Source organism: Strigops habroptila, chromosome 1 (genome assembly GCF_004027225.2).
Source record: "Strigops habroptila isolate Jane chromosome 1, bStrHab1.2.pri, whole genome shotgun sequence".
Classification (NCBI taxonomy): Eukaryota; Metazoa; Chordata; class Aves; order Psittaciformes; family Psittacidae; genus Strigops; species Strigops habroptila.
Window position 1 is genome coordinate 14585147 of NC_044277.2, and position 144179 is coordinate 14729325.

General features: G+C 40.8%; 2 protein-coding genes across 3 annotated transcripts in view; one reads left to right on the top strand and one right to left on the bottom strand.

Annotated features, from left to right (window-relative positions):
- The window catches only part of UTP23 (UTP23 small subunit processome component), a 4339-nt gene extending 2809 nt beyond the window's left edge, over nt 1-1530 (bottom strand). The window contains exon 1 of the mRNA XM_030509799.1: nt 1294-1530. Coding sequence (XP_030365659.1) covers nt 1294-1481 — 188 coding nt within the window. The 5' untranslated portion in view covers nt 1482-1530. The remainder of the gene's footprint in view (nt 1-1293) is intronic.
- Nucleotides 1531-13874: 12344 nt separating this feature from the next.
- EIF3H (eukaryotic translation initiation factor 3 subunit H) lies at nt 13875-101826 on the top strand. Of its 2 annotated transcripts, none has more exons than XM_030509777.1 (8): nt 13875-14030; nt 34922-35078; nt 84614-84781; nt 86298-86397; nt 87775-87924; nt 96340-96460; nt 98979-99111; nt 101562-101826. In XM_030509777.1, the coding sequence occupies exons 1-8, from the start codon at nt 13911-13913 to the stop codon at nt 101657-101659; spliced, it is 1047 nt and encodes a 348-aa protein (XP_030365637.1). In that variant the 5' UTR covers nt 13875-13910; the 3' UTR covers nt 101660-101826. The 2 variants fall into 2 exon arrangements, with proteins under 2 accessions (XP_030365637.1, XP_030365646.1); XM_030509786.1 differs by lacking the exon at nt 13875-14030 and adding an exon at nt 22822-23002.
- The last annotated feature ends 42353 nt before the right edge of the window (nt 101827-144179 follow it).

The window sequence follows — 144179 nt, forward strand, 5'->3', positions numbered from 1 at the left end:
GTAAAAACAAAAGCAACTTCAAGGCAACTTAGATATTTAGTGTGCATACTTTACTTCCACACCTTTGTCTAGCACATCCTTGTTCTCCCTTGAGAACAGCTACTTTGGAAACAATCCCTTACTGGCAGGCTGAAACTCCAGACAAGCAGTAATTCCCTCCCTGCCCAAGAGATCTGACCTTGCCTCTGTTCTCCTCACTTTGCCAAGAAACCGGGAGTGGGAAGAGGCCACCCAGACATCCCTCACTGTGGCTACCTCTTGCCCCACCACTTGTTCAGCTCTGCCGCCCCCAACACAAGAAGGACATGGACCTGTTGGAGCAGGTCCAGAGGAGGCCATGAAAATGGTCCAAGGGCTGGAGCACCTCTGCTATGGAGACAGGCTGAGAGAGATGGACTTGTTCAGCCTGGAGAAGAGAAGTCTCCGGAGAGACCTTAGAGCAGCTTCCAGTGCCTGACGGGGCCTGACAAGAAATTTGCAGAGGGACTTTTTACAAGGGCATGTAGGGATTAGACAAGAGGGAATGGCTTTAAACTGACCATAGGACAAGACTGATGACAGGACAAGAGGTAATGGCCTCAAGCTGTGCCAGGGGAGGTTTAGATTGGATATTAGGAAAAATTTCTTTACAGAGAGGGTGATCAGGCATTGCAACAGACTGCCCAGGGCAGTGGTGGAGCCACCACCCCTGGAAGTGTTCAAAAACCGTGTAGATGAGGCCCTCAGTGACATGGTTTAGTGGTGGACTTGGCAGTCCTGGGGTAACGGTTGCACTTGATGATCTTAAAGATCTTTTCCAACCTAGTTGATTCTATGATTCTATGACAGAGAGTAGATTTAGAACAGGTATAAGGAAGAAGTTCTTTCCTGTGAGGGTGCTGAGGCACTGGCAAAGGTTGACCAGAGAAGCTGTGGCTGCCCCATCCCTGGCAGTGTTCAAGGCCAGGTTGGATGGGGCTTGGAGCAACCTGCTCTAGTGGAAGGTGTCCCTGCCCGTGGCAGGGGATTGGAACTGGATGAGGTTTAAGGTCCCTTCCAACCCAAACCTTTCTGTGATTCTGTCACAGTTTCTGCCATCTTCGCAAAGACAGACGCTCCCATCGCTCTGCCGGTCAACCACAGCGCTCCCCGCCCTCCACAACCACCGCGACCGCTCGGAGCCGCGACCACGCGAGCCCGCGCTCCCGCCCCACCGCCGGCGGTGCCCGTGGGGAGCCGGCAGTCCCCGCCCCGCCGCTCCTGCGCACGGCGGGTGCCCGTCATCCCGCAGCGCGGGCGGCGCTGCCGCCGTACCGGGTGGTGCAGAGCTGCACGGCGCCGCCGAGGTAGCCGGGCAGCTGCTCGCGGATCTGGATCTTGTTGCGGAGCGCGGCCTGGCAGAAGGTGCCGTCCAGCAGCACCTGGAACGGCTCGCGGAAACTGAAGTTGTTCTTGTAGAAGCCCATGTTCTTCTTGGCGTGCTTCTGCCGCGTCAGCTTCATGGCGCCGCCGCCCGCCCGGCTCTCCCGGAACGGCCACCGGCTCTCCCGGAAGCTCAGCGGGGCGGAGCCTTGGGGCCTTCCGCCTCCCCCGGGCCTGAGGGAGCGGGAGCGCGGTGAGGACGGTGCCGGCGGTGCCCGGTGCGTGGCTGCCTCGTGCGCCACCGCCAGCCCGGGGCCGGGCCTCCTGAGCGCCGCCCGGGAAGCTGGCTGCTGCCCGCCCGCCCGGCGTGAGGCCTGCGAGGGGTCTCAGTCGCCCACCTTGGTGCTTCGCACTGATACCTGAAGGCTGGTTCATTACGAGTGTGGTACGAGGGTAGCACATACCCTGTGTTCGCGGTGCTGTGCTAGTTCCTGCCGTTTGCTGAGATGAGAAACACACAGTTTTAGTTTTTCTAATTCGCTTGAGGGAATTGGGGCTGTTGAGGGAACTGGGGGGTGTTTAGTCTGGAGAAGAGAAGGCTCTGAGGGGACCTTATCGCTCTCTACAACTACCTGAAAGCAGGATGGACAGAGCAGGTGGCTGGTCTCTTTTCCCAAGTGATAGGACACGAGGTAACCGCCTCAAAGCTGCACCAGGGCAGGTTTAGATTGGATATTAGGAAAAGTTTCTTCACCGAGAGGGTGGCCAGGCATTGGAACAGGCTGCCCAGGGCAGTGGTGGAATCGTAGTCCCTGGAAGTGTTCAAACACCGTGTAGATGAGGCCCTTAGTGACGTGGTTCAGTGGTGGTCTTGGCAGTGCTGGGGTAATGGTTGGACTTGATGATCTTGAAGGTCTTCTCCAACCTAATTGATTCTATGATACTATGCTGATGAAATTACAGTTAGTGTCCCAGAGACTGCAGTTTAATCATGGATCAACATACTTCTCCTAGGAAGCCTTATTCAGTGCCTGCCTATGTTGTTTGCCTGTATTGGCTACATTAGTGTAAACTCGATATGCACAAAACTGAAGTTGCAAAGCATATATTCTACATTTTAATGCTACTTTTCCCATGACAAATAGAAAAATTAGTTTCACTGACATTTGGGGAAATGACTGTCGTTCAGAAAGCTAGATTGCACAAACTCTTCCTTGTCCAACAGAATACATGAGCACACCAGGCATTTGGCAGTTAAACTGAACTTAATGCCTGTATTTTAGGCAGCAAAGGGATGTGGTACCTTAACATGATCAGATATGGAGACATCTGTCTTACTATGCAGGTATAGTGGGGAGACATCTTTCTACCAGGGACAACTGTCTTGTAAGCAAAAAATTGCAGGTACCTGCCAGTTAGCTGTAATCAGTCAGACTGCTGTAAGGTCATTTAAGCAAATACTCACCTGTCATATTGCTCTTTTTGCTAGCAAACAGACATGGGAAACATTTGCTTCCAGCAGGTAAGGTAGTGGTAAGAGAAATTGACAAATTGTGCATTTAACTACTATTCTAGAAATTCAAATCTTTAAATGGGAAGATATTTAACGGTACTTACAGGATGAAAAGTGCATTCAGAGCATTTTCCATGGGATCTCGCACTGTTAACAGTATTTTTCTGTCAGTAAATCCTTTCCAGCTGCCTTCAGGGAACAGTTGTGTGTGCTCATGAGTATCATGGACAAACGTGAGCACACGCCTGTGAGCCAAGTGATACATTGAATTCATTGGTCTTTATTAATCTTCAGTCCCATGGCCAATGTATTCACATACTGGTGTGGAGTCCCACTTCCTCCCTCTAACTATAATTAATAGTTTTAATTATTTAAAAATTAGACAGAAATACTTAGCAAGACTCCAGAGGAAAACTTTAGTAGATTAATTATTTTTTTTTCCAAGTAGTTTTTTTCTTTTTTAGGGGGTAGTGATGACAACTAATTAAGTGCCCAAAGACAGGCAGTTATTCCTTATTAAGAACTCTTTCCACATCTCACAGCTAGAATGGGGAATCTGCAGTGATAACAGCAGCTACTGCAGAATGGAAATAAAAAGGAGAAACAAGTAACTGAGAGCTTGAACTAGTCATCATTTGAACTAATTGCAAAGTAAGATATAATCCAGAGCAGTGTGTTAAATACCGTTGTGATGAGATACTCTTTTCCTGTTCAGTTGGTAAATAGTATCATCACAGACAAGTTGTAATGCGATTGGCATGGTAAAATAAGTTCAAGAAGGCAAAATGACAGCACAGATTTCTCCTTCATTGTGCAGAAGACAGCATTAACTGTAGGATAAACTACTTGCAGTACCATTCTGTAGATTGTATTTCACTTCTGTGCAATTCTTTTAAATTATGTTAAATCATTTTTAAATGTTAAAAGAATCCCATAGGAGTGCAGAGAAGCACAGGGCTTTTTCAGCATTTTCTTTGATACTTTAACAGTTTTGTATATAATAAAATTCGCCATATTCCTTTCAAGTTCAGTTCTTTTACTATTCCCATGATCCATCTGTAGAGTGGACTTTTTAATGATAAGCCTAAGGAGCTCATGGGAGCTCCTGGATCCAGTAGCCTCTGGGACCTGGCTGCAGAAGTCCATCTACGTACACTTTGGATTTGGGAGGGTTCCTTGGCTCACGTGTGTCCTGGATAAGTGTCTGCATAGTATGCCCACATGGAGGACACTAATGCAGCCAGCCATGCAGACCACAATGGCACATACAACTCTACCAGAAGTCATGTACATGGTAGGCATGGATAGTGCAGTGCTGCTCCCCTCTCCAGCTGATCAGCACTGAAATTCCCAACTGCTCACACACCCTCACTCCCTGCACTCACCAGCACACCCACATCAGATATCAGCATGGCCCCTCGGTCCGTCTAGTATCCAAGTCTGGACCTTGGGTTCCTGAACCTGTCCGTGCCTGTATGTGCATCTCCTCCTGCTCGCTGGTTCAGCCAGTTTAAGTCTGCTAGCGGATTACACATCCACAGGATTAAATTCACTGGGGAAAGATAACTAGTAAAGAAAGGTAACTAATTAAGAAAGGGGCTTAATAAGAAGACAGGATAGGCTGCTGTACTCAGGCAGAGAGCTTGGTCAGACAAGTGTACTGACTGCTGCCGATTCATATGTGAGTCCCCCTCCACTCCATTTTCCCACGATCCGAGATCCACCCTGGTCCTTCCCTTCCCTGCCTTTGGCCAGTTCTGTGAACATTCCACAGAAAGTTTTGCATAGTCTCACAAGCCCATGCAGATATCCCAGAAAATGTTTTGCACAGTCCCATCTGCCTCCTCAAATACCTTGTGATAGTCGCAATAATTTATCAGAGACAAAGCCTGGGTTGGTCTCTTCAGGGTGGCTTCCTGGGCAGCTCCTTTAATGGCCTGAAGAGTTCTACTCTTCACTGTCATCTTTGTTACCACCTGCTCATCCAGCAAAGTCACAGTGTGACTGTGTGTGTTTAATATATCACTCCCTTTCTTGTTTCTCATTTCTTTTATACTGAATAGTCTTTAACAAGATGACTTAATGAACAAAATGCTTTCACATTCCACATACCCTTACAGAAACTGTCTGTAGCACAGCAGAGCTTGTCATAAAGCTCAAGGACACCTTTTCGAAATTACTTGCTATTATATTTTTAATTAATTCATTTTCATCATGTGGCTGCACCACTAAAAGACTAGAGTTTTGGGGTTTTTTAAGCAAGCATTTTATTGAAGAACTAAGAAACCACTTGCATTATCAGCAGACTGCTTGCCAGCAGTGTCATTGTGGAAATGAGCCCAAGGAGGAGCAGGAAGCTGTTGAAGCACTACTTTTGTTAACGCAACTTGTTTTTTCCAAAGACAGGAATTTGAACTGGGGAACTTCTTCTTCTGAAACAGAAATCCTTGATTGCTGCTGGACAGGATACAGATCTAGGGTTCAGTTCTGATCTAACAAAACTGTTCCTCTGACTTTATCCATAATATTAATACCTTGTGGGTAAATACACAGCGTTTATGAAAAGGTGTCACTGAAGAAGCAGACCTTCTATACATCCAAAGTGGGAGGGAAGCTTCATGCTGAACTTCTCAGACCTGCGCAGAGATGAGCCAGGCACCACAGGAACCTGGGCTTCCCCAGTCACAATGCACACAAAACCTGCTCCAGCAGAGTATAGCTCTTCACAGAGAAGACTGTCTCTTGGCCTGTGAGTTCCGTTCTGGTTTTGAGATGCTTAGGTAATGCAGCAGTAGAATTAAATAACATGAAATTGCTGTGATGTGGATTAGTTGAAGCAAAAGCCATTCTTTATCAAAACAGCTTTGATGAAGGCCTGGTAGCAAAAATTTCCCGTAATAGCTGGCACTTGGCAAATGCTTGTAGCTTGGCAAGAAAAACATCTCAGCTCTCGATTATCCCAAAGTTGTCCTCTGTCAGACCTTTTTAATGTGAATGTGTTGCTTTTGGGCAAATCTTGTGCTCTGTGGTTATTTACAAAAAGTCTTAGCACCAGACATGCTTAAATATGAAAAATGAACTAATTTAAAAGAAGAAAAGGGTAGGGTTTTCCATTACAACATTTGGAAACAACATCATAATAAACACAGGACAGTAACACATTGTTAGTGTGTCTGAAAATACTTTCCTAGGTGTAGTGTTGAATTTTTCTGAGCTATGTATAGGCCACAGATTTATATTTGTCAGAACGTTTATTGGTCATTGCTGCCCCCTCCTTTCATTGCCTTGGGGCTGGTTTTGAGCTTCTGAATTTTAGCCTTCACCATGTACGTTCATCTTTTATAGCACCTGCTTTTCTGGTGTTTCTTGGGAATGTGGCATCTGGACGTATAATGAACACGGCTGTGACAAGCTCTGTTTGTTCTTTATGGATTGGTACGAACTCAGCAGATAAGAATTTTGTATGTGATAAAGGTTTCTGCACCTTTCTGGCTCTCCTGTTACCATATTCCTTAGTTAGGAAATTACTTCTGGCTTAAATACCACAACTGCCCATCACAGTATGTCCCAAGTTAACTATCTTTTAAACTGTATATTGTAAGAAGGACACATTTAATGTAGAGGTCAGGATGTTTAGTTTCACTACATACTGCTGGCTTCCATGGGTAAGAAATAGAATACAGCAGATATCTATATAGGCTTTTTAGTGACTGCTTATAGTAGCAAATACTTTGAAATTTGCAGGCAACTTCAGCTTTCTCACTAGAGCTGAAAGAAATTATAGGGCTGAAAATAATCAGTGGGATTCCTGACAGCTTCTCAAATGTTATACCAGCTTTTCTCTCATTTTTGTCCTTGAGCTAAATTCCCATGAATGATGAACAAAATCAGATCTTACCTAATGTAAGTAAATCTTTTCTCTTGCTGAATATACACACATCACTGAGACACATTATTTAGTTTATGTAGCATTTTTGGTTGATGCAGCTCTTTAAGATGCGCGTGTTAAACAACTGGTTTCCTGCTGCTGTAAGGACACACAAGGGCACTCTTTCGGAGCAGTCTTTCCTCCCTGCATTGTTTATGGAGATCTGCACTAGTTGCCATTCTGCGCCATATGCGACATGCTGCAGTACTGCTCCCTCTGCACTTGCAGAGCTTGTAGGAGCACTTGAGTGATGCAAAAGTGCCATAACCGAGGAAAATAGGAAGTATTTGCAGAGTTCCCAGGCCTGGAATTGTAACTCCAATCTGGGGAGTGGGAAGAACACAGAAGATAAGAAGATGTCTTGCCAAACACTGATTATGTAGTAGTTGATGTGCCAGGTAGACAGAGGGGAAGAATGGAGTGATGCTTTACATCTTGTCTCCTCTTGTGCCTATGGAAGTATCTGTATTGGGTTTGTGTGGCAAGGTTTTGGTAGTGGGAGGGCCACAGGGGTGGCTGTTCTGAGGAGACGTCCGACAGAGCCAGTATCAGCCAGCTCCAGGACAGACCCACCGCTGGCCAAGGTTGAGCCCATCAGCAACAGGGGTAGATCCTTTGGGATAACTTAAGGGGAGAAAAACTGCTGCGCAGCATCAGCTGGAAGAGAGGAGTGCGAATATGTGACAGAAACACCTCAGCAGACACCAGGTCAGTGAAGAAGGAAGGGCAGGAGGTGCTCCAGGTGCTGGAGCAGAGATTCCCCTGCAGCCCATGGAGGTCCATGGAGAGCAGATACCCACCTGCAGCCTGGGAGGACCCCATGCTGGAGCAGGGGGATGCCTGAATGAGGCTGTGACCCCATGGGCAGCCCGCGCTGGAGCAGGCTCCTGGCAGGACCTGTGGCCCCATGGAAAGAGGAGCCTGCGCTGGAGCAGTTTTGCTGCAGGAGCTGTGACCCCGCGGGGGACCCATGCTGGAGCAGCCTGTTCCTGAAGGATGCACCCCCATTCCCTGTCCCCCTGCACCACTGGGGGAGGAGGTATAGAAAATCAGGAGTGAAGTTGAGTCCAGGAAGAAGGGAGGGTCGGGAAGATGTTTTAAGATTTGGTTTTATTTCTCATAGCCCTGCTGTGATTTGATTAGTAATAAATTAAACTAATCTCCCCAAGTCGAGTCTGTTTGCCTGTGACAGTAACCGGTGAGTGATCTCTCCCTGTCCTTATCTTGACCCATGAGCCTTTTGTTATATTTTGTCTCCCCTGTCCGCTGAGGAGGGGAGTGATAGAGTGGCTTTGGTGGGCACCTGGCATCCAGGATCAACCCACCACAGTAGCCATTCCTTTATTTTGAGTAGAACATCCCTCTCCTGCTTTTAATATTTCTAAGTAAATATATCAGGTCCATTTTAGTTCTTTTAAACAACTACATGGTTTTGCTTTGGAGATCACAGGAAGCTAGAAGACAAAACATTTTTGATTTTTGGTATGCTTACTTCACTTGTTTCCTCATTTCTTATTCTCTTTAGAGAAGGTTGTTATATTCGGCGTGTGATAGCTTGTGTGTCATCAAGAATCAGAAGGAGCATTAGTTGATTATGAAGATAGGGCTGAACAAATTCACATCAAAAGAAAAATGACGTGGGAAGCCTATCTCTGACAGGAAATTAACTTCATGGCCAAAATTCTGATTTGTGCAAGAGAATTCAGCTCAGTTGCCGGAGATACTATATGTGTCTTTTCACCCTTTCACTGATTTCAGGAAGAAGTCAGTTAACTGGGAATAGAGAAGTGGAATCTTTACATTGTGGTGATAAATGATAATCTACTCTCTACGCTTACATAATTTTCTAACTTGATAATACAGGAAGAGTCTGGCTCTGCTTAAAAGCATACAATAACTCTGTGCAAATAACTTGTCTTAGTTTTACAGGCCAAAATTAGCACTTAAAATGTCTCTGTCTTTTTCATCAAATGCATTTTCAATTAGGCAATTTTATTGTTAATTCCTATGCCATTTTTTCATTCCAATTAGTTGTATCCTGAAGGTACTGAGGTGCTATAGTAAATGATCCATTAATAATAAAAATACCTATAAGCACCTGGAACGTAAAAAGAGTGGATAAACTACAAACATGTACTGGAAAACACTTACTGAAGAAAGCAGTGAAAAAGTTGAGTGTTGGAAAAAAACAAGCCCACCTTTCCCATGAGGAGAGCTTACATTTTTAAGTATTTCCTTCACGTGCAGAAATACCTTATTACGCTACTGTCCAGGATACCTGCTCCATTTTTTAATATAATGCCTTTACATTTAGTCAAGCAAATGCTAAAAGGTTGCCTGTCTAAGAGCATGGCTGAAACCTCACATGGCCTCTGAAACCTCCATTCTTACAGAAAAGAAATTGAATTTTCCAAGGTCACATTCTGGTCCTGTAGCTCCTTTATTGCACCTGATGTTTGTCCCTGGGGGTTTCTATGCTGTTGCAGCTCCCACCTTTACCATTCTTCTATCGCTCCTGCACCTTATTACTTTCCATTTCTTATTTCAAATTAAAAAAAACCCTATAAAACCAATTTCTTCACTGTGATTCTCTTGAAGAAAATTAGAAAAAAATTGTGGAATGGACTTCAGTACTGGAACCAATAACTTCCAAATCACAGTTAGCCTCATGAGAAATACTAGTACTTAAAAATTCTTTGGCACAAAATGCCCATGCAATTATGTAGCCTGATTGGAAATGCTCATATTGAGCTCCTCTGTGGAAAGTAGGACGGATGCAGTGGGTGGAAGCACTGGATGAATATCTGACACTTCAGAAGATTATTATTCATGAGTGAAACAGAATGTTGTAGGTGCTATAGAAAGAAGTGCACAAAGGGCCTTACTTTAGTGACTCGCATTTGATGATCAGTGGTATGTGAACAAAGTGGGAGTAGAGTGTGACCTTATTTATCAGGAAGGACCTTTGTTAAAGTGGGTTGTTAGGCCAGGGGATATTTCATTTCCTTTTGGCTAAAAATGCTGTGGTCAGCAGAATACAAATGGCTGAGAACGTTGAATGACACAAGGCTTACACAGAACTCTGCTTCCTGAAGCCGTAGTGAGTATTTGGAATTGCCTGTGCAGGGCACACTCTGCTGCTGAAGATGATCATAGTTATACAGTTATATATAGTTATTCAAGCGTGCACTTGGCAAAATTGTCTCCTGGAGAGACCTAAGGGTCCCTGTTACATCTTCTTCTGACCCGTTTTTTTGGGAACGCACATGCACAAAGGATAGAAAGGAATGAGCATTTAAGAGATTACACAAAGGATAGAAAGGAATGAGCATTTAAGAGATTGCATCTGTTCCATTGCTTCTGAAATGTGATTTACAAGTCTTCTTGCTATCCTTCTGGTTTCTCTTCATCCTGTGGGAGGGGACTGAGCGAGACGTGGATGGGGTGCTTGGCTGTTGGCCAGGGTCAATCCACCACATACCTTCACAGATAAACACAGGGACCTTCTTGTCATCAGGATTTTCACTCTCCCTATGGGATATAAGAGTGGTATGTGAGAGGCTACTATGAAAAGATAGATAGCCTGTGAATAAGAAAGGAATTTCAAAAGGAGCAAAGAGGTCATGCCATGTGTGGAATCATGCAGAGTAAGCTTTTTACTTGAACACAGGGATTAAGTACAGCCTTACATTCACTACAGTTTCCCCAAATACAAGCCTTACTTTACACAGAAAAGATACTAGATTCTTGCTTCATTTAAGTGATGCACCCACCTGCTGAGCCAGAATAGGTACTTTACATATAACGGCACATGGAAAAAGGTCAGTGACACATTCATAAGGCGATGGCCACATGCCTGTGTTTCTTGCTGTTTAAAAGTTTAAGCCTGAATACTTCATCTCTTTGAGAAAACTGAGCTTTTCTGAACTTGAACCTTCTGTAAGGGTGTGAGATATTATAAGGCAGTTTTAAGTTTGTGTTAGGAGAATCTGTTGCCACTGAGTTTTGGAGATTATTTTACTGGAAACAATTTCTTTTTGTAGATAATTAATGTTGGTTTAGGCAGCTGTAGTTATTACTGCAAGTTTGCATTTGGGGTGGTGGTGTGTCTCAGTGCAAGTACAGACTGTTATATGTGTATCCTAAGTGATTCTTCCCTATTTCTCTACACTTTGTGATAATGAAATTAAGGTATTCGTTATGGTTAGAAATATTTGGAATTGCTGAGAGGGTAGGGAGGAAAAACACAGAATTCAGACATGACCCATTTACCAAGTGGTAACAAGTCACTGCAGGTTAGCCCATCTCTGGTAACTATTCATGTGCATGGTCTTAGCCTGCAGCATACACAAACAAAATTCAAGTTGGTTTAGCCCTTAAGGTAAAGACAGTCTGACAATTTGGAAGGGATTACAGCTTTGAACCCTTAATCAGATAATTTCCATTTAGCAACACTAGTTCTGCTCATAGCACTGATATTGAGCAGCGGCGCTCTGGAGGGAAATAACACGTCTCAGTTACACCAAGGTTTTTACTTAAGCAGATCTTGGGAGTAAAAGGATTTTGTTTGGTTCCAGCTGTCTTTTGATTTAGAGTATAATTTAAAAATGATTAATGGAGTTTGTGCGCTGCTTGAATTTTCTAAACTACTTTGATGGAAGTCTTCAGTTTTGTGGTTTTCCAGAGTAGCTTGGGCAATCCTACTAAAATCCTTCAGTCTGACATCCTTTTTATGGCCTCCTTTTCAAGAATTCAGTATTTTCAGTGGTGAATTTTTCTATGGCCTCTTGCCTACAGTGATCTCTTGAGTTCTGTAAAGTAGACAGTTGATATTTGTGTTTCATCTTTCATGTTCATAATAATTAACCAAATTCACTGAATTATTCTGGCAGTGCATTAAGTAACGTGAGCCTTATGCCAGTCCCTTGAATGGGGCTATTTTGGGTGCCCACAGCAACCTCTTTGAACATGCTGATGTTCTGTGCTGTAGCTGCTTGTTGGTTTGGGGTTTTTTTGGCCTTTTCCCCCCCCCTTCATTTAAAATTACATTTCTGTTCAAAAAATGATAGGCAGGAATAGTGTATCACATTTGTCTTATGCCAGGAGTTTTCATTCCTTTTCAGATCCCAAAGAATTTGCCAGTGGTAAAGCACTGTGCATTTGCTGACAGAAGGCATGTTTTTTTCCATTTAAATACCTTTCAGCAGTATCTTTGAAGCAGCCCACAGAGCTCCAGTTGAAAACCACTGTATTACCATAATACTGTTTCCTCATCTTAGTTTTCTTTAATTAAAGCTATTTGATCGTATTTGTAAATTAAAACTGGATATGCATAAGTAAATAACAGAGAAGTGAAATATTAATATTGAATCAAACAACTTTGTTCTCCAGAAAAACTTCAAAAGGCAGTGACAGTGGGAGGGCAACATTCAGTCATGGAAACCTGCTAAGGGTAGGACTCAAGTTTGCAATACATACATGATGGCTGAGCTCACTGGCCACAGCACACTGCCCTGAAACTCAGGTTGTTATTGCATCAGCCTCCCTCCAAACCTATTTTTTACAGCAGTGCCCTAATCTCGTTGCACACGCACACTTCAGTCCCTTTGGGGCACAAGGCACGTTTGACATCAGCTGCAATTCCAAACATCCCCTTCAATCTCCATTTAACATTTTTTTCCCGATGGAAAATGGGAAGTGGGAGACATCTCACCCAACTTTAGACATCTATCGCAAGGTGTTCTTAGCTAAGCCGGTGCCCAGGTTTCTTGTTAGAGTGAACACAGGTCTAATCAGTGATATCATTGGCATTTAGGCAATGATTTGCCTTGTGGGGATGACTACTGTTCTAGATTCTTTGCTTGAATTTGCAGGCAGCTGGTGGGGAATATTGTAAGTGATGTTCAAGCCATTTTATAGCAACAGGGAAATGCTGGGTCTGCTGGAAAATGCAGATACATCTTGGTATTGACATTGGTAGATATGTTTCCCTCCCTTAGTTAGAAATTAGTGTCAGCTACAGTGTTGAAAGGGTTTGTTGAAAGGTAGATTTTTATGAGGTCCTGGATTTGGCACAGTATCTGGACAGATTTGGGTGTTTGGTATCTCTACTTCTCACAGCCCATTTCATTTTTCAGAAGGATGTGTAGGTTTGCAATACTTTAAAACAAACACACAAGAGGAGCAAAACAAACCCAACAGTTAACTTTTAATACAACACTTAAACCCTTCCCTGAGAACAACAGGAGTAGTTGATAGTTCAGGATTTTATTTGTATCCAATGTTAAGATTTTATATCCCATCTTAGTGCACTGATGACAGATACTCATAGAATCATAGACTGGTTTGGGTTGGAAGGGAACTTGAAGGTCATCCAGCGCCAACCCCCTGCCATGGGCAGGGACACCTTCCTTTATTCCTCCTTCCCATCAAGTTGCTCCAAGCCCCTGTGTCCAACCTGGCTTTGAACACTGCCAGGGATGGGGCAGCCGCAGCTTCTCTGGGCACCCTGTGCCAGCGCCTCAGCACCCTTACAGGGAAGAGCTTCTGCCTAATGTCTCATCTCAATCTCCCCTCTGTCAGGTTAAAGCCATTCCCCCTTGTCCTGTCCCTACAGGCCCTTGTCCAAAGCCCCTCTCCAGGTTTCTTGCAGCCCTTTTAGGCACTGGAAGCTGCTCTAAGGTCTCCCCGGAGCCTTCTTTTCTCCAGGCTGAACCAGCCCAGCTCTCTCAGCTTGTTTTCAGCCTCCAGCCTCTGATCACCTTCGTGGCCTCCTCTGGCCTCACCCCAACAGCTCCGTGTTGGTAAGTCCATGCCAGTCTGCTTTTTAAAGATAACCCCCAACACTTTCAGATCTGTTCTCTCTTGAAATGCTTCTCGGTATCGAGCTGGTGCAAACGCTCCACGAGCTGAGCCCCCTCAGCCCTCACACCAACCCCTCTCCGCCGCCGCCGGCCCCCGCAGCACGGCGGTGACGCGCCCGCCTGTCAGCGCCTGAGCCGCCCCGGGCCGCCACGGACGCTCCCCTCACCGCGTTCCCGCCCGGAGCCGTTTCCCCGCGCACCGCCGCGGCCGCGCCGCCGCTTCCGGTGTTTCGCTTTTCTCTTTCCGTCCGGTGCGAGGGGCAAGATGGCGTCGCGCAAGGAGAGCTCCGGGACTGCCGGCAGCGGGTTCGGCGCCTCGAAAGGCAAAGGCAAGGCCGCCGCCACGGGTGACTCCGCCGTCAAGCAAGTGCAGATCGACGGGCTGGTGAGCGGAGGGGCCGGCGCCGCCGCTGGCGGAGGGCGGGCAGGCGGGGCGGCCGCGTGTGTGAGGCGGTGCTAGGGCTGGGAGCCGTGTCGGTCCCGGGGCCGCGCTGCAGTCCCGAGGGGCGGGAGCGCTTCCACAGAGTCACAGAGTGGTTTGGGTTGGAAGGGACCTTAAAGCTCATCCAGTTCCAACCCACTGCCACGGGCAGGGACACCTTGGAGCAGGTTGCTCCAAGCCCCTGTGTCTAACCTGGCCTTGAACACTGCCAGGGATGGGGCTTCTCTGGGCAACCTGTGCCAGGACCTCAGCACCCTCACAGTTTCATCCTCCCAACCTTCTTGATTCATGCCCAGGCTCATCTCTGGTGAGGGGAGCGACTTGCACCCTTATGCAAGCAAAGGCTGGGACAGGGTGGAAAATAAATGCTTTTAAATATTCCCTTTCATTCTTCAGCTCCAGTGCTCTGGTGTTCTCTTTCTGGGTTTCCTGCCTCAGACTGATGAAAGCTACACAGGTGTAAGAAATGGCGAGCATAGTGGGTATTCCCTTTATTTGTTGTGCTTTTTGCCGTCTCTGTTTGGGCTGCCCACAACTACTCTGTTTTCTTAATAAGAAATAAAATAAACTGGCAAATTGCATGGACTTAGCAGAGAATGGGGGCAATCCATGCAGACCTTAAGTGGAAGAGTGCCTACTAAACTTGGTTCTTGGCTTTGCTGCTGTCTCTTTTTGTGTTAGTATACATCTTATACGGTTGGTAATGTTTGTAATGATGCAGAGTGGGGAAAAAATAGTTACTTAAACTTCTTAAGGGTAGAAGCATTGTTCGTTACCTCATTATTTTTGCCAAGTGTCACCAGAACACTGTCCAGCTGAAGCATGAAGGAGAATGGGAACCTGGTGATGCAAAGGAAGAGCATAATTTGAGAGAAGCTTTGAAGCCTGCTTGGCGTTTATTAGTCATAGTCCACAGTCATTATCCTGAAGTTACATGGTATTGTGAATACTTGTGAAGAGGAAGAATAACTTGTGTGTAGTGGTTCTTATGAAAGACTTGAATTCAGATTCTCTCTGCAGTATTCTGTTCAGCAGTCTGTGTATCTGTGGCTTTGGTGCACATATCGTTTTCAAGGAGTGGTGAGAACTGGCCACTTGTGAAATGCAGCCCTAAAGCTACAGCAGCCTGCAGCTGTTGCAAGCTGGCTGGTGCCAGATGGACACTGGTGTGTGCGTGTGGCTTTTTAATAGTGGGATTGAGGGAGCAGTGAAAAAGGGAATAGTTAAGAGCAGGATACAGGTTGGCACCTTTAATTCCATTTCTGTGGCTGTAAAACTTGTTTTATCAGTTTTGGACTTAACAACTGTTAAATTTGATTTCTTTTGCTCTTGCTTTAATGAAATAAAGAGAACAGATGTTTAAAAACTGTTCTCCAGTGGATGTGTAATCTGCTTTGTGAACTGCTATTCATTCAAATCAGCTGTGAATGGCTCTGATAGTCGGCTTCTGCCAGTCTAACAAATGCCTTGATTCCTTTTGCTTTATGCTTTTGGTTTTTTACCTTGTCCTTGTGTACTCTTCTGGTACAGCCCAGTGGTGCCTCTTGCATGGAGTCTGTGTGGAGGAAGGTGACTTACTGAAAACAGTTGAAAGCTTTCACCTTTCCACCTGCTGAAGATGTCTCCTAGTGAATCTTACACAAAGTGTTCTCAGGGTACTAACAGCATGGGTCACAATCTTCCATGACACCTGTGGTGAAGAGAAGTGTTGGCATAAATTTGTTTCCTTTGTAAACAAAGTGTCTTCTATTGGAAGTGCTTCAAATGTCTAACTGAAATTCTGCTAAAACATTTCTAATATCTTCCTGATTTAAATGTGTGGTCTGTGCTCTCACAAAGCAACAAGACTTCATAAGTCATCTTGATGATGACAGGGTGATTATGTGCCAAAACTGAGGATGGATTTTGGTGGGTGTCAGGGAAGTTGGTGATCTCTTTCCACTGTTGCCTCATCTCCTGGCAGTGGCATAAGTAACCCTTTCAAATGAAGCTGCTTTGAAGGCAAAGGAACGCTATGTAGGTTGCTTTTGGATCTGTGTATGCAAAATAGAAGATGCCTCAGTCTTCTCTGTGTTTGAGAATGTGAAAGTAATTTTAGAACACTTGTTATTTCAGAGGACCAGTAAAGTAAAAGAGAACAATATTAGTAATGAAGTTTTAAATGTCAGTATGTTACCTTAAAACAAACTGCATAATGATGCAGGAATACCTACTTTTCTAGCCTCATTTTTAAATCTGGTACAAGTAGAGCATCCTATAGTTAACTTCTTTCATATTTTAATCTAATTCCTTATTTTGTTACATAATGGTGTAATTTGGATTTAGATCAAGTCAGTTGTATTTCAGGTAACACTATAATAAATTATAAAGCACTTCCATGGCAGGAGTAAAAGGCAACAATGAAACCTGAACTAATAGGATGGCCTAAATTTGCATAACTTCTTAATATGTTTATACTATTACAGTATTCCACAAAAACAATAGCACCAAAATTTGGGAAGAGTGTGGGGAACTGTGTCACATTGTAGACACTTGATAGCTTGATGGAACTACTTGAATACTTGTTTATAAAACGCTTCTGAAATTAAATGTGAACATAGATTTCCAATCTTCACAGTTTGACAAAAAGGGTAAGAAAAATCCAAGTCTGTACCTTTCCTATCAGCTTTCCTGCTAGATACTAAGGTCTCAGTCCTCAAGTGATATATGTGGCTAGCTACTGTATCAGCATGATCATGAAATTCTGAGTATTTTATTCTGGTTTTGATAGCTTGAACATGGTTTGTTTTCTGATGCATTTTTGAAAGATTTGCAGCAGGCAGATATTATGTATCATGAGGTTATATGGTTGTATTGGCAGTTTTGAATTAGGAATGTCTTTTGTATGGTGTGATAAGCAAAAGTAGCAAAAGTTGGTATTATTCATCCAGCTCAGGAATACAGGGAATGACTGCAATATCAAAGAAAATTGACTCTATCCAGTTGCTTTTACAAGACAGAAAAAGACACTGATTGCATGTGCATTCAGAGCCATTGATGTTGAGGAGGCTTAGTAAATAAGGCATCTTTGAGGTGCTGTCTTTTTGAACTTGTCACTTCCTGAATTCTTGAATCAGATGGGTATTGCAGTTTTGACTGTGTGCTGAATAGAAATATGAGATTTCTGTTAGTCCTCTGAAGACGATACTGTGACCTGCTTTGGGTTTATTTAGCAATAAAGATTGTGGCAGTGTGTGCTTGTTCTATAGATCACTGTGTTTAACTCGTCTCTAGTTTAATTCATCACTGTGTTTAACTCACATCTAGAGTAGAGATGTGTAGTCTGTATAAGGAACTGTGTAACTCTGAGGGATAACACAGTCATTGCATATTGTGGAAAGTCCTGATATGTCACTGGTTTATGCCATCGTGAAGTGCTTGGGCTGATTCAGCAAGCAGAGTATGCTGCGTGTTTAAGTTTTTACATGGAGCTTTTGTTGATGCAACAGTGTGTCAGAAAAATTACAGGCTTGATGAATAAATCTGTAGTGAAAGCAGCTTACGATGTAGGTGGTCTAATCTAAGAAATTAGAAATGGCAGGGGAAAAAACAGCTCTCCAGAAACTTGGATTTATAATGTGCGCTTTCTTTCAGATGAGAAAAGGATCATCAGTTGAGCGCAATACATCACATTTTGTTGTCTTTGCTTCCTGTTGTAGAAATCCGAATAGAAATTCCATTGTGTTCTCTCCACTCAGCTAGTCCAAAGAAAACTTGTGTTCACAGTAGCTTTTAATGTAAGAGCTGGAAGAAGGGAGGTGAGGGGAAAAGCATGATTGGGGTTTGCAGTAGGCTTTTGGACCTAATTAGAGCTCACACCTTCTTAGAGCTGTGTGTCCATTTGGTGTACCATAAGTTTTTTCGCTTGTGTGAATTGCTTTCTAAAGGCATTTTTAGAAGGTGAGTGAGCTTATTCTTCAAATAGTCTCTTTACTATTCTCAGCTATCTACTTGCATGAAGAGCTTTCTTCAAGAAGTAAGTTTAGTTTCTGAAGTTTAGCAATATTGCCAGCAGCTTTGGAAGTATAAGTGGAAGAACAGGTATGAGCATGGACATCATTGAAGTTCTCCTTCTATAGAAGGGAACTAGACTAACAATTCTGCTGACTCAGTGTTTTGTGTTATTGGAACGTGTATCTGATGTGGTGACCTCAACTGTTTTGTGGTTGTGTTTTAAAAGAAGTACCGATCACCTTATGATCATCATTTGCCATTTGAGAACGTGAATTTAAACAGAGTTCAGACATATGAAGACTAAAAATTACTTTGGTTTATTATTAGTTCTGTGGTCCTGCATACTCTCACTTTCCCGGTGGTAGATGAGGGCAGTTAGTTTCAGATGTACTGGATGTGGTCACAGTTGATTGCAACTGTAACTGCAGGGACACCACTCAGGTTGGAAAATGGTGACCAGACAATCCAGGAGTCCCTCCTTGTAGATAATTAAATGTTGTCTCTGTTCACTTTTTCATTGAAATAGAGGATATATGACACATGATTTTTCTAATCTTTATATATCGAGGAGAGGGTAGCACAGCTCTGGTATGGGTGTGCAAGGAATGCATGTGAGGAAAGAACATAGGCTTTCTTCTCAGTTGCTCCTGTGGAGCAGATTATCCGATCCATTTTTCTTTCTGAATGGGGAAGTAGCAACAGAGACAACAAATATTGTAATGTTTAGCTTTAACTACACTTGCTGGAGGCCCTTCTGATTTGCTATGTAGCTAGTGGGTTAATGCTAAAGATACTTGGACTTCAAAGAAGAGCCACTATAATCATAGAAGCAAGTGTAATGAGCAGTTCTGATCACTTGCATTTCCTGGTAGTTACTTATTATTTCTTACAAGTTGGTGTTTGTTTGTTTGGGTTCCATGCTCCCCCCCCACCTTGCCCCCTTCCCCCACCCCCAAATTACTATTCTGCTGTTGCAATTTTTATTTGGCCTCTTTTACATATGCACTGGACTATAGCCTTTAACTGTATGAGTGATAGCTCTTTGCTCTGTATTACCTTTGCATCCTTCATCTCACACAGCAAAGTGAGTAAATGAAGTGGACAGAGAAACTCTCGTGCTAAAGTAATTGTGCTGTGACTGTGAGAGCAGATGGAGCGAGTTAATTTGTCATTGAAGTGTCTTGTCTTCCAGTTTGCTGCATTATTACAATGGAAGCTGCAGGGTAACCTTTTTTCATGTTTGTAGTAACTCTTCAGCTTTTGCTTTTGCAATATTAGTGCTTTCAACAAAGCCACCGTATGTATGGTAACATTATTTAGACTCACTATCACATAGCTTTACTGGAAGTAGCAGGTTGATGGCTGCAGGGTGTTATGAGACTGATTGTTCTTCTTCATTTACAGGCTGGTTTCCCATTGCTATGTAGCCTAATCTTGCAAACTTGTACTCATGGGTAAGCTTATTCCTGGGAAACCTGGAAGTTTAGTTTTGTGTAAAGAAGCAGCATGCAGATTCTCCAGTTTTTAAATGGTCTATTGTTGGAAGTACTGGAAAATGGTGTAGTTCTGATAAGAGATTCTGAATTTCCATCAAAGCTTGCAGACTTCGCTAGAATGTTGTTTTAGTGGGACTTCTAACCCTGCTCAATTGATATCAAGTGATATCAGGCAAGATATAAAGCTGTGAAAGCAGAGGTGAACTGATGTATCACTCAGAGACGTAAGGTCAGGCAGGGTAAGTAACAGTTTTACTAGATGAGCGTGAAAGCTTATGTAGTACAGAAATTGAACTAATATTAAAAACCAGAGTTACTCCATGTGGTAGATTGTGGGTTATGTCTGACCACTGGTATGTAGATAATGGATATATGGAAACTTTCTTCTGGGAAAGTAACAGCTGTGGGTTGGGAGATGGGGATCTTGTAGCGAGGCAAGTGTGCTGCCTGCTAGGCCAAAGAAGTGTTTCTTATTAATCAGGTTTGCCTTCAGAGTAGTCATAAGGAAGTATGTTGTTAATGGGAAGCTGTTTGCATTCTTTGCAAATCCTTTGCATGAGGATATTCTATGAAGGAGTGTAGAAGTGAAGGAAAATGATTGCTCATCTAATTAAATTCTTAAGCAAGCACCAATATATTTTTTTCTTTTTAAAATCCTAATCTTTTGAATTTATGTATGCATTCAGAAGATTATAGCCAGTAATGCTTTTGTTGACTGAGTCAGGTGTTCATATACCTTGTTCTTGTATAACAATGCAACTGGAGCCTTAACAACACACTAAAGCATTAATACGCACATTGCTCTTACTGTTTCATTGATGGGAATGATGTTTCTGTTTTTATTAAATCTCTCTGTATGAATTCTTTTTACACTTATGCCCACTGCACACATTTTATATGTTGTAGAAGGTAACAAAAGTTACGTAGGCTTCTCCAAACAACTCGTAAGTTTCTATTCCTGTATCTTCATAGCTGCTAATGTGGAAAGCCGTAATATTAGTAACATGCTGCCATTCTGTAGTTAATGAATATTGCAAGAGCTTTCAACGGAAGCCTTCATGGATAGCAGCCGGTGAGGGATGCCTGAGTCCTTACACTGTCAAACTCTGAGATGAGGATCAGAGGCCATGTTAGTACTCAAGGTCATCTTCTAATGCGAGGTAGTGTTTGTTCCAGCTACTTAATTCTGTAAATCTTTCAATATACATATAGGTGTACTTCCTAAGGTTTGTATAGAACTTAAGCTAAACTCCGAGACATCCTGGTCAATTTATTTGTATTGAATACAAACATACATTGGCTAAAACATAAATATGTCAAGAAGATGGTTAGAAGTTGTAGGCCTTGTCTGCATGTGTGTTTGCACCAGTGTGGCTATAGTGTAGATACTTCTCTTATGTCAGATATGACTGATTTAATCCAAGGTTGTTGCATTAAACCTCATTACATCATCTCTGGTTTGGTGATGGTGGAGTCTGCCTGATGGTTTGTATTCTCATCTATGGTATGTAGGTTTATTTATTTATTTTAAACGTAAATAAAACCACATGAATTTACCTTTTTAAAAACACCCTAACATTATCGGTTTGTTTCTCAATAGTTACTCTACTCATAGTTGTGGTATTTAAGTTGTCTGTGTCTTGTTTGCTTTACCAGCCATTTTTGTCCTAAAGGTGTAGGATAAGCAGGATTGTATCCCCAGCTGTTAACAGGGAAAGCCTAGTTAGTTTCTTGAGTGAGGAGTGCTTTAGGTTAATATGTTTGATCACAGTAATTGAAATAAGATACTATGTTTACTGAAAATCAGGTTTTGAGATTCATCTTACAAATGTTTGTTTAAGCACTTTTTAAAATGACAGCTTTTGACAGTCTTGGAAAGAAAGCAATCCATTTCTGTAGTATTGAAAGCAATCCACTTCTGTAGTATTGAGGAATTTGTAATAACAGTGAAACCTGTATTGAACTGGCTAAAAGTCTTCGACATTTCTTAAGTTGTGAAGATTGTGCTTTTCGTAGCTTTTCTTGTGGTTTCTTCCCTTCTTTATTACCCTTTTTGAAGACTTTGCAAGAGTGCCCAGACTCTGTGTTCTGCCTGCTGTTCTCTGTACAGCTTCCTGACATTGCAGAGCTGTAGAATGGGATTTTTCGACATAATGTTTGTCACGCTCTATTGTGTTTTGTGTGTCCTCCAAAGGAGTTCAAATGGAATTTTAAGTTGAGTGTTAATCTCTTTGACTTTTCCTTGACCTGTCTCCCTAATAATTTAGATCAGATTATGCTGGCACTGAGAGTTAGTTTGTGTATTGAATACTAGCTTGATGTTTCATGGATACCTTGAACCATGGAGAAGACAGAAGTGTTTTGTATTACTTAAGTGATATACATATACTTTCTATTAATTTTCAGGTACAATAAGTTGCATGAATCTAACCCAGAGGGGGAATTTCTGACATATAATCCATGCTTATATTCAGAAGAGAGAGCATTGATGTGTACTAGCTGGTTGAAAGGGCAAGAACCTCCTTACAGTATAACACTCAGTGAATATTTCTTCACCTGAAATGGGTAAAGTACCCACATTGTAGTGGTCTGGGGATTAAAATTCCAGTGTATTTTGTCAATGAATAGCAGGTATACTTGCTAACAGAGCACAAACTTCAAATGATTTATAAGGGTGCGTTGGTGCAGTCAGCATCTGCTAAGTGTCATGGTAAGTATACTCCAGTGAGGCATTTAAAACTAGAACATCTGGTACCACTTCATACTGTGAAGCTTGTGTGCTGACAAAAGGAGTTAATCTAACTGTGGAGGTGGCTTAAATGTGTTGAGCAGTGTTATACTTCAAAATTTGAAGGGGAAAATATTATTTCAAAACAGCCTTTTTTTTTTTGCTGTGTGCAAGGAGAAATAATGTGTTGCCTTCTACCCTACTGCCATTAACAGTTAAACTTCCCATTTATTTTTGTTTGTGTTATGTGCCCATCAAACTAGTCTTTTGCTTCGTAATATCTATGTGTAGCTGTTGAAAGCAGTAAGTCATGCTCTTGGGATACCTATGTGGCTGTTAATGCCGAGGAAAAGAGTATTTCCACCAAATATCTGTCAAATAACGTACTACATTTTAATGATTAAAATACTACATCAGAAACAAACAAGATGATAAGCATTACCTTTACTATTCAGGTATTAAATATGGTATCTACGAGTGGGGGAGGTGACAGTTGCTGGCTTTGTTGCAGAGACAGTGCATTATGTCCCCTGCTCACTGGAACACTCTTAAATATTCTCCTTTGGTTTTCAGTTTGTTGTAACAGAATTAGACCTGTGCAGCTGACATGCAGCATGGTGTAGTTGAGGGAGGCATACAAGATACAGCAAGCCATGGGTAGCAAAACAGCACATACAGATGCTGAAAGGCCCTTTGTGGTATGTATAAAATGAACATCTTTTATGCCTTATTATGTGTTAGGAATTCCACCTTTTAAATCTTACAAGACCTTATAACAGACCTTGTAAGAAGAGGAACAAGACTTGGTTTTTTTCTTGTCTTTGAAAAAGACAAGCCCTAATGTATTTTCAGGTTACTGTTGCTATAGTCTTTTTTTATTAATCTGTCCTTGTCAGAGACATTTTTTGGATAGGATTACTTTGTGTGTTATTTTTCTATATATACACACATGCTCAAAATACATTCTCAGTGATGGTACAGTTTTGAGCGTGCTGTTCTTTCATAATCTTTTTTAATCTTCAGGCAGCATTAAGATTGCAGAGATATGGTACTTGCTCCAACAGCAGTGCTTCGCAGTTTATGTTAGCACATAGCATAACGGTATGCTCTTAATGGAAAGTAAATATATTGTTAATGTAATAAATTGGAAAATTTCAAGCCTGTATAAGAAGTATTCTTGTTAGTATTTTGTAAGATTAGTCAATAATCTAAAATCAAGAGGGCAAAACAAAGGCAATATAACTTATTTGACTTCGATAATATCTTTTGTAACATACATACACAAGGTTCTCTGGGCATAAGAGTGGGAATATTCTTTGATGGCTTTTATGTTGATACTTATTTCAGATAAGCATTTTGTTAATTTCTTTTGGCGTAATCTCATCTTGAAGTTAATAGAGGCTTATTTACTTACTGGAGTTTGAAGATGCACCCGAGTTTTGCTACATGCATACAATAGTAGGCTAATTCTCTTTTATAAATATTTGGTCTTTTACTGGAAAAGAGGGTCAGGACATTGCTTTGAGCATACAAGGCTCATCAGTCTGCCTTCGTTCTGCTTAAACGTTGTATCCTGCTTTGCAGTCCATTTGCTTCACATCCATTCCATGGAGCCCTGTATCTGTGGAACATGCAATATATGTACTTACTGGTGTTAAGCAAGTGTCATACCCATTTGGCATTTAGAAATTAGTTGGAGGTGTCAGTTCTTGCCAGTATTTGGGGGTTTCTTATGCAAATCTGAGGAAAATAAGCAATCTTATTGACAAAATTCTTCATTAACATAGAGCTGAGTTTTCCGCATTCAGGACTCGGTTATTTTTTTAATATTACATTATTATCAATGCAAAAAATAAACTTTTAAGGCTTTTTAAACTTCAGATGACATACAGAGTATTTACTGCAGCTGTTTTGTCACTTGTTGGGAACAACCTGAAAGCCCTACTGCTTTATCCATTGGTGCTCTCAGTGATAAAATTAGAATAGTTGTTTTTAATCTCACTGTCACAGTAGCTGTTACTAGAAATGGAGGTCTTCTGGAAGTGGTTTTCACATGGCCATGTTCAGATGGTGATACCAAGGCAAGTCTTATCTCTATCTGAAAGATAGGGAAGCTGACTTTCATTCCTTCTTCTGAATTTTATACTTTAAGCAGGAATACTGAGATTCAGTCCAGGCTTGGTTCTTTGGATTGCACTACCTGTTACTAGGAGGATCTGTCCCTTAACACATAACCAAGCATTTGCCAGAAAGGGTAAGTGCTTGAATGTGGAAAAAATGATTGCACAAAAGCTTATAAATCATGAAAATGACATGGAAGTCATGTCCAGTAGGGAATTTACTGGTTACTTGGAAGCATCTGCTGAATGCATATGGAAGTCATGATTTTTAAGACACACCCTTAAGTAGTATATGTATTCCAGTTCTGTTGTGCAGGGTATGGTGGTCGAAAAAGATCAGTAGTCTCAGATCAGCCCCCACTCCCTCCTCCCCATATAGCTGTGCCCTGTTTTACTAATTTTTTGAAGGTCAAATAGATAAGGGTAACTGTCTTGCAGTTTTTCTTCAAAATGAGAAGTTTGGTACAATCTGATTAAAAAATAGGCTGTTAAGTAAAATTTGCTGCTGCTGCTTTTGGCTGTCATCTTTAAATCTTTTTAGAGGAAGCTGCTAGAAGTTGATGCTGAAGAGAAAACCTTTTACTTGCAAATACACTACTACTTCAATGAGCAATGTGGGTATTTGAACGACGGTGACTCAGTGATACACAGAACATACATATCAACTGTATGCCGGAGTATAAGCTTAAGGCTCTGGTGTATAGAGCGGGAAATGTTGGAACTGTGCCTGCCTTTACTGCTTCGATGTAATTTCCTTATGTTGTGCTCTAAAGGAGTATATTCATCAGCTTGCATTCTTGAAGCGATGGTTAGGTACTGAATTCATTAAAAATAATAAATATAAATTGTATTTGCAATTTGCAAAAATTGCCTGAGGTACTGAATGTTTTCAAAAAAGATTTGAGTTCGGTGATATTTGTGAAATAGGAGAAATAATACCCTAAGTAGTCCTGGGGAAATGCTCCATCCTACTTGTAACTAGCAGAATTTTGGACGTTAATCTCATTACAGCCCTATCGCTGCCTCCTAACAGTGTGCTAATAGCATCTAATACCCTGCTGCTCGCATGATTGAAATCCTGGGGCAGCCTTACAGAAATGTTTCTACAAGGAAGTGGTTCTGCAGTGCCTGTGGCCCTGATGGTTTCCATGGGAATGAGCATGAATCCGTGTACTGTGAAATGTGTTATGAAATTTTGTATTGGGGAGAAATACATTATTCCAGTGTGTGAACAGGGCAACGGAGAATTTAAATACACAAATGTAACTGTGCATTTTTGCTGACATTGAGGCAGTATTTAAAGCGTACTAATGGTTTGAGAACGATCATGGAGATGATTGCTAACCTGACCTGTTGTGCAGTCTAAAAAAAACCCAAACAAATGAGAATGTAGCAAGACAAAAATGAGGAGGAGATTTTGGTCTGTTTAGTAAAACATGCCTTAACATTTGATGGTTTTCTGTGTTTTAATAATCTTTGCTTTTCTCCGCTGTTGAATGACTTTTTCCTTTGGTGCATTGCAGTTTGTGTTTAACTTCTTCCCTTTGCAAGAACAAGCAGCTCGCTTGGACATGTGTAAGTAAATGACTTAAACAGATGTTTCATGGTACCTACAAGACATTAGCTGATTAACGTAAGTTCCTGACAGAGTCAAGGAAAACTACAACCTGTGAAAAACCAACAGGCTTCTAACCAAACCCCAGTGTTCTACCCTTCTAGCATTGTGTTTGTATAGATACAGGCTTAGTGTCTCTACTATTTCAGTTCTTCAGGCTGAATTCCACCTGCTGATTTATGTCAGTAGCAAAATCTTTCTTGTTATATGTTTTTTAGATAAGATATTTACCAGTTTTAATTCTAGGTCTTAACTAATGGTTTGTTCCATTTCTGTGTTTAGTTTTATATAAAATCAGTGATTTTTATAAGTTGGAATAGTTTGGGTTTTTTCTTTAGTAGGCTTAATTTTTTTGTTAAATCCCTGCAGCTTTTGACGTATCCCAGTAACAGAATGAGGCAGAAGCTAAGCCATGTGTGCAGCAGCTGGGTGTGCTTCCAGTAAATACAGTGTGGGTGTCGATCACTTGGCAGCGCCTATAGTGAGCCTGGAATCACACTGTGTGAACAACCACCTCTGTTGGAAGACTGAGGCTCTTGGAAGGTGCAGACAGACTGTAGAGAAACGCCCCGGTCTCGTTAGACTGGGTTTCCCTCTTGTTGGAAGGGCAATTGTAGAGCTGCTGAATTACAGTAGTGTGGGAGTAGTTCTTAAAAAGAGAAATAACAAAACAACTGAAAGAGCGGATGCTTATGAAGTATTTTATATGGGGCATTTCCTGGTGGTGGTTTAAGCTTTACGTTTATTTTGCATTGAACAGGTTGCTGAGGTACACATAATCTGTGTAATAGAGTTACAGAAAGCAGAAAATGAACTGAGTATCTACTTACATTGAGCTTCAGGGTAAGCAAGGTGCAGCTTTTCCGGCCATGCCCCAAAGACTGCACATTACCAGTTAATGTTCAGGAAGGAGTGACAAAATGCTTCTTGGCCTATCACTGACTTTGAGTTGTGCTTTAAGTCAACCACTTGTCGAACTGGTGGAAGTGGCAAGGTGTATTATATTTAGCTTAATGCTGTGTATGGATATTATCACTTTATTTGTCCTGTTTGGGGGGGACGACCCCACCAAAAAACCCAGACCCTCCAAACCTCACAGGAAAATGAGTTAGATGGCTCTAAGCACTTTATGAGGCAGGGGATAGTACTGAAAACCGCTTAGATTCCTATGATTACAGGGTGATACAGTTACTAAACCAAATAGAAGTGATAGAAAATACTATAAAAGTACAGTGACCTGTTATGATTGATGTAGTTTTCTTCAACCTAACTTACATATTGTGGAGCTGTGTACTTTCTGAAGTTTACTGATGTTCTCTTTTGTAGTTGAACCATCTAAAATCTTGGGGTTTACAAACTAAGCAGGTGATGTGTTACCAACTGATGTAGTAAGTCACCCATGGAACAGAAAGCTTTGGTTGGTTTTCATATGCTTCCTTATACTCAAAAGTATTTAAATAATACAGAAGCGTATAAGATCCCCATCCCATTTTACCTCCAAGCCCTGCAGTTCAGGATGTAATACTTTCCCTTCAGTTTAACATGGATTTCCAATATTATTTTGTACTGAGGACCTACGTGAGACAAAACCAACAAAATCCTATGATTTCTAATTTCTGTGTGAAAACATATGTGGTATCCCCTGCTCGAGAACCACCTCAGGTCAATATGTCTCGTTTACTCATAATAGTTGAATTCGGGCTCAGCTCCAGGAAACTTCCACTCTCATGTCAGAAAGAGATTTTGATATTTGTGCCTGATTGGGTTGGTAGGAAATGTCATGCGTCATTCTATTATGCCTCCTATATAATTATTGTTTTTACGCCCCAAATTTCTGTCAAGTTCAGAAATAAGATTTTGACATTGGGTGTTTATTAGCTGTTGAGTGACATAAAACGTAAGCTTACTGTTCCAAGAACTATATTTTCAAAGCCTTTGTAAATGTTGGTGTTAAGGCTCTAGCCAGTCAAGATAAAGGTAAAATATTGTAGGGCGTTTGAGGCCTTCTGTCCAAAGGGCAACTACTATACTTGCTAGACAGAACAGAGAGGCCTAAGACTTGTTATCTCTGAACTTGCTGTTCAGAAGCAACATTTTTCTGAAGTTACCTTGGTTTCAGGTCTATTCAGTAATGTCCTTTTGGCTTTAGATTTTGAACAGTATGTTCAGATTAAGTATCTTTTTTGATTACTTGTCAGGGAATTAAAATACCTTTTTTTTTCTTTTCTGGCCACCAATCGTAGTTAGGATTGAAGGTATCTGTCAAAACAATTACTTTAAGATGTCAAAAGTCTTAATGGAAAACAGTTTGGTTGGGTTTTTTTGTTGTCGTTTTTCTTTTTCCTCACAAGATAAAATGGATCTAACAGTTTGAAGAGCTTTTATTCCAAAGTTAAGCATGAGGAAGAAAAGAATATGTGTTTAGACATCAGTCACGTTGGGAGTGGTCAAAAAATCATCAACGTTAAATAGGAGAATCTAGAAAATCCTCACAGTTGAGCTGGAATATGCACCTAAGTGAATTCAGTGTTTGATTGTCAGTAGAGATTGTCGTATTTCTCAAGATTAGTACAATGTGGAAAATTAAGTTTCACCTCAAATCTTCAGTTCACTCATGCCACAACTTTCTGTGGTGGCAGTCTTGTGCCGTGAAGCTTCGTATCCAGCACCTAAAGTACTAGGGTATCAACCTGTTGATGTTGTGCTTTTGACACGTTATCTTTCAGACAGTGCTTTCTTTCTAGAAAATGTTTCTGTGGACTGCTCTGATTAGGTTGGAATTTTTTATGTGTGTCTGTAGACATCTGTCTCCTTAATCATCTGGAGGAGAGTGTTATGTGTATTAGACACATGTTTTCTTACTCTTAACCACTGCAGTGGTATCTCTAATTTACTTCAGAGTTCCTTTTCTCTTGGCAGGAAAGTTGAGAGACTTTGTTACAGTCTTATCAAGTGCTGTAGCCAGGAGACAAGGCAGCTCAAGGCAAGTTTTTGCTTGGTCAGCTTCCAGAACATGTCTTTGTAACTGTAGGATAAGTACTTATCTGTAGTGTGTAAAAACCTCATCTGCAACTATTAAAAAATGTTAACATTGCCGGTGTTTCGCTGTATCTTGCTCTAGTTTTCTCTTTTTTCTTTTCAAGTTTTTGTTTAAAACCAAAGCCATTCCGTGGTTACCTGAGGATTTCAGATCCAAGTAACTAAACTCCATTTTTGTGTAGCTAATAGGTTAAGTTTCAGCATGACACAGGTTGTATGTTAGCTTTTGGTGTAATGCGAGTTGGGAAAGCAGGCAGGGCCACTAAATTCGTATAAAATTTGATGTGTAAAGTTTGGTATGGTTTTGGATATCATTAAAGAGATTAACACTTTTTCCAGAGGTGGCGTATGTGCATTTTATGTGTATCAGGTGGATGTCTTGATTCTAGGCATCCTTGAGCTTATCACAGTTCGAACTCAATTGCATGCATCACTGTTAGTATTGATAGGTGATATCTATCCATTTACAAAACTACATTACCAGTTCTCTCTTGAACTTCATCTGTACTAGGAATTTAAGTAAATTTGCTTATGCTGTAGCACTTAAAAGTTCATGATTTGAGTTTTAAAAATACATGTGGAGAAGGCACCACATGTGATACAGATGTATTCAGAATATATCAAACACTGTTAGCGGTAATAGCTTTCAAGACTCTTTTACCAAGATAAATATTGATCACAGTTTCACTAGTGTTAAATATCGAGAGGATGTGGGCGTTGTGGCACCTTCCACATTTGATGCCCTTGTTGGGTTTGCAAACGGCTACATAGCAGTGTGACTTACTCTCTCCCCAGATGCTGGCAATTGGTGCTAGTGGTTGTGCCCACAAAGCTTTCTTGGGTGGGAAAAAATGTTAAGCATTCAAAAATATTTAAATACTTAAGACTGTAAATCGGCTTGTTACATCCTGTATCCACTGGGCTAACAGAAGCTCTCTCTCGTCTGATACTGCATCTGTAAGACACAGCACAGGTACTGGAAATCTGGTTTCCATGTGGTGACTCTCAGCTCTCTGGAACACAATCATAAATGAATGTTCAGTGCTTTGATTTGCTGTTGTCTCTCTTTAGAGAGATACAGAAACGTGCATCTTGGCATATGCATGTCCCTGCAGCAGAATCTTCCCAGGACCCCCCAAGGCTTATGATACTTCAGCTGGTGGTTCATGTTAGAGGTATTTCTGTAATGAAATACAAACTTTTGAGATTAACAACTGTGATGTCGGGATGTAGCCAAAGTTAAAATTTGGCACTATACTCCTGCAGCTATAATATGTATCTTTGAAGTTTTTAATAGTTTCAGAATGGTTCTTTTTTGCAGTATGACTTCATTCTTAATGTTTGAGCAGTGCTTTGAAGTTCTGAAGATTAGAAGCACTGATGAATTAATGGCCATTAAAATCTGACAAGTGGCTACTCCAAGTGATTAAATTGCTTTGGTATTTTGAACACTAGATTTTCAAGGCTGGAGGACTCTTGAGTTTTATTTAGGAGTTATTTGTATATCCTTTAGAGTCTTAGTACCTGAATATTTCTTACATACTAATTGTATTTACTAAATCAGGCTGCATACAATTATTGACTTGTGTGTTCAGAGGTATCAGAATTTTGAAGTCAAATTACTTCATTTTCTTCTTGAGTACATAGCCTTTCCTGGTTGGCCAGCTGCATTACTTAAAGAACAGGAATAGTTGGAATGTGTTTTGGTTACTGTTAATTTCATGTAGCAGTGGTATAGCAGTGAAGGGTCTAGGGGTATTTAAAACCAATTTCTAAAAGAGGCGTTATCTCTTACTAGATGAATAAGTGGATGGGAATTGTAAATAATGTTTGCAAAGTGAATCAGCGCTGGATGAAAGATGGGTTATATGGTGTTCATTTAGATTTCATTGGGATATTTTTTTTCCTGTGTCATTTTGAAAAATTGGTTTGTATTTCTCAGTGTTTTCTTACTTGCATTATTTATATTAAGACTTCTTACTTTTATTTTCAGAACAGTAAAAGTATTCTGATGCTGTTCTGATGGTTCATAAATATAACATCTTTTTGAGAATCTGTCTAGATACAAGCTACTGTTCGTTTTTTTGGTTGTGCGTGTGGTTTACTCAATATGAAGTATTGATTTGTGCAGTCAAATCAGGAAATGTCATAATGTTGTCATTTGTATAGTCACCAGCTCTTCCTGCTGTATCTAGACTAGCAAATAAGTGGAAATGACGTTTTTAAGGTTGGAAACTGGTCTTGTTACCACCAGAGAAATAGTTCTACTTCACACCTGAAGGTTTGTTTTGTAGTACCGAAACACAAGTTCCAGTGCGCATTTTCCTCTTAGTCATATGGTAGTATTTTGATGGCAGGTTTTTCAATCCAAGTTTAAAAACCTGCTATACTAAGGACTTGTGTCTTATGTGCTAAATAAAAGAACAAAATGGAAAACAAGAATGGTGTGTCATTGGATGCATTTATCTTTTTATAAATCATTTTGGTGACTAATGTATTTTCCAGTGCAGTCATAAACCTCAACTTCAGCAGCTTGCTAACGGGTGTGAAATTTAGGGTTCCTGACCTTCTCTGCTACCTTTCTCAGACTCTGTTAGGAAAAAAAAAGCTTGCAGGTAGGCCTAAATAGGGGTCTGTACCTCCCTGGATAACATCTGTGATGGTCTTCAGGCTGGAGATTGAAAACTGCAGGCGTGTGTAATACCTTCATTGTGTATTGGGGTATTTGGTTAGCATTTAAGAGTTTTGAACTCCTGGTTTTATCTCCCTGAAAAATCACCAATGCTGTATGACAGCCCATGCGCATTTCATTTGCGTCTGCTTTCCGTGAGCAATTATCATCAGAAATGCTGCAATAAAATTGGTGTCGTATCACAAATCCTCCTGGAACGGAATTAAAGAGGCAAATAGGATTCACAGTAACAAGGACAGTCGGTGTGCACAGCAAACTCAAGAGCAAATGAGAAAAATACAGGAGAAGGTAAAGATTACAAGATTGTGAAGAGATAAGAATAGTTATGTAGTAGGCGGAGAGCATGCTGTGCTGTAATCTTTACAGTTAGTTATGGATTCCTTAACTGTGCAAGACAGAGCCTATGGCAAATGCATGATAAATCATAACTTTACACTGAATTCAGGTTGAATATTGTTTATGTTCTGGCTACATGGTAGAAGACATCCATCTTCTACATCCTGCTGATCTCAAACTGGTGTTTGCTCTATAGCCTTCAGCACTGTTAAATTCTACTTCACTGTCTGATCTTAATTTCCTTACTATTTTCCCATAAAATGAGATTTATATCACCAAAGTATATCTTTGTCTCTCTGCTCTGTAAATTTGTTTTAATAAATTGGATAAAAAGGTATGGCTTCAAAGGTCTTGAGGGACAGATGTGAATGTGTGTTGGGGTGAAATGGTGTTACCTATCCGAGATTGAAGAGCTTCAATGCAATTAGATGCAAGAGAAAGCACAAGTGAGTGATGCTGTGAATAAACAAGAAATCAAGTGGGTTTTAGCCCTGTTTGATACTTATATCCAGCTTTGTTGGGAAAAGGTATTTCTTTTCCATTCTCCGACTGTAGGAGAGGATCAGGTTCGAGACCATCTTAAGAGCCTGAATGTGCACAAGTCCATGGGACCTGATGAAATCCATCCACGGGTCCTGAAGGAGCTGGCGAATGAAGTTGCTAAACCACTGTCCATCATATTCGAAAAATCCTGGCAGTCAGGTGAAGTTCCCGATGACTGGAAGAAGGGTAATATAACCCCCATTTTCAAGAAGGGGAAAAGGGAAGACCTGGGAAACTACAGACGAGTGAGTCTCACCTCTGTGCCTGGCAAAATCTTGGAACAGTTTCTCCTGGAAAACATGCTAAGGCACATGAAAAACGAGGTGATTGGTGACAGCCAACATGGCTTCGCCAAGGGGAAATCCTGCCTGACCAATTTGGTGGCCTTCTGTGATGGAGCCACGGAACTGATGGATGGGGCAGAGCAGTTGACATCATCTACCTGGACTTGTGCAAAGCGTTTGACACTGTCCCGCACGACATCCTTGTCTCTAAATTGGAGAGACATCAATTTGATAGATGGACCACTCGATGGATAAAGAACTGGCTCGATGGCCGCACGCAAAGAGTTGTGGTAAATGGCTCGATGCCCAGTTGGAAACCTGTAACGAGTGGTGTCCCTCAGGGATCGGTGTTGGGACCGGTCCTGTTCAACATCTTTGTCGGCGACATGGACAGTGGGATGGAGTGCCTTCCAGTATCTGAAGGGGGTCTATAAGGATGCTGGGGAGGGACTCTTCCTTAGGGACTGTAGTGGTAGGACAAGGGGTAATGGGTTCAAACTTAAACAGGGGAAGTTTAGATTAGATATAAGGAAGAAGTTCTTTACAGTGAGGGTGGAGAAGCACTGGAATGGGTTGCCCAGGGAGGTTGTGGATGCTCCATCCCTGGCAGTGTTCAAGGCCAGGTTGGACAGAGCCTTGGACCACATGGTTTAGGGCAAGGTGTCCCGGCCCATGGCAGGGGGGTTGGAACTAAATGATCTTAAGGTCCTTTCCAACCCTTACTATTCTATGATTCTATGATTCCCATCTTCCAGCAGGCTGTATATGAAGGTCCTGGTTTTCCCATTTTAACCCAAGAAGGCAATGTATTTGTAAAGAATTTCTTTTCTAGTCACCTTTTCTTCCATTTAACGTACATAGTGGTACTTTAATTCATTAATGGTGTTTTTAAAATTGTGACATAAAGTTCTGTGAAACAACCAAGTGGAAAGCTAACGACAAATATATGTTCCTCATGTTTAATTAGGAACTTAACCTTTTTTTCCCCGCCTCTCCCCTGTAGAATGTTCTCTAAATGCAAGTGTTTGTACAAAATCTGTTCTCGGGGTGGTTGAGCTGAAATCTATTAGGCTAGTCTGTTTGCCAATAGACATTAAAGTAGTATTGCTTTAATGACGATATAGTCATCAGATGTTTTCTGATGCATGCTGGCTGGCTGGGTTAAGGTTTAGTGAAATAAAACCCACGTAAGCTGGACAAAGCTAAGTTCTTTCAAGTCTATGTTTGTGGTTAGTGTCTTAGCTTGTTCTGGTTCTTATTGTTAAGCATAAAATGTTATTTAAGTATAAAGTATTTCTAAGAAATGATTGACTATTTTTGAGTGGTTTTGTTCATACTATTCCAATTTACAGTATCATCTCATGAGAGTTATTCATTGTAGAGTTCAGATTTAGGGAAGGAAGTGAGAATTACTTTATTAAAAATATGGTGAATAATTTGTGCTTTTACCATTATTCTGAAGTATCCTATGACGCAATTTGAAAAATATAAATTAAACTGTCACCTGAAGTAAAACTGCAAAAAGGTGTAATTTTCAAGGTTAATGCAACTGAAATTTGATTTATTTTTTACGTTTTAAAAATCTCCTACCAGTTTCTGCGTAGTTACTTTTAAGGTGTTTTGTTAGTTCCTTGTGCAGTGTTTCCCTCAGGAGGGAGTTTACTGCCCCTGCAAAATAGCTTTTAGCAATTACAGCAACAAGCTAAAGTGAAAAAGATCAATATTTCATTTTAGAAGGGTGTTTCAGAAAATTGATTTAGAACTGCATTTTGACCATTCATTTAATTGCCTCTTTTTAATTCTCCTGTAATATTAGAATAGCCACCTATTCTTCAGCTTGTATTAAAATTGGTGGTGTTTAAGCCAGTAGCTGTCTTGGTTTGCAGCTCTAATATATGCAACACTTAAACAAATTTAAATTTCCGAATATATAGTTTGAGGACAAAAAACCCCATTGCATATTATAATTTTCTTGTTTTGTGTTCTAGGTTGTGTTAAAGATAATTAAACATTACCAAGAAGAAGGCCAGGGGAATGAAGTGGTCCAAGGAGTTCTGCTGGGTCTTGTGGTGGATGACAGACTTGAAATCACAAATTGCTTCCCTTTCCCTCAGCATACAGAAGATGATGCAGACTTTGATGAAGGTAATGGTTACAGTCTTGAAAAACTTTAAAAATATATAAAATCCATATGTGCAAAAAAGGATTTCTTTTTTTTCCACAGTGACCAGAACCTTGTATGTGATCAGAGAGTGTTTTTGTTTGACTTGAGGTATGAATGGGTTGCTCGCAGTGCCGTACTGAGTATCCAACTGAAAGCTTGTCTGTATAAGGAAAGTTGTGGAGATAAATACTGTATTATATGGACACACTTAACTTTGGATTAAGACTGTCCACACAGGAAGCCACATTAGTCGCCAGTCTATCATTCATACAGACTTTAAAGCTTTTTATCAAAATTGCTCTGTGTGTGTGTGTGTATTACATACATACACGTAGGTACATAGTCAGGTATATAGATTGCCTCTCTGTGGATTTATTTGTGTTAAGTACTCATTGAAAGTCTGGAGGGTAGAGCTTTGTAAGTTTAATAGGCTCTGGTTAACTTGAAATCTGGGTGATCTTTTTGCTTTTCCAAGCAAGCTAGAAGTAGCATCAGTGGTTTCTATCTGTCTTGGTGTTTCTTTGCTGGTCCTAGTGACGTTTCATTAGTGCCACTAAGTCAGTATAATTGGCTTGACACAGAATGATATAAAATTTATAAAGTAAATTTGAAAGGCTTTCAATTCTAATCTTTGTAATGTAGATATATGTGTGTGTTAATGATGCTAGTAGAAATGCTTCTTTGTTAGGGCTTGAAGAGAGACAGTTTAACTGTAGAGTAACTAAAGAGGCAGTATAGTCAAAATAGTTGTGGTTGGAAGCTTGGTTCTATCTAATTTTGATAATTCAGTTTGAGCAAGATTACTTAATCTTTAAGTATAAACTGCCTTTTCTTGGTTGTAATGAGATTAGATATTATTAAATTAATATCTTATTACAAAAGCATCTTGGACCCTGCCTTTTAAAAGAAAGATCATTTGAAGAATTCTTTGCAACTTGGTAAGGTTTCTGAGCTGTTTATTGCTTCTGTTGTGGGATTATACAATTTGCTATATGGGGAAAAAAAAAAGGCAAAACACAAAGGAATCTGAATTGTTCAACATTAATATGGTGCTCAAGTCAGAACTATGTTTTATTAAAGCCTAAAAGATGTCGTAAAGATTCACTCTTTTCTGGAGCTCCTCAAAGGATTGGAGTAATCTAAATTTTTAATTGGAGCCCATGCTTCACTTCTTTCTGTGCCTTCATCTTCCTCAGTTGCTACTGTATGGGTCACAGAGAGGTTCTTTCTGTATTTTTCTCAGTGAAATACAATTAAATAGACTGAACCATTCAGGAAATGCACAGCGCCCATGTCCCTTCTGCTTTCTCTTACTTAGGGCCTGTTCAGCCCTTTGACCTGTGTGGCAGAGGCTAGGGAGGATAAAAACCCAAATAAAATGGCTCTTGAGGTTACCAGCTTGAGCATTAGATACCTTTTTAGGCTGTGTATATGGTGGTTTTGTGTCTTGCCAATGTGAAAAACAATAATGTTTTATAAATGATGCTTGTTTGTTTTCCCTGGAGCCATGTTTCCCTATGCAAGCATCCTGCCAGATTTTCAAAAGATTCTTTTTTCCTCTAGATACAGGTATTCCAGTAGAGAAATCTGTTGTTACATGCCAGAACTTTTAAATTCAGGATGTTAAAAACCAAACCAAGCAAGACACCTCCCTCCCTGCAAGACTTGTGTATTATATCAGTATCATAACTGGCTTTATATATTTGCACAAGTTCAGGCCCAGAGATGCAGAAGGAAAGTATAAGGGTGTTGGCACTTCAGCGCCTCGGTCACCCAGAATGATGCTTAATGTTGTTCTCATTGGTCAGAAGAACACTGTATTGGCATTTCTTAATGTATTCTCCCCTGGCCTTGTCAAAAATTTCGGAATACAAACAACGCTATTGAGATACCAAGTTTCTGAGCCTGCAGAAAGCATTTCGTAGCAGACTTTGGTCATGTTTGATCTTATGTTAACGCAGGGACTGTTGTATTGGCTGAGGGGCCGCACTACCCCAGCTGCCCTTCTCCTGAGGGGAGGAAACGGCGAGCAATTGTAGTGTGGTTGTCTCTTGGCAAACTTCTAATCTGCTGCACTGAGAATTGAGTGGATAGACCCCAAAAAAGCATTTCTTCTGTATCGTTTTGCAGGAACTCTAGAAGCGGGTCACCTGAAAATACTTGTTTGCCTTGTGGTCTCGAGGTGATCATTGTTAAGAGAATTGAGCTTATGTTCCGGAGAGTGTTATTTGAGCAAGCAAACTGTTAGATAATTGGCAAGACACATTTAAGTTAATGCTTTCCTTTTTCAAACTGAGCAAATGTAATATAAAACACATTTTTGAGAGTGCTAAGAAAATATCCTTAATTTGAACTTGAACTAGGTATGCATGACATTTAAGAATCAGTTTGATAAACATGCATTTCTAACTTGTTAGCAACAACCATTTCTTCAGATGTGCTTAGATATGCTTCTGTTAGGGTGCCATTTTGTCTCTTGCTGCTAATGCCTGAGGTAATACTAAGTTTTGACTACTTCCTGCAGTGGAATTCCTTCAGAAGTTAAATTTTTGATTAAAGAAACCCCTCAAACATACCCAGACTTGTTCTTTTAAGGCATGAACATTTTTTAGTGTATTTTGAATTGGCCTATTTCTGGAAACTATGGAAAACATGAGAGGGTTTTTTTAGCTTCAAGTAATTCTCATTACAAATCTGGGAGGATTGTCTACCATTTATGTGAATGCACAGGTGTTTTTCATCTTACAAAGTTTCTCCTGCAGTGTTGTCTTCCTACGATCCTTTTTACAAAGTGTCATTTTTTGGTAAGATTTTCCTGTCAGGGAAGTCTTAAACACTTTGGTTGGCCTGTTGCAGCACAAGATTTTTGGAGGGAGTGGGAGGGTTCAACCCAGCTTTCTGTGTTAGAAATCTGTAGGTGAAGTTTGGTTGATGAAGTGTGAGCTAATGGAGGAAAATTGCGGAGCAGGGCTATGTTGTTGAGTCTTCAGCAAAAGATGCTTCAGCACAAATGTTTTGGGGCTGTGCTCTGGGCTTTTGGTCAGGCATTTATTTTTCAGATAACTGTGTTTCCTTTTTACTAGTGCACTTAAATCTTCATAGGTACAGAATTTATTTCTCAAAACACAGGTATTTAATTTTAAGGAGATACTTTCAAATATCTACACACAGAGCCCCTATTCCCATGCCCCTCCCTCCTATCCTCCAACTGATGGATTCAACTCTCGTTCAGGGAAGGCTGGATTTCTGCTGTAAGGATTTTTGGCTCAGGCATTTCTGTGAAATGATGCAGTACCCCAGCTTGTGGTTCTAGGAGTAGTTTTCTGAGAATTACTTTCACTTTGGGGCACTTCTAAGCTTTTTCTGAATGTAGTTTTGCTTTCTTTCAGTTGAGGCTTACAAAAAAGGTATAATGCAAGAGGTTTATTTTCTATCTAAGAAATAAATGTATTATTCTTGAGTATAAATTTTGTCTCTAAGTGACAGGTTAAGTTCAATCCTTTGCACTTCATTGTTTTTATCTTCAGTGCTGTTCACTGAGTAGCTCTTCTCCCTACTTAAAGGAAATTTATATTCCTTTCATGGAAAGCAACTGTTAAAAATGTAATATGCATCTTGTAATTCATTATAGATCTTGTGAGACATTATTTTGATAAAGTATTTTGAAACAGATTTTGTATCAAGCTGATATGTTTTAGAACCTTACTTAGAAAGCCGAGACAATAAATTAAGTGCTGTGGTAATTATGCCAATAGAAACTTTGAGACAGTTGTATAATTATACATCAAAATAAGTTCTGGAAGGTTGGAACTTTTTCTTCTTTTATGACTGTGCAGAGTTTTCATTAGATTCCCTCTAAAACGCTACAGATGAAAAGATGAGGCCACTTTCTAGATACCTCCCCCAGCTCCCAACATGATTTTTACTTTCTTACCTGAGAAGGTTAATTTTTTGGTTTCAGGTTAGAAGTATCTAGATGATTAAAGGCTCCATTATCTGCATTTTTCTGTGCTGTAGGTTTTTTTTAGTTGTATCATCAATCATAACATCTAGAAGTAACATAGTGCAATGTTTCCACAAAACCACCATTTTCTTTAGCCTCAAGTGAATGCAGTTGCATATGGAGAAACATGGCACAACTCCTATATAATACTTTTCCAGGGTTTTCATCGGCCAGGGATTGCAGCAGTTCATACTGCTGAGCCTTATCTCCAGTGTTACCAGTACAGTGACTGGCGATATGTGGCCTTTGCAGAACCAGAAGGCTTCAGGTAGCTAAAAGGAACATGTCTAGAAAAGTTAATTTAATGTAAAGCCATGAACCGAATGTGTGCTTTTGAACTGCTGCTTGCTGCAGTGAGTGTTGGCTGTGTTGAGGCCTCTTCTGTTTATTGGAGGACTTGTTCTTGAGGATGTGTTTTTTGAAGTGAAGCTGGTCTGCAACACCAGTTTGGCATTATAGGGGCTTCAAGACCTAAGTCACATGAGTTCTTATCCTTTTCAGCATGCTGTGTCTCAGTGCAGAGGTGTGGTGGTGGTTGGTGGACTGTTTTGGCTTTTTAAAAAGCATCTTCAGAAAACAGGCTGCTGTCTTGTAGAGTCATATTTTTTCTTTTATGAAGTTAATGGTGTAGCTCCACAAACAGCCTTTTGAGTACAACTAGAGAGCCAGTACGAACCCCTAAGGTGCTTGAAACCGCAATATGGTCAAACCAGGATCTCTGAGACAGTACGTGCATATCTGTAGAGACCAAATGGACTCTCTGAAGGTTGATTGCTTTTGCTAGTGTTGCTGTAGAAGTCCTGATGTCATTAAATCACAGCCCCCTAGCTTTGTTGATTCATCTCCTTTCTGTAAAGGCTTATGACAAGGCTAAATTTTGTCAGTTTTTCTTGGGAAAACAACTTATTCTTGGTTATTCTCATTTTAAATCTGCTATTATTATAGCTCAAGGGTTTATCATTGTAGGCATATCTTTTATTTCTCTCATATTGTTTCAGGGTAGAATTTGAGCATGCTGTAACTGTGTTCTGGATAGGCAGATGCGATTTTTGCTGACAAATTTTTTACTGTTTTGTTTAGGTTTATTCTCTTTCGTTACCCCAGTTGGCAAAAATAGAGAAGGTCATATGTATTGTCTTTTATTGTAAGAAAATGGAATGTTTATGAATTGCAGAAATGCAGTTATATGAAATGAAAGTTTTATTTCACTAACGACAGGAACAGATGATCCAAAAGCTCCTAGTCACAGCCTTGGTCTGGCTCCAGATCCATTGATCTGAATTCTTCAACTGTATTTTTCCTAAGTTCCTATAGTAATTTAGGAAAAAAGCTGTACTATGTAAATGTTGACTTATCAATTGCTAAGTGCTGGCAAAAGCCCATCAGGTTTGGGTGTGCATTTATGAGTTTCACTTTGTGTTATATGTAAAAAGGATATTGAATTCCACGTTGGATTTTTTTTTTCTTTATTACTTGTGTGTAAGGAATTAATGAAATAGTCTGTAGACTTGGAAAGGATTAATTTGTATAAGGAATTCAGGTGGTTGTGGCAGAAGGTGGATGGTCAGTTGTTAAACGCTCAGAACTGTCTCATCTAGTCTTCCATATTTTAGGTTTGGGTTTTTTTTTTTGTGAGTTGCCAGAACTGATACTGGAATATACTGATTGACAGAGAGGTTGGTTTTTATGTGTGCTTAATTGTCATGTAATAAGATGTATCATATAACAAGGTTCTTTAATAAAGCCGCTAATCCCACCTTTGTGCTTTACTTGTCACTAGTGTGATTTGTTTCCTAAAGGGAAGCTAATATTGACACTGTTTGCATAATTGTAATGGTTCAGTGGAGTAGCAGGCATGCGGCATGATGTTTTGTGTAAGTTTTCATGCTGTGCAGACTTATCTCTGCTGGGTTTTTTTTTGTCTTTATTGGGCAAAGAAGAAGAAATTCAGATAAAAGGCTAATTTTCAGGGCACAGTCCCTGTAAGTCAGGGTAAGTGCCCTCTATGTGCAGATACTTGGACTCGTCTGTGTCACATACAGCAATGTACTCCACAGTATGCTATTGTAATAAAAAGTCCTAAGAAAAAGTGTTTTTAATTATCTCGAATATGGCGGAGAAAGGTGAAGAGTACGTGTGTGTGTCCTCATCTCCATTTTAAAGCTTTTAAATCAGCCTATGGGCTGGTAGCAGGCGGTCTCGAAGGAGCCCCCGTTAGAGGGCACTCGTACCCAGCACACCAGCTCCGGCTGGCTGCTGCTGCGCCAGGAGACCTGGGGCTTGCAGGCAGGAGAGGGATAAAAATTGTTTTCATCTGATAAGGTTCATATAATCTTTTATACAAGTGAATTCCGAAAATATGTTACAAAGTGCATTGAATTAAATACAGCTTTATTGACTCAATGCTTTTTCATTTCTTAAATCAGCCTAGATGTGCTGCATGTTCTAAGGAACTATATGGATAGGTAGAATTGGGCTCAGACTTTTGTGTGTGTATGTATCCTAAAAGCAGAACAGGAGCTTTCTTGTTTTGCAGGTTCTGTTCTTCACGTCCCTATTCTGCCATGTGTAATTAAGAAAGAGGAGATAGCACTTGTGGTGGAACTTCTTGAGGTTATTTAAGTGGGTTTGTACTAGTGGACTGTGCAGACTTTACAAAGATGTATATAGCTATTCCTTGTCTGATAGTATTGCACAAAATGCTTGAAATGCTCTGCTTATTGCATTGCCAGATTTTCAAGTTGATTTTTTTTACTACAGAGGCAATGCTTTAAAATGGTAGGTAAATCCTTTCATTCAACATCTAATTTTGAATGAAAAAGAGAAATAATTTTTCTCTTTAAAGCACCAAGCATATTAAAGTTTTCTTTAAATTCAGTTCCATTAAAATTTTGCTGCAAAAGAAGTTGGTGTTATTTGCTTTTAAATGCAAAAATCTACTATGTATTATTATTTTTTTATTTTTTTTTTTAAAGGAAAATATATTTTCATGGCTTTTTTCCTGGAGTAATTTTAAGCATACAAACCGTATGGCTGCCGAGCTTCTGATAAATCCAGCCATAGGGTGTTTATTATATTATTTTTTTTTAACAATCCACGATTGCAGTGGATGTTATTGTTGTATGTAATAACTTCCACACTGAAGTTTACTGAAAATTACGCTTAAGAATAATTGTTTAGTAATTCTAAAAATGAAGTTAGAGAAGCATCTATTTTCAATGGTAGGTAGTTTGCTGTATGTAACTGTCTTCTAGCGGCATTGGAATGAGCTGGAAGGTTGTATCCAGCTCAGTTTTGCATTTAACTATTTCACTATTTGCAAGTTTTGCAGTTGAAGCTGGGAGGTTTTTACTTCATAGTTTGTGTTCTACCTTAGTTGTATTCTTTATTTATAATCGTGATATATGATTTAGTTTGCTACATGAGTATTTCATATAGTTTTGTAACACTTGTAGGAGCTCATTAATTTTTATGTAATCAGCAACATGAAAGCCCAATTTATTTTACCTGAAATTTAGGTAAAATATTACAAATGAGCTATTCTGAATTGGATTTTTCTTGCTAATATAATGAGCTCAACTTTGACTGAAGGCATAAAAGTGCACAGAAGAGGAAAACCAATTAAATAATAAAGTATATTCAGATGTTTAATATTTGTTCTTTGATTTCAGGCATCAGTCTGAATTTTATGCCTATATTACAGTTTGTGATAGTGATTTGAAAACATTAAGCCTTATGCTTACTCTTTGCTAGGGGAGAGAAAATGTTCAGGTCATTTACCCCGAGTACTCAAAAGTTTTAAAAATAATTTTTGATGAGTTACAAAGAATCTGAAGGTTATTTGGTTTTTACAAATTCACTTAACATATGATTTGCTCCGTTTTGGGATTATGCAAGAACTCCGACATATGAAAATATTTTGTATTCCCCCACACTTTAAATCACACAGATGCAAATGACCGTGTGTTTTTATTTGATCATGAACTTGTGGAAATATAATGGTAAACGCTGTCTAATGTGCTAGTTCCTATTAAAAGCAGAGACTCCCAAGTAATTCTTTTAGCTGTTCTACTACAGATTAGTTTATGAAACGGTATTGCTGTGAACATATGGCAAAGATGAAACCTGCTGGCTTCCCCCCTCCCTCCCCAGATGTAATGTATCTTTAACTAAGCATTTCAATTTTACTGTACTGCAGTTCAGGAAAAAAGTCTGGGTATAACCGTTTGTACATTAAAGAAACAGAGTTTTTTCAGGCAATTGCTATTACATCTTCTAGACATCCTGGTAGATCCTGTATTCATCTTACCCAACTGAGGTAGGTGCCGCCTTGGGTGCCTAAAAGTTAGAAAAGTAGAAGCTTTACGCTGCTTCGGAGGAAGTAAACCTTCATCCAGAAGGAAGCGCAGACCGTGTAAAGATGGTGCTGTCAACTTTGCTAAATTTTCATGATTTTTATGATTCTTCAGTCTCAGACAACATGCTACAGCAGTAGACATTTCCACTGGGCTGCTTGGGTCACTTTCACTGTACTTTTTGCGTGTCTTCTTTTGGCCTGTAGCATGTCCTTTCTTAAGAGACCGATTGCTTGTGGTCCCTCTGTTTCCCCATAGCTTTGGCCAGTTATTTTGTCTCTACGCTTGTTTGTTCTTTCGATAAGACTTCTCCCAGTGTGACTGGATCAAGAGGAAGAGAGTGTTGCTTAAACACCCTCTTATTACCTCTTTCCATTCCCCCTCTTTTGTTTTTTGCTAATGCAGGTATGTAGCCATTTCCTTCCCTGAAGAATGCTGCAATAAACTTGAGGGAGCTGAAGAAAAGCACGGCAAAATGAACAAATCCCACGTGCTAGTATTTTTTTCTGAAAGCCAAAATGAAGGAAATGCCTGTAGTCCTATTGAACAACAATTCAAATCAATACATCTGGGTGAAAAATTATACTAACTGATTGAAATAAGTAGTAGTAGTAATAAATGTAGAAAAATACTTCTGGTTCTTGTTTCTCACTCCATAATGTTAAGCTCTCAAATGTATAATCTGGAAAAATTATGGACCATTATTCTCTTCTAGAAGAAAATGCTACACACTAGAGCTGTAGAACACAATAAACCCACGTTGCACCTTTTTTGTTTATAGCATTTATTTTCTTGATTGAAAGACAGATGTGTTATTGGCCCAAGGTTCAGTGCTGAATATTGAATTGAATAGTTGAGAAACAGACTTGAAATCCATTTTGCTAACAGGAAACCGACTGCAGCAGTGGATTAGAAGGGACAAGAAATTGATTCACAAAGACTACTAAGCATAAAGGATTTTCTAGAGAAATACTAGTCTTTGATAGAAGAGAGAAAAATCCTTAGTGGAGCTTAAGCTTCTATCTATATTTCAGCATTATTTATGATTAATAATGTTGTTAACTCCAGTGGTGTGGTCAAAAATATATGGAGAAACTGAGAAAGCTCAAACTGAGCAGATCTTGCATTTCGCTGTAGTCTGGTAAGCCAGTGTATAGAATCTTAACAGAGGCAAAATGTAAGGAAATAAAAGCTTTTTTAAAGCTCTGCTGAAGATGAGCAGGGTATCTGCATAGCTGCGCATACCATAGTGCAGAGTAGCTTAAATTTGTGAAACTCCTTATCGACTGTACCCAGAAATGTATTTATTGCAGATAAGGTTGTTCTCACCCATCTAACTTCAAGACATTTACTATATTTTGGTTTGTGGTGTGTTGGTCGAGAAGTTGCTGTAGTTTGCAGCTTATCTTTTGTTTCACTGTTTGCTGAATACACAGTTTGATTTCTGTTATTGGATTACATGCTTCAGTTCAGCATAAATTCATGCAGTAGAAAAATACCCATTAAAATAGATTGTTTGCTTTTCAGTAAAATACTTGTACATTTTTGTAGGTTTGGTGTGATAAATCCTTGATGCACGTATTTGTAGCCAACATGAACATGCAGCATCATGGAGTCAATAACAGAAATGGAAAGATTTCTTAAAAGTTGTTTAGAAAACAAGATAGGCGTGTTCTTTGTGCGATATATTTAGGTCATAAGGGACATCTGCTAAGGATGATTTTTAAACACTTGCTAACAGTCCTAATATAATATGGTGTATTCATCAGTCATATTGTTCCTGACTTGGCTTGCGTGGATTTTAGTGATTCCCGATGTGCGTTCAGACTCTCTTAATTACTAGTTTCTTGCTGTTCTATCTTATTGTTTTGTAGGACAATGCATAAGCGGGCACAGAATAATCAAAATGGTTTCCCTGGCCATATTAGGCATCTAACAGGGATATATTTGCTCTGCAATGTGTGCATGTTTTTGCAAGTGGAAGTCTCGTAGAAACAAAATAAATCTTAATAGGGAAGCAATTCAACAAGGCTTGAACATGCTATTCAGTATGTATCTGTGAATATATATATTAAAAATATATATTTATACTTACATACATGTGTATATATATATTTAATATATAAAAATAATCCATGTGGCATATCTTGGAGCTTTTATAGTGTGCATTTATGCATCAGAGAAATTAGAGGGGTAAGTTAGGGAGGCACTACAGGGACTGAACATCAGGATTTCAGAGTTCTCGATAAACTGTTGAATTGTGCCAGTTTTCTGCCTTTGGTTGAGAAAGGAAAGCTGGTTCGGAGATATTTGCCGTATAACTGAGATCTAATCTTTCACGCTCACATGAAGTCAGAATTTCATTTAGCTATAAGGCGTTTGACTCCCAAAGAGGTGCAGGTAATGTTCCTTGAACTAGCATATGCGAGACAGATTGCAACGAAGATGGGCACTGCTAGACTTTGTTGTTTGAGGGGAGAGAGGCTGCCGTGGGTGTTAGGTTTTGGTATTAGTGAAACAGGAAAACTGACCTGCTGAGGTCTGGCAAAATTACTGAAAAAGGTATTTGCCATTTGACTTCCACATGTAAATGGAAATAGTTTTGTCCCCCCCCACCATGTTGTTTGGTTTGTTTTTTTTTTTCTTTTTTAATTTTTAACAGTTTTTACTGTTCCATACTGCGTTCTTATCTACTGATAGTTTAATAGCTGTTTAATGCTTTAGGATAATCATTCTAACCATTAAATGTTTTAGTGCAGTTATGCAACTCTGATTTGTTTGTGATAGTGATAGGAAAAAAAGAAAGTAGAAATTGTAGCTTTTGTTTCAGGTTGGGAGAAGCTTGCTTTAAGGCTTACTCCAGGTGCCGAATCTTGTTTAAACCTAAATCTTATCCTTTTGATGGATTTTGGGAGGAAACAAAAGGACTTTATTTGCTAGATTTGTTACTCTTATGTTCACTCAGTTGTCTTAGCCAAGCACAACAGATGATCTTTAAAATCCCGCGTAGCTGCAAAACATGAACATAGGGATTTTTTTTCCCTCCAGTTCTTTAAGTGATTTTTAGTTCTTCTCCAACAATGCGTGTTTAGGAAAACTGGCTTGGGCTATTAAAGCATTACTAATGATTGGGAATAAATCAGCTTGTGGCTGTTAAGTCAGTTGTTGAGTACAGTTGAAAGACCATAGTCTACACAAATGTTGATTTCATTCAGAGTTTAAATGTGTAGCTGTATGGCTTAATTGAAGTATTTTATTGGACTTGATCGTTGTTCTCCACATTAAATAGTTGAAAATTTGATTCATCTATGCACTGTTGATTAAAACAGTTTGGCAAAAGCTTTATGTAAAGTGCTTTACTTAAAACATACTTTATGAAACGTACAGTTTAAGCATAGAGCTGCTGATTTTCTGTGGCTGCAGCCTGGGAGGAAGGAATGAGGGAAGATCGTTTGAAAAGGGAATTGAAGACGCTGTTGTAAGGATGCAGTTTGGACACTGGGTGCCACTCCTGGTACACAGTGAGGCTCGAAAGCCTTTCTCACGCAGTGGAACAACAAGCACTCTTAAAAATGGAGGTCTTTGTTACTCGGGAAATTCTGAAGGTCTTCGTCCCCTGAGCCCAGTGTTTCTTCTAGTTGAAAACATATTCTTGAGTCTTACAAGGAGTAACTAATGCTACAAGGGCAGGATTTTTTTTTTAATCCTATTATTTCATTATATTCTGAGGATGATTTTCTAGACTTCATGTGTTGCTCTCTGGTTATGTAGCTCCCACCACGTACATGAAGGACAAAGTTGTAGCACCAATTGCTCTGGAACTGGACCAAACATGGCAATTCTCAGGAATAGAAAGAATAACTGCAGAACAAAACAGGAAAATGAAATGTCTCCCTGGAAGTATCTTTTTTTTCTTTTTCATATGCTTGGATCTTGTTAGAACAGTACAGTGTCAGAATCATTGGGTGGTGTGTTAACTGATGGAAGACTAGAGGAAAGGGCAGTTGAGGACTGGTCTGGGATCAATCAGGTTACAGAAACTGGAACTGGAAACATAGCGATAATTTCCAGTGGGCACCAAGTGCTGAAGAGAAGAGGAATGCTGAGGAGATGGGGCGAGGAGCGGGCATAAGAAATGTTTAGATGTAAACTGGAACAAGGTTAGTGTTCCCATCCTGAAAGCTGTGTAGGCCTCAATCTAGGAAGCGCAACCTGGTTTATGCATTACTCTGCTCATGCCCAGAGGCGTCAGCTGGCTCTGGTTGTCCTAAACATTGTACAAACACATACTTGCTCAAACAGTTTAGACACAGCATAGGAGTTTGGGTGTCCAGGTCTTAATGGCTTTCAGTGGAATATTGGCATCTCTACCTGCCTAATTTTGAAACTGAAATTACAATTACAACTGAAAGGCAGATGGGGGTTTAGAAGGCTAAATGTCATAGCATTTTAAAAATCTAAACCTGATCTCCATGCAAAAATTTTATCCACTCTTTTGTTTGAAAAGGAAATGAAACAGTGAATATTGAATAGGTCAGAAATGAAAATGCGCTTGGAGGGGAGGGAAAGCAAGACAGTGCTTGAAATAATGGATGGCAGGGAGAGGCATGAGGGAGTTCCTTGTAAAATTTGACTTTGATGCAGTGGCATAGAGTTAAAAGCAAAAAGTCCCTGTGTCCTCAAATGTAGAAATTTGAGCTGTTGGTTTTACTTCTAAAAATGACATTTGCAAACGGGTTGCTGTTATTCACAGTGCTCTGTTCCGTGATGCTTGACTGAATCGTCCAAGCCATTTTACTTATAATGATGTTTCAAGCGAAAACTTAGTTGATGTATTTGGATGCATAAAGCACAAAGTTAAAATAAAGAATAAATGTCAAATAATCCTTTTTTTTTTTTTTTTTTGTCTGCTTGCTGTCAGAACTTATCCTCCTTTTAAATGTAAAGACTTCCAAAAACAGTTAAAAATATTGACTGTGGTTTTCGTTGAAACTTGCAGCTTCAGTGTCTTAAAGTTGCCATTAATTTTTTTTTTTTTTTTTTTTTTACTTTCCAGGACAAACACATTGGCCCACAGAAAACTATGGCAAACATGAGTCATTTGGTATCTCTGTTGTAATTAACTAAGCTTTATGTAGACAGTGAATAATACAAAGCCACACTGGTTTCTGTGGTTTTGCCAACTGTGGCAAAAAGCCTGACTCTTAAAATAGTATTTTTTTAACTTTTTTTTCCTTTTGGAATTAGACCTTCTTATCGAAATGCACCAGATACCTAAGCAGAGCCAGAAATGAAAGAACTGGCAACAAATCTTCTTTGTTGACGCCTGGAAATCTATTAAATGGGTCACTTGAAATAATGAATATGACATGTGATAAGCTGGAGCCACCTGGGTTTTATTAGGCTACTCGATGCTTTGATCACAACTTTATTTAAAGAGGTGTCTGTTTATAGTGTCAGTGCATCACTGTGATTTAGATTTTAATCTGACACACTACAAAGAGGGATTGCAAAAACCGAGACAGTACTCAAATCAGAAATCAGTATGGGAGAGATGCTAGTTCAACGTGCCGGTGTTGGAACAAAAGCACCTGTTAAACAAGACCTGTAATCTGAAAGAGCACTAGAAGGTTTTCAGCAGATGTGGAACACATCTGCATCCCGCCATAGAGAGCAATGGCAACAACTCAGGTGTGCTGGGAGCAGGCAGAGGAGTTCACATGGAGCAGTGCACTGCTGTCTCGAGTGGAGGGATCAGGGTGGACATCATTAAGGACGTGTGTATGTTGGCATGCTGCAGCCATGTCCCTTAGGAGCTTGTGTCAGGAGTAAGCACGGCTGTAGGTCATGTGCATTGCACTGTGAAACACCCGGGTTTGGTCCAGCTTTGGGCTCCCAGCACTGCTCTCTGTACGATGCAGATGCGCTCCTTCTGGTTTTCCCTTGCTTTCCCTTCATGCATTTAAATGGCACTTTCACATGAAAGAAGGAACGCTTAGGTCCATCCTCTGATCCTGCTCATTCTTGCTGATAAATTAATAAAATCTAATCCATCTTAACTTCAATATGCTTTGTTCTTAATAAGATTTTGGAATGGTTTTGCAGACATGAAATAAAATGATCACTATATACAAAATGCCTAGGTTGTAACTTCCTGAGGCTTTGCTCATCGGCAGAGCTAAGAGAGCTGCTTGTTTTATGGCATCTGTGTATTTGATTTGGTCATGGATAATTCAGTGTATTATTTATCCTCTAACAATACTACTTCTCTTGCCTACTTATCTGCTAGTGAAAATTCCCCCCTCCCATCCTTTTTTTTCTTTTTTTCAGTATATAACTGAGTAACAGCTAGTGTTTAATAAGGATGGTCGTAGTTCTTAATTAGGATTTTCTTTGTTTTGGTCATGTTTGGGGTTTTTTAGAGTCGTTGGGGTGAATGGATATTTGATTAAGTCTCCATTAAGAAAAAGGTTTCTGCAAAAGAAGAAGAAAATAATACTTTTTCCTGTGTCCCATCTGGCTACAAGAAGCAGCAGTTTATCAGGGTGAGTCCTGAGGAGAAACACTGTGAGGGTAGTGGTGTGCTATGGCAGGTTGAGGGGAAGTCTGGGGAGGTCTCAAAGGACACGTTAGCCAAATGCTTGCTACAAACAGTATATAATGGGAGGAAATGGCTATCAAATGACTTTTAGCTCTGTCCCTATGATTTTGATATCCTATTTATCCTGAATTTGAAAGAGACTTTTAAATTACCGAAATGTATGCATTTCAACATCTGTAATGCGATCAACTTGTTTGGTAATATTTTCCATATCCCTCCTTATACGTAGAAGTCATCGTTTGTGCAGGAGTTGATGTGAAGGTGGTTTGATTTCACTGAAAATATTTAGGGTTATGAAATGGAAAACTGGAGTTTGCACAAAAACATCTCAAATGTTGTAGTTCGAGTATCTTGGAATAGAAGAAATAATGGTTTATTTCTTATTTACCAATTTACTCAGTTGTATGTGTTACAGTTTTTTCTCTTTTGACACAGAGGGAGGCAGTTGATATGAACATGTTAGACACAGTGTAATGTCCAAATGTCTTTGGCGTTGTAAAATGAAACAGGTCATCTGGGGAGGATTATTGGGGTGGAAGTGAGGGAAATAGGGCAAATCTTCCCCACTTTTAAGCATTTGATTATTATTTTTTCTCTGTTTCCAGATTACATATGAAACTTAAAGCTTCCTTATACGTTACCATTTGTGTGAGCTGTTATTCCATAAATATCTGTAGCCGAGCCCTCGCTTGTGCAGGCATGAACTGGAAAGTGCCATGGAAATGGGGATAGTTCTGGGACTGCTTGTGGTTATCTGGTCCTAGCCCTTTTATTTAAGAGACTTCCACATATCTTTCACAGTGATTCTGTTTCTGTCTGGATCAGTTCTGAAACGTGGTACCAAGCTTAATGGTAAAAAAGGTATTGGCCAAAGAAAGCAAATGGTAGCAGTCATTTTTATATTCAAGTGTCAAAGTATAGCATTAATATACACTCCCAATCCCCATTAACTCTTTTTTAAAGTTAGTTAAAATAGTGACACAACTTCCATCGTACTCTATTTCTTTCTGCCAAATATGTGTGTTTAAGTGCAGAAACTAGTTGATCAAATGATTTGTTTATTGTAAAGGTGGGTAAAAATAGTGGTAGTTACTTTTAACAACAGATTTTTGTCTAAGCTGTCAGTAGGAAATGGGCTGCTAAATTCTGGGCCTTCAGCTCAGGTAGACTTTCTTGTTTTCATTTCTTGGTCGGGTCTTGCAGATCTTTGGCTCGGGTAAAGGCCCATCCCCATTTTTTTGAAAATTACAGGAAACTGTTACGGGAATAGAGTAATAGAGGTTCCACTGTCATGAGAGATTACTGTCGTATCTTGGTAAAAACAAGAGCACCCTCCTGGGTTTATCAAGAAATGGCTGAAAGTGTTGGGAGAATTGTAGATGTGGCTGAATAACTAAAGTTTTCACTAAATTCATTTATTAATACTAAACGAGTTTTGTCTATAAATCCATTCAAACTCTTAGAAGTTAAGAAAACCCCCCATTTTGTTATGTGGGAATAGAATTAATACATCATGACATGAACAACATAATTGATCAGGTGGTTTTAAACACTTCAGCAGCCTTGTAATTTAAAAAGTATTAAACATTTAGAAGTACCGTTGGTATTTTTCTTCCCAGGATACTTTTCTTCTCCAGTCAGGACCTCAGTAAATGTATATGCGTGCTTCTTTTTGTCTCTGTATAGCAGAAAGGTGTATAGTGCACTGCACATCTATAAAATGCTATTGCTGTTGGCTCTGTGAAAAGGGAAAAATGCTCAAAAGAGACTTGGAAGAAAAGAATGGAAAGGGACCTTGGTTTCAGGCCTGGGGAACTGCAAAGTACTTCTGAGCTGCTGGAAGGAAAAAAAAGGTTTTGTTTATACTAGTAAATCATAACTAGAAGCTATAGTGAATGCAGAACTAAAGCGTATTTAGCCAGTGTTGTATAACTTTGATCATCATTATGGTTTGTTTTGCATTTCCTTTGCAGTGTCCCACCAGGCTGTCTTTGAATTGGCTTTGTTGTCATCATGTCATCCACACGTGCAGACTCCAAAACTGCCGTTCTTCCGTCCTATCTGGAACCTTGCAAATGCTGTATTTTCTTTAACTTTCTGAAGTGTTTTGCTTTTTCTTCCATCTTTTTGTATGGAATATTGCTTTATGGTAAATTAATTTTTACTGTCACCGCTTTTTCTAAAGTCTTTCCCATCTCCCACCAGATTATGGCATTAGGGTAACAGTTGATTTACGACTATTTTCATCTCTCTCCTTGATCTTTCTCTTTCCTTCCCCCAGCTTGTCCTGTTAACATAGAGCAGATCTGCCCTTGCTCGCTCCACTGCTCTTTTCCCCCTGTACTTCCTGCTTTGAAACCTTTTCTCTACTTGATCTTCTGACCTGCAGACCAGGCTGATAAAAGCACTATCTCTTTGCTGCACCGTTCTTTTTGCTGCCTTTGTTGGAGCCACATCACTGGTGAATCCTGCCTGTGATTTTTCCAGTGTTCATGTTACTGCCTGTTCCAAACTTAAGATTGTTTTACTAGTTTAGAAGGAAGTCTTCATTTAATATATTATTTAAATAGCATTATGATGAGTCAAGCATAAACATTTTGACTGGTTATAGAACCAATGCATGTTTCGAAAAGTATGCTATTAAAAGTTAAATTTACAAAGATGGCCAGTGGTCCTTTTGCTCCTTGTATGCTATAGCTCTTTATGCAAGTTACATGGTATGTGGCCACATGTGTTACATGCAGCTGGCAGGAGTTCCATGGATCTCACAGTGCTGCAGCCAAAACCTCGCTGTCTGTATGCAGCTCACAGGCTGTGTATCTGGGCAGTCTACCTGAAGCTGCAGATGTCTTGAACCAAATTCCCTGTTTTATGCAGGAAAGTGTAGGTAGCTGAACCACAAAAGTGTACTGTGTCTAAGATGTCTGCTCTGGGGAACCTAGCCAACATATGTAGCAGGGAGTTTTGATGGTTGTAAAGCTGCCAACACTAGGTGGAAGGTGGGATAAGAGAATGATTTGTACCTAGAGTGTGAGATTAATACCCTGCACTTGCATAGCACCTTTCATTTGAGGATCTTGGCACACTTTATGATCAGTTAATTGCCTCATAACCTCTCTGTGAGGTAAACTATCACTAGTTTACACTTAAAGAAACTGATGCATAGAAGAATTCCAGTGAATTCTTTGGGATGCCTGGGTAGTTGTGGGAGAAACGTGTGAAGTTTCTCGTGCTAATTTTGGGATGTCTAACATCACAGCAGTTAATTTCCCTAAACAACAGGCAATAAGTGATTCTCGCTCTTTCTTGCTCCTCCAGCTCCTCGGTCGTGTGAGTTCCTTTCCAGTGCTTTTCCCCTGTGGTCCTTTGAACTGTGGTCTTACAGGTGGTAGCTGTAGGGAACTGTTGGAAAGGGAAATGAAATGCTCTTTTACTTGTGAGTTACAAGCACTGCAACTTGTCTGTCTTTGTTAGGCACTGAAGAGCAGAGTTTTATCATGAAAAGTCTTGACTTTCTTCCCACTCTTCTCAACATAGAGCTGTCTCGAATCTTCTCCCTCTGTTCCCTGTTGTTCTTGTCCTTTAGAGAAATCATAAACTTAATCCTGTGGTGCCTGAGGTACCATGCTCCTTCGATAAATTCCTGGTGACATTCTAGCCATGTTGGATGAGCCAGACACTACTAACTAGTAATGTTCATGTTAAGGCATGGCTTTGTCTCTCTTAGAACGTACAAGCATTAAATAAAATTGCATTTCTGTTTTAGAGTATGAACACACCCCTCTGTGTCCCAAGGAAAACTTTCATAGTTTATTCCTAATTGGCCTTTTTTCATGTTAGGAATAAAATGATCAGAGCTATCTTTTTAATTGTTTTAACCATGTCTGTATAAAATTCTTGCTTGTCTATACTGGTTATAAAGAGAGGAGTAAGTAGAAGTTAATATGTGCCAGGAGAGGATACATTGGGTATTTGGTTGAAGAGGTGTTAGAATATGAAAATTAAATTTATCTTTCAGGAAAACAGTGCTACAGGCTGCATCCTTCATGGTAGTATATATAAAAAGTTACCTCTAGAAAGGCCACTGAGAGTAGTAAATAATTCTAAAGAGTGAAAAGTATTTCAAGATTTTTTTGGAACTGGGACAATTTGTATTCTGATTCAAAGCACACAAGGATAAAAATGGACACTGCATATACACCCCCCACACCCCCACACTTAATGAAACATGATTTCCGTATTACATGTACTGGCTCTTGTTAGTAGTGACTTCCTTCTGGTTTTAAGACACTGGACAGTGAGAGGTGGTGAAAGAAAACTGGTATGAGCCATGTGCTCAATAAGCAAAACACATTTTTTGACCTTGACTTTGGAGAAGAAAAAGAAAAAAGTAAACAGGATTTTCCTTTAAGATACTGCAGACTTGACAAGACTGATAATTGGTTTTAATCTTTCATTTCAGCTGTTGTTGCCTCATGGGATAAAGTATTTTTTCTTCTGCTTCTTAAAAGGCAGTAATGCATGTCGTGCTGCAAGGCAAAATCATAAGGTCAAGTATTCAAGATAGACAAAAATTTTGTTACTTACATATTTTTTATCCCAAACCTACTGTTTAATTCTTCAACTTTTCTGATCTGCATCTCATTCAGCAAAGAGATACAATACTTCTTCCTTAAAATAAGAACAGCTAGAGCTGAACATCATTTGACTAGTTTCTTAGAGAGAGATCTTTTAAAACAGATGGACAAAGCTTGTCTTTGTTACAAGAGACAATTTTAGAAACTTTTTAGATGGCACACGGATGATTGTCGTGATGGGAAAGGTAATGGATCATTTCCAGGGAGAAAACTTTTAAGTTCTGAAAACAAGCTGAGTGTTTTTGAGCTAGATGCATCTGCTGATTCTGTTTTGAAAAATGATGCTTTTACTCCTCTCATGTATTGCACACGTGTAATGTTAACCAGCTCTCTCTAGCTTACCATCCTGACTCCAAGAAAGGTAATTAGAGTCACACTAGATATGTTACAAATTTCAGAGGTTCATACTGGTAAATGTTCAAACTTGCATGATGATAGCTGAGCAGAATGAATCCCTTGTCTTGTAAGGATACCTGGAAACCTGACCATGGCTGTTTTCTCCTAGTGTTTAATGGTACTTGGTCTGCATTTGGGATGTAATTAAAGAGCAGGCATTACTGGAGTACCTGTGGGTGTGGCCTCAGTAAAGCTGCGGTCGTCTTGAAGAAAAACAAACTCCTTTGGTTGTTTTTCTCTTCTGAGTATGGTGTAGTGGGGGTTTCTAATTTACATCCTCCTCCTGTTTGGGGTTTCTCTCCCGCCTGACCTGTATGCATTTTTCACTGTGGAATGGTACTGATGCATTGCCCGTTTTCAGTGCTCAGTTAATTTGTCACACAGAAGATAACTGACTCTGCTGGCCATAAAATTTGTTTTATTGCCAATACATTTAAACACTTCTGATTAACTTTTACTGGGGTCATTTTATTAAATTTGATGCCTGCGAGTATCATGCTGAGGTAAAGATTGCTACTTCAGATGCCACAAATTTTATTAAATTGTTATCTGAGAGCATGGTGGTTCTTTGTTCCTGGCCTGGACATCAAGTTGATTTGGAATCTGGCAGAAGAACGTGTTGTTTCCTTCTTTTGAATTGGTATCATGCGAAGTAGAAGGGCCTCCGAAATGCTCTACACAATTATTTTTAAAAGATGCAGAAAAGCCCAGAAATATGAAGAGACTTCTTTTAAAAAAATCGGATGGCTCATTTGAAGGATGGATTTATTTGCTTTGCCTCTTCTACAGAAGGGTTCACAAAATAGTAATGCCCAAGAAAACGTACCTCCTTGCAGGTGGTTTTATTGTCTTTATAGAAACTAATCCAGCTGACCTATTCAAAACACATACGTGCTGTTTCCCTTCACAGTGGGCTGGAAATGAAGGTTTTAGTATTTAATGATTCAGCCCTGGAGGAGATGTCTTTTTTTCTACTGAACTGGCTACTTTTAGTGCAAGTTAATTAGATTTTACTCTTAAGAAGAGTAGGACAGTAGTAATCTCACCTGCAGCTCAACATTGATTTGAAGATTACATTTTATTAATTTATACTTTAAAAATAAATACATTTTCATTATTTAAGAAACACTGCTGTGAGAAGATGTTCTTATTTTTATTAATAGTAAATGTTTTCTATATAATGTCATAGTTACAATGAAGTTATATGATTCCATATCATGGAGACTTCATGTGGTAATTAATTGATATCATAGCAGTCAAATAACATTACAAATCCATTCTGCTGAGGAATAGAGATGTGCCAAACAGTTACATCCTGGGACTTGAACAGGCCAAGTAGGTTGTTAATTTTAAGTAGTAAATGGGCTACTAGGTAATGTTTACCTACAATTTATACTGGGAAAAAGAATGTCTTTAACAGGCTTTCAGATAAAATTTTAGATAGATTAGCCCTGGTCCCCAGCAGTAACTAGAAAGGCAAAGAAAGATTGGCAAAACATACCAGAGAGTAATGCTTAAAAGAAATGCAAAAGATGATAGCTTACTACTTTTATGTTTGCAAGATGGTAATTTGCTACTTTTGTATTTACTCAGTGGGAGTTGCATAAGTAAACAGGCAAAGCTTTAAGCAGCAAGGACAATGGAAAGAAATGTGGGCATTAAATTGACTAAGAGAGACATCACAGCAATAAGAAGTGGAGAGAGAGAGCCTGAGAAAGGAGAATTTATACATGAAGAAATACTGTGGCATGAGTTGTAATTTGGTATTACTGGGAGTGAAATGGTGGTGAGAAGCAGAAGTAACAGGGCAAAGTATTGGTCTGTCTTTCTGAGCATAGTTTCTCTCTTCATAAAGATAAGGCTAAAATGGTGAGTTTATTTCCTACATTGTAAAAATCGAAGGACTTGATTCAGCGCATAAAACCAGCATTTGAGAAATTTGATGAACTGTGTGCTAAGTGATTATTTTACCTCCAGGAGAGACCTGAAGACCTGCAAGTTTTTGACACTGAGGCAAATGTGTAATTCTTTAAAATAACTCCTGCTGCTAACCTAAGTAAAGAGAGAAATTTTGCATGGAAGCTTAACGTGTTCCTTTAGTTATGCCGGGAATACAGATATGGTGTTTCATGTAGGCTTTTCTGTGGCTCCCAGTAACACAACTGCTGAACATCTGACAGCAATGACTGTATTTCACCATCAATTGGTAATAATCTGTGCTTTGGATGAGAAGAGGATGGTAATCTTTTGCCTGTGTCACCTCATCTGATTTTCAGTTCTTCAGTTACATAAACACTACAAAATCAAGATGTGGGCATCAGTTCTAGAACATTTGGTGATTTCTTTTTGTAATAGTCATTTCTATTTTCAGTTTGGCTTCTGTTAAAAAAAAAAAAAAAGATTTTGTAAAGATTTTATTTCTCCTCGGACTTTCATGTGCTGATCCTCTCACTTCATACTAAACCATGTCTTTGCTTTTCTAAAAATGAAGAAATAGCTCTGAAACTATTTCTTGAGCATTTAATAGTTCTTCTTCATATGAAGAGCTAAAGCATATCAGCCCCCTCCCTTTCTTTCAGAGGAACGTGCTTTGTTTGCCTTTTAAAAATCATTGAAAATACTTTATCATTGTGTGCTCCATCATGGTAGACAATATGTCATGATAAAAACAAGTAAGGTACAGATTACAAGAACTTGGTGTACTGTATAGATGTTATGGAAGGTGATCTGTCTGCATACTAAGAAAGATATTTGCTTCTACTCAACAAAACCAGATTATTTTCTTAAGCAAGAGAGCTGTTTATACAAAATATTGTCACTTGAGGATACATACAAAGTTAATGACTAGATGAATCTGTTTGAGGTGCCATCAGATGGTGGTATGTGTTTTTGGCACGCCATACTTATATTCTGATGTTTCGGGCCAGATTTTATTTTAAACATAATTTATCTGAAAACTGGGCATGTATATAGTGCTCTCCCTTCCCCCTGACAGAAACACGCTATTAAAAAATTGCCAGAGATGTTTAACTGTGTCATTGTGAAACCAACTGCTGAACAAGACCTGAACAGATACCAGAGTCACTGTAGTTGAAGCTTGCTCTGCCTGCTGGGTTTTGTAGGACTATTTTTAATTCACAAGTGAGATGAAAATAAATTGCAGCAAATTACTATAGCTGGATGGCCTTCATGGAAGTTGAAAAAGAAAGAAAAACAGTTGACTTGCTAATAGATTGTATAATTTGTTACTGAAAAAAGGATCCTTCACAGCTAGTAGAAGACAGTGGACAATATTATAAGCAGCTAGAGGAAAATGGGTTGTAAGTCATTCCAAAATAAATAAAGTTTGTGGGCCTTACTGTGATACTGAAGGGGAGGAAGAAGTAAAATTTGTAGAGATATTTTAATGTGCTGTTTTGGTAAGTGTAATTAATTAATGACTCCGAAGTTTTTTTCCATGTAATTTGTATAAGTCGATTATGACTAATGGGGGGGGGGGGGGGGACACCAAACCCCAAACCCAACAGATTTTCAGTTATTTTAAATAAAGTTCCACAAAAGATGACGAACAAAGTCTGGTGGCTGCACTGTTCCTCGCAGCAGGCAGATTGAAGCAGGATTTTTAAGCATTTCTTTAGAATAAGACAGCTACCTACCCAGTTCTGGAAATTTTAATAGTCTCAGATAATTGAGAGAAAGGACACTGACAAATTGTGCTGACCCTGAGCCGGTCACACTTAACACTGTGTACAGAAGGAATCCTGTTTCTTAGAGTCCTTTTTTGACTTTCTTAAATTACATGAAGGTATCATGTAGTTCTTTCTCGTACTTCTAGTCTTTTAGGTATCTTGGTAGCTATAGTTGCTGTGGAAGCGGTGGGCAATTGCAGGCAAAGGCAGCAGTTCACAGAGGTGGAGGAAAGATGGGGTAGTAGCTTGTTAATCTCCCTTGACAATATCTCAGAGATCAGGTTTGAGACAGATCTCCCTAGTCTGGCTTCTCATTTCTATGAGGGAGAAGCTCAAAAAGAGTAGCTAATTTGGTGGCAGGGAAGATCTCGACTGCCGTTTTACTCCAAAATGAGAAGGTAGCTGTGATCTGGCCATAACAAAGGCACATCACTGAATGGAATTAAGCAACAAACGGTAAAAATAAATATTTAAAGCAGTGCATAACTAAGCTGTTAGATGTTGAAAGTATTTACTGAAAGAGATAATTTTTCATTCCAAGTTTATAAGGCAGTACTGTGTTACACCCTCACTGAAACACCTGAGTGAAGAGAGGATAAGGTGAGATATCCTGTATTTTACTAGAGACAGAATTACTTTTCAAGGTATGAAACAAATGGTGTTTCATTGCAACACCATTTGTTTTAGAAGAAGGTACTAGCTTTTAATCCATTTTTTTCCCTGTGCTTTAGCTGATACATTTTGATTTTTTGCAAACCCCCTCATGAGTCCTTTGTTTAAGCACATTTTAAACTATAATTGCACTTCATGTTCTGGTGAGATGGAGGGGATCGTATCTGTGAGTGTGTTTTTAAATTATATACTGAATCAGTTCTTAAAAAATATTCTACTATTTGTGTCATTTTGGTACCTCAGCCTTCCTAGTATGCAGTTTAATGAACTGTCTCTGTTCAAACACAGGCATGTTTTCTCTGCTGTTTCTTACGTGCCTAAAAGCTGGGTGTCTCAGAGGATTTTGAGTCATTCAGAAACTGCTCACTATTTTTTTCACAGAATTCAGTCTTTTTCCCGTAAATTACATTTAAATGGCTCAGAAGTTGTAAATGGGTCCTCGGTTCCTAAATGTATAGGAGTGTCCTCCTCCCTGAAACGTTCATTTGGTGGTGTAGCAGTTAAGTCCTGTATTAGAAAAGATGGCCCAAAGGGATTGCTACATGTTTGCTTATTTGTGTGAAGATACTTGTCAAACCAAAACGTGGTCACCTTGCATTTGTGGGATGCATAAACTGCCATGTTTACCTGCTTGGAAGTGTCAGCAACTTGAGCATGGCTATTAAAATAGACCTAATAAATTGACTTCTATTGAGCTTTCTCAACCTTCCTGACAGAGGAGTAGTTTCTCAAAGAGTAATGAGAAGGATTTGCAGCTGCTTTTTAGCAACTCTTCATAAGCAAAAACGGCAGTGTTTGTGCGTTTCTTCAGTTTTAAGTACTGTAAAAATGTGATGGGGATGGGCTGTGGGAATAGTAAAAAGGAAATGAACCTTTCATTCACTATTGAATGAGAATTTACATGCAGAAAATGAGAAGGCAGACAGAAGTCTTAAAAGTGGAGGGATCAACTTACATTTGTTGTAACTATAACTCCCTTTCCGCTCCAATTGTCTTTATACTGTGTTAGAGTGGAGTAACGAGGTTGTATAGGAGAACTATCTGTATGAGCTTTGTGGGTCGATATGAAGAAAGTATTAGTATTCTGGTCAAAGCCAAAGGAAAGCAAATGTCAGATTTATAATCAAGAAAATATCAAGAGACTGGATCATCTAATTGTCCATTTGTTGTTCCTGTACACAGAACAGCTGTGTTTTGTGATTGACTTCCTTCAGGAAGGGTCTCTGATGGAACTTGAAAGGATCTTCACGTGCTGCATGTAAGAAGTATAGTTAGTGAGCTTGATGTGTCAGTAAAAGTAGATGGTATTCCAAGGTGGGATTTTCCATGTAAAGTAAAGCTGGCTTGGATTGACAAGAAAATGAGCCCTAGGGAATGTCAAACTAAGGAAGGCGGCCAACTGGGAAGAAGAAGAAAATGTACTGTTTATTTGTTATCGGCTGTCCCGTTTAGAGATGAAATTGAGAGGTTTTGAGAAATGGGGAAAAGATGATTCAGACTGTTGGTATAAAGCCTGAGCTGGTGAAGTAACATTCATTCCATAGGAAGGTACTCAAAGATGTCACTCTCTGGAAAGGGCATGGACGTGTTAGCTGGTGCTGTGGGAAAACTCCAGCTGTTGTGATCTAATCTGAAGGCTCAAACTCAATTTGGGGGCTTGATCCTGCATTTGCTGCAAATTGAACATATGCTTCAATCCTTTTAATTGCACCAGTCTCCCAAGAATAGAAATCTCTCTTCTTTCTTTCTCAGAAAATGCAATCCACAGATGGAATTTGAATAATATTCTTTGTGATTCATCTTGTCTGTATAGAGTTCTGCAGAGGGAAAGGCATTTCTTTGATAGTTCCTGTCTTGACTAATTTCATGTAGTTGTTAATTGGTCATAGAGCAAATACAATATGTACCATTGCTTCCTCTGCATAATTTGATCCTACTTGACCTGCCACTAGCACCACAAAGCTATGTGTATAGGGGAAACGGTTTGCATGCACTGTAGGATGGGGAGAAGAATGCAGAATGACTTAAAGCAAGATATGTCCACGTTTCCAAGACCTGTAGCTCTACTTGGTGATATAACTTTTCAGAGACTATTTCCCAATAATGTAATTTTGTATAAAGATACTCAAATCAGTAATTCTAACTCCAAGCAGCCAGTAGACTTTGAGTATTAACACAGTTTTCTATTGCATGTTTTTGTATTTCAAACTGTTCTGGAGTTTTCCTTTATCAATACTTTCTGTATTGATACACACTACCCCCAAAATACCTGTTTTAGCTGACAAAGCAAATGCTTATGCTTTACATAGCTTTTTACACAGAAGACTTTTTTTTCTTTTTTAAAAAAGAAAAGATTTATTATTTCAGAATTCCAACACTCCTTTTTAATCATTTGCTGCATAAATCCAGTTTCCATAAGTAGGGTAGTTTGAATACGGATTTGTCCAACTTTAGTGAATTGAAGTTTCCAGTTAATGTCACAGGGCTCTTGCTTTGAGTTTTGCAATCATTTTTCAGTTTCTCATATGTGAAAAACAAAGTAAGGCATAAGTAGTATTTGAGAAATCCTGTGAGTTCTGAATGGCTTTAATCATTTTAATGCTATTTAAGTTTCTTGTGATACTCCTAATGAGTTATAGCTCTTGTTAGGGCACGCATTACTAGGAGCAGACAGTTTCATTGCACTGCCATTTCTGAAGCAAATGATGGTTGTTACAGGGAGACCTTTGTAGGTAGAGTTTAATTTAAATATGTTCTTACAGCGGTCTCTTGGCTGTTAGATTTTGTAATTCAAGCATCTGTCATTCAGAGCTCACTCTCTGGCAAAGCAAATCTTAGGTAACAGAGGCATTTATATTGCGGCCTGGAAGCAGCAGTATATTGATTAGGTTGGATGGTTTCAAGAATGGTAAATTAACCGTAACATGTAATTTACCCCTTCTTTGTTATTTTATTAGGACAGGTTTTGAATGATGTATTAAAAAAGAAAAAGAATTGATTGGGTGTTTCTAGTTACAATACTGTTCATTCTAGCAGGAGTGATTTGTTGTCTGCAGGTGAACTTTCATAATACATGTAATCAAATCTAACAGCCGAGGCATGGGAGGGGTCCCGGCTGTTCCTCTGTGCGCTTGGCTGCATGTTCCTGCCTCCTCCCTTGCAATTGCATGGCCACAAAGTGAGTCAGATTAGTTTGTTGATCTGCTGGAGAATGAATCCAACAAGTTGATGCAGCTCACGTAGCTGGAGGAAGAAGAGGAGGGACCACTCATTTCAGCAGCAATTCGGGGTAAAGGATTGAGTGTAACATGAAACAGTATCATTTTTGTTCCCATCTTATTTCTGTTGTTGTCGGTTAACACGTGGGAGTTTATTTTATCATAAAATGATCAAGAGTGTGAACATTATGGGGGTGACTTGTTTTACTCTTCGCTGAATATCTAGATAACATGTCAGATACAGTAATTCTGAAATAAACCTGAGCAAAACATTGTCTGTCTCACAGCTTGTGTCAAGTCGTGTAGAAAAGCCGAGTAACTGTCGTGTCTGTCATTAAGGGAACTACATTTGAGCTCACAAAGTCAGGTTAGCTGGGTATTTATCTTTCAAGGATACTTTGCTTGAGATTCCTCCGAAGGGCTGTACATGGACAAGGTAGTGTAAACAGCTAATGGTTTATAGACCCTAGCATACAGATACCACAGGGTTATCCATGTCAGAATAACGTTCTGGTCATTTGTCCTGGTTTGTTTTTTCGAGGGTTTGGGGTGGTTTTTTGTGGTCTCTCCCTCCTCTTTCCTAGCTGATTTGAGTTATGAAAAGCTTTTGCCTCACACTTACCTTCAAAGCATTTTGAAGTTACATTGCAAGATAGGTTATTCCAGCAGTTATTTGGAACAGAAGCTGAAGCTTGCTTGCTTTTTCTTAAAAACGAACAAGCACTAGTGCCCTCCCCTCCACCTCTGGGTTTTCATTGTCACACGTGGTCCCTTTATCCATTCTTCTGGACCTTTCATCACTTTTCTGCAGGGTGTCAAGGAGCAGGACACAAGCCAAACATCAACACCTAATAATTTGGTATGCTTGGTATTGCAATTCTGTCTCTGCATGATAGATTCTTGGTATCATGCATGATTTATATCATGACATGATTCCCTTAGCTGTGTTTTCCACGGCCAGCTCTTAATCTCTGTTTCCCCCAGTTGACCACTTTGCATTCATCTGTTCCCTGTTTTTGTCTCATGTCTTGTATTAAGTTCATGTAAAATGTTTTTTATTATAATAATAAAGGCTATTATGCAAAGGTAGGTGGGAGAAAAGGACCCTGTACTGAGAGAGTTCTCTGCAACACAGTTGGTGTTAACGTGTGGTCTGTTTGTTGAAAAAGTCTCAGTGTTCCTATTGATGGCATTAAACATTCTATTCAGTTCTACTGTGAAATTTGTATCCAAGAAAAATAAGTTTGGGTCTGGATATCACTTCTTTGTCTTTGATGTTTGACAAACCAAATGCCCACAAAGGGTATTTATTCTTCTGATTTTTGTCCCAGGTTTGATGTCAGAATTGTTTAGTGACCAGTTCTCTTGGTCACTAACCATTGTTTAGTGGCCAGTTCTGTTTCCACTGTCAGTAATGTTCCTACCATTTATAACACTGTGTAAAATCCAGCCTCTCTTTCATCAGTGCTAATGGAAGTGAATGATAGTATGAGGTGATGGAAACATTTTATTTCCTAAACACTTCTCGGTTTGCCGTTGATTTCAGTTACTCGGGAGGACTGATCTTTCACAGCTGTTGCAAAATGTAAGTGGGTTTTTTCCCTGCTGTGCAGATATCTGCCTTTTTCTAAACTCTCCCTGGCACAAAAGGATCTTTTTAAAATGTCACAAATACAAAACAATTTATGTTGGCATTAAATGTAAACATTTTGCTGTCGTTGTTTATGGAAGAAATTGAAAGTTCAGGAATGAATGGGTAAAAAAAAGATAAATATTGAGCAACCTTCTTATAGAAACAGGAACACAAGTTATACGTAGTTTATTCCTTAGGAAATATCTTAGATTCAGTTTTATCAGTTACTACTTGAAAATACTTGGGTCTTCACTTCTCTGTAATTACAGTCACTGTGCCTTTTGTTCTTTACAAATAAGATTTGTCAAATGCAATGGTGTGTGGGTGAATTAATTGTAAGTTTGCTTGTGGTCTAAGTCTAGTGAAAACTATATATATGTATGTAGATCTCATTTTATGTAGATCACATTCATCTATATATCTGTATATAAATGTGCCTAGGTAAATGGTTGCACATGCATAAAACTGTCTAAACCCCCCCAGTGATGTAAAATAATAGGATAGATTTTAAATGAGACAATTCTACTTTCAGAAATTTTCTGCTGAGTGTTAGTGCTGGACATTAATACGTACATATGGAAGCACAATGTTGATTCAGATGGAAGAGGAAATATCAATTTAGATTGAGGAATGTGTTCCCTATAATCCTCCCTGTTCTCAGTTATTCTTCTAGAGCTTTGCGTAGAGCTTGTAGCTATGGTGCAGGAATACTAACTTCAGTAGCAGATGTGAGCCTGAAGCTTATTACATGTTTCACCAGATGTTTCATTTATCTTTAGGGCAACCTTCTGGTTTGTTTTTTATATCAAACACTGTGAGAAATGAAATTCAGAATGTATTTTAAACATGTTATGGGCATTTGGAGATAAAGGAGCCCTTTTATAACCTGGAGAAGCATCGTAATGTCTCACATTAAATATATTTTTCTTTAAACTCTTCAATATATAGTTCTTTTAAGCTATATTTCAACAAGATACTTTATAATATCGTGTATTGATCCAATTTGATTTACACTAAGCTTGCTTGTGAAGATAATGTAGCCCTAAACTGAGCAGGGTTTGTTAGAATCATAGAATCATAGAATCGTAAGGGTTGGAAAGGACCTTAAGATCATCTAGTTCCAACCCCCCTGCCATGGGCAGGGACACCTTGCCCTAAACCATGTGGCTCAAGGCTCTGTCCAACCTGGCCTTGAACACTGCCAGGGATGAAGCATCCACAACCTCCCTGGGCAACCCATTCCAGTGCTTCACCACCCTCACTGTAAAGAACTTCTTCCTTATATCTAATCTAAACTTCCTCTGTTTAAGTTTGAACCCATTACCCCTTGTCCTACCACTACAGTCCCTAAGGAAGAGTCCCTCCCCAGCATCCTTGTAGACCCCCTTCAGATACTGGAAGGCTGCTATGAGGTCACCACGCAGCCTTCTCTTCTCCAGGCTGAACAGCCCCAACTTCCTCAGCCTGTCTTCATATGGGAGGTGCTCCAGCCCTTTTATCATCCTCATGGCCCTCCTCTGGACTCGCTCCAACAGCTCCATGTCCTTTTTATGTTGAGGACACCAGAACTGTACGCAGTACTCCAAGTGAGGTCTCACAAGAGCAGAGTAGAGGGGCAGGATCACCTCCTTCGACCTGCTGGTCACGCTTCTTTTGATGCAGCCCAGGATACGGTTGGCTTTCTGGGCTGCAAGTGCACACTGCCGGCTCATGTTAAGCTTTTCGTCAACCAACACCCCCAAGTCCTTTTCTGCAGGGCTGCTCTGAATCTCTTCTCTGCCCAGCCTGTAGCAGTGCCTGGGGTTGCCCCGACCCAGATGTAGGACCTTGCACTTGGCTTGGTTAAACTTCATAAGGTTGGCATCGGCCCACCTCACAAGCGTGTCAAGGTCCCTCTGGATGGCATCCCTTCCCTCCAGCGTATCAACCGAACCACACAGCTTGGTGTCATCGGCAAACTTGCTGAGGGCGCACTCAATCCCACTGTCCATGTCGCCAACAAAGATGTTGAACAGGACCGGTCCCAACACCGATCCCTGAGGGACACCACTCGTTACAGGTTTCCAACTGGACATCGAGCCATTTACCACAACTCTTTGCGTGCGGCCATCGAGCCAGTTTTTTATCCACCGAGTGGTCCATCTATCAAATTGATGTCTCTCCAATTTAGAGACAAGGATGTCATGTGGGACAGTGTCGAATGCTTTGCACAAGTCCAGGTAGATGACATCGACTGCTCTGCCGCTGTCCATCAGTTCCGTGGCTCCATCATAGAAGGCCACCAAATTGGTCAGGCAGGATTTCCCCTTAGTGAAGCCATGTTGGCTGTCACCAACCACCTTGTTGTTTTTCATGTGCCTTAGCATGTTTTCCAGGAGAAACTGTTCCAAGATTTTGCCAGGCACAGAGGTGAGACTGACTGGTCTGTAGTTCCCCGGGTCTTCCACCTTCCCCTTCTTGAAAATGGGGGTTATATTACCCTTCTTCCAGTCATTGGGAACTTCACCTGACTGCCAGGATTTTTCGAATATGATGGACAGTGGCTTGTTCATTTATGTAAGCTCATTGTCTACTTTTATATTTCTTCATTAATAGTTAATGTGATTTAATATCTAACATATTTGCTGTTAAAATTCATTTACAGCTTAAAATCTTTTGGTTGAAGAAGCCTCAGTATTTATTTTCAGTAATAAGTGTGAACGTCAAGAGATCCCTCAGAGAGGGTGATTCCTTTGGTAGTTGTGGAAGGAAATTGATCTTTGGGACACTTCTGTGTTTCACTGTTTCTGTCTTTGCACAGTGGCCGTCACCTCTCTGCAGGACAGGGGGTTAGAAATTCAGCTTCTGTGTGCCTCCACCTGCTCATGTGCTTGTGAAGCACATGGAATAAAATCATGTGCTATCCTTGCCATGTGTGAGTTACCAGATTGTCCTAAAGCTGGTGCATGTTTGGTGTCTGATAACAAAAATTGTAGTACTTGTTACTCATGGTTCAGGAATATTAACAGAACCACATTTTGGAAAGTTTTATCAGTGAAAATTGTAGAGGATGGCAAGCTTAATGTCTATAAGGTTTGTTTAATGATTTTTGTTCATCAGGCACATTTCATGAACAACAGCATGGTGGTGTTCATTGGGCACTGTCTCTGCCTTCTGCCTTTTCTTTCATTGTATCAGTTCCATGAAAAAGAAATACCCTGTTTGCAAACTTACTAAAAAAACTTGGGGTGAACTGTAAGTCAGCTTCAACTAGAAGGTCAGTAGGAACCAAGTAAACACTTAAATCTGACCCTGTTCTGTAGACTTGAATATGACACTTGAGTTCTGTAGAGAAGTTGTCAGACTTTGAATCGAGTGCAATTCTTGCACTTGCAGTATGGGAAAACAAGTTCTTTGTTACTCTGGTCCTTGAGAGGAGAAGTAAGAGAGAGACATTTTAAAAGCACTTTGTATCAAGAGTTTGTGAACTTTTGTGTAACATGGAGCAGGACTTGACAAAAGGCTATTCTGTGTACATGCTCTTCCGTCTGTGGATCTCTCCTTTGTGGCTGTGTAAACGTCTTTCCCCTTTGGGACTTAATTACATAGCCTCCTTGTGACAGCTACAATTGCTTACATAGAGAAGTAGTATCAGGAGAGTATTTCATGTATTTATAGCTATCTTTTAAAACAACAGCTGGCTACCAGAGCCAGCGTGATGTGATCAGCAATTGCTCTCCAAAATAGAATTTGGAAGTCTATCTTAAAAGCAAATTGGCATGTCATTAAGTCTGGGGTAGTATTTCTGTCTTCCTCATGCTTCCAAAGTAATGCCTAAGAAAGGAGGCCTTGAAGATAGACTTTCATTGCCACATGGCTGTGTGGCAGTAGAGGAGTAGAGAACAGCCTGGGCTCCGCTTCTCCTTTAAAAGACAACAGTGGAATAGGCAAATTTTCAGCTGTGTTGAAGTGATCATATTGCTAGTTTAGGCAGTTGCCAAAAAATCTCGCTGAAGGCTTGTCCGTTGCAAATGTGGTACGGTTTAGCATGGACTGGGTTATGCCGAGTCTTTAGTGGAAGTCTTGATTTGTGGAATCCGATTAGGTTCGGCTCTCCCACGCTGAGGTTTTGGTAGTGCAATTGTCAGTTTATCGAGTGTTTCTAAGACACAGGGTTCTGGTGAGACCATTTTTCACATGGAATCTTCTCTTTTGCCAGCCAAAGGAGTGGGCCATGGTTTCTAACACCCCTCAACTCTAAGTGTAAAAACTCGAGCAAGATTATTTGTAGGAAGTGTATTAGACTCTTAAGCTAAACAGTAACTGAAATGATTTACTGGGCAGAGAAAACTCTTTTTTGTTGTGCTACCAACCAACATAATGTAGTCGGTGTTTTATGGCTAAGGACTCTGCACGCGCACCACAAGCTCTGTGTCTATGTGGATACATTAACACTCTCTAATAAGCAGCGCTGTGGCTCACAGTCTTCCTACGGAAAGAAGGTTGGGTTATTTATTTTCAGCTTCCTTGAGTATATTCTTACAATAAAACATGGAGGAGGTGTTGGAAACCATATTGCAGTTTTTAAGTGGCTGGTTGGTGACTCTGAGGATGTTATAAACATATTTCTTCTGAGGCAGAGAAAACTTCTGACAAAGTTCACAGTATTTCCTGCTGGCACCTGGTACTATGATTGTGATATATAAAATACATTGGGAAGTTTAAAATAATTATTATAAGTAAACAAAAATTGAGCTTATTTTAACTGAATTATCACCTTTCCAGATACCTCAAAGTTGTCACTGTTCAGCTCATTAAATTTTTGTTGTTCTGAACTGTTTTCTGATACGAATGTATAACTGTGGTACACGCTAATTTTTGGTTTTCAGAGAAATACTTCAGAAAATATCATTCTTTGTAATACCTTACAGAGGGACCTTCAGCAGTTTGTCTAGACTTTTTTCTGATTAAATTATTATTCAAGAGAATTTACTGACTTTGCTGTTGATGGCTGCAACAGTAGTTCTCAATTTTCTTGATTTAAATGCAGTTTTAAACAGAGGTGATCATGGTCAGTGTGCTGAGATGCTTTTTAGTCTGTATTTCTTTCTGGCATGTTTCCCCATCTGTTGAACAAAATGAATTCTCTAGGCCTCTCTTTTTCAAGTCATCTTGACATAGCAGTTCAGTGTTATTCAGTCCTTGGCTTTGTTTCCTTTCTGTCCTTTGACAGTTCTGTATTTTCATGTTTGCTTACCATATTGAACTGCAGTTGCAAATCTAAGCACAGTTTGTGAAACAAAATATTTTCGGACTGGCTTACCCATGTTAATTTTTTGAATCCATTTCTGTTACATTTTTGACATTCAGTGAGAGTGGGTAAAATAAATATAGTCTGTGGCTGTTAACCAGAAATTTTGTACCTATTGTAACTAGTGTCTTGTTTGCATTTGAAAAAGTATTTAGGCTGAATCCTTTGAGAATTATATAGTGCTCTGCATAATTGCTTTTAACGTTTTCAATAACTAACAAAAAGATGAATGCAGAATGAAAATAAGTACTTTTGAAACACAAAAAGTCTCCTTTGATGAAATTTCACACTATGGTTGGTTGTTTTTAAAAGCCTGTATTTTACTCAAACCAAACTCGGAATATTTAGATTGCCATAATTTTTCTTCAGTATTTAGCAGAACTTTTGTTATCTTGGCCCCTTTCAAATAATAAAATAATCAACAATGTTTTACGTGACTTGAATTAAGGTTTGGTGGGGGTTTTTTAGTTATTTTTTTAGTTTACTGTGTTCTAATTCATTAAGCCATCTTTTCTAGTCGTAGAATCATTGACTAGCTGAGGTTGGAAGGGATGTCTAGAGGTCTGTGGTCCAATCCCCCTGCTCAAAGCAGGGTCAGCTGGAACAGGTTGTCCACTTGGGTTTTGATCGTCTCTGAAGATGGAGGCTCTGCAGCTTCTCTGGGCAGCTCGTTGAGGAGTCTGCCCATCCTCACAGGTTTGTTGTTAGCTTTTGGGTTTTTTTGTTTGGTTGGTTTTTTACATGTTTGGTCTTATGTTTAAGTTGATTTTCCTAAGTATTTATGCACATGGATAAGATCCCCCTCAGCTTCCTTCCCTCCAGGCTGAACAGTCCCAGCTCTCTCAGCCTCTCCTTGTGTGACAGATGCCCTCAGTCTCCAGTCAGCTTCAAGACCTGTCCCAGAACTCTCTCCAGCAAGTCCATGGTTCTCTTGAATTGGGGAGCCTATTCTGGAACACAGCACTCCTGATGTGTCTCACTGGTGCTGAGGAGAGGGAAGGGTCACCTTCCTTAACCTGCTGGCAATACTCTGCTCATTGCAGCCCAGGAGGCTGCTGGCCTTTGTTGCTGCAAGGGGACATTGCTAGCTCCACCAGGACGCCAGGGCCTTTTGTGCAGAGTTTGTTTATAGACAGTCAGCCTCAGCATGTTCTAGTACCTGGGGTTATTCCTCGTGAGGGGCAGGACTTCGTGCTTCTGTTCACTGAACTTCGAGATTCTTGTTGGCCCATTTCTCCAGCCTCTTGAAGTCGCTCTGGATGTCAGTACAAACCTCTGCTGTATCAGCCTTTCCTCCCAGTTTTGTGTCATTGCAGACTTGATGAGGGTATATTCTGTGCCATCATCCAGGTGACTAATCATAGAATAGGTAGGGTTGGAAAGGACTTTAAGATCACCTAGTTCCAACCCCCCTGCCATGGGCAGGGACACCTCACACTAGACCATGTTGCCCAAGGCTCTGTCCAACCTGGCCTTGAACACTGCCAGGGATGGAGCATTTACGACTTCTTTGGGCAACCTGTTCCAGTGCCTCACCACCCTCACAGTAAAGAACTTCTTCCTTACATCTAACCTGGACTTCCCCTGTTTTAATTTGAACCCATCACCCCTTGTCCTATCACTACAGTCCCTGATGAAGAGTCCCTCTCCGGCATCCTTATAGGCCCCCTTCAGATACTGGGAGGCTGCTATGAGGTCTCCACGCAGCCTTCTCTTCTCCAGGCTGAGAAGACTAATGAAGGTGACAGGAGAGTATCGGACCCAATATTGGCCCCTGGGACATACCACCAGCCTCCAGCTGGACTTTGAGCTGCTGATCACAACCCTGCATGCCTCATCGTCACCGTGTCTTTTATCTGAAGTCTGTTTGGATAGCGTTAATCTTGATGAACTTATTTTTCCTCCAGCTGTAACTCAGACTTGTAAATATAATTTAGTCACAAAGGCATTTTGGCAGTCAGTGAAATATAGATAGGTACCACCAAGTGATCCAGTGATTCACGTTTTTCTCAAACAAGACTATTTTGCTTTGGGGCTGTGTTCAAAGTAAATGGTGAATGCTGTCCCAGGGGTTTATAAGCTTCAGAGAAGATGCAAGAATTGAAAGAATTGACTTGTCCAGCCCCCCACAGGGAGTCCTTCAGCTGAGCGAGCAGCAGAACCGCAGCCTCTTGCCTCCAGCTCTGAAGCACTGCACTTTACACTGTGCTTTTTCTCTTACTTGGTAGAGAATTGATTGGACTGGATCTGTCCCTCTGCTTCCCAACTCATTTCCCATGTACAAAACCTACTTGAAGTTTAAAACTTCCTTCTTGGCACAGAGCACTTTTTCTGCCTGTTTAAACAGGGTGTGAGTTTAGTTCTTGGCTACTTTAAAAGAACAAGCCACACTTAGATATAAAAGTTGCAAGTGCTATGTTGCTGAAATATTAGCTTTGGCTTGCAGAATCCTGCCATATGATGTTACAAGCCCTTGAAAGGGGAGAAATTCACCCCAACTCTGTCTTATGTAGCTTGATCTAAAAGCCATGAGCTTTATTTTCCAAATTTAATATTCTGAAACTGTTGTGGGTTTTAGTTTTCTTTAAATTAATTGGTATCTTTTGTATTTGAACATAGTGCATGATCTTAAGTTGTTAAGATGCCAAAAGCTGCTTGTGAGAAGGCATAACTGTGTTCCACCTCAAATATCTAACCACTCCTGCTTTTATTGTTCCTTTTGCTGTGCTATGGGAAAGACTTTTTGAAGCGGGCCTGGATTCATTGTTTCTTTGAGGACACATTGAAGAAGTTATATTAATGACAAGCATTGCTAGTGTTAGCCTGGGCTTTAGAAACTCGACTGAGTAATAGCAGTGGTAATGCCATAGATACGGTGCAATGCTGCAGCTCCTAACTGTGGCACTAATGCACAATGAAATTGTTCTGAGTTGCCTTGGTCTGAATTCCCTGTCAGGTTATTAGCTGGGCAGTGGTGTGAAATCGTAAGCTGGATTTTTTTTTTGGGTTGGTTGTTTTTGTTGGGGAGAGGGTTAGAGATGAACCCCGTAACACTGCAAAGAAACATGCTGTCAGGCTTCTGTGTCTTGTTTGTTGCTGAGAAGTTGCTTTTCCATTACTTATTGCTGAACTTGCTTTACAACATCTTTTTTCCATGTATGGCCATGTGTCTTAACATTTACCATGGTACCCACCTTGATTCTTGGTTAAATGTATATTTAATATGGGGAGGGAGAAGTACATTCCCCACACACACACTTCCTCCCCTCCCATATTTGTGTATCTGTACATGTACATACACACATACATGAAAATAAAGAAGCAGTAAGGGATGATGAGAAATCTGATTCCTTGGGAAGAAAATGGGACCTCTAATAGCTAACTGTTCAGGTTGGGAGGCTGATACAGAAATAGTTTGGGGATTAGGAGAATGTTTATGCACCAGCACAGTTGGGCTGAATCTGGCTCAGCCACTTTAAATGTCATTTAGTTATACCAGGTTTACCAGGTTTTACTTTCTTCACATCCATGTGGAAAGCCTTTGAAAACTGAACCATGCATGTTTAAGTACTTCTGTAGATTCTTGTGTGTTAAAACAAGGACTAGTTTCCCCTCCTCCCCCCCCCCCCCCCCCCCCCCCGATATGGCATACTAAATTGTGGTTGTCTTCCCCCAATTAAGGAGCGAGCATTCTGGTAGAAAGGTAGTGGCAACCGGAAAACATCACTTTCATGGTTCTTGTGTCAAAAAGGCACGCTGGCAGCAACTACACCATTCAAAACTACCTGCTGGCTTTCCATGGCACCTGTGTTGTAAGCTGCTAACCCTGTGTTAAAGCATCATATTGGAGCTGTTTAGAAATCTGTATTGTTATGCCTGAAACTATACACTTTTGAAGTGATAAGTACCTTAAGGTGTTTCACTAACTAAATGTTGCACATGCTACTTAGTCGGTAGCTGTTGTGGCAGCAGTCATAAGGAGACAGTACAACAATGTAGTAGTGATGTTCTTAAACATCTCTCTATTGGAATTGGCAAAAACCCCAATGTTTCACCTCATGAAGCATAATGCACTTCCTCAGTTGATCAGCTCCAAAATTCTTAACAAATTGTTTTTCTTCTGACATCAATGCTTAGCTGTATGGGATGAGATGTGTTGAAAATTTGGTTGCCATCAGTTCTGGTTGCTGATTTTCTGGTCAGAATGTCATGTCTCTCATCACTGGGAGTTCTGGCTGCCTTCTAACATCTGTGGCCACTAAATAACTTTTTGCATCTCCAATACCATGCTAATGCTGTTGCCTGTCATGTTGACATTTACATAGTACTATTTGGCTTCAAGAGTTGAAGAAGGCTAGTTTTTACATGCAGGAAGGGACTGCTTGTATCAGAATTTGATTTAAAATGCTGTTTCTTGGTGCAGCCAGCAGTTTCCAAAACGATTGTGCCATGGCCTTTGGCAGGGGGGACTTAATAAAAAGGCATAGGTTTTCATGAGATGTGAAAATGTCATCTAATCACAATAACTCAAGAGTCTTTCAAGCCAATTCTTTCACAAGCTCTGAACCACTGGTCATATTCTTCCTTCAAAATTGAATATTTTATTTCAAGCACCATGGAAAATCTTAATCAAGACTTTTTACTCTTGAGCCCACCTACAATCAGTTTCCTTCATACTGCTTCACAAACTCTGAACTACCCTAAGTGAGAATTGAGAACAGCTCTTGGTAACCATCATACTACAGTAAAATGTAAGCAGTGTAACATGTATCCCTTATGAATATTTTAATATATGTAAAGAAGGGACAGTTATTTCAGATACTCAGTTCTGGCTGTCGTAAGTCATCAGCTAAGTATGGATCCACAGAATCCACATGTGCCACACAAGCCTTTCACTTCGTCTGTGGAAATATTTAGATGGAGGTGTGGTTTATTTATCCTCTCGGAAACCTGCATGTTTAGAACTTTTTGTGTTAGCACCAGGATAGTGAAAGCTGATTTTTCCCCTCTCCTTTAAAAAGTTGCCCAGTGATAAGAAGTGATGTTGAATATGTCTGTCTCCTGTGCAGTTGGATCTGTAGCTCAAGAACTAAACGAGCAGGGAACCCATCACTCAGATCTTTCTGTCTGCAAACTAAAGAAGGACAAAGATGTTTATTGTGGCAAGGATTGCAAGCAAGAAGGCTTGATTAAGCTTATCTGAAAGTCAGTGCTTGGCAAAGCGAATGGCTCACCTTGGATCTCATAGTGGAGAGGTGTTTTCTCATCTATCTACTGGGTAGGACTTTGCCTGGATTCTGACTTACTCGTACCTTGTGTGAATTAAAGTTATGTTGCTCGTGGCTTGAGGACCTTGCTGACAGCGGTGAGGAGTGCACATAGATGGTAGTACAGCAGAGATCTATGGAAGCTGCCCTAGATTGGAGATTTCATGCAGTTTAATCATTGCTCTTTAAGCTAGTTGGATGGGATGTCTCAGTCTTTCTTTGTGTTATGGACAGTTAAATGGCACCCTGCTCAATGGGGATGTGTTACAGAGAAGTGTCAGGTGGTGTTTTAAGAGTGTTGCAAGAGATATACTGAAATGTCCTTGTGACATTTTGTTCATCTAGGTATTATACAAAAGTCTTAGTTATTGCTTTAAATGAGGGGTGAGAGTTAAGTGCCTTTTTTTTACTGAAAAGAAGGAAGTGAACACGACATTTTACTGCTGTTTGATCAGTGAGTAACAGCACCTGGGCTGGATAAAACTGGTAGACCTTGTAAAACTGATGTGAATTTTGGGGGTTATGTGGGGTCCTCCTTATTTCCTTAAAGGAGCAGTAGATGTTAACTGTTTCAAGCCTTGCTGGTGCATGGGGAGATCTTGATGTGCACAGACAGGCCCCCAGTGGAAGAAGCTGTAAGCCTGAGGGTGAAAACAACACTCATCTTTTTTCCAAGTGCATGTAACACATTTGAAAACAATATGCTTGTGTATTTTGATTCAAAAGATGTGTTTATAGGGGTAGCTACCATGCTGTTGTTCTGTTCTGTCAAAAAGTAGAACTTTTCTTGGCTGATTCTCTCTGCCAAATGTTTGACAGTGTTATCCCTACATGATGGGCTGATGCAGGTCACAGAAAACAAATAGCTTGTGTAACTTCAAACTGAAGAAACAGTCTGTAGCAATGATTTTTCTTTTAATGAATCCTGATTTACTATAAGAACTATTCAGGAAAACTGTCGTATCGGGGCTATGTCTGCTTCAATGTACGGACCACATTTTGAAGGCTTGAAACTGAAGAACAGTGTGAGAGATTCTTCAAAACAAACGTGTGGATATTTAATACTAAAGCATCAGAAAACCACTCACTCCATTGTACGTGGTAACACAAGACGGGTGTTTTGGCTTTAAGTAAGCTGCTGAAGATGTCCTTCCTCTTCCCTCTGCCCTTTGAGTTTTTGCAGTGGAAACACTTTAGAGTGGTACAAGATACCCAAATTTTGAAGCTTTACAAAAGTTCTTTTTCTGCTTTTCAAGGGGAAGTGAGCATTTAAAAGCCCCCAAACCTCATACGTGAAGTCATTATTGTTTTTCTTCACTTACTGAAAAGTTATTGACAAAATGAGACTGACCTCCTTGTGATGTGTGCTGTATGACACTGATTTTCAAAGTGCAGTGGTTGCTGGGCTCTTTCCGTTTCAGTGCTTGTCCCTGTTCTGCTTTCAAATTGTTTAGAATATGAAAATCTGTGTTAAATTAAAAAAGCAAAAATGATCATGTAATTCATTAATCTTTAAACATTTCCCAATTTTTTCCAGATAATTTAATAACCTCTCTGAGCATTTATGTAATATAAAATCTCATAAAAATACACTAATCTGGTTAACGTTTATGTAGGAAAGTAATTAGATTTTCACCATACATTTTTGTGTTATTGTGTGTTTAATTGCGTTGTGTATCACTAAAGTAGATATATTGATAATACTTTGTAAAGAAAGAGCTTTAATCTTTCAGCGTAGCCTCACATTGTAGAGTAAACAAGCAAAAATCAATGGCCAGTAAAGAAACTTTAGGAAATCTTACTAAATTTTTGAAAATTTATTTCTTTTTAGGGAGGTGCTTATTCAGATATGAGGTTATTCTAACATATAGTTGGATTTTAACCATGCTGATTCCTTTTCACACCTTTAATCCTACTTTGTAATGACACTCATTGGACAAAAATAGTGTAAGTAAAGGCTTCAAGGTGCTGAAGTTCATGGGAATGCATTCCTAATGGAAAACATTTGATGCTTTCATTAGGCATTTGATATTTATTATGAAATGAGATAGCCTCTTCTTGCTTTTTTTAAAAGGAAAGCAAGAATTAAGTTGCCCAGATGGCATTTTTAGTAGTGTAATCTACTGCTGTTGTGACAATGTAGGCTGACTGGAAGTTTTTTTTCTTGATAAAGATTTTGGTCTTGTATCAAATCCATCTTCAGTCAACATCAAAGTAGCACTGTAGTAAGCCAAATGGATGCTTAGATATGGATAGTGTTTACCTGCAGTGTAGGAGGAGATTGAGGATTAAGCAATGAGTGTTTGTAAGATACTGTGAAGATGGAGCTTTCTATATAAGTGCCAAGAAAACATCTCCAAATAGATGGCAGAAAACCTTCAAAATAGGTTGAAGTTTCTTCTGGCAGTTGCTCCTTAAATATCATTGTCAACAAAACAGTGAAATAACATTGCTTGATTTCAACTTCAGTTTCAAGATGCTAGTTTAAAATGGATTTCAGAATTAAAAAACCGCTTTAGAAGACTCAAGTGTTTTAATATTTTTGGAAGATAATATTAAAATGTTTTCATCCTTGGAATAATATTACATGCCTTAGAAGACAATTTTGCAAGTTACCTTGACAGTCCTCTTTAGACTGTTACTGAGGCTTGGGTGTATTTATTTAAGAACAGCACAAGTTTCCATTATCTTGAGTTGTGTAGAGAATTGTGTGGTCAGTGAATTTTATTTAGTCTGTCAAAGGCTCATTGGCATGTTTTGCTCATGTGTTAATAAAATGATATGATAGCTTGATCGATTTGATTGCCTTCTAATTCAGTGGTTATGTGTTTAGACCAGAGACCCAAGCTTGCTGTCAGAAAACACTGGGCGAGTGCCAGCACATGTGCAGGAAGTGGTGTGCTTCCCGTTGTCCTGTCACGCACATCCCCATGCTACCCAATCCCTTGCTTTACTCCTTTCCTCTGAAAACTTGTCCTCATCCTCCTTTATTCCCACCAGTGAGAGAGCTACCCTTTCCTCCTTGTCCCGCCTTGGAAGGAGGTATGTCCTCATGCTGGCCCATGTCTTGGAGTCACCTCTGTAAAGCAACAAGGAAGTGATGGGCAGTTTCCACCTGCAGTGGTGTGGTGTCATGTCCGAAACATGAAGACAGTTACCTCTGCCTGGACTGCCAAGCCTCAAACCATCAACTGTGGTGGAGCTTATGCAGGGGCAACTGCTGCCTAAATTGGTAATACGTAATGGTCTGGAGATACATGCTTAAATCTTGGGTGTCTCCAGACAGAAGCTCTCCAAAAATGTTTTTATTACGTTCCTGTTACTTTTCACCCTTCACCTACTGATTGTGATACCTCCTCTGGGTGTCCCATACCTTTTTCTGCAGAGCACAATTAATACCACACAGTGCTGTAGTAAAACTAACTTTGAATTGTGATCAAGGTTAAACATGAGTGAGTTCACTGAGTGTACGCAATGAATAGTTAGTTTAGTGTTTTCCCTCTTCTGGTTCTCCCCTTCTCTCTCATAAAATGAAGGACTTTTTGCTTTAGAAAGCATTGGGACACTAGCAAAGCCTCAGTCATGGAAGACTGCTGGGATTGCTCTTACTACAGCAGGAGCATCAGCAGCATAAATGAAGGTGATTTAATAAAGCATGCTTTTCAGATGGTGTGCAGTTTTTCCACACCACAGTGGCTAACTTATTAAAATATAACAATTCCTTAAGAAAAAATTCACGTACTTTGGACAAATATGTTCTGCCCTTTTTTTCATCCTTGAATTTAGCAATTAAAATGGAGTTGAATTAAGTCTTTTGACTCATTTTTGGTTTTGTGGTCTTATGACTGACTATGACTCTTGGATTTTTGCCTATTTTCAGGTGATTTTTTTCCCATCCAGCTACTTACAGGCCCTGGTCTGCTTAGCTTCCAAGTTTAAAGGAGATCAGGTGCTTTCAGCCCAGTATAGCAGAAGTGCATAAAATAGAGTACTGTTTTGTAACCCTGACTTGATATTTCAGAGAAGGAAATTAATATTATTGAGGAAGGCAATATTTACTTTTAATTTTTTTCTCCTTGAATAGGAGAATTGTTGAGTTACTGAGCTTGTGCATTTGTCTTGGGAGAAGTGTGAGTGGGGGGTTGGATCTAGATAAAAATCTGCAGATATGTGCATGCCTGTGTTCTGCACGCTTCAGGCTTAAGAAATATATTTCAGCAGTATATACAGGCTTTTTGAGATAAAATATTACTTTTGCCGGAATTAACTCTGAATTCTTGTTTCTTTTTGCCCATCCTTTTTACTTTTTAATCAGAATAAGTTGGTTGTGGTACTAATTATATTTGTATCTTCACAATTGGAATTGTTATCAATAGATGCAGTCATGATGATTCACAGTTTTTTAGACAATTAATTGAGATTGTGTCTGTGGAGGGAAATGAATGAATCTGTTGTCTCCATAATTCTCTGTGTTTAATTAAATAAATCAATTTTCCATCTTTTCAAATGCGTACGCTGGTTCCTTGAACTAGCATCTGCTAACTTGTTTTAGTCATTGAAGATACTGTCTGAAGCATACATGTGGTTTGGCAAAGCTTAATATGTATAGAAAAACAGAAATTTTTGTGCTGCTAAGTGTATAGCACTTGTTCAGTACACATGCTACCACATGGTAGCACTTCAAAAGAGACAAATTATTGCCTTAAAAATACTGTCCACATTACTAGTGGTGCCATAAAAGGAATATTTTAGCTGTTTTTCAGCATAGTTTGACCAGAAAAACTTAAATTTGTGATGTTCATGTTGCCAGTTAAATTCAGACAATTGCTAGCATGGAGGCCGGATGTTTCTTCTGATGGACTTTTGTGTCCCTTGGAAAGCACGACGCACAGTCTTAAGTAAATTTCATTTAGTGACAACCCTACGTTTTAGTTTATTTGTCTTCTGCATGCTCAAGATTCTGGAAACACGGGTACTCCAAAGAATCTTTTTGAGGAAGCTGCTGTGGGTGAAGGAGCAGTAAAGGTCTGCCTTGTTCTTGAGTCAGTGACCTGCCTTATGAAGACACGTGTAACTTCTGCTGTTTGAGCTCACAGTTAAAGGACAAGTTTGTGAACTGTGAGTCAAGACAAACGCTTCACTGTGAAATCCAGACTGAAGGCTATGCAGATGTTAGTGGTTCCTAGCATAAAGTTGCTCGTTACCTCCTTTGGCAGTGCTGCCTGTGGCCAGTGTATGCTGCAGTGAGGTGGATAAGCAGCAACGTAAAGCCAGTCTGTGGCATGTGATACTGGGTATGACGTTCTTCCACTTTGATGGGGCTTGGCTTTTTAGGAGCCATGTTGGATGCTATTCTTAAAACCAGATTTCTTAAGACATATCAATTTAAAATACATTTTGGAAATTAATGCCTTGAGCATCTGAGGTGCCATCGAACATACTGCTTCCAGGCCATCTTTGATCAGGGTTTCGTGTGTCATATTTACCAGCAGTCTCAATGAGGCCAGGCTGAACTGTGTCTCACCTGATGGTAACGATAACTATTTAGGGACTAAATTTTGACAACATGTTCATTGATATGTGACCTCCTGAGAGGTGCATTTTATGAATTGTTTATAAAGAAATACAAATAATACAGTTTTAGTGACAAATAAACTCGCATCATGTATCCGGTTGCTACAAGAACACTTGTTTTGGAAGTGTTTCAGAAATAAACTGTAACTTCAAGAAGGATGTGAATTTGCCAGTTGTTTGTAGACTGTGGTGTCTTAGATTTGTTTGCATTTTGAAATCATCACATGGACCTTTCTTCTTTTTTTTTTTTCAGTGACTCAGTTGATTTGACCTATTCTGAAAATAGGTTTTCAAATAGTGAAGTTATTAACTGAGGATATTTTAAGCTATTTAGAGAACATGGCTGAGTTGTCTCATCGTTAAATGGGTCATCACATTAGTGTTCAGTTCTTGGCCTTGTCTCTGGTTTATTATGTAATTTGGGGTATGTTATTTTCTTACTGGTAAGGTAGGGTATATACCTCTTATGTTAAAGCCCAGATAAAGTTTCTAATGCTGACAGTACTTTCTGCAAAAGGAAGAAGTGTTTACATTATTTTAGTGTTTTCTTTAATCTCTTACAGGTTTGTTAGAATGTAGTTGAATTCAGGGGGAAAAATATTCACCAAATTATTGTAACAAGGTTTACTGTTTTCAGTCAAGGGATTTTATTAGTACAAATTCACACAAGTCAGTCATATTCAAGCAAAACACCCATATTGTATAGTTTTGCACTTTAGCTGCTTTAGACAAGTTATAGTAACAGTTTCTAGCTTCATTAATTCCACCCCCACCCCCATCTGTTTGCAGACTAACAAAAAAATTGCCCTTTTAGAGGAAGGATTTTTTTTTTTTTTTTTTTTTAATAATAACAAAAGAGAGAATCTTCTGTTTAAAAAAACAATATGTATGAAAAAAATGTCCCTGAGAGATGTTCAGGAGATCATGATGGCTCACGAGACAGAGGCTGTGCATTCTCAATGCTGGAAGCACACTGAGAAGTGCAAGCATGGCTGTTGGTTTTCCTCATCATAAGGATGCTCCTGAACAAATAATTTGCTTAAAAATGAAGGTACTATTTAAATGATGGGGAGAGGAGGGAAGGATCCTAGTGTGGCTCTTCTCCTGCCTTTTGCCTTTCTAACCTCTGTTCTGGGCACTCAGGCTTAGTTGCACCTTTGCAGTGTGGCTTGGGAGAGACTATCATTGAGGCAGTGAAACCTCATTAGAAGTGCATGACTGTCCCGAGTCCTAACAGGTTGAGGACTGAGTAGGAGAGAGCCCTTGCGTAGTCTGTGCTAAATGTCTAGGTAAAAAGATGTTCTGTAGATTGGGCAAAAGCTGTAAAGAAACAGTGGTGACAATATCAATAAAAGCAGCTTGGGGGCTGTTATCCATTTGTGCAAGTTGGCAGCTTGTTGGAGCTATCTAGCTACTAATATATGTTATGAAGTATATATGTTTGGTTAAAAGAGTTTCCATTTCTCCCTGGTGGGGACTGCATCATGTTTTAATTTCTGCAGTTGTTTTCCCAAGGCAGAGATGTTAGCTGTTGATGCTTTATTGGTTCTTTGAGATTTTTTCCGCTAGTGCCTTCATTATCATCTAACTGCTAACAGTCATGCGAGGAGGAATTGCTGATTTGAAATCTGGATGGTTTTCAGCGAGTCCTTTTTCTTCTGGACAATATCACTTACATTTATGTTCAGTTACATATTGCTGCTTATTCTGTGTTTAAGAAAAGAAGTTGTCCTGGAACTTGGTTACCTGTTACTTCTCAGATGAACACTTTTAAGAGCATGATATACCTCTGTTCAAGTTTGTAAAAGATCTGGATGTTCTTTTTGGGGATTTTCTCTCTTTAACATTACATCTCTTAAGGGAGAAATTGTCTGAAAGGGTCAATCACTTGATTTCATAGGAATCTAGATGTAAGTATCTTTTTCCCAGCATTACGTGACCACCTCTACTTTGACAGTGTCCTCAATTACAAGAGAATTGCCACTGCAAGGAGCAGTCTAGCCTCAGCCATCTACTATTCACATTTAAATTAACTCTCAAAAAAATCTTTTATCTCTTTCAGCTCCTTTTGAAAATCCCTTTCTAGTTTTTCCTTTTCATAACTTCATTTGGCTTGAAAGGATCTAACCATAATTTCATGTTTTAGCATGTTGTAGCATTTCATGTCAAAAGCAAGCCTGTTTTTCTTTCAGAGATATATCTCTGAAAAGCTTCTTTAAACCAAAATAGTTAATTCTGCCTACATTTAATAAATAGATCATATGGTTTTTCAATTCAAAACTGTGGTCACAGCAGGAGTCTTTTAGTTTGTTCTGAGGAGGTCTGTGGTCTTTGTTTTAATTGTAAAATGTAGAAACTTAGCATCTTCTCCCCCCAAAAAAACAGCAAAACCTTGAAGTTTAAGGACTGAGCTTCTTTGGCAAGTTAGATCCTAGTTTTGCTGCTGTGAGCAACATTGGGATGCTACCTTGCTACCTGCTAGAGCATGGGGGCTGCTGTGTAAAGAGCGTGCTTGCAACTGGCCACTCTTTCTGGAAGTTGTGCAATAAAAGCAGGCTTAAAATTTATTTCGATCTAGCAAGGGGGAAGGTTTTCATAGTGACTTCAGAACAGCTGGTTGATCAGTTCTGCTGGCTGGCTGTCTTGAAGAGTATGGTGGCATCTTTAAGTTTGCCTTGGTCCAAGAGCCAAATGGTGCAGGTCTTCGCTTTCCTTGCTGTGTGTTACAGGGTTTCAGACTGTAGCCTGGATGGATTTGCTGTATTAGTTTTGGGGCACTGTATTATCGTGGTGTCCTGTATGAAACACAAATTGCAAGTCATTTCTATTAAGATAGTATGAACTGGAATACAAGCACCAACATTTGCTGATGGAAAAAGTCTGCAAGGGTTTATATAAGTGTACAGAGATTACTTTAAAAATACAGTCAGTAAGATATGGCAATTAAATGAAAAGGGCCAGCAGGCTGCAGAATGTAGATTGTGCTGAAAGGGTGATAAGCTGGAAAAATATTTGCCCAATCTTGAAAAATGTCTCCTCATATCTTTAAGGAATATGGTTGGATTTTTATTTTGCTCTTGAAAGGATATGAAGTGGGGGTCTGAAAATGTAGCATGTTCTGTCCCCTAATTTATGTTGCTTTCTTTTATAATGGATATCATATTTGCATCTGCATCTGCAGACAAAATTTAAGGATTGTGTGTAGTGTTATTGCACTAAATAGTGTCATTTGATTTCCTATCACTCGAGCATTGGTTCATCTGATAATCACACTGAAATCTGTTTCCTTAAATTTAATTAGCAGGCACAGTGTCTGTCTGTTTAAAAGGTCTGGTAAGTGATAAGGTGTGTTGATCTGCTTGATGGGATTATGTTAAACATTCCTGAATAGAATTCTGTTCCATCAAGGCAATCTGTTTGAATGAAGCATTTAGTAGAAATAGGATTTATGTGTTGTTACAGTGAAACATTACAGCTGTTGGTATAAAAAGCCTGACAAAAAAATATTCTCTACTGTCTAAGGTAACTTAGTGTATATAAATATGTGCATCTGTTATGTATGATATATACATACATGCAAACTTATGTGTTTATATACATGTAAAAGAGGAAACAGTGTTGAAAAATTGAAGATAAATGTAGTCAAAACTATCTGACAGCTGTAGCTGGTCCCCTAAACTCTAATACTGAAATGTAGTTTTACATTGTGAAAAAGACATAAATAGTTTATCTTCTATATCATATACTCACTACATAATTCGCCTTTTGATTCCAAAAGCTGTTTTAATTCCAGACAGTATTTCAACTTAAATCACAATATTTCTTTGTTACTGAACAGTAAAATGTTACTGCTTAATGGAACCCAGTATCCAAATTATTATTTTTTTTATGAATGAGCAAGGTAATGCACACTGTAAATGACGTGTAACAATTTGTTGATCACTTCAGCAATTAACTGCAGCTGAAAAAAGTCTGCTTACTCAGGCTAGTCTTACTCTAATTCTCTAAGGAAGCTGTGGATTTTAATGAAGACAGTCCAGCAGTGAATAAACAAACTTCTAGGCTTTTGCAAAAATGAAAACAAAATAGAATACAATTTACTCATTTAATATCAAGCTGTCTCTAGAAATAGTACAGATTGTGTAAGTTTACTTTTTAACCATACTTTTTATTTAACCTAGTTCAATACCAGATGGAAATGATGCGAAGCCTTCGCCACGTAAACATTGATCATCTTCACGTTGGCTGGTACCAGTCCACATACTATGGCTCTTTTGTCACTCGTGCCCTCCTGGACTCCCAGTTCAGTTACCAGCACGCAATTGAGGAGTCTGTAGTTCTCATTTACGGTTAGTATGAGGTTTCCTTTATTATTCTTTTCCCCTCTTAATATTATTACTACTATTTTTGTATTCTGTCTTTTGCCTGTAAGAGTAGCCTGGCAGGCCTTTTCAAGTAAATACCAACCCTGTGTCTACGGCAGCCTCAGCAGCAGCTAAGTCTAGACAGGGTTTCCTTCTTTCTGTTTATTTTTCTTGCTATCAGAGCCCTGATGTGTACGTTTTGGAATGCTGGAGTAGCTGCTTCATTTTTATTCCTTCATCTCCCCTCCCTCGTCGAAGGGGCTGGTGGAACCCGACCAGATGTCTAACAAACCCTGCTTGCTAGCGTGTCTGGCTCTGTACGTGACTGACCAATCATCGCACGAATTGCCAAGTTTTTTTTATACCTCTGACAGAAGCATACAAAACCTGGACTGTTTCTTAGCACAAAGATTTTTTTCTTTTCTGCCTATTTAATGGTGTTTCCTCAAGCTCTCCAGACCAGATGTTCTGTGCTGTATCAGAACCGTAGGCAATTTAACAGCTTTATAGCCTCCCCCTCCCCAAACACTCACAGTTTGCCATATCTGGCTGACTTGCATATAGTTTCCAGCTGAGAAGTAAATGTAACGTCCTGAGTATCTGTCAGAAAAAATACTAATGAATACGATCAATCTTATGAGCTGCCCCAAAATTGTTTCAGTATGTTAACAATTGGATTACAGTAAAGAACAAGTTGTTAAAGTATACTTATATTGGCTGGAAACATTGCATCATCAGACCTTGATGAATTTTCCACTTGTTTCAGTCTATTTTGGTTTTCATTTTATCACCGATTGCTAAAAGTTTTACTGTGTTAAGTTTCAGACAACATGAATGTTAACACAGCTTTTATTCTCATGTTGGCATGCTACAGCCGTTATCATGCTGCAAGTGTTAAGCTTCTTTGTCCTAGGAATGTAACAGTTTGTTTAGAAAATTTCCCCCTAAATTCAGTAGAGTATGTCAAGGCAAAGCTAATCTTTTCATATACCTGTTATGCACGAAGCAGCAGGGCAACTTGATCTGAATTAGCTTATTGCTACTCTAAAATTACTAATTTTTTTTTTTATAAAATAGAGTTTAATGATTACTTTAATTTACTGCATAATGACTGGAGGGAAAAATCTTTATGTAAATGAGGTAGCTCTTACATAAGTTCTGTGGAGAGTTCATATTAAAGAAAATGTGAATTAAACCTTTAATAGGGAAATAATGTTGCAAGTAGAATGGGTCTAGACCCCCTCCCCCCCCATGTTTCCCAAGTTATGTTTATTGGTTATCTTCACTGTGTATAGTTGGATGTATTTTATGTTCCAGTACAATAGGTTTACTTCTGCTGTTGTGGCTTTTCTGTGCTGCTTGTCTGAATTTTTTTTAATGGGACTACTTAGTTATTTTCCTCCTGTTTATGTCATTTAGATATTAAAACAAAAAAAAAAAAAAAAGAAAGAAAAACAATCTGGGGTTAGTAATAATACACTTCCTCTGTTTTAAATGATAGATCCCATTAAGACTGCCCAAGGGTCTTTGTCTCTGAAGGCATATAGGCTGACTCCTAAACTGATGGAAGTTTGCAAAGAAAAAGACTTCTCTCCAGAAGCGTAAGTGACTTAAAAGAATGTTTTCCATAGGTTTTACTGGCAGAGGGGTACAAAGGGTGATGAAATACTGTGTTTTAATATCTCATGTAATAGTGTGTGCTGGAAAACTGGGTATATATGGGTACCAATAGACGTGCGCTGATACAGTGGGCTGAGAAGGCATAAACATCTGTCTGGGCATCTGAATAAGAGCTGAAGCAGTGGAACTTGAACTGATTTTGGAGGTGGTCAGTGGACTGGCTGTAAGGAGCACGGTGAAGATGGCTGTATCTGGGAACAGGGTCAAGAATATAAAAACAGAAATGGAGAAGGAAATAGCTGGTCTGTCTTAAAAGCTCTTTTCTTTTTCCAGAAGGAAAATTGAACAGGTATTCTGGAATAGCTGCTGTTCTGTATTTATTCCAAATTAACTCCCCCGTGTGGACAGAGGCTTCTGGAGTAAAGCAGAATAATTAGTCTGTTATAAAAGATTAGCTGCTTGTAATAGATGTAGGCCTGAGTAGTCTTTTTCCTCAAACAACTTGGTGTTCAATGGCAAAAGCACTTGTTAAACATTCTTCGTTGAGGAAAAATGGAAACATTTCATTCCTTGGAGTAAAAACATAACATTTCCATGATAAACAAACAAATCTGTGTTTAGTCAAAAAAAAAGGGGGGAGGGAGGGGGGGAAGGAGAAGCAAAACCCCAATATGCATACAAAGAAGTTAAGAATATATTTCCTTAGAAACTTATAGATCATGCTTTTATTTCCAGATTTTATGAAAGGTATTACTGTCTACTTTATTATAAAGCAATAATAGTAGTTTTTATATGTATATTGTTAAAAAAAATATACTCTGGAAATTTATTTTAATATCCACCATGGAATTTAGTTATTCCAAAGCACACACTATTTTATTTTGCCAATCTAGTTTTTGGTCAGTAAAAATTTTAATTATTCAGCTGTTGGGGAAATTGTTTTTCATTGTAGTAGCTATGATTTTAAAGGTATATCAGTGTCATGTGGTAACTAACTGCTCACTTCTATTTAAGAAACCCTGATGGCAGGGAGATCAGTGAAATATTTGGAAGGGGCAGAGTTAATCCTGTTAGTACAGTCTTTTGCTGGAGGCTTTTTCATGTAAGTAATGTATTAGCAAGCAAAGCGGCTGCTTGACTTCTGAGAGTTTTTCCTAGAGCAGCTTTTCCTAGTCTTTGTAAACGTGAGGTTTTGCCATGCAAATGCTCTCTTACCAAAACTCAACTCTTGTTTGATTGTGGAACTAAGAAAATCAAGAGTTTTTACCAAATTGCCAGTTGTTGGAGCAACAATTCAACAAAAAGAACAAGAGAGCTACTGGTTATAGTAACAAATATTTTTGAAACTTTTTTCACAGCTTGAAAAAGGCAAATATTGCTTATGAAAACATGTTTGAAGAAGTGCCCATTGTAATTAAGAATTCATACCTGATCAATGTGATGTTGTGGGAACTGGAAAAGAAATCCGCAGTAGCCGATAGACATGAATTGCTCAGTCTGGCTAGCAGGTAAGTACTTGTTACAATAATGGATGTATTTTTATTCGCTTTCCCAAACCACAGTTTAACACCTTGGGTGAAATCCCAGTCTCATTACAGTCCATGGAAGCTTTGCCTTGACTTTTAATGGGGTTAACACTTTACCCTTCATGTTCTTTTGCTGAAGGAAAAAACTGTGTGGTAAAACTATAGCCTTAGATTCAAGGGCTAAATTCAGTCTGTAATCCGTATATACCTGTGCTGCTTGAAGTGTGTAATCTTTTCAGAAGTGTATATTCAAGAAAATACTGACATTGAAAATTCAGGCAAATATATCTGGAAATAAAAGTTTCTTTTTTAAAATACTCCTTAAGTAATTCTAGAAATTATCTTAATGAAAAATAAAGCACATTTGTTCTACTTTGGTAGCAGAATGCATTTGTAACTAAACTAAACTAATGTAATTAAGCCTCTATCTGAGAAACTGGCAAAAATGCTCAGACTCATTGTCATGACAGCCAGCATTCATGATGTCAGAAATTGTTTTAAGAGTTTCTGGAATGATCTTCTCATAACTTTATCTAAGAATAACTTTTTGTTCCTGTAGCATTTTTCCCTGAAAATACATTTATGATAACAGATTAGGCATGACCTCTAGCAGGATGATCAGAAATTTGGTGGTGCTTAAATCTTATACAACACAACACAGTTAATTGGATTATTACTGGGCTGACCAAAATAACCAGGTGCACAAAATGATGCAGTGTCTTGTTGAATGTAGAAACTGGGATGTTGTCACTAATAGGTTTTTGGGGTGTAACACTTTCTTTTTATGTCAAGGTATTGTCTGCCAAGATTCTGATCCCCGCTGACTCTGACAACCAAGCTAGCTGAATACTAGTGGCCTCTTTAATTTTTCCTTTTTTCCACTCCCCTCTCCCCCTTCACATGTAAGGTGGTTGTTAATGGACCAGTATTGCTAGTGGGTCCATATGTTGCCTGAGTTAGCAGAAATTTTCCACTCGACTTTCTTTACTCAAGCTTATGTGGATGTATTGAGGGATCTGATAGCTTTTAGAGAAATTGGTCAAGGGAGAGCAGGTGTAGAGTTGACTTTGCCAGGGAATTCACAAATGTCGGAAGAGGTACTTACTAAGTAATTTTGTCCAGTGAAATTGTGACTTTGCACCCTGGAATTAACGAAGTGGATAATTTTCTCTGAGATATTCAGTCTGCTTGAGTTTGTAGGCTTTCTGTCAGGTTCTTTCCCTGGTCAAAGATCACAAAGCTTTTACCACCGGAGGAGAGGGCGGGCACTGAATGTAAGAGATGACAGTGACTCCTTATGAGCTCTACCACTTTACTATGAAAAGGATTATGGTGCTGAGAATACAGCAGGTTCCCAGGTGACCTGACAGCATTCCCCTGGCTTGTTTCTATGGGTTTGCACCTGTAAAATAGGTTGGAGTTAACCAGCAGCCTGGATCGTAGCACGGGCTGTTGCTAGTCGTGCAGTACAATTTTGGAAATGGAAATTAATTTGAACAGATCACAAAGCACATTTGAAGTTTTTCATCAGCTTTACATCTTACATAGTAACTGTTCCGTACCACTGCCCTGATTCAAGATAAAAGATAAGAACTGTACAAATTAATTTCCTTTCTGGAATGATGGTGTTAATAGCCTGGTGCAAGACAGGCTTTTATGTTGGTCCTTATGTAGGTAAACAGGATGAGAAGTGAAAAGGAAAAACACAAGCCCCAAAGAAAAAGGAAACATCATCGTTTGTGTTTAGGAATCCTTCACAACAGGAAAAAAAAGTGATAATTTTTTCTTAGTGAATCAGATTTTCTTTTCAGTGGCTGTTTTCTTGGAGCAGTGCAGTGCTGTTGTTGACAATGACACAGGTAGAACAGGATTCTTCATAAACGTGGTTAAAAGTGCCTTTTCAATTAAGTGTGTTTCTTTGAACTTAGCCAGTTACTATCCCATATACTGGCAGCATTTTCATGAGCTTATTGAAGTCTAGAATTTCCCACTAATGGGCAATTAATTCAACACATTCATCAGTTTTCAGAGGTATTTTCTGAGTTATGTCTCCTGAACTGACTTTCCTGGCAGAATTCTTCTGGCTTACCTGGTCTGTTTGAGGAACTTGAGGTGCTTAGTGTAGATTGAAGGAGAGAAAACTTTGGAAATTACCCCAGCGGGTTTATTTTGAGGTTTTTGTATGTATCCTTTTAAAATTTATTTATTTTTAATATTTGATAAGTGCTTTTATGTACTAGGCAGGTTACATTCAGTAATATCTTGCAGTGGTATAACTCAGCAGCTGGCAGATTAAAACATTTTAGTGCTTGTTTATTCAAGGTAGAGTGACTTGTACTGCCTGTTGAAATATTTAACTAGTTTTTACTTGAATTCAACTATGAAGATTTCTCTGTCAGAGAATATATTGCCTGAAGTAGGGGAGTTCAAACCCCCACTATTTTGGAATTTTATTTTCACTTCGTATTTCCTTATTTTTGTCTTTGAAGAGTTGTGGCTAAAACACTTCAGCTACCAACTTTTAATTTCAGTGCCTATCTTCCTCCCTTACCTTTGCTATTGTAGAAGTAGTTGGCAGTAACTTTAAGCTACTTTTTCTTTTTTAATTTTTTTTTTTTCTTTTTTCTTTTTTTTGTTTCCTAAGGTTTGGGGTTGGTTGGGCTTTTTTGGGGTTTGGTTGTGGGGTTTTTTTTTGGTCTTTCGGGAGCATCCCTGAACCTTTTTTAATCTTCTGAAGCAATGGTTTTGGCAGTGGGATTATTTACCCATAGTTCTTCTCTGGAGAGTTTGTTTCATCAAGATTCTCACATGTTCAGCCACCCACCTTGTCTGAGTTTGAAGCTGTACCCATTTGAGGTACTTTGTCTACATCTTAATATCTTTCTCCTTTTGAAGTACATTTTGATAATTGTATAGAGCAGTTTACTTTTTGGGGCATAAATTTGTGTTTCTCTTGTGAAATCTGAAGTAACTGAAATATTCTAGGGAAAGAAGTTGAAGGCAGAATAGCACGAGACTAGCAAGTAATAGCAAGTAAAGGCCTTTCGCTCAAACTGTTATCCTCCTGCTGCCCTTAAGGACCAAAATGTCTTGAAGACCTTGGAGTACTGCCAGTCTTTTGATAGAGACTCAAGAATTAAAATCCTGTCAGATAATGTTCCAGATCTTCAGAGAAATAATTACAACCAACTTTCCCATTCTCATCCATCTCTTCCCTATTCTATTGATGATCTAGTTTAAATTAAAAAAAGCTTTTTTGTGGTCTAGCTTCATAATAGGGTTGTTCTATAATATCTCAATTTGTCTCAAGCAATTTTTCTAATAGTGTGCGTCAGTGGAAGCAAACATGTGCTGAACATTTACTGCAGTAACATCTACTTGGCAGATACATTTTTTTCAAACATCAGATGCAGTACTTTTGCAAAAGTGACACAAGGAGGGTTCCTTTGGCTTTTGAAAACAAGGGTAACCTTTATACATTGTACTGCTTATTCAGAAATCTCAATGTGCTTAACGGATTATTAAGATAATTATGAAAATCTCTAATTTGCAGATGGAGGAAGCTGACACAGAGAGGGTAAATGTGTTGCCCAAAGGCACACATCAAAGTCGGAGTAGAACTCAAGACTCCTGACTTACATATCTCATTCAAACAAAATCCTCTTTAAAAGAGCACAGGTTGAACTCGGGCTGAAATGCTGAGATGTAAACAAGTTCTGCTAAGCAGTGGGAATGTTCCTTAGAAATACTTAATCAAAAAGATGTGCTTTGCTGAGCAGTACCTGTCTAATCCACCCAAAGCTGTTCCCACCAGGAGGTGAAATGCTGCACAGGGTGGCACCTTTCCCAAAAAACAGCAACTCTGAGAGGGATTTTGGTAGAGCTGATGGAAAGTAGAAAAGATGAGCAGCAGATACAGCATTTTCTTATGCTTCCTCCTGCTGCTCCTTGTTCTCATCTTCCTTAGCCAGGGTGCAAGCAAAATAAAACGAAATCACTGCGGGGGTTCATTTATGGCCGTTGGAGGCAAGTTTAGGAGACCATCTTTTTTGGACACCTCCAGCTTCAGAATGGTTATACCCAAAAATCAGGTGCCTGAGTGCAGCAGTGATTCAGATCTTAGAGGCTGGGTGCTGCTTCCTCCCAGGCCAGCACAGGTAGGTGAGCAGAGTGTGAGCTGGGGCTCACAAGCTGTGCCTAGAGACAGTTAAAAGTAGGACATGGCAAGCTGAGAACACTGTGAATTGCTGCCTCTCTTTGAAGCTCTGGTGTCTGACTGGAGGCTGCATTTTGGGTGTTTCAGACCTTTAGCGAGTGTGTGTCTGGAGTCCTTTCCTGGTTAAAGATGCTGAAGTAAATGTGGGCTTCATGTGTAGTTCCCCATTACGAATCCTACAGAAGCAGAGCCAGTTTGAGGTTATAGCCCCAGCTGCTTGCATCATTTCTCCCCACTACCCCCATTTCATCTCTACACCCCTCCCACCCTCAAAGATTTTTTTTATTCCCTCATCTGTTTCAGAATATGGCTGTACAAATAGTTTCGTGGAATAGTCTGGTGGAAAAAGTCAGGCTCCCACTCTTCCCTTTCAGCCTTTCCCTCAGCCTCCCTAAAAAAAAAAAAAGAAACCCCAACAGAGGGTGGTTTTGCATTTACAGTAGACTGTTTCACTGAGAGGGTTTGAAGTGTGCCCACGCAAACAGCTGAATCCATACAGCTGAGAGTGCTGTAATCCTTGGGCAAAGAGGGAGGGAGGGAGAGGCAGGATGATGCCGATGCTGGAACCTCTTAAACTGGCTTTGCTGGCAACAGCAAACTGCACCTTTGCTCGCTCTGGTGGTATGAGCCTTCCCTCAGGAAGGGGGAGACTTGTATTCGGGTCCCTTAGCCAGATCCATATGCTAACAGGATGCCGTCATGTAGTGAGTGATCCGTGCGTGTAGTTAACATATAGTTGTTGCGCTCTCCTTCTGTGGATGCTAAACCATAACACCACCAAATGCAAGACTCACCAGTGGGAAGGACAGAAAGGACCATGGCTGTTATCTGCAGATGAGGCTACTCTGCTCACAGGTTTCTACTTCTCACCGTCAGAATTATTTGACTTTTGATAATTGCTAAACAAGGAGTCAAAAGTAAGCCATGTTTCAAGGACTTGAGTTCTTATCTGCCGTTTCGAGTGAAGGATTATAGCCCATCAAGTATAAAGCTGTTACAGCAAAAATGCTCAGCATGAGAAATTGCTTTGGAGTTTATACTTTCTAGTCTGTTTTATTTTGGGTTTTTGCTAAACAGAATTGGACAGTTTCCCTTTGACGGTTTGTATGTGTTTGTCCGTTTCTGGCATTTTTGAGTATGTCATCTAAGCTATATAGGTAAGGCTGAAATGATAGATTTCTGGAAGTTTTACAGGTCACTCACTGCAGGTGAGTGATCCTAATAATTCTGGTGAAGGAGTTCTCTCACATTAGATTATTTCTTCATTAGATGTGTAAGAATCCACATGACGTATTTTTTGACTGTCCTAACTGCAGGAGAAGCTCCATTCTGGTTTTTTTCTTTTTCTCATTTTATTATCTATATTTCTTCCCAAATAAGAACACAGTCCCCATGTGTGGACTTCCTGTTGCTTAGTATGATAGCAATTCTGCAGCTGATACTTTTCTCTCAGGAAGACTCGCTGATACCTGAGGTTTGGTGGTCTCCTGGTGCTATCTTAAGGTGGAACTTTTAGTTCAATTCAGGACTGTGCTCAGATCGTCACCACTGGGTGATCTAAGACCGGGCTTGTTCCAGATGAAACTAAACTGGAAATAGGCTTTAGCCACTAATAGGGCTTCAGATCACTGGACTACATCCAGTGGACACATGTGGCGTGGACATTGGTTTCTCAGCACCAGCTGTTCTGCTTTATAGATCTGTTCCTGTTGCTCTACACTAAATGTGAACTCAATTTAATTGACTCTTGCACTGAATCAGCTGACTGAAATGCATCCATTGGAAATGCATGACTTGATTACCAGTGCCCTCAGAACAACTAATGCAGGTGCTGAGCTCCACCTTGCCTGCATTTGACTGTCACAGAGACTTGTAGGAAAATGAGCCTCGATGAGGATGTGAGCAGAATTTACTGGCACCCCCATCCCCTTCTTTTTTCTTTTTAATTTTTTACTTTTATCAGTTGCATTGACACGTGGGGGGCATTTAGGTACCTGGCAGTGTCATCTTTGAGGTCTGCTCTAGGGGAGTGCACAAGGTAAGGAGGTGCCTGAAAGAGCACAGTAAGGCTAAGTAAGTGTATGATGAGTCTTACAGGCTGGAGCAACATGATTTCATTTCCTAAATCTCACCAGAATAAGCTTCAGCTGAACAAAACTTGCTTAAACATCGTATGTGTACATTTTTACAAATTACTTCCTATTGGGCTTTCTTTTTTTTTAAGAGGTGGAGCAAAAAAGGGTATCGACCACTTGAGAACTGAGGAAAAAGCTGGTCCTGTATTTGCAGCATACTTATCACTTCATGTCTCACTTCACATCTGTTTAAGTTATCTGTTTTTAGCTTTTTGTTTCCCTGGCAATGCAAGCAAAACTATACTACTGCTACTTCTAACAATAACCCTCTGTTTCTGTATTCTGCTGTACTAAGCTGGTCCCAAGGAGATTCACATAAAATCATTCTTTGTAACCAGCTATGTTTCATATGGACACTATCTGTAAAACAATTATGTATTCCTGATGCCCACATACCCTACAAGGCTATTACTGTGTACCTACATAGGCATTTCTGATAATATCCAGTTCTGACATTAACTCTGTATAAGATAAACTCTATAAAAAACTGAAAATATGCACACCCCTAGCCATGGCAATATTCCACAGTTCTAAATATCATGTGCTTGAAATGTTCAACCAAAAAACCCCAAGAAGTTTAAAAATAATTATTATAGTGGCGCCTCTCTTGCTGCTGTGTAGCTGAAGTCCTCCTCACCATCTGCCCCTGTATGCAACTGGGATTTAAAGCTCTGGCTTGCGAATAAATTGTGGTTCTCAAGTTACTGATACAGCCTTTTGTTTCAGTGAGCAGGCAACTCAGCTAGTGAAGTAGCTGTCCTAGTTCTTGGATATAGGGGTGTCTTTAGCTACATTCTCAGCAGGTAACCTCAAGTGCCTGAGTACATTACAAACTCTGTCTCCAGCTATGGGTTCTATGGATTTGGTTAATAGTTTAGACTTTAAAAGGGATGTGTGTAGTACTACATGCGTGGTTCCATTTTCACTTTATGCCTGTCTCTTCCAGTTAGAGTTTCCCCAGTCCATAGGCAGTAGGATGGTGTGAATGCATTGCAAAAGGCAGACAGAATCACAGATAATGTGGACTCTGACATAGAAGTGCACCAGATTTTTTAGCTGAAAGAAACTCTTGTGAATAATAGTGGTTTTCAGCTGAGGAGGAGAAGGATGGAGTTTAGCTTTTTGAGTCACTGGTCTTCAGCCAGGTAGGACTGGGCAAGGCTCAGATCAGAGCCAGCAAACTAGCTTCTGATCAAAGGGATCAACAGAGAGCAGTAAGTATCCTTCTTTTACTGCACTACCCTGTAAACACAATTTAGGATTAATACTGTCTCCATGGGCACCAACCTAAAAACTTCCAAAACTTTGACTTGGAAGGTATACCTTAAGTTGAACATTCCTGCAAAATACCGAATCCATTGCTAAAAATGGTTACAATAAAAGTTGTTTAACAGACAGCATTTGTCTGGCCAAGGCAGTAGATCGCATAACTAGAACTGGACGCACCCAGCCTAGCTGCTTCCATGTTGCCTATGGTATGGAATGTGGAGCTGGCTGGACTGGACGCAACACTCCGCTCCCTCTCAACAGCTAAGATCAAGCGGTGTCTGCCGAACTTCCAGGCGTGGTTTGATAGACTAGTTAATGAGATTGAGTTCTGAAGAATATTTAACTATCCCTGCAGAGGGGTAGTTAAATATCTCTGAAAAAGCTAGCAGTAACTTGAAACCAAACCCTTTGAACACATCTCCTGGAACATTGTTCAGGGTTGTGTGTCACAAAAACATCAGGCTTTTTCTTTTGAGCATTTTACCTGCGTCTATAATATCAGTAAATCCGTGCAAGGTGTTGTTTTAACTATGAGGTTCCCTGCAAAGACCAAAAGACTTAATTACGGCATTCGCAGTGTGGCAAAGTTGCTAGAGGAGGAGGTGCCATGTAAAGTATCATCAAATAAATATATGAACAAAGATAACGAGGATCTTAAAAATTAGCAAACTGTGCCATTAGTGCAGAAACACTGGTCGAGTGACTTGAAATGGATTTTAAATTTAAAATCTTTTTCTTTTTTAATAAATTAAATCTTTCATGAATGTTGTATTTCAGTAATCACCTAGGGAAGAGTCTGCAGCTACTGATGGACAGAGTGGACGAGATGAGCCAGGACATTGTTAAATACAATACCTACCTGCGGAATGTAAGCAAACAGCAGCAGCAAAAACACCAGGTCAGTTACATGGAAAACTTGAATGAGAAGATTTTTTCCATCAGAATATGGTTTGGGTGGTGTTATATAAGACAGATGAATTTGGATTGCAAGATAAAATTCTTACAGAAACATATCTATTAAGTAGGCGTATAAAATGTGCTAGTCCATGGGGAATGAATTCACTTCTGCTGACATGGAATGTGGATTGGTCTTTCTTTGCTGTTTTACATGTTTGTTAGTGATTTATGATAAACCAGAATCATTGGTAAATATGCTGTGGACACAAGGATTAAGGGTTTAGTAAATGAAATGAAAGAGCTGAAACTACAAGTGAACTGCTCCAAAACAAACTGTTTTAGTACCATCACATATAGTCATGCATCTAGACATAAAGAAACATAGTCCATATTTAAAAGACAGCAGACTGTTCTCTGATCAGAAATGCCATTTTAGTCATATTTTGTATCATTAAATAGTGATACTGATCAGGTGATGCTGACTTTTAATTCCTGACACTTTAAGGGCCTTTTTAAAATGCGAAGTAGTCTGAATAGAGCGTACTAAGAATGGAGACCGGCTCTAGGTGGCCCTGCTTGAGCAGAGGAGTTGGACAAGGTGACCTCCAGAGGTCCCTTCCACCCTCAACTGTTGTATGCTTTGGAGATGGTGTTATTTTATTTGCTGTTCCTGCATTTGATAAAGCAATACTGTGTCTAATTGTAGAAGAATGCTGGTAAATTGGAAAAAAGCACTATGAGAGTGATTTAAAAGCCTGGAAAGCAGATCTTAGTGAATGCAATTCACTTCACATAATAAATTAAGTTAATGAGTGACTTGCTTACTCAGAAGTACCTGCATGAAAAATAAATTGAACTCTTTAATCTTGCAGACAGAGATATGACAAGATTCAGGCCAACTGAAAATGGGCCAGGCCACTTTAAAGATAAAATATTGCAGGTATTGCTACACAAAGAAGCTAATTACTAAAAAGAGCACCTGTGGTTCATGTGAAGAGCTTCATCACTGACTATTTTAAAATCAAAATTGGCTTTTTTCACTTAAGTGTAGCTTGAACAGGGAGTATTTTAGGAAAGCATCAGTGGTCAGTGGTCTCTTCTGGCTTTGTAATTCCTGAGGACATACAAGCTTCATGCTTGGTATCTTCAGAACATTTTCCTTTGCCGCCTAATTTGAATAGAAAGATGGCATCCACTTCAAAGGCTTTTGCTAACAACAAGAGGGTCTATTTATTTTGAAAAGCAGAGCAAAGAAGGTTCCATGGTGTCTCACTTAATTTCTTTACTAACTATAGCTGCTTTAGTAGTGGCTCATTGCAGCATAGTTAGTGGTCTTAACTTCATTTTTAAAACAGAGCAACTGTGATTAAGAGCAAGCTGTTTCAATAGAGAATAATAGGCAGACTGCTGAGAAGTGAGTGGGGTAATGCAAAGAAAGAAGAAACTACATGCGATTCACATACAAATATGGGCATTTAAGATTTTATTTTTAACGCTGTCCAAAAACATGTATTTGTCACTACTACTGGAAAAAAAATTACTTCGAGTATGCCACCAAGTATGAACTGTTTTCAGGCTCTTATACACAGGTACATTTAAGTAAGTGAGAGAAAACACCCTGTTCTCTTTGGCCTGTTTATTTTAAAGATAATTTTTTTTGCGTTGAATGTGAGGGCTTTGATAGACAAACCTTACAACTAATTCCTGGCTGTGACATACAGTACAGAATCTCACATATGTGTTTTTGAACGTATGTACTTCTGAAAGAACAAATGTTTATCCAGTAGCTGAAGAAATGGTCCGCTTTAATTTTTATGAAGTTTGAGCAATCTACATGGCAAAGGGAATCACTGAAGACAAAGCAGAGTAATTTCTGCAAGCTGCTACTCTCGTATATCTTCTGGTAGCCCACAAAGAAGTGGCATCAAAGTGGCAGAGTAACTGCATAACTGGAACGGAGAAATGAACCATTATGCTTTGTTTCAGCCGCTGCTTTGTTCTCAATTTAGAGTTAATATTTTGTGGCTTAAAATACCTTGTTTAATCAGGTTCTTTTCTTCTTTCACACTAAGATTGTTTTGACCTTTAACTGGCATACAATTGAGTATTTCTGGTCTGTATAACTATTTGAGGTAATGGCTTCTACCTACATATTCCAGCTTTGTTTCTTTTCTGTGTGGGAAAATCGAGGTCTTTATCTACCATGCTGTATTCTTTCCATAACATACAGTATTTATCTCAATGAAAAAAAAAATTTACAAATGAACCTATCTTTAGAACCACATAATTTTCCAGCGCCTCACTTATTTAAGGTGCCAGCTTGGGGAGAAAATGCCTGTTACCAGTGAATTGCAATCAATTGTGAATTGCATTTGCGTTATTTGAAATAAACTGAATTGTATTGAATAAGCATAATTTTAAAAACATACTTGCTGGTTAGGTAAGGAGCATCTGAAGAGAAAAACTTTTTGCTGCTGTGGAAGTCCTGTTGCATTCTGTTTCTGTTGCTTTATTTTCAGTACCAGCAGAGACGTCAGCAAGAAAATATACAGCGTCAAAGCCGAGGAGAAGCCCCTCTTCCTGAAGAGGACATCAATAAACTCTTTAAACCTCCACAGCCACCTCCAAGAATGGAGTCACTCCTTATTGCAGGTAATGTTCTAGCAGCTTCTTCAACTTGTCTTTTCATGTATGAATGTTAGCTTGGGGAAAAGTGCACTTGTTACCTTTGAAAGCACCTTAATTTTTCATTACCTTTGCCATTATGGTGTGATATTTTGGCATTGGTAATATTTCAAATGCCACCCTTTGTTTAGACAAAGGCAGTGGTTTTAACCTGTGATCTACAAGCCTAGTGTCTGAAGAACTAAAAAAAGAAGCTAAGAACAACAGCGTTATTGCTAGTAGGCAGCCCATGGCTCTGTTAGGAAGTAAGCTTCCAGACACAGAAGAATTTTAAACCATCCATGTAAGTAACAGAGGCATTTTACTCATTCATGTATGAACATATGTAATTTTTTGAAAGCATTGCGCTTAGTTTAACCAGAATGGCTGCATAAGCCTTTAAATTTTATATGTGGACACTTTCTCCCTTTTATTTTACTGTGGTACCTAGCTCCTGCTTGACCATCAGTGCCTCCTGGGTTGATGGGAAAGGGCAGGAGCCACAGCCAGACCCTCTTCCCAGCTCCATTTGGAGAGGGTGAGATGGGATTTTAAAGGAGAGCTGCAGAACTGCCCCATGGAGCAGGTTTTCTGCACAAATGGGTGCAGCAATTACTGCAGTCAATATGCTGCTCCCTGCACTCAGATCCCAGCTCTTCCCTCAACTCCAGAAGTCAGGGGGCTGTACAGACAAGAGGCAGGAATAAGCTGCTTGGGCTGGAACTACTGATCAAAAGCAGAGCAGTTGTCTGCAGCCCTGAGTTACTGGTAACATCCCCAGGTGTCGAAGATTTTACTTTTAGTTTCATACTGATTTGGGATAATTTGTTTAATTTCTGTGGCCAGAGTTTTAGGGAAACTATCCCCAACTTCCTGCACCCCAAGGGAAATGGAAGGATTTAAATGGGAACAAAGCATAGGTGTAGGTTTCCTCCCCCACCACCCAGTTTCTTCAGTTTACTTGAATGATGCAGGATGTAACCACAGTTTGGTACAAAAGCCAGTGCCTGTCCTGTGCCTCCTGCAAGGGTGAAAATATCTGGGACCTCACAATGGCAGCAGAGAGCAGTAACCCTGGATGCCCTGCTAAGTAATCTAAATTTGGAAAATGTCATTAGAAGGCAAATTGTTTAACTATAGCAGTTTTGGATCAGTTAGCTATTATCTTGTTTTGTACTGAGAGAAAATTAAACCAAAGTCCTGGTAATTTGCTGTACAGAAAAGAGTGCTTTGACATTAAAGAAAAAAGTGCATTTGAACTACCACTCTTAAATTTTGGAGTAACCAAGAGATGATTATTTTAATATTAATACTGTTTCACACTGCTAAGAAGTGCTGCTTTTAGAAGAAATGGGGTTCTTGATTTATTATTCCTTTCAGAGTCTTTCAAAAAACCTACTGTTTTGATAGTTTTTACCAGTTAATGAATCCTAGCAACATTGAAGTATTTAAACATTCAGCTTCAACACAGCTTAAAAATGCAACAGAAGTGTGTATGTGCGTACATGTCTGTTTTATGAAAGTGATAGCTTAGGATGAATCATCTCTTACAAGAGGAGGGATTGAAAACTATTATACTTAAAGGAAAAAACTGTTTTCAGCCAAAGCACTCTCTCTGTTCTTTTACCATAGTCAGGGGAAGAATTGAAAGCATCCACTTCAACTTAGATGAAGTAAAATTTGTGGATAAAGAGTAAAACTTAGCTCTTTTGTCTCTGAGGCATTTAAAAACTTTTCAAATAGAGCATTAAATTGAGAGTTTATTGGCCTTCTAAACAGCCTTAATTTTGATTAAACTAGCTTCATGTTTTGCTATTCCTAACTAACAAGGGAAATAACTTGTAGCAGTGCGTGTATAAAAATGTTTTGATGGGCACGTTTGATTTGTAAAGCACTGACAAGTCTTCATACCCTGATGATTCTTGAAATAGTTAGTAAAGTGAAATATTAGGTGGAAGAAAAGGCTAGGAAAATGTCAAACAGGAGTACCACAATTCTCAATCTGCTACTGAAAAATATTTGTTACAAATATTTTAATAGGGACAGCAGATGCATAAGAACAGAACTCAAAATCAGTCTTGTAGTATTTTTAGAGCAACTAAATTGAACCATTAATGTAATTAAGCTTCCAATACTGCAGCAAGAATTATTTATTCTTTTTATTGTCATACATCTTTTGAGAAATAGTCCATAACAGAATTGTAGGAAAACCAAGTTTACTTATTCTTCTAATTTAATTCCTTCTTCTTCTTCCCAAACCTGTTTGGGAATACTGAAAATGTAAAATTTCCATGTGTAGAGTAGTTGACCTGTTTTGGTTGCTTCTCCCTATAAATCCTGAAGGATTCATGCACATTTGGGTCTCTGAAAATTCTGTTCTGGGACATCTTTCTGAGTTTGAAAACTGACAAGGGTTTCCTCTTCTTTCCTATTGACAGGTCAAATTAATACCTACTGCCAGAATATTAAGGAGTTCAACGCACAGAACCTGGGCAAGCTTTTCATGGCTCAAGCTCTCCAAGATTACAACAACTGAAGAAACTTTGCTGTTGCCCTCAACAGGAAAAGTTATTTACAGTTTTATACTGCTCATGATCCTCTTGAAAATTCAGTATATTGGAAAAAGAGTCTTGTAAAACAGAGTCACCTTGGTTTGTGTAGAATTCTCCCGTGTAAGAAAAATAAAGGCAAATTTTAACAATATTTTAGTATTTCCTTATTTGTTGGCCCTTTTGGACTGGAATTTTCTGTGGTCACTCAGGTTTTCTAAGTGTTTGGCAGTTATTCATGTTTAGTCATAGCAAATAATACAGGTTTTATTTAACTTGGAATCTGAAATAAAAACAAATTATTACAAATGTTCGGTATAGCTGACTTCACAGAAGAAACCTGTGAAGATTTCCCAGTTTTGGTTGAGAACTTACAACCGTAATGTGCTAGCCACTTGGAGCAATTGCTTGTTTTTATTTTAATCTGTTTGGACAGTTGGGTGTGATGGACCTTCCATATTTCATAGGCTTCACATTTGGAACATACAAAACTAGTCTTATGTGGAGAGCGATCCCCACCAAATTGGTTAACAGTTGGACTCGATCTTAAAGGTCTTTTCCAACCTAAATGATTCTATGATTCTGTGAAATCCAGTGGTGCTACTGAAGTCTTCATGACAGAAACTATTGAAGTAGCTAACCTGGAGCCACTAGTGTGGTATTTGTGGACACCATGCCTATTCTGCATTCACTTTGCCATCTGGAGGTGCCTTTATTTATGAACTCGGGCTACTTATCTTTTTAACAAGAATGTTAATTTAAAGGTTTAACACTTGGCAACTCACACGTTACTGTTATTGATTTCTTTTTTCTTTTTTCTTGAGTTCTTTTTTGCATGTCATTGTGCGAGGAGTTCTGAGAGCCTAAAATGGCTGAAGGACTGTGGTTTGGTCTGTTCAAATAAATAACATCCTCTAAATGTGGACCTAGCATGGGATATTTCGGCCTCTAAGGTGAATGTTTTGGAAAGTCAGAAGTATATGAAAACTGGGGCTTAGACATAGAACTTATTATTTCCAGTCTAAACTATAGTGATTGCAGTACTTATGTAAATATGGATGCAAATTTTTTTTAGCCCTTGCATATCTTGCAAACTGCCAGCCTGACCTTTTACCTTGGAAACTTTGGGCACCTTTGTGTTAGCTTTCCTACAATGAACGTCTCTGAGATCAAAGATTAATTAAGTATCCTGCTACAGTGCCACATGATTGAGTTTCATTTCCTATACAAATAATATTCCATGTTAATTTTCTAGTTTTCTGAAGGACCAAAATAACCACCAGGGAAACAGAAGCAGGAGCAGATAATTAGATGAGACATTTGAGATAGAAAATCTTCTGGATAACTGGGAATAGAAGACTGACTCTGTAGTGTCTGTGTACAGAAGGAAGCAGCAGTAATATTATACATACTAGAAGGTATTAGCAAAATAAATACTTGGAATAGGTTAAAAACAAGCTGTGTGTTTTGAATTAGTTCTTTAAGATTGAGGATGTAAATGTGAGAAAGAGAGCAGTAATATTCTACTGTGCTGGAGTTTTAACAAGATGGGTGAATTTTATACAGGTAGGTTGAATGTGCTAAATGTCAATTAAAGTCCGTGAAGAAATATGGAAGACTTCAGTAAAGACCTGTGGTTTTTAAAGGCATGGACCCAAAGCCAGACAGGGGGATGAGATACAAAAGTAGGTGAGATGTAAGTAGACTTTGGAGGTGATTTGACTATTCTGTTCTGAATCACACTTTGGTCTTCTGTCATGGTGGAAATAATTAGAGGAAGCCTCCCTGAATGAGGGAGGTGGAGTCCGTTGAAACTGTTGGTCTAAAAATGACCTGTGGAGATCAGGAATTAAAACAGGATGGGGCTGTGTCTTCATGTTGGGTTTGGCGTGAGCTTCCACCACTATCTCTGTATTCCTGGATCTTTGCTTTTACATGCTCCCTCCCTAATGTGAGCGAGCTGGCAGCTCATTCACCGTAAGGTATGTCCTTCCCATTTCTAATTATCATAGCACTGCCTATTTCTTCTCCTTCCTTGGCTGTGAAAGGCTTTTCTGTATATTAATAAAACTGTAGTGACATTGGAGTCTTCAAAAATCACCTGTAAGGAGCCTATCACTAGTTTTGGTTGGTGATCCTGTCAGCATTGCAGAGGCAAGCAAGGCCTCTGCCCCATGGTTCCATCTCCGTTGTGTGTCCACAGGTAACGAGTATGCACTCAAGAGACAAAATATGCACGTAAGGGAAAACTGTCCCTGCAGTCATTATACATACTCCAGATCAAGCCATCATCTCTCCTGTCACGCTCCTGACCATGCAGGTCTGTGTTGAGATAAGCGGCTTGTAGTTGTGTTTTATTCGTGCACAGCAATAATCCTTGTAAGAGAAAATGTTAATTCAGAATCCAGCCCTAATTGATGTAAGTCTTACAGGCTAACCATAGTGCTATCTTAGGTGGTAGTGCTGTGGCTGCCTCCTTGTATATGCAAAACATAAGAGCTTTGCTTGTGTAAGGTGGGGTGAATGCAACTTTGTGTTGCATAAATAGAAAGTTAGTGCTCCTGTAGTTCAATGGTAATGCTCTCCTTGAGGAGTCACAGTAATGGATGGTGCACGCTCCTACTTGGTCACCATGCAAATTGGAACAGGTTCATGTCTAAGCCTTTCTTAACAGTCTGAAATGTGTCCAGTTACACTGACAGCCCTGAGGTTATCTTCAGGACAGCAACAAGAAAGGATGCTAAACTTCAGACCGTCTACTTGCTTGACTAAAATTCCTCAGATATAGCTAACAGCTGTTGTCAGAGACTAAATACTAAAGGAAAGTGAAACTAAATGGGAGTGTTTTTGCGTAATCCAAGCATACTTGGTGTTCCCTTATCTCGACATCAAGATACGATGCACTATTTCCATTCTCCTTTTGGTGTTCTCAAAGTTGGACCAAGCTCCATCTAAATGGTAAGCATTCCGCTGCTGACTGCCTGCACGGAGGAAGTGTGGGGTGCTTCCCCTCCTTCCACACAGGTGAGCGTGTACTTTTTCTTCTCAGTTCCATGTGAACTTCCCCCAAATAATTAAACATTTTAGAGGCTGAATTTTTACTCCACTGCATCTTGTCAAAGTTTGGACATTGTGCAGAGCTGAATAGTGTGAGTATGAGGTACTGGCAGGTAAGAATGGGGAGTGTTTGTGCAGATGTAAACAACTGCACAGAGCAGTGAAAGTCTGGGTGAGGTTGCAGATGTCCTTTTTGGTGCTAATGAAGACGTTGGATTGGATTGGCACTTGAACATCCAACATCTTTGCGTTCATGCTTTTTATGCTTTGCACGTTTCTGAGCACAGTCATTCATTAATCTTCTTGTATTGCCTCATTTTTTGCCTTCTGATGAATCTCTGATATGACAAATCACTGGTGACAATCCGAGACATTTTTAAGAAGTAAGCACTATTTAATGGTTCTCACTTGATACTCAAAGGACTCCTGGTGCTCTGTTAAGAAGTCATTAGGAGCTGGTGATGCAAATAATAGCCCCAGCCAAAATATGTGCAGTGTATGCAGTAAGAAGAGTTGAATTGCTCTCTGTAGATCTGCTGCTCATCCAGTTTGCCAGCCCTGGGGTGAGAGATATGTCCCTCATGGTTTTCTGTGCCTGTGCATTTTCTTCCCCTGGATTTTATGCCTCCTTTTAATTTTCTTCAGATTTTGCCCACAGCTTGTTGATTTTTAAGCAAAAAGAGCATACTGCTTCAAATCCGGTGCCATCTGTCATTGTGTGCTTTATTTTGCCGTGAATTCCTCTGGAAGGCTTTGTCTGCAGTTGGAAAGATGCTTTAATTTTGCTATCTGAACATCAAATTCCTGGTGGGGGTTTCAGTCGCTCAGGTGTCAGGTATAGTCTTGACTTTCTTGTGCCCCTCATCTTCAGCTAAAGGAGACTGAAGGAGATGGTGGTGCTGCTCCATGGAACTTGTGCAGAGGGAGTGATTCAGGAGTTTTTCATACCGACTTTACAACTGGAAGGAGGTTTATACAAAGCTGAGCCTGTGTTTTATTTTTTGATCTTTTAATTGACATAACAGATTGCTGTTGACACAACTCATAGTATGCTGAGCAGTAATGAATTGCACAGAGCTGTAAAGGATGTCTTTGAAAACAACAGCTTTGGTGGAAGAAAAGTTAATGTCTTATTTCAATTAAAGCAAACGTTTACATGTGAGGAAAAATGGCCAGATCCATTTTACAATGATATTAAAAGACATTAGGGTGTCAGTAAAATAAACAAGGAAGGGTAGCAATGTATTTATCCAGCAGAAACACAGCTAAAGACGTCAAAAGCTGTATAAGATGAAAATGTGTGCAATGAGGATTTCCATTCTGGTTTATATGATTGATTTATTAATCTCACTATTACTGAGGGTGGTGTTCTTTAAATATCGTATGGTACATCAGGCTTTTGATCTTATCTTTCCTTCTTCTGGATTTGAGCAATATGCAAAAATGTATCCTGTTTTCATCATTCAGTGTGTGATTTCATCTCTCATATCTCAGTAGAACTGATGGAGAGTCATATCCAACAGGTTAGAAAGTTGAAATCTGCTCAGAAGCTTCAGGGTCTCACCCTACATCCAGTGTTTGCTTGCTTGCCTATCCTGATACTGAAATGAAGGGATTTAAAGTAGGTTTTGTCTGTCACAGAATTGGTTAACTTTTTTGTTCCCGAATCTTTCACTTGGCTTCTTTAACATTAGCAAATTTAATTATTAGCTTGCAGATTGCATCTAAGGCAGGAAAACACATTATACAACTGGAATGCACCAGTTGCGACAGACTTGCCTCTTTCAAGATGTGGTAGTAAATATGCCTGAAAGTGAAGTCTAATAATGACCAATTTATATATTTTAGGAGAAGCAGTAAGCAATGTGATGATCCAGGCTAGTCTGTCTTAGAATAGACTGTAAAACTTGAGCAGTTTCTGCTTTGGACCAAATGTGTGACTTCACACATATTTATTTTGGTTTTTAAGCAAAAAAAGCATAGTCACATTAATTGCAGTAACATTTAACACAACACAGTAGTTAGGCAAACCCCTTGTTTGTAGCTGTGGAAAAACTACTTTCCAGAAGAATTAGCAGTTACGAGCTTTGACGATGTTAGCAGCTGGTTTACACGGACTACAAGGTCACGTTCAATCTAATTGTTTTTAACATGACTCCTGAAGTCATGTTCTAAGACTGTCTAGGTTTCTAGTACAGTTGGGGGGTGGGAAGGAAATCTGTTTGTAGGAGAGCACTTTATACAGTGATGTATGTGAGCACAAGCAGTTGTGGACATGGTTTCTTGTGGCTTTTTTGTCGCTTTAGTTCAACCACAAATAGCTGTTCACAATGACTCCTACGCACAACAGCCACATTACATCTCCAGCTCCCTCCAGGAGTTTCTTACTTGCTGCTCCCAGCCCCGCTTGGGCTGCATGTTGTGCAGCTCTGCTCTGGGACCTCGGTGCAACAGCCCACCCATCTCGTTGCACTTCTAAACTAATTGACCAATTAGTTTAGAAGATATCAGAGTGGAATTAAGAGACGGCATAACTCTAATAAGGTCTGCTGCTTTGGAAAAGCTCAACATAACCCATCATTTATGCTGGTTTCACCAGCTGTGGATGGTACAGGCTGTGTGTGCATGAAGAGGAAGCTGTGAAGATCTGGGTTCTCATGGACCACGAGCATCTGTCCTGGGGTGGATAACAGGCTGCAGTTGAACAAGCTACTTGGAAATGAAAAGCTTTCCCATTCGCTATTGATTTTCATAAGATTTCAATGAATATTTAATGAATCCCCACTCTCAAAGGGAAAATACCTAGGGAGGATACCTAGACATTTTATGCATCTGTAGAAGGGAAGTAAGGTCATTTATAAGAGGGGCTTCTGAATTAAGCACTAAACCAGTCATGCAGTGACTGGATTGTGGCTGTCTGCAAATTGCACATGCTGGCATAAACGCCAAATCCTATGGCATTTGTTGGTGTGAATATTTCTGAAGTCATAAGAATTTTCATTACATCTCAGCACTATTAGAAAAGATTCCTTTTGTATATTTAAGGTATTTTTCAGCCACCTTAAAATAAATGACTAAAGTGGTACGAATCGGGCATCTATCTGAAATTTCTTATTTGATTTGTAGGCAGCTGCTGCTTCCTCTCTTGGGACAACTGAAGCTTTGCTTCCCTCCAACAAAATGTAGGAGGGCTTTCCTCACTGGAGGAGGTGAAAGGAGACCTGGGCTATGGGCTGAATAGTCCCAAAGGAGGAAGCCACCATGCCTGGAGAGAAACTCATCCCTGTCTTGTGGCCCATTAGCCACGAGCTCTCCTTGCCACCACCTCTGCCTGCCACCTAGGCAATAGCTGGGCATTTACCACTCCTGTTACCAGAGTGTGAGTAGTGGTGTTGGTAGACACAGGCGAATAATTTCCTTACGTAAAGAGCAGCTTTTCTTGATATGAGACATGAGAGATATTTCACCGTTCACAACTCCCTGGCAATGTAGTCATGAGCCTAGTGAGAATCCTGTGTCTAAACCTGGATACAGTAGGTCCAGATAAATGCCCCAAGCAGGTCCTGGAATCCCAGCACTTCCCTCTTCCAGTGCAATAAGCAACGATTCTCTACCTTGTTTTTTCAGAGCTAGAGCTCCTTAAGACAGATGCTATGTCAGTCATGGGCATTTAAAGTGCTCAATCCAGCCCATGCTCAGCAGGTCCTTGATATAATTTTGGAGTACAATTGCCTGATTATTACATCTTATGGAGAAAATAGTACATGATTAGGCCATTAAAATGTTGTGTGCTGAGAAACTGGATGAAGACTGCACTGACAATTCAAGTTCTTCCTGTCTCTGGAGATCACAGATTTCCGAAGTTTAGTGAAGATTTTACTTTATGAATCTGTGTAGACCGTCATGCCAATGGTATTTTGAGGTTGTATTGGAAGGACAAATAGCCGCTGTCAGAGCCAAGAGAGTGGAAAGCAGCAGCACAATGCAACTACCTGCTGTATGTACCTGACAGCAGAGAGGTGTTAATGAGCTGCTTTGCCACTTGCCAAACAGCAAAGCGGTGTTCAGGCCAAAATGTGTAAATGTGAGGAACTCTTCTAACCTTGTAACCCTACCAGCCAGACAAGGCTGTTCTGCCTAGCCTCTTCTTGCCTGCTTTTAATTTATGTCTCTTGATTTTGTAATTAGCTCATCACATTCATTTTTCAGCCAATGTGTGATGTGTCCCTGCCCATGGCAGGGGGGTTGGAACTAGATGATCTTAAGGTCCTTTCCAACCCTAACTATTCTATGATTCTATGATCCTCTGTACTCGTTTTCAGCCTTCATCCTTGGTCATTCTTTGAGTTGTCAGCAGGGTGATCAGAACTCTGATAGTGTGCTATGGAAGCACCACAGCTTTTCATATAAAACTGTAGTTTTCCTCCCTTTTTTTTCCTCTTCTTTTCTGTAACCTTGGTCTTGGAAATAGCTGAATCCCTTGAGCAAACGCTTCCCAAAAAAGATCCTATTAGTCAGACAGCTAACATCAGGAATGTTGAGCCTGAATTGTTCGAAATTATCCTGAAGCCGAGTATTACAATGGAAAATGTTAAGTAGCCTCCACATAAATGTGGCTACTTGTGCTACCATTAATAACCTCAGCCTTGTAGAGAATGTTCTTGTGCTAGCTAAATTAGATTAATGAGTAAATTTTCTCCATCTTTAATGTCTATGAGATTTAAGACTTTTGGACTTAAGGCTGCTGCCACTAAAGCTTATGGTAAAACTGTTGGATTCTGTGTGAACATGGACTTTACAGGAATGATGTTTGAATTTTGCACTGTTGAAACCTGTGAGCATTAAGAATACAAGGATACAGACATTACAATGCAAAACTAAAGATATCAGCTTTCAGACCAGACTTAAGTGTGAACATTGTGTGGCATTTCAGTCAGTTTTAACATTAGCTTGTAAAAACCTTTAAGAACATAGGAGTCTCCATTGTTCCTGGTAAAATTACATTTTTAATATTGTATGGAAAAAAAAGTGTGATGAAGGGTTCAATTCCATTTTTCTGAATGCTTCATATATCTGGAGAATTACAACTCTCGGGAGAGCATAATATAATATCTAGAGTCATATTGGTATTTAATGTTTTATCATTGTAGTTCTGCTTGCAGCCTCTGCACCTTATTCCATCACCCTCAGACATGCTGTGGTATTATTCAGATTTAAATAGCTTTTACCACTCTCTGGCAAGAAAGCCATTCCAGGAATATTGCCTGCACTGCTTGCTAAAAAACCTGGTAATTCAAGCTGCTGCCCTTTTCAACTGGTGATTGCTGCCACTATTAAATAGGAGGTAAACAAGCAGCATCCCAGGGTCTCAGGTGGCACATTGTCACTTAGGCATAATAATACATGCTCTGCTCCTAAGTACAGGTGAGACATTTAGAGATTTAAAATATTGAGCTGTTTTGTCCTGTGTTTTGAATGCGCGAGGCAATTTTTTGTCCCCATGAAAGTCTGGAATACCTTCAGTGCTGTTTCATATTGGTTTTGAGTTCCCAGAGGGGGTTTTTTCAAAGATAAGTACTGCTGTGCAAGAGCACGGGACAGAGCAGAGCTGGCTTTGGGAGAAAGCAGTTCTCTTCACCTGAGAGAACTCTCCTCCTGGCCTGCTGCGATATCCCAACTAGGTGGAGTATTTTTGCAATGCTCTGCCATGCACAGTACATAGCTTTCATTCTGAGAGCCCTGCAGGGAGAATACGCTGTACCTGTGAGCTGAGCCACTCTCTGCTTCGTTCCCCACAACGTGCTGGGGAACAGACAGGGAGGTGAGAGCATTCTGTATGACCAGGGTGGGAAGTCTGTGCTGCCTCCTCCCCAGTTTGAAAGCAAGAGGTGACGGTGACTGAAGTTCAGGGTTTTACTGACCGTTCCTGGAGAGCAGGAGCCTGTTCATGTGCAGGGACAGGATTAACATCTGACTCCCAAAATACAGACTATCCACCAGCTTGTATCCACCAGACAGAACCCACAGCGAGCGCTCTTATTTTACCACCTTGCAAAGTGATCAGATCAGCTACAAATGAGCTCTCTCTTTTGGATTGCTCTGCTGAGCTACTAAAAGGGAGAACATCTCTGAAACTTGTTGTGGCTGATTTAAATAGCAGCAGCATCATCTTCGTGTGTGGGGCTGTAATTGTGCACGTCCCATTAGTGCTAATGGAGTAACGCACCTGAAGTCCTGTGCAGGGAGATGAGACTATAAATCTGGGGTTACAACCTCATTAAAGTTGTTTATTTCATGTGTAATAGCCCTTTTGCCACCAGGATGCCTTAATTCATTACTTTATTTGTCCCTTCGAATGAAGTCCCCTCATCTCAAGACATAACTGCCTCTTCTGTGCTGTGCCCCGAGATGACCACTCATACTTTTCTCCATCTCTATTGCTCAGCATGGCAAAAAAAAAAAGCCAGGACACATCTCCTGAGAGCTATTGGGTCTCTGATACAGAGAATCTATGTTATTTCTTTGTCTTTTAGGCCTCACCAATTCTGTGAGGCCTAAAACCAATTGTTTTTCATTACAAGTGCTGGAAGGTGCTGCTAGGCAATGCTGTTTCTCAGCACAATTTTGCTTTTGGAAATCCAGCTGTACTCCACACTTCCCTACGGGCAGTGAGCACAGAGTGCAATGGGAGCAGCATGCAGCAGCAGCTGGACTCATGCTGGAAAAGGTGCATGTGCTCATCGAGGAGTGAGCTACTGTGGCCCATGAGGCCTGGGGTAAAGGCTCTTAAATCAAAGCAGGGGAGAAAGGGAAGGTGGGAAAGCCAGAGGAGGATTTGGGCTTGCAGAACCAAAGAGAGCTTGCTTTCTGGAAGAACAATTGCAGCAGCTCATGGGATAAAGAGATGGGTTTCCCCAAGTGTCAGAAGTGGGCTCAGGTGAGGCCATCTATAAAAAAGGGTGATTTATGAAGAGATGGAGTGTGCTGATGGCAAGCAGCCCATGAGGACCACCGGGCAGAGGAGATGTCTGCTCCAGTCCCCCAGGAGGAGAAACTTCTGACAAGAAGGTACCTTGCTTCCTGTGCCCGTCTTAGGAAGATGGATGCCTTTGTCTCCTGCTGTCTTGTGTTCTTATCAGCTGTTACCCTGTTTGGCTCTGAAGCGTGGTATATGCAGGAATAATAGGGCTTTTTCTAACCTGTCACAAAAAGACAAAAGTTATTCTAATGGCCTTTGTTTTAAACTTCTTATTTTTTTCAGCGAGAATGATTTGGTTCATAGTGGCCATGAAGAGCTTTGCCATCTCCTAGCCAAGACTTTCTACAGCTGTTCATAAGTTGAGTGCTTATCATAGGTTATCTTAAAAACACTGGTTTGCCAAAGACATGAAGTCTGAACTCTCTAAAGGGGGTATAAGAAGTTTAATGGTTATTTGAGAATATTGGTCTTTGCTGGCATGGAAGGGTTGAAAATCCTGCTTTAGGCCTATGTTTCTCGATTCGGATTTCCATGTGTTGTGCTTTTGGCAGGCGGACATTGAGGTTACCAGGAGGGCTGTGGGAAGCAAGTGCCTGCGCTGCAGCCAGCCCGGTATGCTGGGGCCAGCTTGGAAACAGGTGATGTTTCACAAACAGAGGTAGGAAGATGATCATTAACAGGATATTCGAAAGGTGGATCATGTAGGAAAGTCTTTGTTGGGGAGAGGAAAGAGGAGCAATTAGGAAGACACAAAGCTATTTCCCTGCCCTAGCAAACTAGCTGGCTTGAAGAAATGCCCATGTGTGAGGAAGACATTAAAGACAGATGCAAACGTGGATTTTCCCATTACTGAGTGAGAAGAGTGCTGCATGGAGGAAGCTGAAGCAAGGTAGAAAAATCATGAAAGTGAGCAGACTGGAGCCAACAATGAGCAGTGCGCTGCAAGCAGTGGGACAGTCGTGGTGAGCTGGGAAGAGAAAGTAGAGATTTGAGTAGAGGCGATGCTAAATGGAAACAAAATTGGCAGAATAGGAACCTTTCTCAGGTGTTAGTTATTCTCAGGTATTAGTTCACAGATGAACCTTTCTTCTGGAGAACTGGAGTGTGTCCTTGCAAGTTAGGTCCGCAAAACCACATCCCAACCCCTTCACCAAGGATCCTGTCCTCATTGCACTGTCCTGTGTTGTCCTGTGATTGCAGTTTCTGTTCATGTGTGTCTCTCTTTAGGAATAAACTTTAACTTTAATAAGCATTGCAGAGCTTCCACTTCGCTTTTGCATTCAGTTTTCACTATGCAGCTCTCTGAGCTAATTCACAAGGGTAGTTATCATGGTTTGAAACACCTCATTTGGAGATGGATCCAGACGAGACAGCAGCAAATATAGAACTCCATGTTGTGCATCAAAATAATAACCAAAATAGAACTTCTTTAACTTGTTCTTTCCATTTCCATTTTATTTTCTTACTCATTTAAGCGAATAATTCAGATACAGGTTGCCCCCAAGCACCTGCTTCACCCGAGGCTGCATGGTACCCTGGACAACTGGACCCACCAAAGCCACCTTAGAGGTGTTTTGAATTCATTTAAAGACTCGGTAACTTGAGGCAGCTCTGAGGTTTCAGGTGTACTGCATGTTTTTGTCTGCTCCACCGTATGGAGCAGCTATGGCTGCCACAGGCACGTATTCAAGCTATGGCACTGCAAACACAGCCAGTATCCAGGTGCAGCTCTCCCCCTCCATAACCGAGACCATCATTTCTCAGCCATCCCTTGGTGCCCTGCAGGCAGCTGAGCCTGGCCTTGCATTCAATGTGTGGAAGCTGAGCGAGAGAGTGAGGACCCTTCAGTTGAGGACCCTTCAGTGAAACTGCTGGCTATACCCCTTTCATGATAATCACAGAGGTTTATCTATAAAAAGAAACAAATTCAGACACCGTCAGTCTGTACCAACATTTTGTTCTTCTGCACTGACTTGGTTTGTTGTTCCAGAGCTGTGCCAGTTTTTGTTGTTTTCCAGGGGTTTTTATTTTTGACCAAATCAGCACAAAGTAGTAGTGGCAGTAAAAATCGGGCCATTTTATTTTAACATCTGGCTCTGAGCCATGTTCGACATTGGCAGGAATACACAAAGGGATTCTGTTGTCTCCCTGTGAAAAGAGATTTTATGTTTTCCTGGACACTTAGGTGTGTGCTGTGCTCACAGAAAGTGCATCCCACATCCCACAGTTCCTCTCGAAACTTTCCTAATCATGGGCCGGGCAGGATAAATGTTTGGCAATCGACTTGGCAGGGAAGCACTATCAGGAGCCACCACCCAGGGAGCATCCCACCACCTACTGCTCGACCAGATCCAGCAGTACTGGTACCACCAGGATCCAGCCTACCATGCCACCCGGGTTGCTGGTTGCTGGCCTGCGCAAGCCCTTTGATGAGGCCACACAAGCTGGCTTTCATCTAAAGGCTACCGCCTGCAAAGGACTTTTGAGTATCACTCACCCACGGTGCGATTCATCTCAGCTGGCTTCCGCTGCCTGCGTTGGACCTGATCTTCTGGGCACCTCTCAGTGAAGCGTGTCAGGAGACAGCAGCTATTTTAGATGAGATGTTTGAGCTGAGACTGCAGAGAAGGCACAGGGTTACCTGCTCAGGTGCACACAGTCAGATGAACATAGCCTCTGGTACCTCCAGCGAGAACACATTAGGATTAAGGGTCCCACCTTGTTTGTCCTGGCTCATCCATATCTTCTGAATGCCCTTTATATGTAGCTCATAGAATCATAGAATGGTTTGGAGTGGAAAGGACCTTAAAGTATCGTCTAGTTCCAACTTGCTGCTATGTGCAGCGTCACCTTCCACTAGACCAGATTTCTCCAAGCCCCGTCCAACCTGGGCTTGAACACTGCCAGGGATGAGGCATCCACAGCTCCTCTGGGCAACCTGTTCCAGTACCTCACCACCCTCACACCAAAGAACTTCTTCCTCATATCTAAGCTAACTCTCCCCTACCTACCCTCTTTCAGTTTAAAGCCATTTGTCCTTGACCTATCCCCACATGCCCTTGTAAAAAGTCTCTCTCCAGATTTCTTATAGCCCCGCTTTAGGCACTGGAGGCTGCTCTAAAGTCTCCCTGGCGCCTTCTCCAGGCTGAACAATCCCACCTTTCTCATCCTGTTTTCATACTTAGGTGCTCCAGCCTCTGATCATCTTCGCGACCACCTCTGGACTCGCTCCAATAGGTCCATGTCTTTCTTACACTGGGGGCCCTGGAGCTGAACACAATACTCCAAGTGGGGTCTAGAGCCAAGTAGAGGGGCAGGATCACCTCCTTCAACCTGCTGGTCAGGTACGTGCCTGTCTGAGACAGTCATGTTGGTTACATGCAGTGTATCATGTTGCCCGCTTTGTCGATATTTTTGTATAGCTACAAATATTTCACATCAAGTTTTATTAAGTGAGACCCACATACTTCTTCCAGCTGTGATTGTGCGGTCTGTTCCTACATAGCTGTTCACCCCGCCCTTGCTCAGCAACACTTCACAGTCATGCTGTGGTGCAGATGAAGAATTTGGGTTTGAAGTTAGCAATCTGATTCCCATTAAAGCTGTATGGAAATTTGCCACACACCTGCCTAGGAAGCTGGAACAAATAATTTAGCGCTGCACAGTGATACCTAATGGTAAACAGATAACTTGAATAACCTTGTACTGGGTTAAACTCCTTAGTGCTCTGTCCTTTCAGGACAAGAGAAAAGGAAAAAAACTCAAGACAGACATGGAGAGGTTAGAAAGGGCTGTGAACTTTCTCTCTCTTGGAATGTGCTTTCAGCCCTTCTGAAAGGAAGGAACTGACATCTGGTACATCTGAGGAATGCAGCGAGGAGAGCAAACGCTGAGACCCAGTGTTGCTTGCTAGGGATAGCAGCAATGAGAACACAGCCGAGTTAATTGCTACATGTTAATAACCATACAAGGCAAAAAAAGAGCATATAAATCTTTGTGTCTGACTCCCATTTTGAGAAATACCTTTGGTCTTCAGGACCAAGTGTCGTAAGTAGAATTTAGACTCTTAATTGCATAGGTCAATTTTGCAGGTAAGGCCACCTTCATTACATACATCTATTAACCATCAACTGTGGGAGCAACTCTTCTACAAGCAGCACTGATTTGCTCTCTCTTGGATGCAGCTACAGAAAGTTAGGTATGCAGGAGCTGTGGGAAGAAGCTTCTAGGTTTAGGTCCTGTGCTGCTTAGGAAGTCAGTTAGTTGTACTGGTTTCCTAGTGCTTTCTCACTTTTTTTGCTATCTACATGCTTATGGACACCTGGTGATTGATATCTGGAATTAGAGCATCATTGATCTAACTGGTGTTGTTTCATTTCAAATTTTATTGCTCTGAAACGCTGGGCATCTTGCATGAGAGGAGAATGTTTTTCTTTTGGAGTTCACAAGCTAATCCATGAGAAAATATTCTTAACAAATAGTGGTTTACATTTAAAAAAACCCTTGATTTGCATAAAATCATATCCTTTTGTCTGCAAGATCTTTTAAGTATCATTGTTCCTTACTCTTAAAAATGAAATAATTCCTTCCTCCAGACTGCTGGTGATCTGTAAGTTACATTGGAGACAACACATCCAACTCAGCAAGGATGATGCACTAACTCCAATACATGGTGCAGCCTGTTTAAAAAAAAGCTAATCTAATCTTCCTAAATATATGCACAGATTAAGAATGCAGAAACTTTAACAACTGGCTCTGGGCTCATGACAGCTCTCTCCCTCCTGCCCTCTTGCCAAGAGGGCAACTACAACTGCACCCAGCACACAGCGGATTTCTTCTGCTCTTTCTCACCAAACCCTAGACCGTATCAGCTGCATAGAGATACCTGTTAATCCTCTTCAATTCTTCTACCTACAGAATTGCCATTGCAGGCCTGATCTTGGATAGGGGAGGGGAAATAAATCTTGCATGGCATCAGGTATGCCAACCCAAGCTGAAAAGGTACCTTGTTGCAGACCTGTTTGCCCTACCCCGGTGGTGGGCTCCCATCCCCACGGTGCTGCTCCACGTCGCTTGCAGGGAGCAACCCGCTGGGAGGAAGAATATACTGTAGCTCCGAACACAGCCCTGCTTTCAAAGCAAGCAGGAGAATAACTGTAGCTGCAGACAGGGAGAAGAATTGCTGCACAGGAAGGTGTCATTCTCATACTGTCGCTTTGCAGCGTAGTAAATTCTGGGCCGATGTAAATAATATCAGTGAATTAAACAGAAGTGGTTTCTACTATTACGTAGTTATTGTAATTATTTCCAAGTTGTATGGCAAAGAGATTTTTCCGGCATGTCTGTGCTCAGAGGGAAACTGTAGGTAGGTCTGTGTGCTCCATTTCAGCATTTAATCTTGGGACAAGTAGGTTAACAAGTAGTCTCTCAATGACATTACAGTATATTGTGTTTACGATGTCAAACTAAGGCCATTCTGATTTTTTGACTTCTATAAAACACCCCATATACTGTACTAGGAAATAGTCACTTTTTTACATATGATGTGCCAGGTTGGTATAGTGAGACAGTTTTGGTACATTTCTAAAGAAACTAGACTTCTGGGATTTTTTATTTCATTCCGCCCAATGCAATCTGATCTACTGCTGGTCCCATGTGAAGTCAGTTTATGTACCTTTGGCCACACAACCCCACATGATTACTAGTTGACTTTCTTGGCTCTTAGAGAAACTGACAGGCAATTTTTTGATGTTAGCTCCAAACAAGGGAGCTTGCTGGTCCTGGTTCTGTACACAAATGGTGAGGAAAAAAACCCACCTCTTTTCTTTAAATGTAAGGTAACTAAATAATATCCCTGAACAACATTTTTATTCTGAGTAATTATAAGATGCTGGTTTCTCTACTGGGGAGAAACAACATTCTCATAGCCCTAAATGGAGACTGGAACAGATCTTGAAACAGAAAAATTTGCTTTACTAATAAAATCTATCAGTCAGCTAAACATGTATAACCCGTAACTCCTAACAGGTCATGCTAACTGCTCACTGGAAGGTGATGGGGTCTGTAGTACCTGAAAATATTTTTGTATGTTATTATTTCTCAATCTTTGTTTTCATTTGGTGATGTTGGGATGCGAGATTTATAAGTGATGGGGTCCTTTCACCTTTTATTTAACTACTGGATGAGCTGCATGCCTCTGGTAGCAGCTATGGTTTATCTCCATCGTACTGGAGACCCTTCAGGGTCAAGCATTTTTTGTCCTGCCCCCAGGCAGGGGACCATGGGTGGGTTGCAGGTGTGAAGCTGAAGTCACAACTCTGTCTTATTTCATAGGAGCCAAATGAGCATTTCTCAATCTTTTAAAATCAAAGGACCTCCGAGTCCTTTTTGATCTGAGCACCAGCAGCCTGGGAGCGATCGGTGCCTGTAGGCAGGTGCTGACAGAAGCTCCTGCCAAACGTGTGGGATAGCGTGTGTGTGTTTTGGTCTGGTTTCTTAATTATATTTCTGCAATCATTTCATGGACCACCTTCTGATGCCTTGTGGATTGTGAGTTGCCCATGGGCCCCATAGAGCAATGCTGAGCTGGGTGACTATTGCTTATGAACTTAGGCTGCACCGGAGGCATTATAGATGAAGGATTTATGTGCTGTTACATATCTTCCCCGAAATAATCACCTCTGTCTCAAGTACATTGATACTGATAAGTGACTGAGGCACAATCTGTGCTCCTATCTAGTCCTACATGCCTTGTTTTGAAATTATCCACCTTCATTGGTTTCCTCATATAGGCTTAAGTTTAGCAATTATTTCTTTGCAATGATCTACATTAATTCAGACGTTGCATCCAAGGATTTAATCATAGAATCATAGAATCATAGAATCGTAAGGGTTGGAAAGGACCTTAAGATCATCTAGTTCCAACCCCCCTGCCATGGGCAGGGACACCTTGCCCTAAACCATGTGGCTCAAGGCTCTGTCCAACCTGGCCTTGAACACCGCCAGGGATGGAGCATCCACAACCTCCCTGGGCAACCCATTCCAGTGCTTCACCACCCTCACTGTAAAGAACTTCTTCCTTATATCTAATCTAAACTTCCCCTGTTTAAGTTTGAACCCATTACCCCTTGTCCTACCACTACAGTCCCTAAGGAAGAGTCCCTCCCCAGCATCCTTGTAGACCCCCTTCAGATACTGGAAGGCTGCTATGAGGTCACCACGCAGCCTTCTCTTCTCCAGGCTGAACAGCCCCAACTTTCTCAGCCTGTCTTCATATGGGAGGTGCTCCAGCCCTCTTATCATCCTCGTGGCCCTCCTCTGGACTCGCTCCAACAGCTCCATGTCCTTTTTATGTTGAGGACACCAGAACTGTACGCAGTACTCCAAGTGAGGTCTCACAAGAGCAGAGTAGAGGGGCAGGATCACCTCCTTTGACCTGCTGGTCACGCTTCTTTTGATGCAGCCCAGGACACGGTTGGCTTTCTGGGCTGCAAGCGCACACTGCCGGCTCATGTTAAGCTTCTCGTCAACCAACACCCCCAAGTCCTTTTCTGCAGGGCTGCTCTGAATCTCTTCTCTGCCCAGTCTGTAGCAGTGCCTGGGGTTGCCCCGACCCAGATGTAGGACCTTGCACTTGCCTTGGTTAAACTTCATAAGGTTGGCACTGGCCCACCTCACAAGCGTGTCAAGGTCCCTCTGGATGGCATCCCTTCCCTTCAGCGTATCAACCGAACCACACAGCTTGGTGTCGTCGGCAAACTTGCTGAGGGCGCACTCAATCCCACTGTCCATGTCATCGACAAAGATGTTGAACAGGACCGGTCCCAACACCGATCCCTGAGGGACACCACTCGTTACAGGTTTCCAACTGGACATCGAGCCATTTACCACAACTCTTTGCGTGCAGCCATCGAGCCAGTTTTTTATCCACCGAGTGGTCCATCTATCAAATTGATGTCTCTCCAATTTAGAGACAAGGATGTCATGTGGGACAGTGTCGAATGCTTTGCACAAGTCCAGGTAGATGACATCAACTGCTCTGCCCCTGTCCATCAGTTCCGTGGCTCCATCATAGAAGGCCACCAAATTGGTCAGGCAGGATTTCCCCTTAGTGAAGCCATGTTGGCTGTCACCAACCACCTCGTTGTTTTTCATGTGCCTTAGCATGTTTTCCAGGAGAAACTGTTCCAAGATTTTGCCAGGCACAGAGGTGAGGCTGACTGGTCTGTAGTTCCCCGGGTCTTCCACCTTCCCCTTCTTGAAAATGGGGGTTATATTACCCTTCTTCCAGTCATCGGGAACTTCACCTGACTGCCAGGATTTTTCGAATATGATGGACAGTGGCTTAGCAACTTCATTCGCCAGCTCCTTCAGGACCCGTGGATGGATTTCATCAGGTCCCATGGACTTGTGCACGTTCAGGTTCTTAAGATGGTCTCGAACCTGATCCAGATGGTCTCGAACCTGATCCTCTCCTACAGAGAGTCTAATGTGTGCATTTCAGGTGAAACATTAGAAACCTTCCAGCCTCTGTAATAATAATTTCTGTATTAAATGAAGGAATTTTTTAATTTAACATTGAAAAAAATACACTTAAGTAATATGGGCCAACTTCAAAGTGCCTGCAGACAGGAAATTGGAAGGTGGATTCTCTCTTTTTAGCCCATCTGAACATAAAGTTTCACAGGAGCTGGACTTCGAGGCCAACTCAGTGTGGTCTTGGTTTGCTGAGCTTGCTGCTTCACAGGGAACACAAAGTCCTTCCTGGGGATGAATGAAACTCTGGCAGGAGACTGGCGTGAGCTGTGTGCTGCCCTGTACCCACCTTGGCTGGGGTCCTGATGGGGGACAGTTTTAGTGCTGTGTCAAAGCAAAGCCTGTGGACATTGGAGTCAGTAGGTGTTAGTTGGTAGCCACCGGCTTAAGCTGAAAATCATCTCTTCCCCTGAGGAGGAGTTGACAGATGCACTGGGACTCTGGCAGGAGAATGCATGGCTGAGGCAGAGAGTGGAAAGTGCCTGATTTACATCACTGCATTAACTGCCATTAATCCCTGTGACCGAGGCTTCGGGTAAACACTAAGAAAAAGCTGGTCTTGCCTCAAAACGAGATTGTGTACTGGTGTTTAATGCACAGTTTTTGACTACAGGCTGAGACCTGGTGGTCTTGTAGCAATGGTGGGTTCCCGCTCCCTGCATCCACCTACATGTGGGGCACTTGCCAGAGCAACAGAGGGTGAAGGTAGCCCAGGAAAGGCAGGTAATGATAAGGCGATAATGATAAGGAAAAGGTAAATCAATTATTATGTGTGAAAAGGTTAATAAGCAGGCAGGTCACAGCTTAGCAGCTGGGCTTTCAATCTGCTTGGCCAGGCCAAGCTTTTCGGGAGTGGCTGATAGGCTGTACTACTTGATCTCTTGGGTACATACATCTCGTTCTGTGGGTAACCGGCTGAAGTGATAAATCTGGCTGTGCTGCAGTAGAGCTTAACCCTGCTTCTGAACAGCCACTGTAAAAACATTTGGGGCATGTGCTGCATTTTAAGCATTGATGTTGTGGCTGGTTTTGTTGCCGTTTCAAAACACTGGAAGAGACAAGGCAACAGGATAATATAGTTCTCCGGCTCTCTTTTGCTTGTTCCTAATCTAAAAGTGATTTTTTTTTTTTTAGTCATAAATAGCATTCTTTTCATTTTCTTTTAATTTTGTCTGCCGCTTTGGATGTCAGATCTCATTTATATACTCAGCGTAAACACACATTCCTTAAAATAGAGGGATCCTGCTATTTTGCCTCAGGCACTTTGCAGCCCATTCCTGGTTATAGCAACAGCAAATCTACTCGAAGAGCAATACCCGCACATGACCTGCAGCAGAGCTGGTGCAGGCAGCACTGGTCCTCTGTGCTGTCCTTACACCCTGCCTGTCTGTACCTAAGGAAAACTAAATCTTCCCTTACAGTTGAGCAGTTAGGACTTTTTTTGGCCAAAAGAGGGGATGGGGCAGGGAAGCTTCCTCACCTGCCCAGTAGGAACATGGGCTCTCCTGTAGTCAATTGGAAAAATGATGGTGCAGCAATTTTGTTGCATGGCTCTTGATATGGATTATTTTCTTTAAGCATCATTTCCTGTGAGTGCAGAAGAATCTCAGGTTTCATTTTGTATTAGAAGATGGTAATTTTCTAAGCAAGTAATGCTTTGAGTTTGTGGAAGAAAAGCTTGAGAGAAAAACTTTAAGGCTTAAAACCCAAAGGGTGAACAAGAAGAAACCCACAGGGTATTATTATTAAGACAAACAAACAAGCCAACCAGCTAACCAACCCAACAAACAGACGCTGTCTGGCCTGGTTTCTGAGCAGGGCTGGCAGTGGTGCGCACGTCTGTCTCTTGTACTGGCACTGTCAATACTCCCTCTGTTCCTCCTCCTCCTCCTCCTTGTCTTCTAATTTTGTGAATGATATTTTTATAACTGCCTTTTCTTGGATGTGTTTGGTGAAGGGAGAGATGAGGAGAAACACCATCATCCGATCCGCTCTGGGCTTGGTTGTGTTTCTCTGTGCATGCTTCTTGCTTGCTGGCCATGCTGCCTGCCTCCCTGATTGCCTCTGTTCTGGGTCAGCGGGTGTCAGTGGCTTGGGAGGGCGCCAGGCCCTCGTAAGGCTGCTCTGCCTGGTCAAGACACTTTTACACATATGCCTTACATCCAACTAATTGTCCTCTGCCCCGGCAGAGCTGACAGCCTGCAGACCTCCCAGGGTATCCACTTCCCTGCTCTGTGGCTTTCCTTCCATCATTTCCTATACCATGCCTCTCTCTTTCACTGCTAGAAGAGCTCAAGACTGAGTTGGAAATGGAGATACTGTGGCTTTATTAAGAGGATCTGGTATTGTTATTTACTTTCCTCATGGTTCCTATACTAATGGCTGTTGCAGCTCATGTTTTATTTCAGTCTGACATTTGACAATTCTTTTAAGAATAATGGATGTTTAATTTCAGACTTTGCCTGAAAATATCCACAAGGTCTGTCTGTCTATGTTTGAGTTGCCAAAACCAGTAGCCCCATAGAAGGGAGGCTGCTGCAGCTCCTTGTTCCACATACATATGTGCACAGCCTAAAAGTAACACCAAGTAAAGCAGATAGAAATACACAAACACAGATAGCACAAATGACCTAATCCCGTCCCCTTGTCTGGCTCAGCAGGACTGAGGTCCATTAGCAGGAATACATAGACGTACATATGTACAAGGAGGACCCATCCAGCAGCTGGGCTCAGACTGGATCCCAGCCTCCCCAGTTGCTGGCACCTGCACGTGAGGTCCCAAGACCGCAACCCCACTCCAGTTGCTGCACTCAAACCCCCTTGCACATACGCATGCACATAGAAGAGAGAGTCCCACACCCATAAAAGAGATAGAAATGGAGTTGTTTAAGAAGATAGGACAGACTGCTCTATGGTCAGACAAACAGATCGACCAGACACCTTTTTATGTGCAGCTGGCCCCTTTGATGCTCTTTTCCCTCTATTTTCCCATGTCTGTTCCTCCCCAAAATACATCAATCCCTCCCTTTCCCAGCCTTTGGTTCCTCCTCTAAACATCCCATAGTAAGTCTTGCACAACCCCAGCATGCTCTTGCCCTGCATCCCATAATGAGCACTGTCACCCCAGGGCAGGGACCCCTTAGTCTGTGCAGTACCCCAGAGAGCTGCCGCCATGGACTCACAGCACTGCATCTCACCCAACCCATGGGGCTGATGCTCACCTGGAACAGCCCTGCGTGCCTGGAAGAGGGTTTTGTGTCTCTGACCATGGCTTCCCCACTGCCTCTGTGCTATTTGGTGTGGGTGGGGTGAGCCTTTCACCATATGACTTTACAGGTCATTTTTGGAACAAGAAATTGTCCAGAAACACTAGAGTCAGCCATGACTAAGACATGTTCAGAAATGCCTGAGTGACTTAGCAGCCTTGTGTCCATCCGTGATACTTAGGAACATAAAACTCATAAAAAAACGATAGGTGTTTGCGGTCCCAAGTTGCTTCCAAACAGGGGGCAGAGGCTTTTCTCTGCAATATTTACTCCTGTTTTGACTGGTATTGTACAAGCCATAGATTTTGTAATATGGAAGCTGCTCCCCACGTAAGAATTTATGGTGAAACTGCAGCACGTAGAATCATAGAATGGTTAGAGTTGGAAAGGACCACATATTTTAAAAAGATAGAGAATTTGAGTCAAGACTTGGTAAATAATGGAAAATACATCACACCATTTAGAAACTTGTTCCAATAGCAACTTTGTTCTAACAGACAGTGATTTGTCAAAACCCACTGTCTAAAACCTGATTGAAATGGGTTGCACTGATTGACAGAGTTGTAGTCAACAACATTCAATGTAGAAATAAGAGGATATTTTCTTCCCTGCGTGCTTGTTAGATTAAAGAGCTCTCAAGGATCAGAAGAAGTGTCTCTGTCTAAGGAACAGAAGCATCTGTGAATAGTAGGGGTGTAATTTTCTACCTACCTCCAGTTACGCTCTCTTGTGATCCATCTGTCTGGGAAGCTAGCAGGAATTGTGTTTTATAATTACTGCTTGTTAAAAATATCATCTTTGTTGGAAGTTTAAAAAAGGAAATCTCAAAAGACCCTCAAAAATGAAAGCAAAGCTACCTTTAGAAAAAACTTTTAATGAGAAGAAGATTAAAAATGGGAACACTTTACACAAGGAATTGATTTGAAAGAAAAAAACAACCCCAAACAACTCATGTAAAGCATTTAAATGATAAAAGAAATGTGCATACTTATAAAAATGTTTTCTGTCAAGAAAATGCATTAAAATGTTTAGATGAAGATGTCTCAATGTAATTGTAGGATTGCATCCAGAGGTGTCCTTTGCCTATTCAGGTGCAAGAGTGAACTCCAAGTTTGACCTTCAAGGTAACAGCTGTGCTCAACTCTCTTCATCTGGGAGCAAAGCGGTGCATCTAATTGACAGGAAAGATGGATGTATTTGCTAATGGGATCTGGGTCTCCTTAAATAAATGCCTAATTTCCTCATAGAGCTGGATTTAGACAGGAAGAGTGGGTGCCTCACAATCCCAGTTTTCCCTTTGGCCAGGTGAGAAGGGACATGGCTACCCCACTTCCAATCTACATGCGTGGATTTCCCTCCCACAAGGCTGAGTTACATGTCTGGACCTAGGACCTGGAAGCTGTTGCTGGGCTCCTGCTATGGATATAGCCACGAGTCACGCTCTGAAGGTCTCTAAAGGCACTTCATTTCCATAATAAATATATCAGGAATTCGGAGAACCATTGCATTAAGCATTATAGGAGCCTTAATTATGTGGATTTGATCCCACCTGGATCAGTCTTCATCTCAGTGCCACTGGAAATGTTTAAGCAAGAAAGAGCATTATCAGGTAGCAGGGACTGAAAACTTTTAGTGATTGCAGCGGCACAACTCAGTATACATGCTGATTTAACATCAGAATTTGTCCTCTATTTATTGGTGAAATTATGGTATTTTGATACATATCCCATTCATTATCCTTGTTCTGATACCACCATTTACTTCTATGAAAACCTAGATGTCTCCAGCCCAGTTGAACTTCATGTGTTGATACTGTCTACTCTTCCCAGTTTATTCCTAGTTGCTTCCCATTTTTCTTTCTTGGTTCCTGGTCACCCAGATTAGAAATTGGTCATTGAGAGTTGCAGAATTACAGCATTTTTTGTGTGTCTTCTGTTACAGGAGCTGGCCCATCTATACCGATAACAGCCTGAGAGGCCACTTAAATCCAGCTGGACTTGCCTTTTCCTATGGTGTTAGATGCCAAAGACGCTCTCTGGGGTGAGCAAGCTCACTCTTCGTGTTCAGGCATATACAGACAGGCTGGCAGATGCTGGTCTGACCTACACTACACCAATACAGGGGTTTGGATTTATGCAACCAAAATGGGCAGACACGGAAGATAAATGACCAACCATGATCATGGACTAATTGCTGGTTTTAAACTAAGGCCATATAAGCCCCGATGTTGCATGTCTTCAGCATGGCACCTTCAATGAAGCCGTACCAATTTCTGTGGGCTGACGGTGTAGTTTAGTAACTGCATGGCTATTCCTTCCTCTGCAGATGGTCAACATGGGAGAGAGAAAGTGGGGTGGATTTTCGGACCGGAGTTCAAGTTGGTGTGTCAGCACTAGAAAGAATAACCTGAAGCCTGCATAGGCAGAGAAAGAGTTAAAAACCAGAATTCCACTTTGGACATTGAGGCAAATCATGACTTTTACTACATCCTTCTGCCCAGCAAGTATAGTAACAAACTGGGTGGATGAGGATCTCTCTCTGTTTGTAGAGGCTGAAAATTATGGTATTTGCACAGCAATAAACTGCTGGGGGAATAAAAACAGCTCTCAGATGTTTACTGCTGGCAAACAGGGGGATCCTGAAAAAAAGGATCACGTAAGGATTTATGTTTTGTGGTGGAGACACTGACAGTAAAATATATTTTTAAAAAGGCCAGTACTCTTACCTGATACGATGGGCAGGCTCTGCTTCATGGTTTCACCCGCTGGACTGTATTTCACGCTCTCTGCAGAGGCAGTACACTTTCTTTGCGGAGTGAGAGCGTGACAACTTCTCTCTTATCCTCTGCCCTGGAGGCTTGTTAAAAGGAGGAAGAATAAGCTCATGTGGAAAGTGACTGGCTAAATTAGCCAGGAGCCAAAGAATTGGGGATAGGGGTGTGTGATAAAGTACAATTTGTGGGTTAGTCTACTAATATCTCCAATTGCTCATCCCATCCCCAGTTACGATAGAGTAACCAGAAGGGTACTCCACTTCTAGACACAATTCAGGTGTCACCCCTGGGCATCCCTGTGCACTGAATGGGCTGTTTTTCCTAAGGAAAGTCTATAATCAGTCTGTAATCAAAATACTCCTTAAGCTGTCCTGTATGTATCTTGAGTCCCTGGGGAACCTCCAGAGGCAAGTGCCCGGCTGTAACACTCCTGGGATTTCCTCCACTGGGCCATGCGCACGTATTTCTTCCAGGGCTCTATGTGGTTTTTCAGGCTATGAGAGTGTGGGATGAGGGGGACGGGCACACTGTCCTGTGGGAACACTGGACACAGCATGGCCCATAGCTGCCAAGCCTTTCTGGTGGTCAGGGTGCCTGAGGAGGGGCTGTAAGATCTCCCTGTGGCAGTGGCTGGAAGCGGAGGGGGAATTTCTGCATCCAGAAGGGAGACAGCTTTGCATAAGGAAATAATCTCGTACGACAGTGTGATGAATTTGTGTGCATGTATATCCCCACTCGCTGCTGGAGGCGATCCAAGCTACGTGTCTGTGTGCCATAGGCCCTTTGCGGCTCAGAGCAAACAGAGGATCCCTTTCAGGATCCTCTGGTGGGGAACAGTCCTCCTGGCATGAGGCAATCCCGGGTCATGGGTCATTTCCCAAGCTAGGTGTTTCGATTTCAGAAAGCTCATTGAAGAGACTTTGATTTTTGCTGTTTTATGCTAGCAAAAGCTTTGAAGAAGGAAGGGTTGATTTTGTGCTGTTATGCTAAATTAATTCAATTTGCTAATGGCAGAGCTTTATTGGTGAAAGCCCTCTTTTTCTGGTGTAACCCAGGCAACCTGCCTGCAGTGCTCTCCTCTAGAAAGCCCCCTTCTACACAAGTGAGACCTGATGTGAAGGGGCACTCAGGATCCATCCGGTGCCTTCTGCTCTTGCATGGAGGGGTCTGGCAGAAAATATCTATCTGCTTCAGCCCAGGAATGTGCTGCAATGAGAAACAGGTCATGGAGCACACGGGTGACCATGCCAGCACCATTTGCAGCAGGGGTGAAGCTGTTAGCCCCAAGCATGCAGTGGGAAGTGCTGTGCTCCCTACAGCAGAGCTGGTGCGGGGCTGTGGGACAGACTGAGCCATCTCTGTTCCCCACACCGCGGCCACCCCGGCCTCTCTCTTTCCCAGTAGTTACGTCAGAGCCCATGCACTTCGCCAGTAGGTTTGATAGGACTGACTAAAAGCACCATTTTCCTGGTAAAACAAACACAGACTCCTTTTTAAAAACACCTTTTGATACTTTATGAGCGGGGCTGGTATATGTAACCTATCAAGCCCAACATATGGCTTATTATGACATTTAGCTGATTAAAATAGTCTAGACATAAACTTGAGATTTCAGAAATGTTTAAGCTAAGTCCGAAATACATTTTAATGTACAGTAGATGTATACTGCAATTTGGGCCACCTGTGTCCCTGTAGGAATTATGGAGCAGGAAGTACTTTTGACTCAAGAAGTGTGTCTGAAAATTGAGGCTGTAAATTAACAACAGCTTGTCTATTAGATTATTTCACCCATAAAGGAGTCTGTATATTTCTAAATGCCTCGTGATTTTCAATACCTTGCTGTTGTTACTTTTATTAAAGAAGGAGTTTGGCAACAGTCTGGGCTTCTAGGTTGGGGCGCGTTTTTAGAATATCGTGGAGTAAATAGCAGCAGCCAGCCAGACGGTGGTGAAGCATACCTGTGGCTGCAAAAGGAGGAAACCCCAGGTTGGCCTGTTAGTGGGCACGGTGGTGCCGGTGTCCCCTGGCATCCAGGAGACCCAGCCCAGCTCACTGCAGATGCCAAGTTTCTTCTTGTTGGCCGTTTCAAAGCTGAAGGCAGGGCGCTGTGCACACCGCTGTTAGCCATGCCTGCAAAAGGCCACATAATTTACCTCTTTGTCAGCTTCCCGGTCGTGCTGCATAACTTCACGTCATCATCTTACTCGACCTGGCTTTCTTCTTTATTTTTCCTCCCTTCCAAGTGTTCAGTCTATTTACAGTTGTTCAGTTGTCTCTGGAAAGGCCAGAATGGGAAACTAAGGGAAAAAGAAGAGTCCTGCCACATGATCTGTCCCAAGCTTCCCTGCAGTAGTTCTCAAAGCGGGGGAGTAATGAATCCTGAAGGCTGTGGAGAGGGGGACATCTGTGTAGGCTCCTGGCAAGGGGCACGAGGGTAAGGCTGAATAGAGCATTGGCAGTGGGGAGACAGGGCTGGGGCAGAGGGAGAAATACCTACAGGGAAATTTCCATGAGAAGGAAGTTATGGGACAGAATACGCATCCTAGCCCCCATAAATTGCTATGTAATTCCCATTTTGCTGAGCAGTTCTGCCACATAAGTTAGGCCTAATGACTTGCACAGAGCATGAGAGAGTGGCCTAGATGGGGGTGATTATTTTGGCAAAGACCTGTGTTGTGTTAAGTCTGGCCATTATGGAGAGGGCTAGATACATTACCCCTCTGTGGTTCATCCTCAGGAGAGGTCTGTACCCCCTGCTTGGACATCCCCCTTCAGCTGAACGAATAACACGTTGGCTAAGGTATAGGATCCTGTTACATGGAGAAATGTTTGGTCCACAAGAAAAATGAAACCTTGGGTGACAACTCATGGAAACTCTTCGAGAACGGAGCGCTGTGGTTTGGTAGCTACTATTCCCATGGTCTTACAATGCCATGCCTGCAAGGTGGGTCAGTAGGCAACTGGCAGGTGGAGGCAGTGGAAGATGTGTCCTTGCTCTGGATCAGGGCTAAGGTACAAGTATCATTTGTCCAGCCCGTGTTACCTGGTGGTGGAAGGGTCTTGTCTGCCTGCAGAAGGTCTCCCTGTTGCATTAGACCTAGTGGCTGCCTGCAGCACAGATACCCTGTCCCGCAGCCCCTCCGATATGCGTGAGCATGCTGAGTGCAGAGCCCAGGTTATCTGAGAGGCTGTGGACAGAAAAATACTGCAAGCTGAGTCATGGCAGATACACATGCACAAACCCAAAAGTCCTCTGAATCTCCCCTCCTGGTTTCTCCCTTTCGCAATCCCCTTGCCTTGCTGGCTTGGCGTTGCCCCCATCCCTGCTCTTCCAGGCTTGATCCATTTGGCATGCCGGTTGCTAAATCACTGGTGGGCAGGCTTGCCAGGACGCCTGGCTCCATCCGCCCGCCCAAAGGCCTCTTGCTTGCCTTTTAATCCATGAATGAAATCAAGCCAGGCAGAGGGGAATATTCTGGCTTTGCTGCAGGGTGCTTGGTGTGCCTGTGTCAAGCACATAACGTAGATCCTTCTTTGCACGTGCAGAGTTGGGTCAAATGGGCCGCTGCATCCGGAGCCTGCTTGCACCATGGCCCCGGTGGGATGGGGCCACCAGGCAGGCAAAGGACCCCTGTGCCATGGGTGAGGCTGGGGAGTGGGGCAGCACTGGGCAGACGGAGCAGTTGTCACTCTGGATCAGCTTCTCCGGTCCCAGAATGCAGCATATTAAAGCAATTAAGAAAAGCTCTGCTCAACGCGGGGATTTTGAGGGGAAATATGAATGTAAGGATACAGCATTCCTTGATCAGAGGGGAGAAATAGCAGAGGGCAAATTAAACACAGCTGGAATGAGCATAAGAAATAGATTAATTCCAAGAGAATTTTTTTTTTTCTTTCCGTTCTTTACAAATTATAGGAACTAGGAAAACTAGCACTTCTTAATTCCACTTGGTATGCAACCCTTTAATCCTCTAGCCTGCCAGCCAGCATGCACTGCATTCAAGTGCAAGCCATTCACCCCACAAACCCTTAACTGGGGACATCTCTGCTCTCCCCCATGGCCCCTGCACATATCCTTCTCACCTCCTCTTGTGCTGCAGTGAGAACAAATACTGTGAGCAGGGGAGCACTGGAAAATATACCAGGAAATTGTATTGCTGGTATGTTGTGACACTGGTTCAGGGCAATGAACAGTACTTATTTGCACTGCAAAACAGCAAAGCCAGGTTTTCCTCTAAATATACTTGTCAGAGTGAGGATCATCTCTCAGTTCTGATGCTGCACAGCACTCAACACAACAGTGTCCTGGTCCATGGCACAACAAGGTGTTGGTCAGTGGCTCAGGTTTAGTTTCATGCAATATATATCATAAATTATAGCGGGGTTTGTGGACTGAGGCTTACAAGCTGCTGGTGCTGTGGCAAGTGCTCAGCTTCTCTTGGTTCTGGGCACGTTATAACAAGGTTGTGCAGGACCTATGAAATCCTGAGCTTTGCCTGAGTGCTCCTGACTTACAGAAGAAGAGAGAAATCAGAGCAAACAGGAAAAATATAGGTGTGTTGGTGCCAGTACTGCTGTACATTGCTCTTACTACTGCTGGATCCTAAGTGACTGGGGAAACTCATCTGACCGCTGCTTCAGGACAGGGATCAGCTCCACATTAGTGCCTATAGTGTATGCTGAGAGGGTAGCTGAGCCCAGGGGTCTGAGTCCAGAGACATCATAAGGAGAGAGCTGGTGCCTGGAACTGCCCAAAGCTGCAGGAGGATGGACATGGTCCCCTGCACCCTGCATGAGGGTGCAGGCTTCTGCAGAGCCCTGCAGCCCTGGGTGCTCCCTGCAGCAGAACACATGGCCCCCCAGCTCAGCCTGCTGCCAGACCCCATCCTGCCCCTCCATCCCTCCGTCTTCTGGGGTTTGCCTCTCCTGGGAAGGCCTGTCCTTGGTCTTGGGGCTGGGCTGTTGGATACTGCCCCACTGCCGTGGGGAGGGTCAGCCCAACAGCTCTGCCTATGGCACCCTCCCAGGGACAGCTGGGCTGCAGCGGCTTTGGCTTAAAAAAGACGAAAGATAAAAGAGTCAGGAAGAGGATACTGCTGGGTGCTTATTGTGGGCACTGCAGAAGCAGGAAAGGGTTTGAAAGAACAGACGAAGCCTGTTTCCATAACGTACAAATTGGTACATTAACCAGCGCTGGACAAGAAATGCAAGTTATGGCTGGCACTCGGCTCTTACCTCATATAGCTGCTGGGTAAAAGCATAAAGGATAGCCTTGACTTTGAATCTCTTGGCTTCTTTTAACTTGTATTGCAGCCATTCTATTAAGTAAATACATGTTTTCTTCTGGGAAGATATTTTCTTCCCCCCCTTTTTTTTTTTCTCTGGCAATGACAGTTTTGGTTGGGTTTTTTTTTTATTTAATAAAGTAACACATGGCCATAAATTGTGTATCATTTACCTCAACTACATGGATGACTTTGTTGGAACTTGTCCAGTCTTCAGTTAAAGATATATTTAAGCAGGTTTAAAATACAGTATATATTTAAAATGAGGTGAATAATCCTTGAGGCATTTTGAAAATGATGTTTAAGAAAAGTCTGTTCACAGTATATTTTGGTGTCTTCTCCCTCACCCCACAGTTAAGTATAATGATGTCTTCAGTGATGCACTCAGGCTATCATAAATGTTAAACTCAGCAGAGTTCCATGCAAGATATACAGAGTTCCATGCAAGAGCACACTATGGATAAAATACCCTCTGGGAGGTCTGGGAGACACAGCTACATTTTCCAGCATTCCAGGGCACTTCATGGGCTCTGCTGGGTTTCTGGAGCAGCATCTTTTGAGCTGTGCTGGGGTATCCAGGCACCCTCATATTCTCCTTGCTGCCCTCTTCATACATGCCTCTCTCCTTTCCTGTCCTCTGCCCTGGCCTTCCCATTGCTATTCTCCCTTCCCTTCAGGGCCACTGCCTTGAGAGGGGCAGAGTCATTGCACCATTCCCAAGCCAGCTGGCAAGCTGTTTTATGCATGTATACATACAGATGATATTTCCTAGCAGAAGGGCTCTGATGCCTTAAAGCTGTTTTCTGGTTTGTTGTTTTTTTTTTTGTATCATCAGCTGAGCAGTATAAAGTAGCATTGAAGGAGGAGAAAAACTGAGACTACACTTCTGGAGTGAACGGATATAAATGTAATGTGATGTAGCAACTGCTGATTTTTGGCACATTAGACTCTGTCTCTTCCACTTCCCTGAAGACGCTGATTTTGCTGCTTCCTGCTCAGTATGGCGGGTGCCCCAGAACCCTTCCAGAGCAATCAGAGGAAGATTTTGCAAGACTGGCAGGAAGTTTAAATGATGTTCAAAGCACGCATTATAGACTTCAAACAAAGCTGTGCAGATAATTTAGGCTGCAGGACTGTAATTAGATAGATAGAGGAAAATGTATGCTGTGATAAACCCAGCTGCTGTTCTCATAGCATGTGATTGATACAGTGGGCACAAGGCCAGGACCAGAGAAGGTCACAGCCGTGCTTAAAATGCCGCCTTCTAAAATGTATCAGATATGACATGCTTCTTCAGGATGATGAAATGCTGGTTCAGTTTCTCCTCTCACTTCGTGTGAGGAGACCAGGGAAGGTCTGTCCCAAACAGGTTTCTTGCTTCCCCTGCAAAACCTAGTCAAAGACTTTTCAAGACCGTGGCTGACTGACAAGCTGTGCAAAATATGGGTAAACAGAAGAGGTCCTGATGAGATGACCCATTTGCACCAGCATAAATTCTGCACTTTTTATCCAAAGAAACCTTTTATGGTGGCTAAAATCATTGCATAGATCTTGATCAACAGCGCTTCTAAAGCTTGGACCTTGCAGCTCCTTCATGACCTTTGTGATATAACAAGGAGACCTCCAAATACATGGGGTATGTCCAATCATTAAGACACTCTTGTCAAGAACAGGCAGAAACTCCATCCCTGGCAGGATTTTGGTCTAAAATAAATGTGAGAGTCGCAGTGAGATCACTGAGAGACATTCAATTTGAAGATCTTATTTCTCCAGTCAGACTTACAGTCATTGCCAGGTTGCAGTAAAATAGATTAAAAAGAAAAGCTTGACATTTAGCATCAGAACTGAAAATGAAGCAGTCATGCTCTTCTCTTATCTCTGATATAGGCTTGCCTTGGCAAACTTGAGATGTCATCTAGTGTGCTGATGTCTTAGTTTTGCCATGTGCAAAATGGTGATATCTGTTCTGTTTCCTGAAGGGGCATGGGAGATGCACATTCAGCAGCCGATAAATGTAAAATTTATATTTGGAAAAAACACATGTTTAATTACATAAAAATTCAGCCATAATGCAGTGAATTGAAAAATCTGATTTCCAGGAAGTCAAGGGCTGTGTGAGACCTGCATGCCTTAGGTCGGCAGTGAAATGAGATGGTAGGACTTTATTTCTGGTTTTAAACTTTTTTCCCCCCTCTTCTCTGATACTCTCATTTTTATAAAAAAACCCAAAATTATATCTTAGGGTTTTGAAATAGTATCAAAGGCATAGCTGGAACACTTATAAATAGCTGTATCTTTTCTTGAAGGTGGTGTCCAAGTTTATTTCAGGTTTTGAGGTAGGGAAGCACTGCAGGCCACAGGCTGTGGATGCTGCATGGTCTTGGCTCCCTGGCAAGGTCTGTATTTACCCACCTTGCTCTCTCATATACCCAGACCCTCCACGGCCACCTCACTCTGTTGTTTCACCCCCTAGTAGCCTGTGCTACCTGCCCCTGGGGACAATGATGTATGTGCTGGTTTGTCCCCATGTCCATGCCTCACACCTCAGCCAGTCACTGTTTGTTTCCCCAAACCCTCTTCTCATCACTCCCATTGGACCCTCCCTTTCCCCTGGCTTTAGACCCACAGGCAGAGCACAATTCCCTCCCACGTCTCCTTAGAAAAGACCTAATAACGCATCCCTTCCCTCTATGGGGGTCTGGAGGCTCCATAACCACATGCCCAGGCACCACTGCTGGTGGGGCAGACACCTCTGTGGCTGGCACACTGCCTCTGTGCTGCACGTGAGCTTGCAGTGAGCTATGAGTGGAGGGCAAGGCCTCTCCTTTGAAGAAAAGCACTGGAGAGCCATGGATGTTGATCTGCAGAAGGGCCTCGGATGCTCCCTGCAGCCTGGGGGAAGGCAGCTCCCTGGGGATGAATCAGGAAGAGTGGGATGGCATCTCGTGGTGTGGCAGCACAGGGGACAGGCTGCTGGGACTAAAATCCAGCGTTTCTTGGCTCAGAGTTCACGGAATGAACTGTAACCACCAACCTATAAATGAGAACATCCAAACAAACAAACAGAAATAAAACCAAATGCAAAAAGAAAAAAAAAAATATACAGGATGGTGCTGCTTTGACTCTGGGCCCTGTCGTCTTCTAGGACTGATGAAGCGACTGGGTGGTTCTTCAGATTCCTGTGGTCTGAACACACACCCTAGTCATCACTGAGATGAGCTCGGAAAAAAACAGTAATGAAAGAGGGCTCTGATTTATTTCCTGATAAAATAACCTTTGCTCTCAAAGGCTAACATTTCAGCTCCAGCTTGCAGAGAATGATCTTTTATTTCCATCCATCAAAGCCTACATCATGCTGGATAGCCAGAGAGTATTCTTCACACACAGCCATGTGTTGGCCAATGAAGGAAAATTACTACCTATAATATTTTTTTTCTCTGAGGGAGGAGAAGAAGGAGGGGGACTGAAGTCTGTATTAAAGGCTGGAATAATTACTATCCATTGCAAACTTGTGACTATAGTATGAGGAAAATTGCTTAAAAGTACTGTGCAAGCCAAAATTTTTCGCTGCAGTGTAAATAATCTTTGAGGTTTTTGCGGCCTTTGATCTGATCATCATCCAAATAATTCCTGTTTATTTTTGCCCAGGTAGACATCTTGAATGAGTATTCAGGGGCTTTCTGCTCTGCCACTGTGTTAAATCTAGATCAATGTTTTTGCCCATTGCAGTTGTCATTTTGGCGTGAGGTAAGAACCTGCAGTCTTGAGTGAAACCCACAAGAGTAAAAGTTAAGATTTCCAGTTCACACGGACAATTTCACGCCATGTTGTGCTGCAAGTGGCTATAGGGAACAGCCAGCACAAGGGAGTTAAAAGCAAGGCAGATATTTATTTGCAATCAAAACATTAGCTGAGCTTGGTACATGAAGAGCCAGAGGCACCTGCTCTGTGAAGGAACTGGTTGAAATAATGAGGTTTTTTCTATAAAAAAGAGCTTGGTTAATCCCATTTTTCTGAAAGTATATTCTTTCTATGTCAGTGGGCTGTACTTAGGTATGACAAAGCAGAGGGTCTTGCGGTGTTTATGTGAACACCAGAACTAGCAGTGCTGAGCAGCAAGACCCAATGTATGGCGGATCAGGGTTCACATGGCTGACTGCCTCGGTACGCCCTACGTGTGAGAGAACTGGCTGGAAGTGCCAGCTTACAGCCCAGGGTAACGCCAGGGTTTCCCCTGGGTTATGATGGTGGATTTATAGGGGGCTTGGAGTCCTCTAGATAGCACACTGCACAGAGCTCCGCTTTGTTAGCCCTGAGTCTTTGGTGGGTTGGCAGAGCCTCTCCGTCACACGGGTTTGCTGGTGTTTACAAAGCTCTGTGAAGAGGCAATGTTGCAAGAAGCAGCTTCTGTGGGTATAAAAAGCAGCAAGGGACTGTTTTTCTGTGAAGGTGGATAGAGGATGTCCATGCATGCATGCACTGAATGCCATACAGCGTGTGGGAACAAACGTTTCTACGTACAGAGATCAGCACAAACAAGTGAAAGGCAAAAGGAGGCCATGACCCAAAGTCCCTGAAAGCCAGCAGGGATTTCCTTTTTTGCTAGGACCTAAGCTTTGCTTATTCCTGGGAGAGCTTATGCTATCATAAGCTCACAAAGGAGGTCCAGAAAGGACAGGATGAAGGGGAGGGAAAAGACTCTTGTGCAGGTGACTGGGGTGATCATAGGTTATCGGTAGGGACTGACACCCCTGCATACACACACATACTGCAGAAAGCACAAACTTATTTCCTTTGAGCTAAAAGGAGTAACATTTTCAGCATTTCATAGCTGGCATGTATTATAGAGATGATTCCCATGGGGACCAGCCGCTACAAAGACAGGTGAGCAGAGTTACTGACTAAAGGTCAGTCCCCTGTATAGATGTCTCCAGCACCAGTCAGTGGAATTTTTAAGGGCTGAGTATCCTCACTGCAGTCAGTTAAGGCTTTGATAAGCCAAGCTAATGTTGGTTTTATTATGAGATAATATGACAACAGAATGGGCCTTCCAGCCATTAGCAGACCTACCTTGGCTATAAGGAAACATTCATGGCCCAAAACAGGAGCTGGAAGAAAATTGCAGAACAGCAGTAAAGAGCCGTAATTCCCTCATTTTCAAGTTCTGGTGTTAAGGACCTACAGGATTATTCCCCAATTCTTAGCTAACCAGTCCTCCCAGCTCTTGCTGTAAGCAGTTTTCACATAGCCTGACTTTCCCTCGAAGTGTACCCTTCATCCACAAGGACCCCATAAAAAGTATTAGGCAAAGATTAAACATTATAAGCATATAACCAGCTCATAAAATGAGTTTTAAATGCTAAGCATGAAAGGGTGAATTTGCCTAAGGGGGTTGCTCTGAGCTCCGTTGGCTCAGGGAAACTTGTTTCTCAAGAGACATATTTATCACTATAGTTTATTTGTTTTACAAGAGGCACCACTGGAGACTTCATTGTGTGAAGTGCAGCTCAGACATCCAGTAGGAATCAATTCTCCCTGAATATTTATATCAAAACTGATAGGAGAGGCCTAGGCCAATAATGATGGAAGGCTTTCTATCCCCATTTCACAGCTGAGAATCTCAGCATCTGCAGGATGAATGGCTTTGCCCAGTGCGTGGTGGTGGTCATGTAAAAGCCAAGGAGCTCAGCCCAACCCTACAGCATGTCCCACTGCCGATCCTTAGCAGGATCATCCTTTGACCTGCCCTTGCAGGTGACCAGTATAAGGCCTGAGCCCTCTGAAGCGTTCCCACCATAGCCTTCCTATGACAGACTGCTTTTATGATCAAGATCAAATGCAGACAAGATAGAATAAAGCTCCTGGAACATATTCTTCCTCCACAAGTGCAACAGATGACCTAGCCATTAGCTGGAGAAGCAAAAATGCTGTGTTGTTTATGTGGTTTACACAGCCAGAAAATAAAAGAGGCCACAAAGAGGATACCGAAAGAAGATGCATTTTTTCATGGGTGATTTGAGATCAAAGATGGAGGGAAAAAAACATATCAAAATTGGAAATAGACCTGTGTTTATAGCCCTTAATAACTGACCTGATTTTTCAGGCCTGCCCAGTATGTGAAAGCTTCCCCAAAATAATTCATTTTACACCTGACTCCTCAACAAATAGCCTTTATGTCTGTAACGTTTGCAACCCAAGATGCGCTGGAAATTGCATGTGTCAAAAGAAGAGTTAAATTTTGCATTAAATTCCAAGCCTTTCCTTTCCTCTAGGCTAGCTAACGTTTTCTATCGTCATCTAACCAGAGTTTGTTTTCATGTCTCATTTTCTTTTTCTATTGATGTATTAGTCTGGTAGGCTGAGTGTTCTCAGAGGGTGGACTTTTGTGCAAGTTTCATTAAAAATATTTCACAATACTTCTCTAGAATGTGATCTGTGCTTTTGTGCTGATTGAAAATCGTACAGCAGCTTGTTAAAGCATATTCTTTTATATTTCATTAGAACTTATATGTTTTAAATGGAAATCTCAACTATTATATTTCTCTGTGGAGATTAAAGTGAGTTTTTTTCAAACCGTCAATACGATTGCTTTGTGCCTGCTTCTCTTGTCAGATGTATCTCCATAAATAAGGAGAAATTCTTCTTAAATCAGTGGAATTATTCCACTGAAAAACTTCAATGCATGATTTAACAAGGGCCCTTGTTTTTATTATGTATCAGCCAGGCTGTCTGAGCTGTCCCAGAGCTGCCCGTTAGTAGCGTATATTAAACTAGAATATTAATGAAGGGAAAAACCTAAATATTTGCAGCTAATGTATTTCTTTAAAAATATACAATAGGAAACAACGTGTTTCACATTACCACTTACCTCCTCTAAGGCAAGAGTTGTTCTAACGGGTAAACTGTGTGAGAAATAATGTTACATACCACCATGGAGCCCCATGTATCTTTAAGCAATCTGAAGTTCTTTAAATCTGCAAAGCAAAATGCTGTGTATTGTAACAAGCTGTGCTGTACCATACTATCTACTCTCAAGTCACAAAGAGATGAATAATTCACTAGGGTGTTTTTTAATTTCTAAAATAAATGCTTTAGTGCTGTTCATTTTAATAGATATTGCAGAAGGTGTTTGATATCCACGTGTTCTTATCATTGCATCAGAGTAAATACTTTGCTTGTTTTGTCTCCCTGATTTGTGTTGCTTGGTTTTGGTTTCTGAAGCTGTCCAGAATCTTGAGATTTCTTGCACTTGTCTGCTGCCATGTCACCTCAGACACACATCTTTTTCCTTCTGTTGGATAAGCAGACTTGCGCTTGCTCATTACATGTATGGAAATCTCCCAAAACACATGCAGTAGGAAACAGTGTCATGTATTCAGATCCTGACCCTCCTCTCCCTGATTTAGCCTGGAACCAAAGGGCTCTTGTAATGCTGGAGAACATTTTCACTGCTGGACTTTTCTCAGGAGCTGGGTTGCTTATTCCAGCTTCTTGATTAACTCATAATTATGGTGATTACGCTAGGCTCATCCAAAATTCTCCTGTAGAAGAGCTTAATCTAAAAACAGTTGGCTTTCCTCTCTTTTACCAACATGCAAGTACCAGAACAACCCGCAGGTGTGAACTTTTGCTAAGCCAAACTTAAAGGAGGTGGGAAGTTAAAAGATGATGCAAAGTCTCCTCTGTCCATTTCTCCTGCATTATGTAAACAGCAGAGAACAAAGGCTTTGAGCTCATTATCTTTGTCCTGATCTCTTTGCTGAGTAGATCTGATTGGAAGATAGAATTTCTTTTCACGGGAAATTTGACTCTTCCAGATTTGTTTTTGTTGTCAATGAGAAAGTTAGTTCTCCATTTTCTCACAGAACATTCATTAAAGAATAAAAAGGAGAATAATTAGGAAATGTCACATTGTTCTGTTTTCTTTATGGGAAACGTATTTTGCTAATATGGAAATATTTTGTTTTGATATGCTGAAGATGTTTAGTTTTTCAGAAAAAACCAAGAAGAGGGGCTGACTTCTTTCTGATTTCTTTGGAGATTAGCTTGTTTGTCCACATGAATTTTTTTGATTAAAACAAAACCCGTTTTTCCAAAGAAAAGTGTTCTGTGGAAATGTTTATTAATCCCAACTTGCTTTTGCTGTTGCTGACTATTGCTTAAAATGCATCATGGCTCCAGTTTTCAGCCAGTAGTGAACCGATCTGTATACCTCTACCTGAATGTGTGTATATGTGTCGCATGTGTACATACAAGTATGGACAGGACTAACTTCTGCCCTCAGCTACATATGTAAATTCAAGTGGAGATTTCCATCAACTTTGTATGAATGAAAGCAGAATTTGGCTCAGGATTTGTAATCAATATATAAGGCTTACTGAGTGATTTGAGATGCTTGGAGAAAGCTGTTACATAAATGTTAGTCATTATTATTTGTATTAATTACCTACAGCTGTAACTATGGCAAACCTCCATATAAAAACATCTAAACCCTGACATATGGCTTCTGTGCTTCAGCTCCAGATTCCACCAACGTGCACAATAAACTCTTTCTTTAAAAGCATGTGCCTAAAGGGAACATGTAAACCCTGGCACGTGATAGCAGCTACGACGACGAGGAGAGAATTATGCCATCCTTATTAGCAGCAGCAGTCTGACTCTCACAGAAAGGAATGGGTGTTGGATCGGACCCTATCATGTGAATAACATGCTCCTGAGATGCATTACAGCCATGGGCAACATAGGCAGTAAATTAAACTCAGGTTGTAACTGGGTCAGAGCTGAAGAACATTTTGTAACCACATTTTTCCAGTGTGGCTGCAGATTAGCTGGATCCTTATTTTGGGGATGTCTTCATTCTCCTTGGTCTTACTTTTAAACTAAATAAATAATAATTACAAAAAACCCCAAACCAAAACAACAACAAAAAACCAACAAACCCCACAAACATCCTCCCAAGACAAATAAAACCTTCCAAGTGTCCTCTTACCTTTTCTAGCCTTTCCTGTATCTGACATGGCCACTACAGCCATTTAAAAGATGAAACACAGAAACTGTTGAGCAGCACACAATGCTGCTACTCAATAGTCTCAGAAGGAAGCGAGGAATATGGCATCTGACTGAAACTGCTTGGGAATTTAGGCAAACGGCCTGTAAGTGCCAAATTGATTTTGGCCAGGAGGCCAGGCCTAACACCCACAATAAGTATAAAGTGCCATGGGATCTTTAATGACCCCACTGCTTTGGATACAGTTTTACGTTTATTTAATGCACATTTTATGTTTGTGAATAATATACTCTATAAAATATATACAGTCAGGAAATGCCAAACATTGCCAGTTTCCCAAAGGCAATTTCAGAGCTTGCAGAGAGCACTCAGGCCTCGATTCATGATCGTGTTAAACTTTGCTTATATGAGGTAATCCAATATTTTATTCATTAGAATGCACCATGAACCTAAGAAGAATTAAACAAATGCTTTATTATGCACTAAAATTGTTCTTCCCCCTTCAGTGAGGATTAAGCAGGAATACTTCATGGACCCCTGGACCTTGTGCAGTCAGGGAGGCTGTGGATGCTCACTCTGCTTGGCTTCACAGCAGCCCTCTGGATCTGCAGCTGGGTCCTTGCTGGCAAAGTCAGGGCAGATATTCCTGAAGAGGGCAGAGGGAAACTTGTGTAATGAGCTACCCAGGATTCTGAAAGCCATTGGGGTCCTCTTCACTGCTGGGGAGCTTTTATCCAAAGACAGGGGGTGGAGATCCTTCCTTGCCTTAGGATGCTCTGAGGCTGGTGATAGCTGAAGAGAGATGGTGGGTGCCATACTGAGAAGGAGCGACCATAGCAGTTACCCAATGTAACATAGCATTAACTGATTAGTAATGAAATGGAGGAAACATCTGCATCTCTGCATTCAGAGTGGCATCTTCTACAGGCTGCTTGGCCACTGAGTAACTACGACGAGATTTCAGGTTTTCCTCTGTCTTTAGGCCAGCTGTAACAGCCCTTTGTGTTATACCGATGGCAATTTTGCTTGGGTGCAAACAGACCAAGATTTTCAAAAATAGGTCACTAAACTTAGGCTCCAAGGAGTTTATATGTAGACACTTAACTCAGTGATCTGATTAAAAAAAAGCAATCTGAGTGCCCAAGGTCTCCCAAAGTTGTCAGATCTGTAGCCAGGCAAACACAGAAAGCTATAATCAGGTCAGTGCAATTATGTACGTATTTGTAATTTTAAAGATTATGCTTCTATTCTGGTAATGACTGGGGCTTTAAACAGCCTTTTGTATTTACTTTTCTTTTTAATTTTTTTTAAGGAAAATGATGGTGATGATTTCCTGAAATCCAGATCATGTCTCTTTGGGAAAGACCACAGTCTAGTTCACCTATAGAATCCTGATCTGTATGCTGCTCAGCACAATGTGCAGTGTCTGGAGTCAGTGTCAGAAGTAGATCCTCATCTGCCTCTAAAGATCGAATCTCCTATCAGTGCCAAGAGCTGCTCAGACAATCTGCACTCAGCCGATGGGTCAGATGCGACTGCAAACACCAGAATAAGGTTTCATATTTCCATGTAATTTTTGATGCATGAATTCCAGGGCTTCTAGAAGAATATTAGCAGTGAGATGTGCAATATTTTTGTGACACAAGTGAGCACTGTCCTGAGAGCCACCCCAACATGGGTAGCTTAAACTTTTTCTTTAAGGTTTCTCTCCTAAAAATCATTCTGAAGAATGATGAAAATGTCTTCTTGTGGCTTGGATTAATGAGAGTAAGGAAGGGTCTGGTTTTTTCCACCTCTGTGGGGTACTGAGTGCAGTTTTTTCTTGTCAGCCCCCATTACTGGCACAGAGCAACAGTGGTCTTTGAACACCATTTGTAGTTTTCAAGGATCACAGACTTGCAATACCCGAGGTGCACTTCTGACGTGGATGTGCCATGTGGAAGACATCTGTCCCACAGAGCCTCAACATCTGACCTTTCACTGAAGACTTTGTTGTCTGATAACAACTGTATCCAAACCAACCTGATACGTACAAACATATGTGTGTATGTGTCACCCATTTACGCTCATGCTTTGCTGTTGCTCTTTGCAGCCACTCCTGCCCATGGAGCTCTGAGGGCTGCTGGGCAAAAGGAGCACCTCCAAGTCCTCCTCCATGGCCAGCCCCTGGAGCAGCTCTCTGACAGAGGCTCGCTTTTCACATTTCCTTTCTAAGGAGATCTTCTTGTGCTGGACTCACTCTCTGATTGGGACTCTGTGGCATGCAGCACAGAGGAGGTCAGGGTAGGTAATCTTAATAATTCATTTGGCCTAAAAGTCTATTACTCTCCTCTGTTTCGTTAGTCACAGCCCCTGGAGCATTAAGACGGGGTGTTGCCATGATGATGTCTGGTGTCAGGAGGCTCATACCAGGAAATGAAGGCCAAGACTGTCAATTTTTAAATTTGATATAAAGCAAAAGGGTGTTTCTGTAAAAATGATCAAAGCAGGGACTGATCTGGTGTGGGTATTTAAAAAAGTGTATTTGGCGCAAAGAAGCTGCAGGCACCCCTCACACGGTAGTGATGCTTGGAACAGATCATTCCCCTTTTTTAAATGTCAAGTCTCCAATATATCATTCAGCAGGAGATCCTCCTAATTAGTTTAGACTTTTCTCTCATGGGTCACACCCTTTATCACTTCCCACTCTGTATGACTTGACTTATGGAACACTTGGCTTCAGACGCAGTCTCAATCTTGCTCTTTGCATGCTATTTGCACACAAATTACTTACATCCCCGTATTAGTCATTCTTCTGTTTCAGTGATACATTTTTTGTATGTTGTGAGTCTGAGGCAGACAGAGTATCGTTTGGCTATGTAAAATCACTCCCAGTGTGGGAAAAAGTCCTAGCTCTTGATTAAAAAGTAACACTTCAATGCATGTAAAATAGTATGGCTCAACAAAACCTGAGCTGGTTTTGTTCCTCTGTGCAGCCCAGGTCTCAATCTGAGCACGTTTGTTCCTTGAAGCATTGGAAATACAGGATGAAAAGGCACATCACCTGCATGAAGTTTCTCGGGCCAGGGAATAATTCCTGTGTCTTTCCAAGGGAATGCCTTAATCACTAGACTCAAGCGCCAATTTCCAAAACAGAGCAATGTCAGCAGTGGGATTGGAAGACCCGCCGTGCCAACCAGCCCTTAGTCTGCTGGATGGGGTGTCTGCTGGGGTATGAGTTTGAAGGTTTTTGGCTACAGGGCTGGGTGTGAACCAAGGTAAGTGGACAAGAGAGCTACTGCTAAAAAAAAGACACTACTTCTTTCATTTTCTTCCTTCTACTTTGTTTTGGTGTAGTGCCAGAACCGACAGCACGCTATATCAAGCTCAGCTATATGGTCAGAGCATTGCCATTAAAGTGGCTATCAGAAGGGACATAGCCCAGGTGATGACAAGATTAGGATACTAGCTGGGGTTAGGAAGAAATACACACACACAGAGACAGATCCTGAGAAAGCAGAAGGTCTTCCAAAGAAACACAAGATTTTTGGTAACTGTAGAGCTCTACTGACAATAAAATTATTTACATCCAGGGCAGGGGTATCACATCAGTGGAAGTAAGTGCC

Bases quoted from the DNA above. Each gene is read 5' to 3' on its own strand.
- EIF3H (XM_030509777.1), top strand. From the start codon at position 13,911: ATGGCGTCGCGCAAGGAGAGCTCCGGGACTGCCGGCAGCGGGTTCGGC. The intron at 87,925-96,339 runs GTAAGTACTTGT...GTTGTATTTCAG, and splicing joins TTGCTCAGTCTGGCTAGCAG to TAATCACCTAGGGAAGAGTC. The intron at 96,461-98,978 runs GTCAGTTACATG...CTTTATTTTCAG, and splicing joins AGCAGCAGCAAAAACACCAG to TACCAGCAGAGACGTCAGCA.